Source organism: Haliotis rubra, unplaced genomic scaffold (assembly GCF_003918875.1).
Source record: "Haliotis rubra isolate DU_JTF1 unplaced genomic scaffold, ASM391887v1 Scf552, whole genome shotgun sequence".
Classification (NCBI taxonomy): domain Eukaryota; kingdom Metazoa; phylum Mollusca; class Gastropoda; order Lepetellida; family Haliotidae; genus Haliotis; species Haliotis rubra.
Window position 1 is genome coordinate 541,400 of NW_025767249.1, and position 144,179 is coordinate 685,578.

The 144,179-nt window shown below is 41.3% G+C and overlaps 2 protein-coding genes across 6 annotated transcripts; one reads left to right on the forward strand and one right to left on the reverse strand.

Moving 5' to 3' along the window:
- The first annotated feature begins 13,970 nt into the window (after nucleotides 1-13,970).
- On the forward strand, nucleotides 13,971-117,612 carry LOC124253795 (thyrotropin-releasing hormone receptor-like). Of its 5 annotated transcripts, none has more exons than XM_046687645.1 (4): nucleotides 13,971-15,047; nucleotides 49,663-49,885; nucleotides 82,324-82,421; nucleotides 87,243-87,360. In XM_046687645.1, the coding sequence occupies exons 1-4, from the start codon at nucleotides 14,187-14,189 to the stop codon at nucleotides 87,261-87,263; spliced, it is 1,203 nt and encodes a 400-aa protein (XP_046543601.1). In that variant the 5' UTR covers nucleotides 13,971-14,186; the 3' UTR covers nucleotides 87,264-87,360. The 5 variants fall into 5 exon arrangements, with proteins under 5 accessions (XP_046543601.1, XP_046543600.1, XP_046543603.1 ...); XM_046687644.1 differs by having other exon boundaries at nucleotides 82,324-82,491; nucleotides 87,243-87,328; XM_046687647.1 differs by lacking the exons at nucleotides 82,324-82,421; nucleotides 87,243-87,360 and adding an exon at nucleotides 116,894-117,612.
- A 25,597-nt stretch (nucleotides 117,613-143,209) lies between these two features.
- On the reverse strand, nucleotides 143,210-143,980 carry LOC124253793 (putative deoxyribonuclease TATDN2). Its single transcript, XM_046687640.1, has one exon. It carries the CDS (start codon nucleotides 143,978-143,980, stop codon nucleotides 143,210-143,212), a length of 771 nt encoding a protein of 256 aa, XP_046543596.1.
- Nucleotides 143,981-144,179: the final 199 nt, after the last annotated feature.

The following is a 144,179-nucleotide window of genomic DNA, read 5'->3' on the forward strand; positions in this document are numbered from 1 at the left end:
TTTCTGTTCAGAACTTTTTCGTCATGACCGTGAGCGTCAGTTGCTGGCAATGATGTATGTAGCTCTCGCTGGAATAGAGACATTCATCAGTGTGTGTAAGGAACCATAAGTAACTCTCGAGGTGGCCTTTGAGGTCATTACAAAGTGCCAACCACGGTCGGGTACTGGGGTTTGGATTAATCGGACATCACGAAATAAAACACACATACAATTGTCTAGACACAAGTGATAGAGTTTCAGCGAAACGTTTCAAATCGTTATTTACTCTAGAGGTACTGGAACGATGAGGCGTTATGACTGAGCGAAAGCATTTGCACAACCTAATGAGATACCGTGGCTGTGTTAATGGGAATGGTTTTAGCAGCTTTAAGCAATATAACCTACCTATTACGGCTGTATCAGTGCATGATTACTCTGATCAATGTTTACTCCCATGATTACCCTGATTACAATAACCGATGTTTACACCGCATGCACACCTTAAATAATATTTACACCCCTGGATCATCTTGACCAATATTTACAATCCATGATCACCTTGACAATTATTTACACCCCATGATCACCTTGACCAATATTTACACCCCATGATGACCTTGACCAATATTTACACCCAGCGATCTCTTTGACCAATATTTAGACCCCATGCTCACTTTGACCAATATTTACACTCCATGATCACCCTGACCAATATTTACACCCCTGGATCACCTTGACCAATATTTACACCCCATGATCACCTTGACCAATATTTACACCCAGTGATCACTTTGACCAATATTTACACCCCATGATCACCTTGACCAATATTTACACCCCATGATCACCCAATATTTACACCCAGTGATCACTTTGACCAATAGTTACACCCCATACATTTACACCCCATGATCATCACCTTTACACCCCAATATTTACCAATATTTACCCCATGATCACTTTGACCAATATTTACACCCCATGATCACTTTGACCTTTGACATGATCATTTACACACCCCATGATCCAATATTTACACTCCCCTGACCAATATTTACATTTACTTTGACCAATAGTTCCATGATCACTCCATGACCAATATTTACACCTCCATGATCACTTTGGCCCTGACACTTTGACAATATTTACACCCTCCATGATCACCAATGATGACCTTGACCAACATTTACACTCCATTGATCATCACTTTGACCAATATTTACACCCCATGATCACCTTGACCAATATTTACATCCCATCATCCATGATCACCTTTGACCAATATTTACACCTCCATGATCACTTGACCAATATTTACACTCCATGATCACTTTGACCAATATTTACACCCCATGATCACCTTGACCAATATTTACACCCCATGATCACCTTGACCAATATTTACACCCCATGATCACACTTTGACCAACATTTACACCCCATGATCACCCTGACCAATATTTACACCCCATGATCACATTGACCGATATTTACACTCCCCATCATCACCTTTGACCAATATTTACACCCCATGATCATGACCAACATTTACACTCCATGATCACCTTGACCAATATTTACACCCCATGATCACATTGACCAATATTTACACCCCATCATCACTTGACCAATATTTACACCCCATGATCACCTTGACCAATATTTACACCCCATGATCACCTTGACCAATATTTACACCCCATGATCACCTTGACCAATATTTACACCCCATGATCACATTGACCAATATTTACACCCCATGATCACCTTGACGATGTTTACACCCATTGATCACCCAGGCCAATGTTTACACCCCATGATCACCTTGACCGATGTTTACACCAAATGATCACCCAGGCCAATGTTAACATCACATGATCACCTTGACCGATGTTTACATCTCATGATACACGGGTACAATGTTTGAAGCCCATTTCTGGTGTCTCCTGCCATAATATTGCTACAATATTGCTAAAAGCGGCATTAAACTAAACTAACTCTCCCACTTAGACTTAGAACTACCTTGCCAATTGTATATATCAAAGGCTTCACTGACGACATTTGTTAATTTCGTGCAACCAGTGAGTGAGTGAGTGAGTCGCACTCAGCAATTTTCCAGCAATATGGCGGCGGTCTGAAAATAATCGAGTCTGGACCAGACAATCCAGTGATCAACAGCATGAGCATCGATCTGTGCAATTGGGAACCGATGACATGTGTCAACCAAGTCAGCGAGCGTGACCACCCGATCCCGTTAGTCGCCTCTTACGACAAGCATGGGGTACTGAAGACCAATATGCTTACCCGGACCTTCACAGGTATCGTGCAACCAGGTTGTGGTCAAATGCTCTACTGCCATGATACTTTTACTTTACACAAAGCGGCAGTTCCACAATCACAAAAACCTTGTACATTGCACGTATTTCCGCAATATTATAAGCATTTAATACCACCAGGTGTACAATGAACGTTATCAATAACAAAGAAATGTTTCATTATACGGTCTTTCAGAATATCAGTGTAGGCATGCAAATGTAACGTTTACATAAGGAATCCCATTTCATTAAATACAAGTTAATAAACATTTCATCTGATATATTTGTTAATGAAAAAAATCACTGTTTATACACAACAATGTAGGTCAAATATAGGTCAAAATCACAATCAATATTTTTTGTGTAAATGACAAGTGAATAAGGATTATTTGGTGGTGGGGGTGAATTATATGCAAGGAAAGGGGATTAATCAAAACGGTGACAAGTTAACGTATTTTATTACCAAAAACACGATTTAAAGTTTGCAATTAGTGTTTCGAGATCAACATGGATAGTGAGTATGTTTTTACCATTTTCAGCAAATATTGTAGGTGAGGTGAGGTGAGGTGAAATTGGGTTTAACGTCGTGCTTGAGAATATTTCGCTCATATGACGACGTGCATGCGTGTGTATGTGTATGTGCGGCTGCTTGTACTAGCCCAGACTTAAGCTGGTTTTATAGTGCTACCCCACTGAGATACCATGCCGCAGTGAAGCATGGATACCCCACTCAGACACAGTATACTGACTCTGAGCCGACCAGTCCTTGTTGTACCCATTAATGCCGAGCGCCAGGCAGGGACCAACAAGTACTATATTTTAACGTCTTTTGGTATGACGCGGTCGGGGATCGAACCCGCGACCTTCCGCTCTCCGGGCGGACGCTCTAACCACTACACCACGGAGGCGGTCCGCAAATATTGTAGCAATATAACGACAGGGGACACCAAAATAGAGTATAGCATCAGAACGTCGAAACACTTGTCGAGTGAGTGTGTGGGTGAGTCTAGGTTAGCAATATTCCGGCATTATCATGGCGGGGTCACCAGAAATGGGCTTCACGCGTTGTACCCAATCGAGCACTTGTCGAACCTGATCATCAAGCAATAGATCGCGAGCAACCATCCCAGTTTGGTCACTATACCAGACTCCATTGCTTACCATTCCTCAGCTACCTACATCGTACCCTTACGTCACAGTTACAGTTATAGGGCGGTGGGGTAGCCTACTGATTGAAGCGTTCGCTCACCTCGCCGTAGATCCCGGTTCGATGCTCGACATGGGTACAAGTGTGAAGCCCATTTTGGGTGCCCTCCGCAATGATATTGCTGGAATATTGCTAAAAGCGGCGTAAAACCATACTCACTCACCCCTTATAGTTACTGGCGATTGTCGCAGTGACTAAATGAAGCCGGAATATATAACAAACGATTTCAAAACTTTGGTTAAAATAAATACTGTAAATGATGTTGCGTTACAAACAGTCTCATCGGAGAAAATTATTCTCCGCTTCTTCATCCTCTCTTCGAGCACATTGTCATTAACGAATACAAATCCATAAAATATTATGCTTTATACACATAAATCAAGCATAATTTAGCAAAGTATATTATTTGTTTTGGATACACAACATGAAATGGGACCCGACTTATGTTACGCTGATATTATTCATCTGAGCCAAATGTCGATGAAACCTTGTCATGTATAAAGAGCTGTTATATACACTCGCACGATAAAATATACAGCTCTGTGTTCAAAGTACCTGTTGTGTACTTTAACACTAAACCGATATTCTAATTTTGAATTACCTGTGCTGTGTTCAGTTGCAGAGATTCTCAAATAGTGATAGGAAACATTTCGGCTGAAAACACTCCCTTGTACGATTCACAAGCACATGTCTTCATGACTGATCGCTATCCAATAGTGAGATGCCAAGTGTTTCCCAACACGGCTACTGTCTTGTTAGTGTCATAAACACCTGCAAGGGCAAGTCAATAGTTCACATAAAACCACGGGAACGTGTCGATCGAGTTAGAGAAGGGGCATATACGTGACAGGTGAATATGGATGTGCTTGGCTGTGATTCTTTAATCACAAGTGTGTGAGTGAGTTTAGTTTTACGTCGCACTCAGCAATATCCCAGCTATGGCGGCGGTCTGTACATAATCGAGTCTGGACCAGACAATCCAGTGATCAACAGCATGGACATTGATGTACGCAACTGGGATACGATGACATGTGTCAACCTAGTAAGATAGCCTGACCACCCGATCCCGCTAGTCGCCTCTTACGGCAATCATTGGGTTACAACAATCTGATTCAAATGATCCTAATAGTTAAAGCGTTTGCTCGTCACGCCGAAGACCCGGGTTCGATTCCCCACATGTGTGAAGCCCATTTCAGGTGTCCCCCTCCGTGATATTGCTGGAATATTGCTAAAAGCGGCGTAAAACCAAACTCACTCACTCACTCACTCTTCGTGTGGAAATAGATCTGGTGCCTGGTAATATTGACAATATCCTTGTGAATCCAATGATAACATAGAGATTGTAGGTGTCGCATATACTTCTTAACGGATTACATTGTTGTTGACATGAGTTGATTTGTTTCAGATTTCTTTTATTCAGCTAATGTCATGTCTATCTTCAGCTGAACCAACTGCCTTGGAGAACATAAACGTTGAGTAAGACAAGATTAGATCCTGTTTCAAGATAATTGTGGCAGATGAAATTGTGGAAGATGTATTTTGATGATGAACTAATCGACGGTGACGAAAATAGTGTTTAGTCTATTTCCCAGCCTTCCTTCTTTATTGAAAGTCTTCAGTAAACCTTGGGTGATGCATGTGTGGCTTAGCAGAGGACTTCAGAATACATTCTTCAATTTCCATTACCTGGCAACGTCTATATCTGATAGCGATTCATAGACGCATGCTCCCGATACAGCCAGAATCAGACAATCCACTCTGCTTTCAGAGTCGCTCAGTTTGCAGCACAAGCCGTGGGCCTTGAGGCAGATGATCCAACTGTTGCTGAGCCTATGTCTCACACCAAGATGAAATGGGCTTAAGATATGGAACATGCAATACACAAGAGTCTGTTTGTCCAACACCAAGATATTGGTGTCTGGCATTAATGAATTACAGTGTGTGCAGAAGAAGAAACTATTGTTGAGTAAGATTTTCTGCTGGAAGTAGCTTGTGATTGATCTCATGCACGTTCCTTGGCTTCAGAAAAAAACTACGATTTTTGTATTTGATTATATTGATCTTGCGATCTGTCTCGAACATCGGCCATAAATTTGAAGAGGACATGAGCTCACCGTTGCAGTTTGCACATTTCATGTTATTTGTGCAGTCGGTGCTGTCGTGTTTTTCATTTCAACGTGAGCAGACTCGAGAGTTGTAACACCACCTGGCTCCATGTTCGGATTGCCATGTCAAGCAACGGAATGCGTTAGGCACCTAAATATCTACTGCCAGCTTCTTTTATGGATGTAGGGATTTAAGATGGAGCCATTGCAATAGGTAAGTATTTGTTTGAAAATATTTTCTGATGAACCGTTTAACAGAGGTAATACATTGAAATTTAAACTGTGCCACAGTTTCTCCTCCACGCAGTCAAGTCTGGAATCTTTAGCACGATCCCAGACCATGTTTGCGCAAACATTCCATGATTTGTGCTCCGCGACAGTGTGGGGCATTAGGACACAGAGTTCTGGCTTCATGTCACCAGCAGAGACGATTTATGGTTTACATTACCACAAAGCCCATAAAACAACGAAATTGTTTATTTCAAATGGTTGTCATCAATCCCTCAACAGCCATATCCGCTGATATCTGTCCTACTTGTGTTTTGATATGTCATCTCATGTATTTACAAAGAGGACCTATGATGGTGAAGTCGACATGGTCAAACAGGAAGATTTTAAGGACACACACAGTAGCCCATCATCCCCGTTCGAATGTCAACGGGGGCAATTTTGCAGCGCCCACTCCAAGAGTGCTATACTCAAGCAATATTTGACCAACAGCCAAAAATAGGTTACAAGGCATGGGGAATTAGAACCTGGATGTTACAAATATCAGATTGGTCCATGATCCAACCCCTTCTGGTACAGGATAAAGCTGTCAAATAGAACTTGTTGATATTTACAGGTGTTTATAGAATAACTGTAATTCGAAAAACGAAAGCTTCCCTGATGAGGGCAAGGCGTAACAAGCTGGTATCGATTCTCCAGATGGGTACATGTAAAGTCCATCTCTGTTGTCCCCACCGCCATGTGCATTGAATATTGCACATACCAGGTAATACCCAACCCCTGACCTAATGGAACACAAGAGATCTCTCTGAACACAGTCATATTGCAAAAAGTCGACCGTAGGATTCCGACTAAAACATAAGTATAATTATGATATAAGTATAATGTTTTGATCGGTGGGGTAGCCTAGTGGTTAAAGCGTTCGCTCGTCACGACGAAGACCCGGGTTCGATTCTCCACATGGGTACACTGTATGAAGCCCATTTCTGGTGTCCCAGGTCGTGATATCGTAGGAACATTGCTAAAAGCGGCGTAAAACCATACTCAGTCACTCACTATCGATTAGTTACTATACTAGGTGTTCGCGACAAGGAGTGTATCCTATCACAAACACATGCAGATACATGGCAATTGTTCCCGTGAAGAAAACACAGGTACATATAATGCAAGTCAATGTAGGGATTTCCACTGGACATCATGTTTGTCAAAATTAGAAATAATTCAGCATCTCATGCTTACCTGATAGTTGACATTGATTGGGTGGACAGTCGTTTAGGGGCGATTTCACGTCACTTGTGGGTTCGGATCCAGGTTAACTGAGGTTACATGTCTTGGTTGTGAGTCTCTCTGGGTTTGTAGTCCATCTCTCATGAATTTGACAATTAAATAGTTTAAAGTAAATAGTGGGCGTCAACACACCAATTTTACACAAGGCAGATAAAAGACTTATCAATGCTTTCTTAGCTTTCAATGATAATTCAGTAACAGATGTTTTCCAGTTCATAGCAGATGTAAACTTAATACCAAGATAAGTGTAATGATCAGAGACAATTACAGGTTGGTCATTAAAGGACCACCTTTGAAGATATCCGGCCACCTTTTCTAAATATAACAATATTAGTTTTATCTAGATTAACGGATAAACCCCATGTTTTAGTATACCGTTCCAAAATTTTTAACTGGGTTTGTAGTCCAACTCTCTCTCTCTCTCTCTCTCTCTCTCTCTCTCTCTCTCTCTCTCTCTCTCTCTCTCTCTCTCTCTCTCTCTCTCTCTCTCTCTCTCTCTCTCTCTCTCTCTCTCTCTCTCTCTCTCTCTCTCTCTCTCTCTCTCTCACACACACACACGCACATGAAACCTGCATCACTTTCTCATAAATCTGACACACTGAGATATATCTGGAATAAGGTACAAAGCGGCGATAAAACTCACTCACTCACTCACTTGTATTGGTATTCCAGAATCGTATTAACAAAAATACTAAAAATTATTAATGAGCACAATACGATAATACGACAGCAGTGTTAACACAGCTGTAGACAGACTTCGCACAATATAAACGTTATATTCCCTGTAATCAGATAACTGACAGATGTCTACATGACGCATCGCTAGACATGAACAAATGGTCCCTCAGATATTATCTTAAATAAATCCTAGCTCATATGAGCGTGAGTAGTTATCTTGACAACCATGATCACAGTGAGCAATATCCCTCACCAACAGCTGTTTAACTTACTTCAAGCCTCCACAACCATGCAATAGGTTGTGCGGGTAAGCATCTGTCGGCAGTACTTCACAGGTGTGCAGGTGTGTTGTGTCTCATGTTTAATGTATCGACTCGTGGTGTGTCATCTCATGTACACCAGCCACAAACGAAATTGTATAGAATGGCTGAAACGTAAAACCAATGATACACCCTTCAAAATTCATTAAAAATGCATTTATCACTCTTTAAATAAGAATGCTCTTAACATTTGATCAGCCTACTATTGAAACGACCTATTTGGTTAACAAAAAAACAAAATTGCGAACTGCGAGTGGAGTGAGTTTAGTTTTAGAATGGCTGAAACGTTATTTTTAAAAAAACAGTGATAGACCCTTCAGAATTCATTAAAATGCATATAATATTCTTTATATAAGAATGCTCTTAACATTCGATCAGCCTTCCATTGAAACAACGTATTTTGTTAATAAAAAGAAAAAAACTGCGAACATGTAACCACAGAAACAGATGGTTCAACATACACAAAGTACATAGAATATGTAGAGTTTGTAAATATCACGTTATACATGAGGTATTTCATGTATTTTATCATGTACATCTCTTGGTGAGGGTTGAAAGCAATATCCTCCCTCGTTATTTTTGTAGTAACCCTGAAATTGAAAATAACAAAATTGAAATTGAAAATGCATTTCTCTCATGAAATCTGACTATCCCCTTCGGGATATCCCTCCCATCTAAATCCCTTTTATCCATATTTTAATTGTCCATTTATATCCTGTGACACTACGCTATAATGTAAATACCATTTGTCACACTTTATTGTATGAAAATATTTGTATGTTCTCTTTATCATTTTGTATGATTTATGAGAATTAAATCCTGTTCTTAAATTGACGTCGGCAAGCCATTGTGTCGTGTATTTTATACTACCTAGGACACAGGGATTGCTGTTGTCGGGACTATCAGCAGCAGTAAGTAAATATTTGCTGATTCACTTCAGTCACGAATGTGGTGAGATAAAATGGCAGCTGTCAGTGTCCCTGGTCGGATATGGCGAGATAACGGTACCACTAGTATTTAGAGGTATACCGATACGATAAAACCGCGATATGATACGTTTCCCGATGATACAGGTGCTATACGATTTCTTTCCCGATACAGTGTTTTTTCATAAGTTCATATTCTCTCCCATATTTCAGGTAAGGTAAATTGGGGTGGCCTAGTGGTTAAAGCGTTCGCTTGTCACGTCAAAGGCCCGGGGTCTTCGTGTGTGGAAATAGATCTGGTGCCTGGCAATCTTGACAATATCCCTATGAATCCAATGACAAATCTCAACATAGACATAGGTGTCGCATATACTTCTTAAAGGGTAACATTGTTGTGGACATGAGTGGATTTTGTTCAGATTTCTTTAGTTCAGCTAATGTCATGTCTATCTTCAGCTGAACCAACTGCCTTGGAGAACATAAACGTTGAGTAAGACAAGATGAGATCCTGTTTCAAGATAATGTTGGCCGATGAAAGGGCAGGATGGATTCTTCCGATCTATGGTTTCAGTTGTGCTTCCACATAAATATCCTCGTAAATAGGATCAATTATGCAGTCATGTGATGAATTGGAATTTGTAAAAATTCAATAGCGTAATGCAAGGATAGTTTTGAACCCGCAACTCAGCAGGTAATGCTTGTTCCTTGTGAAGATCCGGTATACACCTGGAATATTCACTCACCTCACTCACTCACTGCAGGTGAATCGCAGCCCTGAATCATTTGGCTCTAAATCTCTGATAGCATAGATGGGATATTGCAGTGAAGAAACTAACAAACCCTGGGCATTTTGTAGGTTCTGATCGATGTTTATAGCCGTCCAAGAAATGCTAGAAAATCGGCATGAACTCGTTCTTGAAGAGTTGTTGTTTACTTCACATGTGGTCACATCCCCGGCCGCGTCATACCAAAAGGCGTTAAAATGTGGTACTTGTTTGTCCCTGCCTGGCGCTCGGCATTAATGGGTACAACAAGGACTGGTCGGCTCGGAGTCAGTATAATGTGTCTGAGTGGGGTATTCATGCTTCACTGCGGCATGGTATCTCAGTGAGCTAGCACTATAAAACCAGCTTCAGTCTGGGCTAGTACAAGCAGCCGCACATACACATACACACGCATGCACGTCGTCATATGAGCGAAATATTCTCGAGCACGACGTTAAACCCAATTTCACCTCACCTCACCACATGTGTTCACATCAATACAACCTGTAGTTTAATGTATGGTGTACATTGCAATACAGGATTTGTAAATAGATGTATTGTTTTGCGAGCCTCGCATCGCAATACAGTACTGTATTGCTGTTTCAAATACGGTAGTGTATTGGACGAGACCATTGAAGATCCGGGTTAGAATTGGTCTTCAGCAACCCATGCTTGTCGTAAGAGGCGACTAACGGGATCGGGTGGTCAGGTTCGCTGACTTAGTTGACATGTGTCAACGTACCCCGTATATCATATTGCATAGATCGGTGCTCATGATGCTCATCACTGGATTGTCTGGTCCAGAATCGACTTTTTACAGGACGCCATATAGCTGGAATATTGCTGAGTGCGGCGTAAAACAACAAACAATCCTTTAGGCGTTACATGGAAAACATAACGAGATCACACTACTCATCCCTAGAACGTAATGTGCTATAGTTTCATTTACGTATTACACAAGTAATCCACTTATAACAAATATAGGGGAGAGGGAGTAGCCTAGTGGTTAAAGCGTTCGCCCGTCACGCCGAAGACCCGGGTTCGATCCTTCACATGGGTACAATGTGTAAAGCCCATGTCTGGTTCCCCCGCCGTGATATTGCTGGAATATTGATCAGCGTTGCGTAAAACCATATTCACTCACTCACTCACTCACTATAACAAATATACCTGTCGGATTATACCATATCTGTATGACTGCTTCCGCAGTCATGTCTGATTCACACTCACGAGATTTCAAACACTCTTTTATTAATATCTTTTCGACAGTTGTTGTAAGCTGGAGATGTCAGCTACACAACTTCAGATACATCATTATTCACGGTTGACTTCTTTTAGTGCATTTAGAAGTTGGTGAGGTGAGATGAAATTGGGTTTAACGTCGTACTTGAGAATATTTCGCTCATATGACGACATGCATGCGTGTGTATGTGTATGTGTATGTGCGGCTGCTTGTACTAGCCCAGACTTAAGCTGGTTTTATAGTGCTAGCCCACTGAGATACCACACTCAGACACATTATACTGACTCCGAGCCGACCAGTCCTTGTTGTACCCATTAGTGCCGAGCGCCAGGCAGGGACCAACAAGTACCATATTTTAACGTCTTTTGGTATGACGCGGCCGGGGATCGAACCCGCGACTTTCCGCTCTCCGGGCGGACGCTCTAACCACTACACCACGGAGGCGGTCAGTTGGTGTGATGAACAACGGGGGGAGTTCTTCTGTGTAGCTACTAACACCATCAAACAACTTGCTTCACCGAAACGTCGCTCACATTAATGATAAAGAAGTTGTATATCCATAGAACTCTCCCCGTTATTTATTCACGGTTTCAGGTGAATATATATTTTGGTAGAGGTCAGGATCACAGAGGTGACATCGAACACTCTTTAGTCAACAACCAATCAGGATAAAACCAATAAACAATCAAGATTAAGCATTAACGTCCTTCTCTATACATGTTAAATATCTGAGTCATTAAACCAGCTTAAGGCACGTTAACGGTTTCATGGCCAATGATAAACACTACCATATACATATCACACTTCTCTGTTAATAAAATGATATTCAAACAGTGAATATACAAGGTGACGGGAATGACCAGTGTATCCTGGCGCACACTGATACATGTGTAGTCAATCGGAGTGAGTGAGTTAGTTTTACGCCGCTTTTAGCAATATTGCAGCAATATCACGATGGGGGACACCAGAAATACACACATTGTACCCATGTGGGGAATCGAGCCCGGGTCTTCGGCGGAACGAGCGAACGCTTTAACCACTAGGCTACCCCACCGCCCCGTATTCAATATCGGAATATGACAACATGGGTATGCCTCACATCTGTATACGGGTGCAAAACGAACGCAGTTAATAACACTATACGTCTTTTAACTAAAAACATTTATCTATGAGAAAATATAGGATTTAAAAACAGGTATTACACACCCTAGTGACATAAGGATGCAAATTATCCCGGAAGGTTCTTCCTCAATCTCTTGAATCGTAAGAAATATATTTTAAAAAATTAACTGCCATCTAATCAAAAGACATAACATCGTTGTTATTGTTGTTGTTGTTGGTTGTTGTTGTTGTTGTTGTTGTTGTTGTTGTTGCTCGGCAATTACCAATTAACGACATCTTGGTTTATATTTCCCATATTAAAAACACTCGTGATGAATTCTCTATATGTCGTGAGTTTAATAACAGTTTTATCTGTGGCAACGTTGTGGTGTTTTGAAACAGATGTTGAGAAATCTACACAATGGCCACACCCAGGGACAACGGCGACAATGAAAAGGATGCACCCATTATGTGTCGACACTTTTATCCCAATGGATGGATAGTTACTAACAACGGCCATTAAAATCGTTTCATTGATTTAAAATATCAGTATCAGGCATGAGTAAAGCCAGGTGTTGTACATTTTTATAATTTTAATGCAGTTTGTGTGTATAAAATAGGCTCATATGTCAACGCGTGGATTGTCTCACCTCCTCGGGGGAATTATCGGTCATTTGATCACACTAGCCCCTTAACACATGGCACAGAGAGCTGACTGCCTCTCTACAGCTTGCCAGACTGTTATCAATATCCTGGATTTGCTTTGATAATGATACTCGGTTTGCCAATACTGTGCATATGTTAATCGATCTCCCGTGAAAGTTAAACATGAATCATCTGAAACCGCTTCTGGAGACTTTCCGTCATAATTACTTTGGTTAAACGCTGATTTTAACTTCATTTCGTGTACAATGTATCAGCTTATAAGCCAAATAACTGAGCAAACGTGGGATGAGAACCCACGATTTCTGAGGCCTCAGTCGCAAAAGAGACACAGGCATAGACACGCGCGCACGCACGCACGCACGCACCCACGACAACACGCACGCACGCACAGAGAGGGAGACAGACAACAAAAAAACACCCCACCCACCCCCATAAACGCACACGACCACACACGCACGCACACATACAAGCACATAGATAGAGTTCAGTGGTATCCAATGACAATATAATAATGATGATGAATAAACAAATATACCTCATTGGCTTATACAAACAACATAAATACAATGCGTCATTCCCAGACATTATTCTTCGTAATTTCCAACAGCATCCACAGAGATTATAACAGTAGCACACGCTATATACCCACTAACCCTGCCATTAATCGGATGTTGTACAACGATTATAGACACCCCGGTAATTACAAGGAACTCGGCGTAACTGTCTTGTATTCTCAGTCTTATGGACACGACTAGAAACCTATACCTAAGTCGAGAATTTCCTAAAGCGATAAATCTTTCCATCGGTCGATGACGCTCGAAACTGCATTAGACAGGTAATTTGGAAAAAAACGCAGAAGAAACATTCATAATTGATGATCACAAAGATATATTAATACAGACATCAATACAATTAGCTTCCACTTTGAAAAGAAATATACCGACAAAATAAGTATTAACCATTATATCAAGTTCCGGAATTAGTGCCAGAACCACCTCTTGGAAAAGCAGCTGTTTTTATAATATAGTAATCTGAAAACCCGTCATCTACGTTTTATTATCTTGAAATTAATACCTTTGATACCTCGCATTTCAGACGTCCAGCACATAACTTCCTCCAATGTTTTGTGATTCGTCCAGCGCGATCGGCCTCTCAAGGAAGGCTGTCTACCTCCAGCTCTCAGCGCGACGTAGCCAGCTATGCAGCCACTAGCAGCTCCGATGAGTGGGAGCGAGAGATAGAGCGAGCGTTCCGTCGATCAGGCCTTCATTCAACTCCAGCCACTTCGATAGTCACAGCGAAGTTCATCGCTGTTCTCTACAGAGGATGAATAGCAGTAACGTAAGCGAGCTACCCAGCATTCGGTGATGGAATTGGAAGAAGGGGTCCCCAGGTCCACCTACCAGGCGACCTTTAATCACAGTTTACTCAATAATCAGACCCCAACAGACTATTCGGTCCACTACTCGGATATGGACCAAAATGAGTCTCTGGATGCCAACTCAACCAAGGCCCTTGCTCTTCCCATGTACTATTCCGCTGATTTTAGGATTATAGCAGCGACATTAAGTGCCATCGTGTTCACCGTTGGCTTCGTTGGCAACACATTGGTGGTGATTGTGATTGCACGTACCAGGAGCATGCATACCACGACCAATTGCTACCTTCTGAGTCTCGCTGTGGCTGATTGCATTGTCTTGCTTTCAGCAACTCTACCTTCCATCCCGGAACCGTTCTTTCAAGTTAACGAATGGCCCTTTGGAAGGGCCTTGTGTTCCATTTTGATATTTTTCCAGTTTGTTGGTGTAAACGCATCATCGCTGTCTATCACTGCTTTTACAATCGAGCGTTACATTGCGATATGCCATCCGATGAGGGCCCAAACTATTTGTACGGTGTCACGGGCTAAAAGGATCATAGGGGTGCTGTGGTTGATGACCCTCACGTATTGTTGTCCTTGGTTAGGGCTTACAGATGTCCAGTCTATCCAACAGTTGAACGGACTTACTATTGAAAAGTGTGACTTCCGCTTACATCGCGCGTCTTACCTTGTGTATTTCTTGACAGACCTCATCATTTTTTATGTCATTCCCTTCATCATTGCCGCTGTTCTCTATTGCCTGATTGGAAGGATATTATTCATGAGTACTTTACCTAAAAACCTGGAAAGAAACGCTCGCAGTGGATCCGACTGGAGCTCTAAACGTCATACTAATTCCAGAATACAGGTAAGTCGTGAAGTACGATATTCTCTCACCAATGGTACAACTGCTTTCTGGTATCATCTAGGTTAACACGGCATATGTCGGAAGGTTGTTGTTCTCCCCAGGTATATTGCTCTTGATCTGATGATAACAGCACATGAAAGCGCCCTAACGCTAACGGGTTGTTGATTAGCTCGAGTTTTAAGGGCAGTGTAAAATATCAACCGCAGATCTCCCATGAAAAGAACATTAAACGTCGTAAATCGTTCATTCATTTATGATCTATAAGGTTCCATAAAATTCCATTCCATAACATATTAGTATGCACTGACCATATGGAAATCGTGCTCGCGAATGAGTCAAGAGATTACTTCTATGTTGCAACTTCCAACTGTTAAGAAATATTAAGATTCGTTATGTTAAATGATTCTTCTAGTTTTGTAGTAAATGAAATCACTCCCTGTAAATTTACACATTTAATGATTTTATTAAAGAATACCTGACCCAAAGATCTTCTTTTTCATAAGCACAATTTTATTCATAATAAACGCCAACGGTAATAAGATGTAAGTAAATTGATTATTTAAAGTCTGATGTAAGCGAATAATATGCATCACTTCGGGATCCAGCAGCGAAATGTAAATAATCTATGCGTTACAATGAACAAAACAATGGAACAAGATCAAAGAAAAACATTTTTTGAATCCAAATGTATTTCCGTGGATGGTAATTTAATGATCATCAACAACAAAAATCTGTTTTATACTTCATATATATACAATGACGTACAATCATATTCAATCGCCCACATACTTTTTTCGTTCAAATTCATTTAAATCCATGTTTAATGACAGTCGGGAAGTGGAATGGTTCAATGTGCATATATTCTATTGCGTTCTATTGACAAACATTATGTGAAAGCTGTCGCATACGCTCAGTTCCAAAAGCCCCATAAATGAATTCCTTTACATGTAGACGTGAGTAAGGTTCGATGATTACAAGTATACGCAAATTCAAACACGGAATAGCGTTATTGTTACTTTCAGTTCAAAAACGGAGGTGAACAGCTGTGAAAAAATCGATGGTGCAAGTTGCATGTGTGATTGGTTTTTGTGTATTAATTCTAAACGTATGTTCAGCCCTTGTGTGATGGATTAAATATCCGGAGAGCAGAACGTCAGCTGTTCGATTCCCGCGTCAAACCAAAGGAAACCGCGTCATTACAAAATGGTACTTTATGTTACCCTGTTTGGTGTTGGGCGTCAATGGGATAAAACCAGGATTGTTGAGCTCAGGGTATCTGAGTTCGATATTTGGTTACTGCAGCAAAATATTGCACTATTCAACCGTATTTATAGATTAGTATAAGCAGCTACACACGCACACAAGAACACAAGCACACACGCACACAAGAACACAAGCACACACGCGCAAGCGGACGAACGCAAGCCTCGATTTATAACTTCTTCCACCTCCCCACCTCAACGCGGCGAGCCTACATATATCATGTAGTATGAGACAAACACCAGGTGATATAGCAAAGTCGCAAACGGAGATATGTATCGGGTCTGTGAACAGAACCCAAGGGTCCACATCATCACAAAAGATCTCAGTAAGTTATTGCCATTATGGTTGGGCCCGAGTTACAGCCACAGGGCTGGTGATGGCAGCGTTACCATGTCAGCTTGCTGACAAGTCTAACCTCTTAAGTCGTGTTGACAACGTTACATTCACCACACAGACTCCCAAAGGGTTGAAAACGTTCGTATCAAATTTGAGCGAAGTAAGTCTCCTATTGCGCAGCTTTACTATACGTCCCGTGGTTCTTCAAAAATGTAACTAATGAGACCAAGGTCGATGTTTCGCAAACCGAACTTGTTCCACATGAAATGACAAGTGAAAACCAGTTTCCATAATCACAAGAAATGCCTGCTGGAAGCATAATTGTTGCTCTTATTTCGTGTGACTTTTCAACCATGCATGTGGTTGCACATATACTATAGTTCAATTAGTTTTCTCAAAAAGTCGAAAGGACGATATTGGTGTAACTAGCGTTGCTGGTATTAAAACCAACATCCATCGATTTATCCAAAATTTACAGATCTGACAAGCTGGTGATGAATATATAGAACGTCATACTAGTGCATTTGGATGTTTTGTTATTGAACGAGAAGATGTCATAGGAGCAGAGAAACCACAAGTTTGAAAACGAGTTGTTTCTCTGCTCCCATGACATCTTCGAGTTCAATACAAAACATCCAAATGCACTAGTATGTCGTTCTATATTTATTATATACCCTCTTATCTTGCATTAATGGAGCTTTGGAGAAAGTAAAACCGGCAGAGGTTCAATACAGTGGTGGTGGTGGTGGTTGTGGAATTGGGTTTAACGTCTTGCTTGAAAATATTTCGCTCATATGACGACGTGCATGCGTGTGTATGTGTTTGTGCGGCTGCTTGTACTAGCCCAGACTGAAGCTGGTTTTATATTGCTAGCCCACTGAGATACCATGCCGCAGTGAAGCATGAATACCCCACTCAGACACATTATACTGACTCTCGAGCTGACCAGTCCTTGTTGTACCCATTAATGCCGAGCGCCAGGCAGGGACCAACAAGTACCATATTTTAACGTCTTTTGGTATGACGCAGTCGGGGATCGAACCCGCTCTAGCCACTACACCACGGAGGCGGTTTTCAATATAGAATCTGATATTAGTAATAATAGGATAGTAAGACAGGAGTGCAATACGGATGACGTGGTCAAATTCTGTACTGCACCCCTGTATTACTATCCTAAGTTTACATGGATATATAATAAACCATCTGGATTACAAACTAACGATAATAGCCGAGCTAATCCAGGTTTGGAATCCGTGAGACCATTAGTATATGAGTTAAAGTAATCACGAAAATGAAGTTCAACTCCGGCGTTACTAATCTGAGTGGGGTTTAATATGAGATGAAACATATGCAGGGGACGACAGAGGTGTTAAGAGCTTGTAGAACTATCTCTCAATCGGCTGTGGCCTTAATTCTTGGCCTTAATTAACGACACATGTGTTCGAAGAGCAAGATCACGCACACTTGTATTGTGTGCATGGATCAATCACAAATATATTGCAAACGTCAGGTTCCAACAAAGCCAGCAAAGGCGTGGTGACCAAAGGGTTCGCTAAGCTGGTACTGGTTCCTGTAAGATCCTTGCCAACCATTCTAGTCATTTGTAAACCCATTGTTGGTTGCGGGGTTTGGAAAAGACGGAAGTATTCGCAGTGCTGATCTCCCCAAACATTAATCATTAGAGTAATGTCTGTGATTATATGGACGGAAACTAGCTTTAGGTTCCGATTGGGTATTACTCAACCTCATCATGATCTTGACCGTCTGTTGAGCTCCTTTCTGGCACTCAGCTTCGACCGGGAGACGTGTTGAGACTGTCCATATCTAGCGCAAAGATCGTTATGGGGAACGTCATGTCACAGAAAATGTTGTTTTTATTTTCCCTTGCACAAATACAGATAGCTATCTTAATAGCTCCTGACATGTAATTCGAATCGATACATGAGTTGCACGTCATGGTTCGCTGGTCTGACGCATCACAAATATAGCTTTTTAATCATTTTGTTGAAATATTGATTCTCAGACTGTTTGAATGAACGACTTTTGAAACACAAAGGTATATACATCATCAGCCATCTCATTATTAAGCTAGGTATAATCGATTTTGTGGGTCATCAATTATCGTGTTGAGAAGTTTTGTTTTCTATTAACTGATGCTAGTGTCTGTTATATATTTGCCAAAAACCTGCTATTTAATACTAAATCGTAGAAACATCTTTTATATGGATAATATGTAATATTTATGGTATGTTACTGTTGTGGTATTATTTTATGACAACTCTCTCATAACTCATGAGAATGGTTCTGTGTGAGTATTTTATGCATATGCATACTGTTGTTTCTTCCATGTCTGTACAGAACTAAGACATTAATAAACAATTGTCTTGTCTTGTAATAATAACCCAATCCGCCATGGGAAAGGAAGTGTACTCTGTAATGAAAGCGACAAAACCTTTCCATGAGAACAGTCCATTCTACGATTCCGACTTTTCCATAAGCACGTGTTAATGAATGACATCATAGTTTAGAATTGTTATGGTAATTATAACAACTGAATGACTCATTAAGAGTAGTTTTTTTAAGTTATGTATATATATGTTAAGGCATGACAGCATTTGTTGATTTAAACATAATTTTTATTCGCAAATTGTAAAGGGATTGGGGAGAACTTATCCAACTTAAAATACCCGCTCCCTAATACTTACATACCTGCATTTTCAATTCTATACATATTAGGAAGGAATAGGGAGAAAGTATAGGAAAGTTAAAGCGATACGAGATGTAGGGACACAACTTATTGATCACGCAAAACGTTTTGATTTTTATTGATATTTTAAAGTTTGCACATTTGAAAACGTATTCATCTTTTGTATAGTCATCATATCTGGACTTCCAGCTTTTGTTCAGCTCATACAGTCGGAAATCCCGTTAACTAAGTTGAAATTCAATGTCGAAAATGTAGCTGTACGTATGTTTTGTAATCCACGACCTGACGCTATTGATTATCGAAATTTGCGTAGGAGGTAGAAAGCCGCGTCGCATTGTGTTAAATTGATTAAACATTTTTTCCCATGAAATAAGTTTCGGTACAAGACACGAAAATCATGTATCATCACTATTTGGTAGCGTTTTAAACAATAGAACACGCTTATGCTATAGTCAAAGCTGTACAATGGATTCATTTGGAAAGATTTCTTGTAACTATGAGTCTTTTTTTTCGTTTTTCGTTTTTGTCGCTTTGATTAATTTCACCTTATTTTACAAATGTGTAACTATAGCAACGCTGCAGGTATGTTATGTGTGATTTGATACATGCAGTAACATGTTATAGGCTTTGGGTTTCAGTTGAGTAGCAGAACATATAATGATGTAACTTTAGTGATTGTAATTAAAACAAGTGCTTCTTTGTCCATGCGGGGCGATGGGGTAGCCTAGTGGTTATAGCGTTCGCTCGTCACGCCGAGAACCCGGGTTCGATTCCCCACATGGGTACAATGTGTGAAACCCATTTCAGGTGTCATCTGCCCTGATATTGCTGGAATATTGCTAAAAGCGGTGTAAAACTAAATTCACTCACCCTTTGTCCATGAGTTGTCCTAGAGATTTCAGCTTCAACTCACTACGCGGTATGGTCCAGGTTCGCTCTCACATTACAACAATAACTTACACCATAACTCAAAGCTTCCTCACCTGACCGCCGACATGTTCTACTTTGTATATTTAGGGTTTGCATATACCTGGTCTATCACAGGAGTACAGGTAACGGTGCAAAGCTAAGCACAGTATTATCCCTCAAGAAGCAGCTGTTTCCACGTGAGGACAAGTATCCTGTCTTGGCCAAAGCAATTATGTCCGTTCCGTTGTAAGCGGACGTAAAATGAAGCATATGTTTGCGATGCTCAACTATGGATTCGCTCATGAGAATGGAATTTACTTTAAAATCATTGCGGAAAATACAGGAAGTAAGATTAAATTTACAAATGTTCGCATGATAGTGTGTAGTGGCAGTGGGATTTGTCGTAAACACAATGTTATTTGCATTACGTTGTTTCTGTTGAGATTCAATAGAGTGAGTGAGTGAGTTTGGTTTTACGCTGCTTTCAGCAAACATATTCCAGCAATATCACGTCGGGGCACATCAGAAATGGGCGTCACACATTGGACCCAAGTGGGGAATCGAACCTGGGTCTTCAGTGTGACGAGCAACCACTAGGCGCCAGATTCAGTAGAGTGGTGTTGCTATGTTTTGTGTTCAAGAGTAATCTGGAAGCATCTAGAACATCATCGATAAATATGGCATAGTAAGGAACATTCTGGAAGAGTGAGTTTAGTTTTTAACAATATTCCATCAATATCACGACGGGAGACAAGAAAGTGACCCATGTGGGGAATCGAACCCGGGTCTTCAGTGTGACGAGCAACCACTAGGCGCCAGATTCAGTAGAGTGGTGTTGCTATGTTTTGTGTTCAAGAGTAATCTGGAAGCATCTAGAACATCATCGATAAATATGGCATAGTAAGGAACATTCTGGAAGAGTGAGTTTGGTTTTTAACAATATTCCATCAATATCACGACGGGGGACTCCAGAAATGGGCTTTACACATTGTACCCATATTGGAATCGAACATGGTTCTTCGGCGAGACGGGCGAACGCTTTACCCACTAGGCTACCCAACCGCCTCAACATTCTGGAGGAGGTTTAGGACTAGAAAAGGGTGCAATCGCATGCTTCTATGATCTCATATTACATCAAGATCCTGCGTGAAGATCGTCAGAATCCACTCGGCATATTATGGAAGCTTGACCCCTGCTGTCAGGTGAAGTCACTTCAAGTACATGTAACAGATTTTAATGGTGTTTATAAGCTGATTTTACTATACTTCATCGTGTATGCCAGATGAAGACCGTGTTGTGTTCACTTTTTAACATCCTCAAAGTAGATAGGATTAATTCACACAGGGCTGGGTGAGCGGTATTATCATTACCACTGACGTGACCGCTGCTATTAAATTTCATATTTCATACCACCACTGTAATATGTACTGCCGCTGTGTTATGTACCACCACTGTAACTGTACTGCCATTGGATATCGTACTGCCACTGTGTTATGTACTGCCGCTGTGTTATGTACCACCACTGTAACTGTACTGCCATTGGATATCATACTGCCACTGTAACTGTACTGCCATTGGATATCGTACTGCCACTGTGTTATGTACCACCACTGTAACTGTACTGCCATTGGATATCGTACTGCCACTGTGTTATGTACCACCACTGTAACTGTACTGCCATTGGATATCGTACTGCCACTGTGTTATGTACTGCCATTGGATATCGTACTGCCACTGTGTTATGTACTGCCATTGGATATCGTACTGCCACTGTGTTATGTACCACCACTGTAACTGTACTGCCATTGGATATCGTACTGCCACTGTGTTATGTACTGCCACTGTGTTATGTACCACCACTGTAACTGTACTGCCATTGGATATCGTACTGCCACTGTGTTATGTACTGCCATTGGATATCGTACTGCCACTGTGTTATGTACTGCCGCTGTAATTACTTTGCACTGCTGTGTATTGATTTGCAAACGTTAATATTACAGTAATGTTAATTGTAGAACATTTCTTTGTTGTTTGATGGTATCATATTGAATTCTCTATGGGTTTTAACTGTTATTGTAGATGTTTATTGGTTAGCTGATTATTTCAGTTTTGAAATCCATACGTTACAATAGGGCATATGTGACACATAGGTTCAGATTTATATCTCCGTGGCCTTCTCGTCTTCTTCCCATGGGAGAGAGTACTCCATCTAACATGCAGGGAACTTGGCTGAAACCCCTTTAAATCAAAATATGTGTGGTATCATTATGGGACTATTTGGTGTCACACAACTCGATGAAAGTCTCAAGTATGTTCAAATTGTTCCAGATAATATTCATTACCCGATGACTGACTGAGTTTGGTTTTACTCCGCTTCGAGCAATATTCCAAACATTGTACCCATGTGGGGATTCGAACCCGGATCTTCGGCGTGACGAGCCAAGGCTTAAACCACTAGGCTAGTATCGTGTGTTACTCATAATAACAACTTTGACATCAATAATTTCTCATCTTTTTTTGTGATATTGGTACCGCAGTGTTGACTTGCCTTCGAATGTGTTTGTGACAAGTACTGACATTTTCTGGTGCCATTACTAACTGATTTATAAATACATACTTATGATATAGTCGGAATCTAAACACAGTTCACTCTGTTTTTTAGACATTTTCGCGACAATGTGTAAAACGTTAACAAATGTCACGTGACGTGCACGGAGGAAACGTGAAAATTTGATAGCATCGGTATTTAATTAAGTTAGAAGACATATACGTCAGAAGTCTCCATACCAAAGGGATCCAATTTAACTCCCTTCAACTTCCTAAGTATTTTTATTAAATTTTCCATTTGTAATGTCTGCTGGGATTGGCTAAATCGTAATTAATAAGATTTAACAAATGTTTTTACCCTTTTATTCAACTTTCGCAAAGCCAACGTTCCCTTATCTCGTCCAGTATTCAGAACCCAGTCTTTGATGTCTATATTTCACAACGTTTGAGGTGCAAAAGAGCATGTTTTTTTAACGAAGATTTCAAAGTGCTTCACACGTCTCTTGCTCAAACAGACATTAAGACTATATCGTCAGTGAGCCTCTCAGCGTTTTATGGCTGGGGATAATTCCCAATTTGACGCATGTGACAAAGTGATCAAGTCGATTTTATTGCCTCTTTGGAGTTCATCTCGTCGCCTTAGGTTTCAGGTGAACTAATGCTTTGAATGCATGTATGAGTGAGTGAGTATGGTTTTACGCCACTTTTAGCAATGCCCCAGCAACATCACGGCGGGGGTTCTGAGTGAGTGAGTTACTATATAGCGTCACATCGGCAATACTGCAGCCATATCGTGACGAGAACATTTATTCAATTCATATCAATATTAAAATCAATAATTTTAGAACGGAAAAACCTGTCATCGAAGGATAGTAAAAATACTAGACTATCACAGCTATTATTATTATTATAGGATATTTATATAGCGCACATATCCACGCACAAGTGCCTGCTCAAGGCGCTGGTATTTTTCCCTCAATCATTGGATGTCAATATCAACTGCACATCGTATTAGCAATCTCAACTTCCTGGGGAGTATACAACTCTTGCTGCCACTAGGCGCACCGAGTTATTGTGGCTTTCTCATCCTAACGAGGTACCCATTCACAGCTGGGTGGACTGGGACACATAGTCACAGTACTTTGTCCAAGTTCACTGCACGTTGCTGTACCCGCAACTAGGTGTTTGCACGTATTCATATATATTTATAAACTAGTACGCTATCATAAAAACTAAATCACTAGAGACAACAATACGTATACAATATAAAAAACGGACTATAGATCACCAACAACTAAAGGTTGATCACCATACTAGGGACCATGGGGACTTACAGTACTTTTGCTACCTGCATGGAGCCTAGCTGGATTTACACCATCCCTTCAGCCGCTGGCGATTGTAGTCAAATTTAGCCATAATTGAAAATCACAAACATTTTACGCTTAAAATCCTGGTAAGTTTTAAATTTACTTTGAAAGTTTCGGGACTTACGTAGGCAGAGGTTCTGATATAGTCGGATTTATACAGTGGACAATAATATTAAAAGTTTAAAATATATCTTAGTTTCACGACAGTATCTTTAGATACCGGATAGGTATGAAACCATGGTTGTCGTGGGAGGTGACAAACAGGAGGTATACATGACATCGTATCCTGATTGCGTAAGTTGACGCTCGTAATGTCAGTCACTGGATGGTATGGTCCGACCGCTATCCTGTAGCTGGAATACGTGTGTGTGCGGCGTTAAGCAACAAACTTCTCGTTGTCACCATAATATTTTCCAATATGATCTCAATACATCAGGGGCGGTGGGGTAGCCTAGAGGTTAAACGTTCGCTCGTCACGCCGAAGACCCGGGTTCGATTCTCCACGTGATATTGGTGGAATATTGCTAAAAGCGGCGTAAAACCATACTCACTCACTCATAGCTCTGATGATGAAAATACTTCTCCATGTCCACTGCTCGGTTGACAATATTGAAATCCATTCCTCAATACAGTACCGTTTTGTGATTTCAATAAATTTGACACTGCGACAGTAGATTCAATTCAGGAGCAATATTCACCAAAATTCCTGTCCGCTAAAAGTACATTCTGATGTTTCAGACAGAGCTCTGTCTTATAGCAGAGAAAGTAGACACTTGAATCAATACGTCTCTGTGATGCATCTCATATGCCTGCCATTTGAATGAAAAAAACCATCAAGAAATTGTAATTTAGTAGAAAGCGTTGCATATTGCTTCCTATCAAGAACTTTTCGTGATCTGGTTACCGTTTTCCCTTGATTGTCGCTAAAGACTCGATATTTTTAAAGGCCGAAGAACTGAAATACGCCTGTACACAAGCAATTACTTTTTAATTTGTTTGAATGATCGGTGCTACTGGTCGAGCTGGACATGCTGGACCTGGTGTCATCACTTTTTCAGAATGAGTGAGTGAGTTATTTTTACATATATACGCCGCAGTCAGCAATATTCCAGCTATATGGCGGCGGTCTGTAAATAATCACAGCATTTGAGGTTCAGCATATATCTTTTATGTATTTATGTTGATATGTTAGGTTTTGCCTGTCCACACATATTAGCATTGAATTTGTTTAAACTGCTGCCATAACAATGCAACTTATTCACACATTTGACATGTTCTATCGCACAGTTGCGTGTGGTGTAACACTTGCAATAGATAAGGACCAGACTCTGGACCAGACAATCCAGTTATCAACAGCATGAGCATCGATCTACACAATTGGGAACAGATGACATGTGTCAACCAAGTCAGCGAGTCTGACCACCCGATCCCGTTAGTCTCCTCTTACGACAAGCATGGGTTACTGAAGATCAATATTCTAACCCGGATCTTCACGGGTCACTTTTTCAGAGTGATCGAGTCAATTGTTTAACCACTAGTCCGCCTTTTACTTCCCATGATACTGTATAGCAGGTAAATGGGACTGGGTCTATCTCTGACGTTCTATAGTATGTCGTATCCATAGCTGTGATGTTTAGAATTGATGAGTTTGTTTTTATACGGTAAGTTCATTAGAGTAAAGAAACACATAAATATGTACAATAAACACCCACGACACGGATATGCCTCTTACACGTTTCACCTATATCTTCGTGGAGAAGTGATTATATTTACACACCATATACCATATTATTTATATCATATATATGTAATAGTTTTGTCTGAAACAAATTACTTATTGTCTTATTTATTGAAAGATACATAACATTCAAATTAAATACTGGTTTAGTTATTGCTGGGAACTGCTGAGCGCAAGTTGTACGCAACGATTTGGGTAAATGCAGCAACAACAGGCGCTGGACAAAGGTCTTCAGAAGGGGCGGTGGGGTAGCCTAGTGGTTAAAGCGTTGGCTCGTAACGCCGAAGACCCGGGTTCGAATCCCCGCATGGGTACAATGTGTGAAGCCCATTTCTGGTGTCCCCCGCCGTGATGTTGCTGGAATATTGCTAAAAGCGGCGTAAAACCAAACTCAGTCAGTCAGTCAGTCTTTAGAAATCTACTCCCATGTTCCAACGTGCTCTTGATTTAAATCCTTTGGCCTGCCACTTATGAACCTCAATCGTGTAGACATTGCTACAGAAGACTAACTGTTTAACTCATGTCATAGCCCTTTCGCAACGAGTTGTCCGCTTGTAGACTTGAGTGGACAATGGTCAGTGTAATGGCCCCCTCAATCAATGGACGTTAGTACTTCATTCTCACACTAACGGGTTGGTGCAACTTCGTTACTACAACTGACGTTGTTTCGTTACTACAACTGACGACAAAGGTAACGTCGGGTATATAAAGAACAGTCTTACCTGATAGGTAACTATTTTAATTTAATTTTAATTTTTTATTTTAATTATAAATTTAACAATATAAATATCATCTTTTTTCTTGGATAAGGATTCGATTATGCCTTGGGAGTATGCATGTCCCGAATTTGGCAATGTCAGTGACTGAGCGTCTTGTAAATTGTGACGGAGGGAACAACTTGTAAATGTTTCATCGTATTCTTGCCTGTTTTAATGAGTATATTTTACGCATATAATACAGCGGAAATTTAAAGTTCTTAAAAACGATACTGGATAAATTCCCACCAACCAACCCCAAACCCCCCACCCCTAGGTTCAATCGCCTGACTGTCTGGCTGCGTAATGGGAGGACACCAATGTGGGCAGTAATCGATGGCTTATGTACCTGTTATGCTGCTGAAAGTGTCTCGGGTGTAGTCAAGTTTTCTTCTGGTTTTTTTTATCTGACGCCGCCCAAGCAATATTCCAGCCACATCATGGCTTGGGGAAAACTAAATTATAACTTTGCGCCGGTGTTCCAGGTTAAAAAGGCTCCACTGTTCGGCATTAAGACATAGATAACAACATTAAAATATCGGGGGATTAATTGGTCCATACCGTGGAAGTTTACACAATTAGGATTAAGCAATCTATGTATTTGAACCCCTCTTATAGAGGAACGACGGAATGACTATTAAATGCTCTGGCAATATAGCAGATTTGGTAACAAGTTATGTGGGCATATTGCGTGAAAGTTTGAAATCAAACTCGGATTGGTAGCGTGACAAGCGAACACTTTAACCGATTCGCCACGTCTCCCAAGCGGTCCATAAAAAAATAAGCAAAATGTCACACAGAGCGGTTGATACTTGTTGCCTCTCAGTGGAGTTTTTGTTCTTGTTTCTCGGTAAAGTGTCTTCTTGTATCTCGATAGAGGGTCTCTCGGTAGAGTTTCTTCTTGTCTCTCGGTAGAGTGCCTTCTTGTCTCCCTCGGTAGAGTTTCTTCTTGTCTCTCTCGGTAGAGTTTCATCTTGTCTCCCGGTAGAGTTTCTCCCGGGACGTGATTAACTTGTCAAGTTGAGTAGTTATTCCAGTTGTATGGCCGTCTGTAAATAATCGAGTCTGGACCAGACACTCCAGTGATTAACAGCATGAACATCGATCTACGCAACTGGGAACCGATGACATGTGTCAACCAAGTCAGCGAGCCTGACCACCCAATCCCGTTAGTCTCCTCTTACGACAAGTATCGGTTGCTGAAGACCAAATCTAACCCGAATCTTAGCGGGTCTGTAATCCCAAATGTAACGTGTTATATTTGACCACTTTCTACATGGCGCTGTGTATTCCTAACGATCCTCAGTTTACTTTATTTCTTGACATGTTCTTAACGATTTAAGACAGTCGACCTTAACTACGGGTCCTGATGTAGAGTAATTGATATTTGTTTATTAAAGATGAATGTATTTGCACTCAGAAGAGGTTACATCTTAATTTTCATTGAATTACATCAATGAAAACTATTGATTGCACTGGCTTCAACTATTGACATTGTCACATTGCAATCGATGTATTTGTCCCCGAACCATTGTCATGTACCCACTTAACCTCTGTCTGATATCGAACCATAAGCGCACAGGTTACTGGTACTCGCCATGGTCTTGCTGTACGGAGTTACGTCCCCTAAGCGTATCATAGACAAGTACGCGTGGGGTTCGAATCCAGTTTCGTCGCAGTCTGAGATTTGTCTACAGAATGTGTTAAACGTAGATAGGAGAGCGAGAAATCGTTTATTACAGTCTCACTCATATTGTAAAATACATAAGACATTGGACAATACAATGTTGAGGCCACCTTAGGGTTGTGAGAGACGGACACATTATACACCCGTATCGCCGTACTCATCATAAGTACGTGGCTTGATATGACAGAAATACTGTTCAAAGCAGCGTGAAAACAATATCACTCACTCACGACTTACGGTCAAGCACAATATATCATAAATTATGGGGGTGTTGGTTGGTTGGTTGGTTCAAATTCAAGCGTCTACCTGTGCCGTTCGTAGATCAAAACTGGCTTTTTAGGTCGGATATAATTCCACAAACCAACTAGCGCCAACATAAAAAAAACAAAAAAAAACAAAAACGTAAAAAACAACAACAACGTAACCTGAAAAAAAACAAAAACACGTAACCTGAAAACAAAACAAAAAAACAAAACAAAAAAACACGTAACCTGAAAACAAAAAAAACAAAAACCACGTAACCTGAAAACAAAACAAAAACACGTAGCCTGAAAACAAAACAAAAACCACGTAACTGAAAACAAAACAAAACCACGTAACCTGAAAACAAAACAACGTAACCTGAAAAACAAAACAAAAAACCACGTAACCTGAAAAACAAAACAAAAACAAAAAACACGTAACCTGAAAAACAAAACAAAAAAAAACACGTAACCTGAAAAACAAAACAAAAAAAACACGTAACCTGAAAAACAAAACAAAAAACCACGTAACCTGAAAAACAAAACAAAAAACAAGCTATAATCACACAAACAAATACTAACTAAGCCACCACGTAGTTCAGCTACGTATACTCATACCACGCAAATTTCCAAGTTCAAAATTCATACAAATTTAATGTATAGAACATTCATGCACCTCATACAACCTAATGCCCCCTTCAGGTTGCCATTTCTTTCGGTCGAAACGCCCGACTTCGATCAAACACTAAATAGACGGGCGGGCCCGTGTGTGGAATACGCATTATTTCAGAAAGCGCGTGATAAATCTCATCATCATCACTGCTTGTTAACTTATCTACACAATTGTCAGCTTATACCCCACGTGCACTCAGATAGCTCAGGGTGAGGTGAGGTGAAATTGGGTTTAACGTCGTGCTTGAGAATATTTCGCTCATATGACGACGTGCATGCGTGTGTATGTGTATGTGCGGCTGCTGTACTAGCCCAGACTTAAGCTGGTTTTATAGTGCTAGCCCACTGAGATACCATGCCGCAGTGAAGCATGAATACCCCACTCAGACACATTATACTGACTCCGAGGCGATCAGTCCTTGTTGTACAATTAATGCCGAGCGCCAGGCAGGGACCAACAAGTACCATATTTTAACGTCTTTTGGTATGACGCGGTCAGGGATCGAACCCGCGACCTTCCGCTCCCCGGGCGGACGCTCTAACCACTACACCACGGAGCCGGTCAGTTAGCTCAGGGATCAGTGATCACCCTACAGAACGTATTCTCCACATCGACTGTCTCCGGAAAAGCAGAGTATCCGTATTCCTTAACAAAACTGCTGCTGAACCGGCCGATAAGTCAATACCGCCACTCTCATTATGTGACCATAAATCAATATCGAATCTAATATAGATCTGCTTCGAAAGAAATTGGCAATGCAGAAGCCATTAACAGAATTTTAGTCTGGGTATCTCTTTGATGGGTCAAATATTTGGAGTTGTAGCCCTACGTCTGTTCTTTTGATCATTGGTGTTTTCAATATCTACTTCAATTGTCCCAAGGAAGGTTCACCGCTGAAGGGCGTCCATGTAGCTATTTATGTGACATTAATGACCTCGTCACAACAATACTGGATAATGTTATTTGCCTTTACCCAAAGAATGAGAATATAATTCTTCACAGGACATACTGGATGTTATGAAACAGCGCGGGCGTAGCCCAGTGGTTAAAGCGTTCGCCCGTCACGCCGAAGACCCGCGTTCGATTCCGAAGACCCCAGTACAAAGTATCGATCCCATTTCTGGTGTCCCCATTGCTGAAATGTTGCTGAAACGACGTAAAACCATAATCACTCACTATTTCACTCACGCTGAAATATTCCGTGGTTTTTTAGTTGTAAGTATTGAAGCAATTACTGACACCTCTTGAAATGAAATTCCGATTATGTCGTGAGCATGTCTTTATGAATTACTATTACATGTAAATAGTGACGATACAAAGAACATTGTTGAATTTTTAATGTATACCGTATTTCCTCTAATAAGCGCCAGGCCTCTAATAAGCGCCGGATCTGGAACTCCGTTGAAAAAATAAGTGCCAGGGAACACATTCTTAAAAAAATCAATGATCGCGATAGATCTAAAAATAGAATCCATTTTACGATTCCGACTTTTGCACGAGAATACATACAGCCACAGTTCCTAATCTACGTCAATAATATGAAAAAATGAGATACGTGTCCAATATGCTTCCATGTTTTGCAATCAGTCAACCCAACTGCAGTGCAACAACATATAACAATATTGCAATATGCAACGTTCGTGCGTCAATATATACCGTTTTGTTGCATGAGGGGGGTCTAATTACACATAATTATAAAGCATTATTGACATGAAAGCAAAACAAACATTTGCAAGCTATGTCATGTTTGTGGAGGCTTGATGTAATATTTGCTCAGAATGCACATTTCGTTTTAATATTCTGCAATCTGTTTTCAGTATTATCCGCAGGCCAGCCGGTCCCATGTTGTTTTTCATTATGTTTGTCGAAGGGCGTTGTTTTATTCAGGTATACTCACACACAAACACTTGGTGTTATTTAAGCGCATTGATTGTAGTTTTGGTACCCAGTGCTTGAGACATGATGTCTCTACATTATTTGATTGTCCATGAACCATGAACAGGTGAGCATACTGTTTGTTTTCGTTTTCGAAGTAACAGGTGGCATTTGTCGAATCACATCGACAAGTTTTATGAGTGAGTTGTTTTACAACACTTTGAACAACATCCCTGTTATATCAGCTTACTGAAAGGGAAACCTGCGTGACTTGATAATTTAATGTAGTTTGTCTCTTTTTGTTTATTGCGTTTCCGTAGACACTATACAACAAAACCTCGGTAAACTCTCCGAGTAAATAGTTCGGATTGTTCAGTTACCGGACAAACGAATTCCGGATGGAGAGTAACGTTGCTTTTACATATCTCACATAAATCAAATATCTTATATAAATGTTTTATTTCCTCTTATAAATACACCCGTGAAGATCCGGGTTAGATTTGATCTTCAGCAACCCATGTTTGTCCAAAGAACCGACTAACGGGATCGGATGGTCAGGCTCGCTGACTTGGTTGACACATGTCATCGTATCCCAATTGCGTAGTTCGATGCTCATGCTGTTGATCACTGGATTGTCTGATCCAGGCTCGATTATTTACAGACCGGCGTAAAACTATACTCACTCACTCACTGATTATATTAATACACGTAGATATTCGTGCCTGTTAAGACCGCCGGATGGCAAGATGGCCGGACTGATGGCGTCCAGACTAGTGAGTCGGTGTATACGTAGAAACATATCGGGTAGTTCAGAAGTTTTAAATGTTCATTTCTAATGAATTCAAAGGAAAGAGTTATCGTTCCCTGTCCGCTTTTACGTAAAACATACGGACGTGCGTAAACGTAAAAGTGGATGTCTTCCTTCTTCCTAAAAATAAAAAAGTTGTTTAACAATCTATCATTAAAATATTGACACATTTCACTATTTGTTACGAGGGAGGAGTGCAGAGAGAGGGACAGCCAGGTGTTCGAGAACGGAAGGAGACGGAACAGCACAGGTTAATGAATCAATAACTTTGTCTGTGAACGTGCTTCTCGAACACCTGTCAAAAATTCTGCAAAAAACTCACAGAGTGGGTATGATGTTTTGATTATGATCAGCGTTTCATTGAGTATGTTATGTTTATTAGTTTTTTAGTTAGATTGCAATTCATCGATCCGCTTTTGAGCCAAACGCGCTGTATGCATAAATGAATTTATCATAAAAGGGCAGGTGTTATCCATTAAGTAAGCCTGTCCGATACACCTGTGTATCCGATAAATATACAATGGACGTTTCCCATCGGAAACTGCATTTAACCTCCATACATCAATGCAGATCCTTCTTTCCCAATATGTTTAGATACAGGGGAACAAGTACATTGCACTATGTCATTGGGTGAATTGCGCTCTTTAAAACAGAAGCATGAAAGTTGAATCAGTGGTAGATAGTTGATGGTTTAGGGTTATGTGGCAGATCATCTATTTCAAGATGGCCGCCAAGTAATATTGCTGAAATTATTTCCTACATCAGTATGCAAGCATCTTTTATTGTGATACCACGTGTGGCCATGTCTCTAAAAAGATAGTTGCAAGCCATATAGAAAAATACAATAAATCGGGCGGATACATTATATCAGGAACTAAACAAGAATATTGAAAAATATACCGTGCTATGATTGCCTGAAAACGTATTAACCTCTGGTTCGTACATACATCATATTATATAGAAGTAATTTTTGTTTGTGGTGTCTTATATTGCAATCATGAAATGGTTCATTTGGCCCAAACACCGCGATACCAATGTGACATATGTTCAGTTTCAGTTTAGTTTGAATCAGATAATGTAATTTTGGCATCATCTGCAGTGTAATAAAAACAATTAATTCTCGCCTATTGTAGATGTTACTGTTTAATAACGATATGTTTGTATCACACAGTATTTAATATACGCGTGTCTGTGTACTGTGGAGAGTGGTTGGACTATCAGATAATTATATCGAAAACTCTCAATGTCCCCGTGTTTATTCAATGACATTGCATGTCGAGATGATTGATCACTGAGAGGAGCTTATGCACACTCGATGAATCCAGTAACTCTGGTTGCTAGGGTGACGTCACATTGCATTGTTTTTTATATTGTACAAAGGGTATTGTGACGTTACTGAAAGGCCCAACAAATTCGTCGCTATATTTGAGTTTCACAAACGGCCATAGCGCCAAAAGCTGTCGCAAGTCTTATGAAAATCTGGGAGGTATCACTACAATAGGAATTAAAACACACGCCCTGACGGGGTAGGTCTTTCTGAGGTATTGAAAACACGTGTCAACTTTTAATGTGTTGAAATATGTTTCTGTTAAACTCATACGTATGGAAGCCTACATGCGCCATTCGTATTTTCTTGAAATTTGACTGACTGACTGACTGAGTTTAGTTTTAGATTTCACTAGTTGCTATCGGGGACACCAGAAATTATCAATTTGAAGATACCACGTTGAGATTTCAAGTTGCTATCTTGAAATTTCAAGGTGTTTAGTTAAAATGTCAAGTTGCTTATTTCAATTACATATAAAGTTGAAATATCAAGACAATGATCTAGAAATGTCAAGGTAATGATTTGAAATTTCAAGATCATTATCTTGAAATTTCAAAATAATATGTTCAGATTTTAAGTTACGATCTTGAAATTTTCAAGGTAATGAGTTGATGTTTCAAAAAAGAAAGAAAAACCTAATGGCCCTAAAAGGCTTCCATACATACTATAACTGACACTTAATTGTGATCATTTGTATTATGCATATCACCTAATTCCATACCTTTGAAGTGATAATCAGCTTCAACTTCAATAATACTGAACTATTGAGATGATGGAGTATTATTCTGGTATAGTGGTTTCAAAATAACTCTGAATTTTGGTTCGAACCTACTAAACCAATGTCGAATGTTGGTGGTGTACGTTAAAATGACAGTGAGATGGTCCACTGAGACCGTGAAACACCATAGAAGATGGAATGTCGAATGGTCCATACTTACTGCTAAAACAAACATTGCACTCTCAACGAAATATGAATGGAACATCAAATGTCACAATTTTGGACCGCCGTATAGCTGGAATATTGCTGAGTGCTGCGTAAAAATAAACTCGCTGAACAATTTGCATGTGATGAGCAAGTCGTGTACAATTCATTACTTCGATATTCCCTAGAAATGTCTACGCAACATCTAACTATCTTGGAAGCAAAGTCCCCATTACATGTGTCCATCCACTGGTGAGTAAGTGATACATTTTATTGTTACCTGCAGCAGTATTCCAACTATTCTTGTGACCTGTACATAATCGAGTCTGTGTCCTTTCGCTCGGGGTAAAATGGCAATCAATCACGCCTACAGTCTATCACCCTATCTCCTTATTAAATAGAAAGTATCGTCTCGACGAACTGTGCATAGGCCGAAAGCCCACACTCAGGGCTCTGAAACCCAAACCTCTTCACTACAACAAAACACTTCAAGAAGATTGAAGAACCATGACCTTGCGGGCATGATATCAAACAGTATTTCCATTATGCCCTCCTTACGTTCTCATATAAGATGCTTGGTTCACGTTATACGTGAGTGAGTGAGTTTGGTTTTCGCCGCTTTTAGCAATATTTCAGCAACATCACGGCGGGGGACACCAGAAATGGGCTTCACACATTGTACCCATGTGGGGAATCGAACCCGGGTCTTCGGCGTGACGAGCCTACGCCTTACCCACTAGGCTACCCCACCGCCCCCGCTATACGTCAAACGTACATACTGGTTCCAGTGGCTGTGCGTCTGCTTATACAAAGCGTAAGTCAGTTCTTGACGACATGTTGTTTGATCACGGCCATAGCTTTTAATGCTTAAGCAAACAAAATATTTTTGGTTGTCATATGTAGGACATTTTAACGTAGGACGCATCAGTGGTCTGTGTTTAATCACGGTCACAACTTTCAAGCAAACCTTTGTTTGTTTGTGATGGGGAGAACATTCCCATCATCAGTGCCCAAAATGAGGTCCCTGCATTTCCCTACTTATACCATATGTCCATGGGTTTATGAAGGTGGACACTTGACTGGTGTTTGTATGTTTATGTCGGGTGCCATTGTTCGACCAAATAGGCTCACCTCCTCGAGAACACTAGGTATCATTACTCCCGAACGGTGATTTATAACACAATCAGTTACGATGTAGTCGCAAACACGCCGATATTCCTTATAGTTATTGAAACATAAGCTTTATTGTGGTTTTTATTTATACGGTTCCAATTGTCCGATCCTGGGCCTACGTTTTCGATGCTCTCTTAGCGCTAAGATTGTCGTAAGTGCCATACATTAACATTAACTTACGACTATCTTAGCTCTAAGAGAGCTTCGAAAATCTACGCCCTGATTTGTAAACTATTTCACCTTGAGGGTTTTACGTAAATAAGTACAATACTTGTATGTTAATGGAAGGTTTTGTGATAGAGATCGTCTACATACGTACATATAGTTTAAGGTCAGATTGTCGACAGAGCGATGTGTCACACTTGTAAGATCCCAAGACATCATTACGGCTAAATTACGCCCTGGAACTGTACAATTGGAAATTGAAAAACTTTTGATGTAAGCCTATATTTCATATTTCCGGGCCTCTGGATATGCGGGATTCCTCTGTTCGTAGATGTTTTTCTCCCTGAGTGAGTGAGTTAGTATGGTTTTACGCCGCTTTTAGCAATATTCCAGCAACATCACGGCGGGGGACACCAGAAATGGGCTTCACACATTGTACCCATGTGGGGAATCGAACCTTGGTCTTCGGCGTGACGAGCAAACGCTGTAACCACTAGGCTACCCAACCGCCCCTTTTCTCCCTGAACCTCTACACCATTGCGCATAACGCAGCTTTAAACAAAGATTCTGAACAGTATTGTATTGGAAGAGATGCCGGATTTATAGGATCAGGACTGACGAGGTTTACAGGCCATCGTGATAGAACTATAAGATTGCACCCGTGAAATCCGGGTTAGAACTGATCTTCAGTAACCCATGCTTGTCGTAAGGGGCGACTAACGGGTTCGGGTGGTCAGGCTCGCTGACTTGGTTGACACATGTCATCGTATCCCAATTGCGTTGACAAATGCTCATGCTGTTGGTCACTGGATTGTCTGGTCCAGATTCGATTATTTATTCCATATAGCTGGAATATCGCTGAGTGCGGTGTAAAACTAAACTCACTCAGTATAATATTGCAAAATAGCGAAGCAGAAAACAACCAACAAATATTAACAAAACAAACCAAAAAGGATAACAAACATCGGTAACAAATGATGATAACAAGCAAAGCATAGCAAATAATGGTAACAAGCAAAGGATAACAAATTATGGTAACAAGCATGGATAGCAATCAGTGGAAACACACAATAACAAAAAAAAGTTAAAAACAAGGGTAACTTGAAAAATAAAACTTAATCTAAGTGCGTAGTAAAAGTGCTGGGTGCAACTGTATTGCTCAAGTGAGCCTTCTGGAAGCAGTGACTCTCGTCTCTATTGAAGGTCGACTTAACCCTTTGATGTGTATGGCTTCTGTTAGTCTCCTGGTGATATTCCTTCTTCGACTGGAATCAAGCATGATGAAGATAATCCACCGGGTCTGATGGCTGGAATGTTGCAGAAGGTGATACCACAAGCAATATTGAAGTCTTCTTTGTAAGATGATCTACGGCGATCTCTGATGCGGAAGGTGAAGGTTCTTGATGTTTCTTCACAGATGTATTTGATCCTGTAGATTGCGCCTCGTGGGAGGTTGCTGTAATAGGTTTACATGTCTGCCTTCGGTGTATTTCTGACTGATTTGTTCTAAGAATGGAAACCAAATCGTGAACTGTACAGCTTACTGTCTCAGCCTTCAGTTCTCGATGACAATGATAACACAAAAGTGATGTGTTGTCGACTGTAGGTGGGCATCCGTTGTCTGACGTGAGGACATGACAAGGGTTGTCGTCTTTGGCTGATTTAGGTTTTTTAAATTTCACTATAGTTGAAATACCACCCCAGTCCGCTTTGAATCGCATGAGAGTAGGGCTTTGAACAATTTGGGGTCTTTTTCTCGCAATAATCCACAAATTATCAGGGTATGATCCTCGGTCTGCCGTCCTTTCATGATGTTACAAAACGTATTTCACGTCTTAGACTGAGATAAACACTTAAAAATGCATGCACTTTCCATGAAATTATAAGTGATAAAAAATGTTTCTACCTATCAGCGTCAAAGTGTCTCTATAATTGTACGTTATTTCACGCTCACGCCAAGCGTGTTTAGCATCTCTGATCTTGTTATGGCAAGTGTTTCTGGGCTCAGGGCACAGATTCCAATTACGGATAAATGGAATGGATGGCCACGTTCTGCAGTCTGAGTTTATAGGGTCTTGCCCTACACTGAAGCACATGCGGTGACCCTCAGGCGTCTTAATTTAGAAACTTGCCTCTGTTCAGCAGTGAATGGATACCCGATAGGATGACATGGTAATGTTGTTAATAACCTCATAGCCCCTAACAAAGTGAAAAATGTGGCTGTTAGCACGCTTAGTTGATTGTTTGTTGTTTTACGCCGCACTCAGCAATATTCCAGCTATATGACGGCGGTCTGTAAATAATCGAGTCTGGACGAGACAATTCAGTGATCAACATCATGAGCATCGACCTACGCATCGACCTAAGCAATTGGGAACCGATGACATGTGTGAACCAAGTCAGCGAGCCTGACCACCCGAGTTAGTCGCCTCTTACTACACGCATGGGTTACTGAAAAACAAATCTAGCCCGGATCTTCACAGGTAGCACGCGTAGTAGTAGTAGTAGTAGTAGTAGTAGTAGTAGTAGTAGTAGTAGTAGTAGTAGTAGTAGTAGTAGTAGTAGTAGTAGTAGTAGTAGTTTTTGTTTGTTGTTTAACGCCGCACTCAGCAATATTCCAGCTATATGGTGGCGATCTGTAAATAATCGAGTCCTGACCAGACAATCCAGTGACCAACAGTATGAGCGTCAAATGAGATAGAATGATATTTGTAGAAGTGAAAAGAAGTAGTACAGCAGCAGTAGTGTACAGATGACTTTTGTCTGCGTTGTAATGACCACACTCAAGTGATTTTGAATCATTCATGAGAACGAATATCAAATGTATCCCATCACTTATAGAAATATGTACGTAACGTTTTCTGCCAGCAAGTGTAAATTTAAACCATAATATGAACGAAAACTCTGCACGTCAATTCAGTTTAGAACTTTATGCCGGTAGAGCAAAATTCAAGAGCGCATGCAAATCGGAATCTACGATTTAAAGACTCTTCACATATGAATCATTTTAGTGTAAAAAGCAGCAGTTACGTTGTGAAATGCGTTAGAATATATTACTAGACGGGCGTCTAGTAGCCGTATCGTTCACCACACCATGTTTCAAAAGTGTCAGTATAGAACAAGCAGTTGCTTGAAAGTACCCAGGGGATCTATTGTTAGGACCTTGACACGAGGCGCTAGTGATTGTGTCTTAAGTAAAGCAAACGCTAGCCCAGCAAATGTTTAGTCCAATTGCCTGGAAAAAAATGTGTATATTGTAAATGACCTTACAAGCACGGATAGTGTTGTCTGCAACTGCAGCGAAAAGAAAACGTTTTAAAATGCACATTAGGGATTTAAATCCTGACTAAAGTTCGATTTTGGTTCGCCGCAATTTCAACAGAAAGGTTAAGTTTTGATTTGGCGTCAGTGCCTATGAATCTCAAATACCGTTGTTGTTTTTATTGTATTCAAAGGGCATGTTATCCATTCGGGGATCAATTCAAACACGAATTACCTCATTTGAAGCTGATAAAACGTAAACAATTTAAGACGAGTTATTCATGGATTCCATTGCGAATTGTTTCTGAGCGGCACGATGTCTGGGTTACCATCGGAGTGGACATCAGTCATCACGCAACAAGCCCCTCCATTGAATCAAAGACATCGGAATCAACATAATATTTTGCACAAATGTAGGAGAAAAGTTGCAGGAACTTTTCAATGGGTGTGATCTTTTCGTCCATTATGGAATATGACGCCGCGAGAGTTGTCTGAGAGCATCTGATGTCTGTGGCATTGCAGCCCGAATGGTTGGTTGGGTGTCATTTGGACTTGAATGTAGGCATTGTAAGTGCTGGAACTCAAACCATTCCATGTAAACTACGGGACATTGTGATCATATGTATATTGCTTGAATACAGGACATCCTATTATGTATGTACAGTTTATATATTCTGTGTATCAACTTCTCAGAAATGCGTCTTGCCTCTTCATCATTTCCCCGACACAGAGCCAAGAAGGAGCTCTCAAACGTCACTGAAGAAAAGAAGTTGTTATCAATGAAAACAGCTTTTCGTGTCCACATTTTCTTCAAAAGTCCAAATGCCCTTTCAGATAATGATATTGTTTATTATTGGGGTTTTCTAAATTGCAAAAAATGTGTGTGAACCTTGGAACCTGGAAGACTTACTTTCATCACCCATTACCGTCCGCATGATCACCGTCACCGTCCGCATGATCACCCATTACTGTACGCATTATCACCCGTTACCGTCCGCATTATCACCCGTTACCGTCCGCATTATCACCCATTACCGTACGCATTATCACCCGTTACCGTCCCCATAATCACAGTCACCGTCCGCATGATCACCAATTACCGTACGCATGATCATCCGTCAAGGTCCACATGATCAGCGTCACCGTCCGCATGACACCCGTTACCGCCCGCATGACCACCCGTTACCGTCCACATGATCACCCATTACCGTCCGCATGATCACCCGTCACCGTCCACATGATCAGCGTCACCGTCCGCATGATCAGCGTCACCGTCCGCATGATCACCCATTACCGTCCGCATGAGCACCGTCACCGCCCGCATGATCATCCATTACCGTCCGCATGATCACCCACCTGTGACTCGTGATTCCTCTAGAAATATGGATATGTCATATAATAAACCTTTCATGTTTTTTGCGGTAATAGTACGTGTTATTTTCATGACACATTGAGAACCCCATTCTTGTTAGTGTATTAACCTTGTTGAACTGATCCTATATAGGAACTCATTTGATAATTAATAATATCTATTGTAAAAGTTTTCATTTTTTATAACTACATCAAAACGGTATTAAGGAGAAATGGTTGTCTCTTCAGACCAACAGGCCACCAAGAGATAATCAATAATTAACAACACAACCTAGACAACAATAAAGCACTCAGACCATAGACACATCCCCGGTCTCGCGTGTACCTTTAACCCGGACTATACAATGTCCTGGAGCACCTTGCAGATACTGGTACAGCGTTCGCAGGCTGATCATATGAGCATCTTGGTCGCAGCCCAATTTCCTGAGTGTCTGGACGTTATCGCACGACACAGGGGACACATTATACATAGAAACAGTAAATGACCCTCGCTTGATCCTGGCTTTGATGAAATGACACAAATGTGAATAGAGTCGAAATAATGTCTGGAACCCAGCGGCAGGTACGGACCGGACAGTAGCCATTACTACATCGCTCATTAAAGTGAGTGAGTGAGTTTGATTTTACGCCGCACCCGGCAATATTCCAGCTAAATGGCGGCCATCTGTAAATAATCGAGTCTGGACCAGGCAAACAGCATGAGCATCAATCTAATTGGGATGCGGTGATATGTGTCAATCAAGTCAGCGAGGCTGAACATCCGATCCCGTTAGTCGCCTCTTACGACAAACATGGGTTACTGAAGATCAATTCTAACCCGCATCTTCATAAACATGTAGACTCTGGTATTATTCAACACGACTTTCAGTTTTCGATTTGTCTCATGTAATTATATATAATCAGCTTTACCTTCGTGCACATTATCTTTTGTCGTTTTCCGAGATACATCACATTACCCTTTGAGAACACGGATTTCTATCGTTATGAATAAATAAATAATAAGCCGTGTTGTTTTGGCAATTCCAAGATCCTTCTCCAGGAATGTCTCGCGTTCGCATATCCTTGGTAATATCTCTGATGTGAAACCTGCAAAACATGGTAATTAGGGAGATAAAATTGTAACATATTATGTCCATCTGTTGCGGCAATGGTAAATGCCTGTATATCAAACACGATATCAGTTGAATGGTATGATTTATACCCTATGATCACAACCCTGAGCTAACACAGGGGTTGTGTTTTGGTGATTGGCAGGTTGTATATTTCACTGTGTGACGTGGAAGAGCTGATTGATAGTATTGTGTTAATTCTAACTCACATGATTTTCTGGAGATCGAGGGACAATGTAAGGCTGATGTTAGGCCTATTAATATGATTTTGTTTTGAAATTATTAAACATTCGCCATTAAGCTGTATCAGACTTGAAGCTTGTTAATATACTGCATGTGTAACCAATAGAAAAGGATCTGAAGAGACAAACAAGATATATTTTTGAAGGTAACCGCCAACAATAATAGCCATGATCATGTACCTTTAGCCAAAACTGACGAGTGCACTGAATTCACGCCAAGGAGTTCCTCCATGTAATGTTGTAGTTCCTTGACATTTAATCTGCCTTTATATGATATCGCCTTTCTCGAGCGTGTCATGACAGTTTGACGGGTCTCGGCAGAGAGATAAACGAATTATTTCAGTGATATATTTCAGATATATGAACAAATTACCCAAATATGTGTAAATTGTATCTACATGACAACATCACATCTGAAACATCACGATATAAACTACCTTGGCCTCTTATGATATTTTGGTCGGGGTGGTAGCCTAGTGGTTAAAGCGTTCGCTCGTCACGCCGAAGACACCGGTTCGATTCCAAACATGGGTACAATGTTGTGAAGCCCATTTCTGGTGTTCCCGGGGGCCCCGTCGTGATATTGCTGGAGTATTTTCAAAGCGGTGTAAAACCACGCTCACTCCTAGCTCTGATCATGAAAATACTACTCCATGTTCACTGCTTCGACGACAATATTAAAATCCATTCCACAATACAGTCCCGTTTTGTGATTTCAATGCATTTCATTTGGCACAGTGGCAGCAGATTCAGTTCAGCGGCAATATTCACCAAAATTCCTGTCCGCTAAGAGTACATTCTGATGTTTCAGACAGAGCTCTGTCTTATAGCAGAGAAACTTGACACTTGAATCAGTACGTCTCTGTGAAGCATCTCACATGCCTGCCATCTGAATGAAAAAAAACATTAAGAAATTATAATTCAGGGGTGAAGGGGGCGGTAGGGTAACCTAGCTTTTAAAGCATTTGCTCGTCACGCCGAAGACCCGGGTTCGATTCTCCACATGGGTACAATATGGGAAGTCCATTTCTGGTGTCTCCTGCCACGATATTTGCTGCGGCGTAAAACCAAACTCACTCAATCACTCAATCACTCTGATGATATTCTCCCAAAGAATGCAGCTTAACAACCCTACGTTACAGTGTTATCGATGTGATACCATCCAGTTCATGAATTCAAAGGCATAACCATTTCGTTTATACATGTCGCATATGACAAAAGCTACGAAACAATATTCTTAGCGAAAAGAGAGCTCCACACACGGAAAACGTCTTTTGAATGAAGATTGATTTGTAACTCTCCTGATGTATCTCATAAATAATACTGTTTTAATTTACAGACGAGGACGTCTTTACGTCAAACTTACGAACGTAGCTTCACCCACTATCGTCATCAAGTGTCCTCGAGCACATCTTAAGTCAGTGTCAGCATCTGTATTCATCTTACTGCCACATCCTTCATCTCTTCTGCGGCCAGCCTTCTGGCATAACCATGTTTCTTCGGGAAGTACTGTCACAATCGAGGCTTTGTTTCAGTCTCATGGGAAACCTGACATATGCCATTAAACCTGTTTGCCTCACTCTCTGTGTTAATGTGACCGCCTCCGTGGTGTAGTGGTTAGAGCGTCCGACCGCGTCATATCAAAAGACGTTAAAATGTGGTACTGGTTGGTCCCTGACTGGCGCTCGGCATTAATGTGTACAACAAGGACTGGTCGGCTCGGAGTCAGTATAATGTGTCTGAGTGGGGTATTCATGCTTCACTGCGGCATGGTATCTCAGTGAGCTAGCACTATAAAACCAGCTTAAGTCTGGGCTAGTACAAGCAGCCGCACATACACATACACACGCATGCACGTCGTCATATGAGCGAAATATTCTCAAGCACGACGATAAACCCAATTTCACCTCACCTCACCTCTGTGTTAATGTAAACATCCACCGTGCGTCTCACCAGAGACCATTCAATTGAATATCTGTTATTTAGATATATATTATATGGTCACTGGTCTCACTGAAGAAGGAACTAAACAGACAAAACAATCAACAGAAAATGATAGGATCAGCTGGCAGTTACCAACTGTGAACTGTTTCTACTCAACAACTGATGAGTCATCAAATGACAACTGTATTTTCTCAACAACTGTGTAGTGTCAATAACCAATCACTTTACCCATCAACTGTCTAGTGTCTTTAACGAACAAACAACTGATAAGTGTCTTTAACCATCAGCTGTCTGGTGCATTTAACTAAAAACTGACAAGTGTTTTCAAACAACAACTGATAAGTGTCTTTAACGAACAATTTTAACCAACAACTGTCTAGTGTCTTAAACGAACAAACAACTGACAAGTGTCTTTAACCAACAACTATCTGGTGTATCTAACTAACAACTGACAAGTGTCTTCAAACAACAACTGTCTAGTGTCTTTAACGAACAAACAACTGACAAGTGTCTTTAACCAACAACTATCTGGTGTATCTAACTAACAACTGACAAGTGTCTTCAAACAACAACTGATAAGTGTCTTTAACGAACAATTTTAACCAACAACTGTCTAGTGTCTTAAACGAACAAACAACTGACAAGTGTCTTTAACCAACAACTATCTGGTGTATCTAACTAACAACTGACAAGTGTCTTCAAACAACAACTGATAAGTGTCTTTAACGAACAATTTTAACCAACAACTGTCTAGTGTCTTTAACGAACAAACAACTGACAAGTGTCTTTAACCAACAACTATCTGGTGTATCTAACTAACAACTGACAAGTGTCTTCAAACAACAACTGTCTAGTGTCTTTAACGAACAAACAACTGACAAGTGTCTTTAACCAACAACTATCTGGTGTATCTAACTAACAACTGACAAGTGTCTTCAAACAACAACTGACAAGTGTCTTTAACCAACAACTGTCTGGTGTATCTAACTAACAACTGACAAGTGTCTTCAAACAACAACTGTCTAGTGTCTTAAACGAACAAACAACTGACAAGTGTCTTTAACCAACAACTGTCTGGTGTATCTAACTAACAACTGACAAGTGTCTTCAAACAACAACTGTCTAGTGTCTTTAACGAACAAACAACTGACAAGTGTCTTTAACCAACAACTATCTGGTGTATCTAACTAACAACTGATAAGTGTCTTCAAACAACAACTGTCTAGTGTCTTAAACGAACAAACAACTGACAAGTGTCTTTAACCAACAACTGTCTGGTGTATCTAACTAACAACTGACAAGTGTCTTCAAACAACAACTGTCTAGTGTCTTTAACGAACAAACAACTGACAAGTGTCTTTAACCAACAACTATCTGGTGTATCTAACTAACAACTGACAAGTGTCTTCAAACAACAACTGTCTAGTGTCTTTAACGAACAAACAACTGACAAGTGTCTTTAACCAACAACTATCTGGTGTATCTAACTAACAACTGACAAGTGTCTTCAAACAACAACTGTCTAGTGTCTTTAACGAACAAACAACTGATAAGTGTCTTTAACCAACAACTATCTGGTGTATCTAACTAACAACTGACAAGTGTTTTCAAACAACAACTGATAAGTGTCTTTAACGAACAATTTCAACCAATTTCAAATCATTTGGACCACATTGAGATACGCCGGTTAGATAGCTCCGTTGCATTGTCAATTTTTTTAATCTGATGCAGACAATGGAAACCTGAGACACACGTCTTACTTACTGAATATAAAAGCCAAAATCATTTCCAAAACTATACCCTTCACGTCAAAAACACTTGCAAAGGCAAGCCGATTGTTCACTGAAAGAAACACTAGGCGATGCATCAAACAGTAATTTACTTTTAAGATTCTCGATGCCGGCCCAGAACTACTAGAGAATGCCTTTGAAATGACCAGGTCAATAGCCGAATTCCGATTTTATGAAGTTTGTCGTCTTGCTTTGTAAAATATATTGTCCCTATCTAAAGACTCTCCGGGGACGGAAATGCGATTTGCTAAAATATAATTACGATGATATAGACGCCTCGACTTCATCAAAGGATTCGCTGTTTACCAATTCAGACCCCCTCTCGTGGAGATGAAGACAAAACTCATCCCAGAACATTCAAATGACCATGGCTTATCACAGACCAAACCACAACAATTTGTCTCAAGAGGACATCACACAGAAAAGAACATTAATACCGTGTTCTGATGTAAGCTTCCGAAAAGAAAGTCTTTATAAGCAGTACTAGTTTCAAATGAATCTTTTTGGTTGTATATGTCTGTAGAGGAGAAATTCGTGTATTCATTTCACTTTCATCACATACAATAATGATAAAAAGGGCTATAGAACATACATCACCCAGAGGAAGAAATTAAACACGACAATTATCTTACTCTCGTTTCCGTGCAATTGTGTCACATACAAACATCCTCGTGTCGAACTTTGATATGTCGAAGGACCTGTGAAGATCCGGGTTAGAATAGGTCTTCAGTAACCCATGCTTGTCGTAAGAGGCGACTAACGGGATCGGGTTGTCAGGCTCGCTGACTTGGTTGACACATGCCATTGTATCCCAATTGCGCAGATCGATGCTCATACTGTTGATCACTGGATCGTCTGGTCCAGACTCGCGTATTTACAGACCGCCGCAAAAAGCTGGAATATTACCGGGTGTGGCGTAAAACTCACTTACTTATGTGTCGAAGTGAAAGCTTAGTCCCTGTGTAAACAGGTATTCAGTCATCATTTGTTGTGTCCGACCTCGGGGGCGGTGGGGTAGTCTAGTGGTTAAAGCGTTGGCTCGTCACGCCGAAGACCCGGGTTCGAATCCCCACATGAGTACAATGTGTGAAGCCCATTTCTGGTGTTCCCCGCCGTGATGTTGCTGGAATATTGCTAAAGAGCGGCGTAAACCCAAGCTCAGTCAGTCAGTGTGTCCGACCTCGTATTCATGTAGGTCCCTTCAACTTTGACACAAGGACCTTGAATATTCATATCAAATAGCAACATCCTCTCAAATGCCAGTGTGTGACTGAACCTAAAAGAATATTGAATCATTAGTTGTTTTTTCCAAACCAGATGAGTTAGTTTGCAATCCCTCCTGGTACTACTACAGCAGGCTTGTTGCTTTTCATCAAACAGCAATGACCTTGAGCATTTTCATAATTCACAGATACCCCTTTCCAGTGTATAATAAGTCTGTCTCACAGCCCGCACTATTCTCCCTTCTTCCTAGCCCTTTCTGCAGTACTAAAAACCCTACAACCTTCCTCAGTTTCCGAATCTCACATCTCACTTGGGCTCCTTTCCAAGTTGAAAGAAAAGTGTTTGTTTATGTCAAAGCTATATATATTCAGAGAGTAATCTTAAATCTAGTGCATGATACGTCCATGTCCGATAACGGTATGATATGCGTGAAAAATCAAGGTGAGCAAGGGTATACTTACTGATAATTAATCCAGGTTCTATAGTGTTTAGAACGTACAGAGCACTTGCACATTGAGTGCCACGAATGGACAGACACAATTGCAAGTGCAACACACTACCTGTGTATTGAGTACACATGGCCACGTATGAGGATCTGCCATTGTTCTGGGAAGAGGACGCACTTAGAGCGCAAGTATTTAATCGTGGCTAAACCTGGACTTGGTGCAGTCCAAGGTATCGCCCGTAAAATGCAGGGTGTCCTTCGAGCACCTAGGCGAGGTGAAATGGGTGTAACGCTTATTTAAGGTTATCCTCCCTCTCTCTCTCGTAGACATTTAATAACGTAATGCAAAGATACTTTTGCACCCGTGATCTGGGTTGGAATTGATGCTTGAATGCTTGTTCCTGGTGACGATCCTGTATACACCTGGAATATTTCTGAGTGCAATTTACCAAACAAACAAAACAAACAGTAAAGAGAGGTATTTGTGACTTTGTCATGGACGGTTCAACAGCCTATCTTACCTACCTATCTATCTGGTACAAAACCATCGCAACCACTCCAAATGTGGTTGTCACGATCACAATGCTGCAGTGACCGACATTCTAAAACAATCGCCGGAGACTTAAGGTTTTTGGTAATACTAGGAAGGAGTACTGACTTTGTAATTTCCTAATCCTACATGACAAAACGTACACATTTCACAGATCATGGCGTGCAGTTTTTGATTACGATTTATGTCGGGAACAATCAATTGTCTTCATTTTACAAATTTTGAAGTGCAATTAAATTGTTCGATGAAGATTTCAAAAAGGCGTCACACCACTCTCCCCCAAAAGCTGTTTGATTGGGGAATGTGCTGCACCACGGAATGCCTTGGTAATTCAAAAAAATTCAAAATATTGTATTGGATACACCTGGAAGACTTTTTTTAAATCTGATGAAGATAATATACGATACAATTCCCGATTTTGACATTTACCATGTGTTCCAGTGTTTATTTTGAATTTGCCTTGTGTTTATGACAGGTGACATAGGTGGGGCTGGATAGGCTCCTTATTGTCCCCAACACATGGCAACATCAGTATTTAATAAGTCATGAACATGTTAAAGTCGATCACAAGGGCCTGACTCATAATGGACGAACCTCAGATCGGTAACTTTCACATCCAAGGGACGCAACTCTGTATTCAGCCACAGACGACAGCCACTTAGCAAACTTTTATGATGGGCAAGGTGTAAATGGGCCCAGTTGCCCGAACACCTAGTAAACTTTTGATAATCAATCAATCAGACGACAGGGCCAATAACGTCAACCATTTGTTGTTGTCTTCCACAGACAACTCCGTCTGTAAGATCCTATTAATGTAACCTACACATGTTTTTGACGCCAGTTGACAAGATATTGACCATATCGTCCTCTTCATGTCCTTTAACCAAAAGCTTCTCTCAGACTCTTGTCGAGTCAGATTCACGTCCAGCAAGCTTTAGCCTTACATTGTCATCCGTGCGGCGTCCGCTGTGCACATTCACACAAAACACCGTGTAACTCAAACGACATAACCTGTTAAGTGATTCGACAGGAAGATAATGGTAACCTCGTATATATGCGAAGTGCAGTCACCGTGGTACCTGCTTTTTACACTTGGAGAATATCCACAATTGAATTTGACATCAGTACATTTCATTGCGGCGTCCGTGGATCGAAGCGTGCGTCTGGTGAATGTGAATTATTATTTTTTATATTGAGCAAATTTCCTTTGCACAGTCGTTCGATTCTTTTCGGTCATTTTGCTTTTAATACGACAATGACCTGAGAACCATCAATATAATTTCACGGATGTAAAGTATCGAACCCGGAGGAGCATTAACCATTAGCCCCTTACCAGAATGTAAATTCTATCAAACTACAGTTTACGCCCAGGTTTCGTCACGCTTATTAATGTATTTATTAATAAATAAACCTTTTCCATTGTGATAAGATATCACTGCTAAAACAGAGTCTTTTGTACAATTTCTGTATCATGAATATTAAAGAAGGCTAGGTTATTTTGAGAAAAAAAAATTATTTGATAATTATTTACCAGATTCCTAAAGAAGCATTAACCATTCACCTATGCCCGAAATCAGAACATAAATTCTATCAATTACGATTTATACCAGGCCGCAATCACGGTTATTATTTTAGTTATTAATAAATAAAACCGTTTTCAATGTGATACCAAATCACTACAAAAACAGTTTCGATCGTACGAACATTAAAGAACGCTAGTTTATTTGAGAAAAAAGGTTATTTAATGATTATTCACCAGATTCCCGAAGAAGCATTAACCATTCAGCTAAGCCCAAATCACAACGTAAATTTTCAGATTACATGTACAATTCATACCAGGGCGCAAAACATGGCTTATTATTTTAGTTATTAATAAATAAAACCATTTCCAATGTGATATTGAGTGAGAATGGTTTTACGCCGCTTTTGCAATATTCCAGCAATATCACGGCAGGGGACACCAAAAATGGCTTCACACATTGTACCCATGTGGGGAATCGAACACGGGTCTTCGGCGTGACGAGCGGACGCTTTAACCATTAGGCTACCCCACCGCCGATTCCAATGTGATAAGAAATCACTACTAAAACCGTTTCGATTGTCGGGAACATTAAAGAACGCTGGGGGTATTGTGAGGAAAGGTTATTGAATAGTTATTCACCAGATTCCATACTTTCCCTTTCAGGTGGTGCGGATGCTGATAGTTGTTGTGTTCGTCTTCGCAACGTTGTGGATGCCGTACCGAGTGATGGTTGTCTATAACTCCTTCGCCAGGAAGAAATACTTGGACCTGTGGTTTCTCTTGTTCTGTAGAACCATGGTGTACATCAATAGTGCCATTAATCCAATCCTCTACAATGCCATGTCGGTCAAGTTCCGTCGTGCCTTCAAGAACCACTTGTGCTGTGGTAAGTTGCTCGGATTTCGTTCTCTTGATCTTTACCTCATAGAGACCGTGCATTGACTGTAATACAATTGTATAGAATAGTCGCCCTCGCAGCTTACCGTTCTTTGGTCAAGGACATACATGTGCTCTAGCCTGCACTTGGTGCTCTTTGTTTCTACCTTCATCTTTTGTTCTATATTTGACTTTGAAGATATTTTAAGACAAAATGTATCTTCAGTGTAGAAGGAACTCGTTAATCTGGTTTTAATCGCCGTAATCTTCAGATTCCTGATTTATATATTTTGAAACATTTATTCCGAAAAAGCTTTCTTCACTTAGCCCCCTTGCCCCGATTTCTCGAAACAAACCTAAGTCTGCGTTTTAACTTAAGTTAGAGTTTTTACTCAAATTTGAGAAACACATTTCCCAGAATGAAATAAAATCGATATTAAACTCAAACATTGTAGACAATTTGAGTTTGGTGAATAGAATAATTAAGTTGTTTGGGCTTTTTTATTTTAAAAATGCAGCTGAGTTAAAAATTCAACTGTTTCAATTTGTCAAACTCAGTTTGAAATTTGAGTAAAAACGAGAAATCGGGGTCAGATGCAACAGTAACAACAGAGTGTTTGGTTTAACGCCGCTGTCAACAGTACTCCAGTTACATCAAGGCGTGTCACCCGAGTCCCAACCAATAAACTGCCCGTCGAAAAACAACATAAACCTTGGCATTACACCATAATCCTTGGGATTACATCATAATCCTTGGAATTACACCATAATCCTTGGGCTTATGACGCTGGAGTACCAGAGTACTGAACTGTCACGTGGTCTCACGCCGATGTCGTTGTTGAAGACGACGGCGTATCGCTAATACCAGCGACTGGTTTGAATTTGGACATATTTTGAATGTCTACGTGTGTATTTACTTTACAAAAGATAAAATTTATCGAATTTATAAGTTTATTTGAAACGAAAATGTATGAAACTAAACTATGACATCCCCCTGTGATATGTACAGACACACAACAGCGTTCTTTGTTGTCGTATCTCGGTACTTCTTTCGAACCATAAAAATAGCTATTTATTTGCTATGTTAGTTTTTCTTTGTGGTTTAACGCCAAGTTAAAAAATATAACAAATAAAGCGTATCAAGTGTATAGTCACAGATACAATATCCATACTGTAGGCATCGCGTGTGTTTAAGACCACTGATTGTGCTTTCTTTCGGTGGGAGATGGGTTCGGAAAAACGTATATATATACTCCATTCTGTTTCTTTGTATTTTGAAGTATGTACATTTACATCAGATTATGAAACTGCATCACAAATCAGCCCATTGTAAAATGGACCCATGAACATCCGGGTTAGAACTGGTCTTCATCAACCATGCTTGTCGTAAGAGGCGACTAAAGAGATCGCTGACTTGTTTGACACTTGTCATCGTATTCCCATTCCGTAGATCGATGCTCATGATGTTGGTCACTGGATTGTCTGGTCCAGACTTGATTATTTACAGACCGCAGCCATATAGCTGGAATAATGCTGAGTGCGGCGTTAAACGACAAACCAACCAACCACTGTAAAATGATCGTTATCTTTGCATCAATATATCATGTCATCTTGTGGTGACATTCATGGGGCTTAATGGTTTTGTTCATCACCACCACGTGCACCTATTTGTGTACCTCACAGTTACGTTGTTTATGCATGCACCCTATGATGCACGCACCTGCACATCTTCCCACCAGCACCTGCACACTAGGCACCCTTTCAGATCACGATACTGCAATCAACATCCCGTGTGTTTAATCCTAAATCTGTATATAATCATCAGCCTCATCAAGGATACCTTGAGGACACGTGTACATGACTTCATGTCTTCATGACTTGACCTGCTGGGGGCATTTAAATGGGATGTATAGAACAACGGAACCTCGTTAAACCGGCCTGTACATAGCCGAAGAGGAACACTTTTATGGACAGACAACTTTTTCATTGCAACACTAGTATATGCGACGTTTCGGTGTAGATCCTAACATAGTTATCAAGTAAATGATACACAACATTATGACAAGGAGAAACATAATTTATACAAATATTTTTATACAATTAAAGAGGTTGATGTACAGTAAGTTGTAGTGGTGGTCCGATTAACTGAAATAATCGAAGATTGGTCGTAGTGACTAAACGACCAAGCAATCGATCACAATTTCTCATAATCGAACACAAACAATTCTGGAACTCTTGTTTTCATTAACAATATTTTTCACATGGTTTGTTTTGTCTGTTACATTTCGTAAGCACTACAAGCTCGTTTCATGATTGAATTTATCTTAAAGACTCTAAGAAATTTATGTTCCTAACATACTAGTCATCCTTTAAAGATGTGAAATTTTGCCCAAAAAAACAAAAGAACTACATGTACTTGTTTTTTACCTTATTTTTATGTGCATTAACATATTTTATAAATGATGCTAACCAATTATTTTCGATGATTGATCGGTAGTAATGAACCAATCATCAATTATGAGATTTTAATCAATTCCCAACACTAGGAAGTTGACATAATGGTGTTAGGATCTGCACCGAAACGTAGCATATATTGCAATACAGTGGTCTATCCATAAAAAGTGTTCCTCGTCATCATGCCAGCGTTTATATGCCACATAAAGAAGACACTGCACAGAGGCCAGTGGTCTGGTCATATTAATAAGTGCAATACCATTTGGATCTCTGTTCCCAGCCGTAATCGCCCGGGTTATCCCGATTTTCGTGGACAGGATTAACTGGCCTGGATTAATTAATCTGGATTAACGGGCTAAGCATTCGGTAAATTCCTTTGGGGTCACATAAATTTGTTTATAAGCGGTTCGTTACCATAAACGTTTAGAGTTTATTTTGGTAGTATCCAATTAGACAAGTAAACGAGTACACATTTATCAACTTTTATTTACATCTTTAGATTTCCAGTTGCAATATTTTCACACTGAAATGTGATACCAATATAAGGGGCGTTAGTCCGTTCTGTAGGTAGATCTGTCTCAAGAAAAGAAATCACTCACAGGTCTGTGCATACCGTTAGCAAGAGAAACTTTCAGTTTTGATTATGTTGTCTTACACAAAGGCTAAACAATGCACGGTATTAATTAAAACTCTCAGAATCAACGCTTACGTCGACAATAAGGTACTGAAGACTGAGCACACAGAACGTCCGTGTCCTCAAAGCGATCTCTCATGTCTTAACCCCCCATCTGTAACATAGACCTCCATCTTCATCATAAACCCATGGTTGTTATAGCTGTCAGATTGCCTTGTGATACACCAAATGTCGGGGTTAGTCTTGTACTAGACTAACAACTAGTCTCTGAAATGAAAATATTTTACAGAAAAAATGCTCATAATAAAAAAAATAAAATATAATGAAAAGGAGCCCTGAGACTTTCTTCCTGAAGCTGTGGAAATCTAGACTTGCCGCATTTTCTAGACTTGCGTGGGCTTTCTTGGATGTATTTACTTCAGGGTCTGTACGGCAGACTAGTCTTGTACTTGAGAAGCGCTGTCGCTAAAATAGCATCGTTTGTGTGTGAATGTGAGGAATAACGTGAGTTTAATTCTGTCTGTGCACTTCGGCCCAATAGTTGAACAAGCGTTACTATGGAGGCCCGTACCTGTTAACTCATGTCAACATTTAGATGAAACACTTTGATTATTCAGTCTACCTTTTAACCAAAACCATTTGTGACCCTTCTAACTTCATTCATTATAATGATCCGATGTATACTCATACAATAATATTATCCGTGTACATATAGCTTGAAATGAGTCTATGAATGTATCTAGTCATTAAGAGTTCGAATCCCAACATGGGTACAATATGTGTGTGTCTTTTTCCCTGTACCCCCACCTGATATAGCTTTAAAGAAATTCTTGAAATAGAATCTGATCAAGCAAATATACAAAATTATAAATTGTAAATTTAAAACGATATAATATATAACGTCAACGCCAGAGAACAATGTTCGATTGTCCGACCAAACACGCTGCGTAAAACGCAAAAGATCGACAGAAACTATACGAATGTCCTGCCCTTACCGTGTCCATGATTCCTCAACGAGAACAACAAGATACAGAGGTGAATCCCTTCCACTCAAACCCGGCGTACATCGATGTTCATCATTCCTAACCCAGGTCGTGTTTAACATCAGAGGTGAGGTGAAATTGGGTTTAACGTCGTGCTTGAGAATATTTCGCTCATATGACGACGTGCATTCGTGTGTATGTGTATGTGCGGCTGCTTGTACAAGTACCATATTTTAACGTCTTTTGGTATGACGCGGTCGGGGATCGAACCCACGACCTTCCGATCTCCGGGCGGACGCTCTAACCACTACACCACGGAGGCGGTCTTTAACATCAGAATTCAGAGAAAAAACATCGGAATACAAAGAAAACAGAATTACTTTTCAATAGTTATGTTAAAGGTTTATACAAACTAGATAATATTAAAGTTAAAACTACATAAACCTATGAATACAGCAAACACTTAATGTTTGTACAGAAGCAGAGATATATTTTTGTAACAACCTCTAAGGAACATAATATTTAATTAATAATATTATCAGAGGTGTTTTGTATGTTAAAAAACATTTTAACATTGTCTGACCTTGTTTTTCTTCAACAGTGCTTAAAACACGTAGGAGAACTCGCCAGTACGTCTAGTTATAAAGTGCTTAATTTAGACCCTTTAGTGCCATCTATATAAGATCAGGCGATATTAAGTCAACATTGAATACACTTAAGGGATTGCCCTTAAGTCGACCTAACGGTTGTGAAAACATAACCTAAGTTCGGCAGTCGGCCTGGCTCAATTAGAACCGTCTCCATCGTAGATCCTGTACACTGATTTCATGACAATGATTCATGACCCTGGCAAACTGTAACGGGACGATGAACACCCTCTAGCACCCAGTGACCTATATATCGGCAACAGTGCAGGCCAATCAACACAATGGATGTTTGATCATAGCGACATAATTCAATTTGATTCAATTTGCTTTTGATGAACAAGATTCACTGATTGACCGGCCTTAACCGTTAGTGGGATCATCGGCCTCCTATCCTTCATCCCGGTTAGACCTCTATGACAGATTCTCTCCGCATCCATCTAATATGTAATATGTTTAGGGCCATAGTATATTGCAGAATGGTATTGATTCTCATGATAACAAGAACAGAAACTAAAGGTGGGGTTGAAGACACGTTTGCAATGATGGATTGTGGAAGCTGTGTCTCTAAATCTGTCTCTTGTGGCGTTAAAAGTTCATCTTAAAGAACCGTTATCGAGGAGCTGATCTCCGAAGTGAGTGAGTGAACGTGTTCGCTTTTAGGAATATTTCAGCAATATCACGGCGGGGGTCACCAGAAAAGGGCTTCGGCGTGACGAGCGGCGCTTTAACCACTTAGCTACCCCACTGTCCCGGAAACATGACTTGACGCTACTTCCGGGAGCGACAGAACCGCGCGGCATCACCAACACAAAACCATATTATGGCTGAAATATAATTTATGTATAATTTTGCATTATTGCTGAGTCAGTTTGTTTTATTAACGGCACATTCAGAATGGCGAGTGAATTCCTTGATGAGCCTTAACTGCAGATAAAAACATGACATGAAGTCGATGCTTGATTGCCGTTTTAGAAGATACTATTTGATGAACAGTCTGAACAGTTACTGTTAACAGCAAGAGTTAACAGCTACTGTTAACAGCAAGAGCTAACAGCTACTGTTAACAGCAAGAGTTAACAGCTACTGTTAACAGCAAGAGCTAACAGCTACTGTTAACAGCAAGAGCTAACAGCTACTGTTAACAGTAAGAGCTAACAGCTACTGTTAACAGCTAAGAGTTAACAGCTACTGTTAACAGCAAGAGTAAAGCTAACAGCTACTGTTAACAGCAAGAGCTAACAGCTACTGTTAACAGTAAGAGCTAACAGCTACTGTACAGTAAGAGCTAATAGCTACTGTTAACAGTAAGAGCTAACAGCTACTGTACAGTAAGAGCTAACAGCTACTGTTAACAGTAATGTACAGTAAGAGCTAACAGCTACTGTTAACAGTAATGTACAGTAAGAGCTAACAGCTACTGTTAACAGTAAGAGCTAACAGCTACTGTTCAGTTTTACCTGACGATGGGGACAGAACAAGCCCTGAAACCTTGTGCTCAAGAATAAAAAGAAGATGTAACCCAGAAATATCTCTATGTTCATGACATGAACGGCTTATGAGGGCTCATAAGGGCTTAATCACTGTCTGTTTGCATTGAGATTGGCCCATAGGTGATACAGGTCGTTACTTGATCGATGAGTACCAGTATGGTGTTTGAAGACCCAAATGGACAATTTCAGCGAATCTGGGACTCAAACCCGGATCCGGATCCTGAAATGGTGCGCAGGGACCGAACTGAATTTCTTCAAACACTCCGAAATTCCACGAGCCCTACATGAGCGAAAATAGTGTGTGAACCGCTGACTCAACATATGGCATAAACTATCCTGTTTCTTTCTTCACCTTCCTCTACAGTATTAAACACAGCGTATAGCTCCTTTGTGGGAATAACCCTCAACTCCTGACTCTGATCATGAATTCAATATATTATGTATGCTTCGTGAATACAATACATATGCATGCACCGTGAATACAATATACATCATGCATGTATATTGAACACAATATACATGCATGCTTTGACCACAATATATATGCATGCTTCAGCATACGTGCATGCTTCATGAAAGAATACAATCTATATGCATGAATACAATATACATGAATGCTATATGAATTCAACATGCATGCATGAATACAATATACATTTATGCTATATGAATTCAAAATACATGCATGTTTTATTTATACACTTTTTATGCATGCTTCATGAATACAATTTACATGCACACCACCTTGCTTGCTTAACTATTGACCACATATATACTTACACACATTTATATCAACTGTTCATAGACTGTTACTGTGTTGTATGTAATCCTTTGAACAAGATCAACATGATCCTATCAATACTGTGTAGGCTTGTGTTAACCTCTGACATTCAACACTGAATCAGGACGTTGATCCTTATGAAGTAACACTTGTGAATTTAAGTGCTACTCGGGTGGTGGGGTAGCCTAGTGGTTAAAGCGTTCGCTCGTCACGCCGAAGATCCGGGTTCGATTCCCCACATGGGTACAATGTGTGAAGCCCATTTCTGGTGTTCACCTTCCGTGCTGGAATATTGCTAAAAGTGGCGTAAAACCATACTCACTCACTCACTTAAGTGCTACTCTCGATGATGTTATGAAAGGATAATTCAAAAATGAATACATACAATAAGCCAACTCTTTGGCTTTGGTTCCCTTGGGAAATACGTCTTGAGATTAGACTGTGATGAAAAGGTGCTGAGTCAGCTGTTAAGGTTTTGAACTTACCAACTTGTTCTCAGCTCTACAGGTAATTACACTGTGCTGAAACGTTTCAGCTGAACTATAGCAACTCATCGGGATCTGTTTAGGCAGATAATCGACTGGTTATCAGTTGACATTAACGTTCTATATTTGCACGAACCCAACGCTAAGTGCACTAAGCGTTTGCCCCACTGACTGACGATCTGAGCAATAACATTTAATAAGGACCTTCAACTATTTATTGCAGCAATATAGACGACGTTCGTACAACTCAGAAATGGTAGCAGTCCAATTATTTCCAGCGACCCATTCATTGATGGTAATGAACCTGGTGGTAACTCAACTTACGCCAATAAGGTGGTGTTAGGAGGGACACTTTCAGTGGATCATTAAAACTATCTATTGACCAATTCGGTAAGAGCCAGAGGGAGTTTACACATGTATCTATTCAGCGAATCACGACCTGTCGAGGCAGTCGTTGGGCAGTGTCTTTTATCACGACTATGCAGGTTAATGGCGGAAGAGTGTCCAAAGTGATGCTGATGATTTTACGATTTTGAAACTGCAAGACACTCGAGTATGGGTTTGGTGGCTTAGACCCATTATCATAGTCGGGGCGAATTTTGGAATTTAGGTTCAGGGACGCAAAGGTTAACAGTGATATGTTGTGCTGGGACAGGTTCGGTGCTGACGAGTCATAATCGGGGCGAATTTTGGAATTAAGAACCCACAAACATGGCCACGTTCAGGGACGCAAAGGTTAACAGTGATATGTTGTGCTGGGACAGGTTCGGTGCTGACGAGTCATAATCGGGGCGAATTTTGGAATTAAGAACCCACAAACATGGCCACGTTCAGGGACGCAAAGGTTAACAGTGTTATGTTGTGCTGGGACGGGTTCGGTGCTGACAAGTCATTATCGGGGCGAATTTTGGAATTAAGAACCCACAAACATGACCACGTTCAGGGACGCAAAGGTTAACAGTGATATGTTGTGCTGGGACAGGTTCGGTGCTGACATGTCATAATCGGGGCGAATTTTGGAATTAAGAACCCACAAACATGGCCGCGTTCAGGGACGCAAAGGTTAACAGTGATATGTTGTGCTGGGACAGGTTCGGTGCTGACGAGTCATAATCGGGGCGAATTTTGGAATTAAGAACCCATAAACATGGCCACGTTCAGGGACGCAAAGGTTAACAGTGATATGTTGTGCTGGGACAGGTTCGGTGCTGACGAGTCATAATCGGGGTGAATTTTGGAATTAAGAACCCACAAACATGGCCACGTTCAGGGACGCCAAGGGTAACAGTGATATGTTGTGCTGGGACAGGTTCGGTGCTGACGAGTCATAATCGGGGCGAATTTTGGAATTAAGAACCCACAAACATGACCACGTTCAGGGACGCAAAGGTTAACAGTGATATGTTGTGCTGGGACAGGTTCGGTGCTGACGAGTCATAATCGGGGCGAATTTTGGAATTAAGAACCCACAAACATGGCCACGTTCAGGGACGCAAAGGTTAACAGTGATATGTTGTGCTGGGACAGGTTCGGTGCTGACGAGTCATAATCGGGGCGAATTTTGGAATTAAGAACCCACAAACATGGCCACGTTCAGGGACGCAAAGGTTAACAGTGATATGTTGTGCTGGGACAGGTTCGGTGCTGACGAGTCATAATCGGGGCGAATTTTGGAATTAAGAACCCACAAACATGGCCACGTTCAGGGACGCAAAGGTTAACAGTGTTGCGCTGGGGTAGACAAACAAAATGTCTTCATCGGCGCGAGTTATAGATAAATCCAGCTATTAGCAGATATTAACACGATTAAATTAACTGGGGTGCAACTTACTAGACTTGTCTTACTCAATAAATGCTAGGAATCTGTTACATCTGAAAATAGAGTACAGAGTGCAAATGTTTATTTTTGAAAGGCTGCGACACAGTTCTACACAACTCCTGGCACGCGAGAACACTGCAAGGAGCACCTACTGTGATTTAATTAATGTATTATATCAACTGTCAGAAATCTTCAATAAATGTGTATTCTATAAGTTTGCGCAGTTACTCTATTTATGTTTAAAGATAACATAACATTATTCCTGTGTGGTAACATTCTTCGTTGTGTATAATATCACAAAATGGTTTCAATCGGACTGTGGCATTAGTGTTCCCCAACTGCCATCGGTACGACAATACATGATACATCAAGACGTTTGATCAGTTCTCCTGAAGTTGTAATGAATCTTTGCCTCTCGCGAACATATCTGCTTTGTCAGGTCCCTCGGTGACTAGATGCGGTACTTCACAAGAAAAAACGCATATCGTCTGTTTATGACTTAAGCGATTTATTCTACAACACACCAGTGGGACGTTTTCATAATCAGGGACCGCTTCTGAGAGTAATCTTAGCGCTAATATGAGCGACAAAACATTTCCTTATTCAATAGGTATTGTAGGATTACGACTATATCATGTGCGTGTGTTTAGAATTACCATCAATTATTGATGAGACGATGTGTTCCCGGAAATCCGCCTCACAAATACATGCAAAGACAAGGCAAATGATTCACCTGACGAAACCTATGACATCATATCAATAACTGATACGTCAAACTAGACATATCCTCTACACGTTTCCCACAAGATTCTTTGTAAGTTTTACAAAGGAAGTGACTGGTGAAATGACGTCCAAACAACCTTTGAGCAAGCTTCGCATGTCGCGCTTTAACATCTTCGTAGAAAGAGGGGCGGTGGGGTAGCCTAGTGGTTAAAGCGTTGGCTCGTCACGCCGAAAGCCCGGGTTCGATTCCCCACATGGGTACAATGTGTGAAGCCCATTTCTGGTGTCCCCCGCCGTGATATTGCTGGAATATTGCTAAAAGCGGCGTAAAACTAAACTCAGTCAGTCAGTCAGTCGTAGAAAGAGCATGCTCCTATGCATCTCTAAAAATAGAGATAAACATAGAAATAAATCTTTTATGAAATATAGACACCAAAGGGTGGAGCTGCTGGCATACAGCTGGATATATAGGGAACGTTATCCCTTGGACTGACTGACTGACTGAGTTTGGTTTTACGCCGCTTTAGCAATATTCCAGCAATATCACGGTGGGGACACCAGAAATGGGCTTCACACATTGTACCCATGTGGGGATTCGAACCCGGGTCTTCGGCGTGACGAGCCAACGCTTTAACCACTAGGCTACCCCACCGCCCCCGTTATCCCTTGGAAACAAACACGGACAATGCAACAGCATCCATGATTATTTAAGCTGTGATCCTGCTATGATCAAGATGTTTACATCATTTAAAGCTTTATTTAAATAACTGTCGAAGGACGTTATTGTCAACAATAGGGAAGTCATGAATATGTAGAAGGAATGCAGTGTTATAATGAGACTCAAACAGTGGAGTTCACATCACACAGAAGTTTCACGATAAGGTGTTTGTAGAAAATATACGGATCCGTGGTTGCTGAAATTTTACTGTTGCCGGACATGTTGAACATTCATGATTTTTGTTTGTACTTAAAATTTAAGCATCAGATTCCCCTTTAAAAATACAGCAACATCTCTCATATTTTGTGCAGTCTGTTCCTGGTTTGGTGAAACGTTTCAAATCAATATCAATCACTATACTCCCTTATCGATAATGTTTGGTCTTTGTTTATAGACCCGTCCATCAGCAAATTGTGCTGACGTTTGGTTTCTTTCAGCGGTACATAGTACAATCTTTTTCATACTGTGGACGGTCCTAGTGTTTTTGTTAGGAGGCCAACACATCTTCGAAATTAATGTCGACATTGATTTTCGTCATTTCTTGTAGTAATGCTACCAGACAGTCTTGTCGTCTTCGCATTACGGAGGCTTTGAAAACAACGGTCCAGTTTAAAAAACTATCTTAGCGTTAAGACATTCTCTCCTCTCTCATCATAAACGAATGACAGATCTGAGGAACGGGATCCTTATAATAGTATTGTCAGGACCCATCGACGTCTGTGTGTGTTCGTCAAATTAGTCTACAGAAACCATGTTACTAGTGTTCTATCAAGTTGTATAAATGCATCTAAAATAACAATAATTGAATAGACCTACTTTTTCATCTTTTCTTATTATATAAAAACATACGCCAACGTCTTTTGCCTTGGTCCAGATGTTTTAACTAGGGTCATGTTTCACAGTGAGATCTTCAAGAAGTGAGTGAGTGAAATTATTTTTCCGCCGCCTTTAGCAATATTCCAGCAATATCACAGCAGGGGATACCAGAAATGGGCATCACACATTGTACCCATGTGGGGAATCGAACCCGCGGCCGGGTCTTCAGCGTGACGAGCGAACACCTTAACCACTAGGCTAGCCCACTGCCCTTTAAAGAAGTGAGTGAGTATGGGACCCAGTCTCGAATATCTGCATAATGACGTTCTACTGAAACTCAGTATTGGCAGAATTGTTCTCGAAAACTGTATACACACGTGACAAAACTTTTTTACATCCTTAAGAAATCATAAAAGCAAAGTCGACAGAGTCTGCTCTATGATCAGTATGTGTTTAATGAATCACAACTGAAATAGTGATAATACCAGGTGTTCGCGGAAACGTGAGCGTATCCTGCCTAACGGGTAGCATCCTTTATAAACACATGACGAGGCTAGTCAAGTTTTCACCTGAAAAATATCGGGAACGTAAGTTACAAGTCAAAATAAGGAATTTCATCGGTCAACTTTTTGTCACTGTCAAATTCTGAAATTTCATACACTCGTCTAGCATAAAACTTTTTGAGAACTTTACTGTAAAACATGCCCTGCCTTATATGTAAATTGCAAATAGCGAATTACAAAAAAATGAGGGCCGCAGTAAAATTGGCAATCGACGCCGACCCTGCATATAATCAGAGTGCATGTTCCCAAATAAACTGCTTCCTTTAGTGAATTGCGCACATTGGTGAGCACCAGTAAAAATGCCCAAAATGTTGTTATCAAGTTTGATTAAGAGCCCCCTTCACGGCTCAGTGCCAAACACTTGTCCATTGCGTGCAAAATCAGTTCATCGTATTGACTGACACATACGCCCTCCTTATGCACATTACAGTGTCAAGTCTCTTTCAGGCTCCTTGTAGTTACTGCAACGACAGTTAAAAGAGGCATACATCGATTATTCATATCAGTAAAAGACTAATCGGTGTTGTTGTGCCTTTTAACTAAATTAGCGCTCTAATTACATGATGTACCAGACGCGTTTTCGACGTGCTGGGATGATGCGGTTTTCAATTGGAGCTTTTGAGAGGATTATTCGATCATGTAAAAAACAGATTCCGGAGGTTTTTGGTGATTAGCGAACCATATTTTGATACCCAAATGTTGACCAACTTCACCCGACATTACTTTTTATTCTGTTCTGCTGTGGCGAATCTATCAAAAATCAGTTATTGTAATATGAAGGTCAGGAAAGCCTCAATCGGACTGAGATTTGCACACGTGTTGTGTACGGCGCAACGCTATTATACTACTCAATTTTGTCGTGGGATATGTCGAACGTACACGCAAGGACCGAACCTAACTAATCTCTGAGAATACAAACACAAAACGAATTCAAAATCGTTTTGAAACTTCATTAAAATAATCATGTATTCATATAACATTGCATTACGCTATAGACCCGTGAAGATCCGGGTTAGAATTGGTCTTCAGTAACCCATGCTTGTCGTAAGAGGCGACTAACAGGATCGGATGGTCAGGCTCGCTGACTTGGTTGACACATGTCATCGTATCCAGTTTGCGTAGATCAAGGTTGTTGAACACTGGGTTATCTGGTCCATAGCTGGAATATTGCCCCCTCACTCATGACGCTATACACTACGTTTTAGTAAATTTATATCATCCCTTATAACCGGTGAGTAGTATATATAATTTCGGAACCTTAAGAGCATGAATTGTTTGGGTAAAGATCAGCATCAGGATTAACATATATGCATGCACACACGCACGCACATTTATGCATGCATACATTGACACATATCGACGTATTACATCGTTCGTACATCAGTGTCAGCTTGTAAAGATAATGTTGATTGAATCACGGCGCACTATGATCCTCTTCGTCCAGGGCTTCCTTACTTCGACTGTAATGACGGATTAGAGGCCTTATTCAAGGAGGAACTTAGTCCCTCATATGCTAGGGTTCGTCTGGGTATAACACTTAAATCTCAGTTTGGTACAGGCAATCACAGTCGTATCTACCATCAAAAAGGAAATCAAACATATATTCATGCCTCGCACGTTTCCTTGATATGACACCGTTTACAAGAGATTGTCCGGGAATTGATTCATTTAAGGTCGTAAAGATCCGCGATCAGTGAGACTATTTCGTGTCCACTCTGTCTGGTGCTTGCGTGCGGTGTCTGTTGAAAGACCGTTGTGTGTTGCGGGCGAACGGAACTGCGATCAGTCTGTGGGCGATGGGGTAGCCTAACGGTTAAAGCATCCGAGCGTCACGCTGAAGACACGATTCCCCTCGTGGGTACAATGTTTGAAGCCCTTTATTGGTGTCCCCCGCCGTGATATTGCTGGAATAGTGCCTAAAGCGGCATAAAACCATACTCACTCACGCATTGCATCTGTTGAAATTTCAGTTTGTTGGTGAAATACAGACCCGCAGTTAGTAGTTTAGTTTAAACATATTTTATTCACAATGAGAAAAAATTCGGGGGACAAGATTCTTTTGTCCAACAAAATCGTGCTCTGCTGATCCGATTCCCACTTGGCTGCAGAAACTGTGCGTCAATCATATCACACCAGTACTCACCAAAATCGTCAATCAATCATTGTCAACTGGCATATTCCCCAAATCTCTCAAAGAAGCACTAGTCACACCTCTACTAAAGAAAGCGAGTCTGGATGCTGATGTTTTACGGAACTACCGCCCAGTCTCTAACCTTCCGTTTTTCTCTGATCTGGTTGAACGAGTAGTCTCAGCTAGACTTCAGGACCACATGAAAGCCAGGTGAACTTAGGTGAAGTCATGCAATCAGCATACAATGGTGGTCACAGCACTGAGTCAGCTCTGGTGCGTGTACAGAACGACCTTCTTACTGAAGTTGATACTGAGGGTGCTCCTGTGCTGGTCCTGCTGGACCTATCAGCATCTTTTGATACCACTGACCATGGAATTCCCCTTGCCCTTCTTGAACACGTCATTGGAATCAAAGGTAACGCTCTTGCATGGTTCAAGGCGTACTTAACTGACCGGTGCCAAATAGCTGTCATCAATGGCTCAACATCAAGTAAGCATCACCTTAAATATGGAGTTCCTCAGGGATCAGTCCTAGGGACCAGGTTGTTCACAATTTATACTCTTCCTCTTGGAGAAATAGCCAGAAGACTTGACCTATCCTTTCACTTATATGCGGATGATACACAGTTGTATCTCGGCTTTAGGCCACTGGTGTCAACATCAGTTACGAATGCCTTTGATTGTGTGTCAACATGCATACAGGATATCAAGTTATGGATGTCGACCCATTTTCTGAAACTCAGTGATGACAAAACGGAACTCATGATCATCAGTTCCAGACAAATGCTCTCCAAGATGTCAACACCACACCTTCACATTGGAGAATTTGTTATCAGGCCATGTGTTCAAGCAAGAAACTTAGGTTTGATCTTTCAGGCAACACTTGGGACTGAACATCATACGAATGCAGTATGCAAGGTTGTTTACTGCCACCTGCGAAATATCAGTCAAATCAAGCGGTATGTAGGCATTGCGGCAACCAAGACACTTATCCATGCTTTTGTGACATCTCGGCTGGATTACTGTAATTCACTGCTGTATGGGTCGAACCAGCTATGCCTGAGCAAACTTCAGAAGGTACAGAACTCAGCGGCAAGATTGATAAGTGGAACACGCAAACACGAGCATATTACGCCAATCTTATACGACCTACACTGGCTTCCAATTCACAATCGGATTGTTAACAAATTACTGATGTTCGTGTTTAAAGCTCTTCACAGTCCAGCCCCTCTGTATCTGGAACAGCTTTTAACCAGATACCAACCTCAGAGAACGCTGCGGTCAGCTTCACTTCAACAACTGAATGTCCCCCAAAACAACACTCTACGGTGGCAGGAGTTTTGCCAAAGCAGGCCCTGCACTCTGGAATGAACTCCCGCCAGATATCCAGCAAATCAATGACTGTGACATATTTCAAAGTGAACTGAAGACCCTCCTGTTCAAACGAGCCTGTGATCTGCGGCTTTGAGCAAATTTTGGATTTAGGCGCACTACAAATATGAACTTTATTATCATTATTTAAACCCCTCTCCAAAGATATTTACAATAACTAATTACATCACAAGCAATTATTTGAAACAGAGAAAGGAAAAAGATTGACAGTCCAGGGGAAATGTTATAATGCAATAGGTGTATAGAAAGAACACTACTGGAATCGTTTAGATTTGCATATATACTGATGTACATTTTTTAATATAATTTCATTTTTATGATTTGTCAGATCTGCAGTTTGTGCGTGTGAAAGATCACTGATTGTTGATGACACCGTTTATCGTGACACACAGACCAGCGATCAGTGAGTCTGTTGAAGACACCGTTTATTGTGACACACAAACCAGCGATCAGTGAGTCTGTTGATGACACCGTTTATCGTGACACACAAACCAGCGATCAGTGAGTCTGTTGATGACACCGTTTATCGTGACACACAGACCAGCGATCAGTGAGTCTGTTGAAGACCACCGTTTATCGTGACACACAGACCAGCGATCAGTGAGTCTGTTGATGACACCGTTTATCGTGACACACAGACCAGCGATCAGTGAGTCTGTTGATGACACCGTTTATCGTGACACACAAACCAGCGATCAGTGAGTCTGTTGATGACACCGTTTATCGTGACACACAGACCAGCGATCAGTGAGTCTGTTGATGACACCGTTTATCGTGACACACAGACCAGCGATCAGTGAGTCTGTTGATGACACCGTTTATCGTGACACACAGACCAGCGATCAGTGAGTCTGTTGATGACACCGTTTATCGTGACACACAGACCAGCGATCAGTGAGTCTGTTGATGACACCGTTTATCGTGACACACAAACCAGCGATCAGTGAGTCTGTTGATGACACCGTTTATCGTGACACACAAACCAGCGATCAGTGAGTCTGTTGATGACACCGTTTATCGTGACACACAAACCAGCGATCAGTGAGTCTGTTGATGACACCGTTTATCGTGACACACAGACCAGCGATCAGTGAGTCTGTTGATGACACCGTTTATTGATGACACTGTTTATCGTGACACACAGACCAGCGATCAGTGAATCTGTTGATGACACCGTTTATCGTGACACACAGACCAGCGATCAGTGAGTCTGTTGATGACACCGTTTATCGTGACACACAAACCAGCGATCAGTGAGTCTGTTGATGACACCGTTTATCGTGACACACAGACCATCGATCAGTGAGTCTGTTGAAGACCACCGTTTATCGTGACACACAGACCAGCGATCAGTGAGTCTGTTGATGACACCGTTTATCGTGACACACAGACCAGCGATCAGTGAGTCTGTTGATGACACCGTTTATCGTGACACACAGACCAGCGATCAGTGAGTCTGTTGATGACACTGTTTATCGTGACACACAGACCAGCGATCAGTGAGTCTGTTGATGACACCGTTTATCGTGACACACAAACCAGCGATCAGTGAGTCTGTTGATGACACCGTTTATCGTGACACACAGACCAGCGATCAGTGAGTCTGTTGATGACACCGTTTATCGTGACACACAGACCAGCGATCAGTGAGTCTGTTGAAGACCACCGTTTATCGTGACACACAGACCATCGATCAGTGAGTCTGTTGAAGACCACCGTTTATCGTGACACACAAACCAGCGATCAGTGAGTCTGTTGATGACACCGTTTATCGTGACACACAGACCAGCGATCAGTGAGTCTGTTGATGACACCGTTTATCGTGACACACAAACCAGCGATCAGTGAGTCTGTTGATGACACCGTTTATCGTGACACACAAACCAGCGATCAGTGAGTCTGTTGATGACACCGTTTATCGTGACACACAAACCAGCGATCAGTGAGTCTGTTGATGACACCGTTTATCGTGACACACAGACCAGCGATCAGTGAGTCTGTTGATGACACCGTTTATCGTGACACACAAACCAGCGATCAGTGAGTCTGTTGATGACACTGTTTATCGTGACACACAGACCAGCGATCAGTGAGTCTGTTGATGACACCGTTTATCGTGACACACAGACCAGCGATCAGTGAGTCTGTTGATGACACCGTTTATCGTGACACACAGACCAGCGATCAGTGAGTCTGTTGATGACACCGTTTATCGTGACACACAGACCAGCGATCAGTGAGTCTGTTGAAGACCACCGTTTATCGTGACACACAGACCAGCGATCAGTACGTGTACTGAAAGACAACAGTTTGTGCGAGGCATGTAGACTTAGTGAGACTGTTGGAAGACCACTGTTTGTTGGTGACAAACAAACAGACCCACGATCAGTACGTCTGATGGAAGACCACCGGCACTTCAGAGGTAAATATATATACAGTTGAAGACAACAATGGTCAGACAAAGAGACAACAACGGGCAGGTAGATAGACAATGACACTGCCTTGGAATTATTGATATGATGACATCCACGGCCAAGAGGATGACCAATTAAGGTTATAAATGCCATACCCAGTAATTAATGAAATGAGTATTCCATGGGTTGGCTGACAAGCCAATATACAATTCAGTAATGATTTAAAATGGAGAGTAGCATCAAATACATTACTGCAGTCAATTTATATATGTCTTGGCTACATAATATATGGCCTATGGAACTAAATGTGTATTTGACAATGACTTTCCTTAATCAGTTGCTATGACATAAGCATATGCTTTGTCATCGTATCTCATGGTGACAATCACTGGATTGTCTGTTTACAAACGACATCGTACAGCTGTTATATACTGGAACAAATGCATGTTCATGATACAGTCAGAATTGTACGATCGAATCGAGGGTTTCTTATGGATGGAAAGGGTTTTGTCGCTTCTGTTTCCAAGACTGCTGTTTGCTGGTGACAGGCAGACCAGTAATCAGAAGGACATATTCAAGATTCCCGTCCACAGGGCATAACTCGCGTTTATTGCATGTATTAACTGGAACCATAGTTTGGTAAAACAATAGCCCCTGTCGTTCAAAAACACATACAGTCTCCATTAAAACAGATGTTATCGACATTCTGGAACCAATATACCGTCTTTTTACAGACGTTGCCGCGAGATCCGCTGTCTTCGAGCAGACACAAAGCCGTAACTCTAAAATAACGTAACCTAATCTACGTTTAATCTTACCCATAGATTATCGCCGTCTTCCAGATTACTTCTACGCTTATTACATTCCTGTCCGAAGGTCAAGCCGTAAGAATTGTGCTTGTAACCATTTAGTGCTTCGTAAATATGGCACTGTCTATGATGCCCAAGGAGGGATAGATTTACAATGTATTTACGACTTAATTGCCGGGAGAATAAAACAACGCGTATCGAGTTTGGAGAAGAGGACCAATTTTGTCATATGTCTATCCGTCGTGGGTCGGGTTTCATGTCTCATGCGCCGTAGAGATTGGATTATGGACTGCAAAGTTCAGCGTTGTTCATCTAATCTGTCTGAATGGGATGTGAAGATGATGAATTTCCGTAATGGTTTTCCATCACGTCGCCATGACGACAGGTAGTGACGTCATTGTGTTGGACATAAAGCCACCGACGCTTTCTCTCTTCTCGTAAATCCACGTCCGTTCGACGTCCGACAAGTGCCATTCCTTAAGGGTCATTTTACTTGAGAGGTCTTTACTTAATTTGTTTTTCCGTTCCATTGCCCTTGTGGCTTCTGGGACAGAATAGGTCCCAATTAGAGCCAATGCATACAGTGTGAATCCCGGGGTCACAATGCTTGAACGTGTTAACGCACTTGTACTGTACATTACAGTGTGTCATATGATGGACGGGAGCAGTAACACAAACCGAATAATCAATCAATCAATTTGTTTATTGTGTCAAGGCCAGTTGACCCATAATGCACTACATTAAATGTACACGAATATATACACATGCGTATCAAAGGAGTTCTCCTCGAATACGAAACACATTGTAAAGATATTTTGCTAACATGAATTTATGATCATTGGAATTCATTAAAGATATTAACCCATTGATATTTCTATTGTGCTTGAAAATAAGAGGTACATCATCACGAAGAGTTTGATACATTGGACATTTATATAAAATATGCATTTCATCTTCCGTTACATTACATAAAGCGCATTTAGAATCAGAGCATTCATAATCACAAAAACCTGTTCTAATACATTGTATTCCTAGCCTGTTGTAACAGCTTCTGAAGATAAGCAGTGCTTTATGATATTGAATATTATTAAGATCAAAGATGTACAATTCTGTAGTAAGTGATGTCTTAATAATAGAATAAAACGAGGTTTTGTTTGTAATTTGTGCATGCCAGTCTTGCTTAGCACAATCAATTAATCTTTTCTTTAACAGCTATAAAAACAAATCAATATTACCTACTCCCTGCTGTATCCAAACATGACCAAAACCACAAGTGAATAATAGTTGCATAACATTTGATGCCCAATTTGCTTATATTCTATGACACGTTTGTTTCAACATAAGATAAGATTGGTACGGGTATCTGTATGATGGCATGGCATCAATCTCAACCAATATCTGATACAATTCGTGTTGGTGTTGACATACAAGGGATATCTCCCACATTCTCCATACATTACAACATTCGGGAGGGATTTGCTGACATTCAAGACAATTTTACAAAATGATCGATGAACGATTTCTGGTTGATTCATTTCCCTATGTCCCCATATTTCGATACATCAAAATTGGTACAATCTTCTTATCGAACAAACCGAATATTATTGAATGTTGCGTTTACTAACTCACTCACTCCTAGTGAGAAATCTAGCCAGGTGGTTAGTTTTGACTTATCACGCCGAAGACACGGGTTCAGTTCTTCACATTTGTAGACTGGTGAAGGTCATTTGTGGTGTCCCGCATGATATTGCTGGAATAGTGCTAAAACGGCGTAAAACGATACTTACTCACTTTCACCTTGGATTTAACTAAATTCTTACAAACGGTAGTCGTATCAGAACGTAACTAGGCTCAAAACAGTCGCAGTGACATTGCAAACATGAGGTCAAAAAAGTTCTACCTGTCAAAAATACATGACCAGGTAATAACCGAAAAATATTATTTACCTGCCTGTGCGTGTGTTTGTGATATGCCCAAAATGGGATAGAATACGTCCGTTTTTTCGCAACCACCTGGTATCGTCATCATTCTCTCAGTAGAGAAGTTTTATGGATGTGGAAAGGTTTTGTCGTTTTTGTTTACAGGTTTTGCGAACACCTAGGGTTATTATAGTATGGTCGGAATTGTACTATCGATTCTGCAGAGACATCTTGTGGATGTTTAAAAGGTTTTTGTTATATTTATTGAGAGACGTTTTGTACAGAGGCAGATGAATGAGACAGTGAGCCCACTCAGCATCTGAATTTAATTCTTAATGTCGTGACTATGTTGGAAAACCACTCTCAGCGGCCGACTCGCGTTCTATTCATTCCGTGGAAGACTTTCAAGTTGTACGGTCAAATTCCCTCTCTCACACTTACCAAATGAATTGACGAAGGGTAACGTAAGACCTCAGAACCGTCGCCGAGGTTAACTGGCATCCTTAATGTAGTGCCTCTCTAACCAATTGTCAAATTCCACGTCAATTTCTAACGACCTAACATGATTCTGTTGCGATGTTGCCGACTGCATGATGAGCCCACTCACTCATTCGCTGACTCACTCACTCACACACTCATTCACTCACTCACTCACTCACTCAATCAAGCACTCAATCAAGCACTCAGTCACTCACTCACTCACACTAGCTTCTGAGAAGACTATATGCTGTGGGTACTTAATGACCCTGTAGGTCAAACTCTGTGACCAGGTTAATAGCGCTGTCTTCATGATATCCACCACTGGATTGTCTGGTCTAGAGCCGATAATATACAATAACTCCGGTATACTGTGTAGAGTGCCTCAACTAACACTCACTAACACACAGTAGCCGCGACACGCTCCCTTGTCTGGTCCGTCACTAGCATGACACATCACAGACAACGTTAATCAGTTTCTTTGAGTGGCATTTTAGAAGTTGGGAAGTACAATGTAACATTGTTACATCGAGCATATATATACTTGCCCCCTTCCTCATGTTCCATTATGCTTGACAACGGTACAAGAATCTGTATGGAAACGTCGCACTCACCAATAAAAAGAAGTTGTTATCCATAAAGTTTGTTCTATAACGTTAATCCGATAATCCAGCGGGAGCCCCGAGAAAGTGGACACCAGCCAGACAATCAGGGGACGAATACGAGGAGGGGGAGGGAGGTGGGGTGCGAACGGTGTAGGGGGAGCTGTGTAAACCGAATTCTGTTGTAAGCTTTTCTATCGTTCTTCATGAGCACAACCATGCAGGCCTCTTTCTCTTAAATCAAATGAAAACAAACAAAAGCATTTTACAATCGTACAAATTTCCCTTTCTTTGACATAGACTCGGGAACATATGTACAACATGGCGTCGTATCTATTGTATGTCTTACTCAAACGACGTGTGATTGTTTTCATGGGTTTTGATTCAGATCACAAATAGCTAATAAATCTTTTATGCGACTTCACTGGTAGAAGATTTGTTTCGAAAATATATAACTTTGGTAAAGCGGAGTTCTGGAATCAGGATCATTACCATGCCGGATGATAGTTATTAAATAGATGTAAAATGGTCACTGCCAGGACTTGTAATCAAACCGTCTCTTAACTACAATAAATGAAGGGATAAAATAAGTAAACGGCGTACTGAACACGAGGCAATAATTCCGACTTGAGAGGTTCCCCTGGATCTGTGGTTAAAGTTGTAAAATATATAGCCATTCAAGACCCAACACGAAGGAGATGATTTTATATGCAAACTATGTTGCAACGGCTCCGTGTCGGGGTGGCCGAGTCCTGTTCCTATTTATGGCACAGCGTTTGTAGGCGCTATAATGCGCTGTTCAGAGTTGCGGGCCTTGGCTCCAGGGTCCTTGACCTTTCATCATGGCATCCGCGCTCAAACGCGTCACAATGATGTATTTCGTCCATAGTTCGTCGACACGTTGAAACTGAGTGAATATTGTTAACGAATTTAGTTGAACTACTTATTACGATAAGGACCCGTGAAGATCTTGGTTAGTATTGACCTTCAAACCCATCCCTGCCGTAAGACGGGACTAACGGGATCGGGTGGTCAGGCTCGCTGACTAGGTTGACACATGTCATCGGTTCCCAAATGCGTAGATCGATGCTCATGCTGTTGATCACTGGCCTGTCTGGTCGAGACTCGAGTATTTACAGACCACCGCCATATAGCTGGAATATTGCTGAGTACGGCGTTAAACAACCAACCAAACAACCATTGTAACGGTTGGTAGATTGTCAGTAAACAGGCCACACACTGGAATCAACACTCATTCAAACCTAGCTCATTTCTATCTTTAAACCCCACCACACAGCACTCAACTCAACCCATCCGTGAAAAACAACTGTTTGATAACAGACCATGTTTTTTTGTTTGTTTTGTTTGTTTGTTTAACACCGCATGACGGCGGTCTGTAAATCCCGATAATCCACTTTATGACATTCAAGAGCGTCGATCTACTCAAATGGGGTACGATGACATTAGATGACATTTCAGCGAGATTGACCACCCGATCCCGTTAGTTGCCACTTAAAATAACCAGGGGTTGCCGAAGGTCATTTCCAGTCCGGATCTTTACCGGTGATAACAGACGACGAACTTCTGGAGTCATTATCCTATACAAATTCCACTGAATAACGGAAATATTATGGCAGCCTTAAACTAGTGTTTTTATTACACGCACAAGCAATAAACGCACGTGATTCCTCTCATCGGGGAAAACATGCAGACAGTCACGGACATTTCCCATAATAACTTTTAACCCGCTGTTTTAAAAGCCTAAAATCGTTGTCATAAAAACCAAATCAAACGCTAATGCTTTTTCTCACCTGTCATGACATTTACAAAGACCAGACTAATTCACAATTTCAGAGTCGTTTTTATTCAAATCTTAGTTTCTGTAAAACCTGATTTCCGATATTGAACTTTTTTTCCTGTGTCGTGGTGAGGTATCCAAGCTTTAGTTCCATATTATACAAAACCACGTGTGGTTATTAGTGTCAGATCTCAGAGAAGCTTGCTACATTAAAGGACACGGTGCTATTAGAACAGCGTTAAACCTGTTAAATCCTGTGTTATAGAGGTGTTGGATGACCTTGGCATATGTGATATGGTTAGATATAAAATATGGATCAGGATGAAGCCTGGAACGATTCGGACTGCAATTGGTCTTCAACAAACCATGCTTGTCGTTAAAGACGACAAACGAGATCGGATGCCAGGTTCAATTACTCGGTTGACGCATATCATTGTATCCCATATTTGGTGATCGGAGCTCATGACGTTAATCGTTGGACTGTCTGGTCCAAACTCTATTATCTATAGGGGATAGCCTAGTGGTAAAAGTATTCGCCTGTCACGCCGAAGACGCGGGTTCGATTCCCACATGGGTACAATGTGTGAAGCCCATTTCTGGTGTACCACGCCATGATATTGCGGGAATATTGCTAAAAGCGGCATAACATCATCTCACCCGTTACTCGATTATTAATAGATCACCCTCATACAGCTGGAATTTTGGCACTGGACAACAAAACAAATGAACACAATACTAAAAGAATCGTACCAATGTTTGGAATCGAACCCGTATTTTCAATGTAAGAAATGCTTTAACCACAAGGCTACTACACGAAGGCCGTGCACCCTTAAAGTAGAACTTTTCTTTTAATTGAATGATCATACACTTGTTGAGTCATCCGGGCCATTTGGTTATTGGATATTTTCTTATACTGCTTCAACAACCGGATGGTTCTTGCCTGACAGATGATCTATAGCAATAGGAAAGATTCGGCTCTTCTTTACCTTCTCCTGAATGGTATAACATTGGCTATACATTTGTATTGAGTTTTATTTCTAATACTGCCAGTGTAGTAATCAACATATTGCACTTTCACGTATCGTCATGAAATACAATTGTTTTCATGGCCTTGGGTCCTGTACTAAACTAGTGTCCAAAAGAAACGATACAACGTGTTTCAAAGATCACTAAATGAAAACAAAACAACATAGACATTTCAAATTGATATCTTTCATTAGATACATGATTTTACGGCATGTGTACAAAAAGTCATGGCAACCAAAGATTTACAATCATTAACACAGGGCTTTAAACGAAGTGTGGTGCCCATCATTGAAATTTCATTTTAGCACAGTGGAGGAGGATAGTGAGGGTAGTCTCTGAAAACCGGGTACCACTTTAGTACCGGGTACGTCCAGCAGCAGCTGCGACACATGCCATGACACGCCTCCGAGCTGATGACGTCAAACGTCGGATGACGTTAGGGGCGATTCGCTGCCACTCATCCTGGAGACAATGTTCCAATTGTTGGAGGTTGGCTGGGGGCGCAGGGCGTTTTCTGATTTTCCGATTGAGGTGATCCCATATGTGCTCAATGGGATTCAAATCCGGTGAACACGCTGGCCATGGCAAAACCTGTATGTTGGCGTTGGCAAGGAAGTTCTGGGTCAATCTTGCCGTATGAGGCCTAGCGTTATCGTGCTGGAACACGATTCCTCCTGGATGCTGTTGGGCGAATGGCTGCACGACTGGTCGTAAAACCTCATCCTGGTAACGCTGTGCATTCAGGTTCCCCCGAATAATGACGAGCCTCGTTTTCACATCACCGCAGATACTTCCCCACATCATTACACCTCCGCCTCCAAATGCATGGACTTGCTGGATGCAGTTCGGCGCCAAACGTTCACGAACTCTTCGGTATATTCGCTGCCGACCATCGTTCTTGTAAAGGCAAAACCGGCTTTCGTCCGAAAACAAGACACGTGCCCAGTTTCGACGTTGCCACCGCCGAACACGCCTGGCCCATATCAATCAGTTGACTCTGTTTTGACGTGTCAGGTAGACTCCGCGGTAGGGGCGACGTGCACGGATACCATGTGCCTGCAGTCTCCTGTAGACGGTTTGTCGAATGTTCCGGTGTCCCAGTCCCGTCGCCGCCGTTAACGTCGCAGGAACGAAGCGGTTACGTAGGTGAAGTAACCGGATGTGGTTGTCTTGAATAGGCGTGGTCACCCGGGGTCTCCCGCTTCTCGGCCTGTCTGTTGTTCGGCCTGTTTGACGCAACCGTCGCATTAACCTGGTAACGATTATGCGCGCGCATTCAAACGTTCTTGCTACAGCGGCGTGTGATGCTCCCTGTCGGACCATTCCAACGGCTCTTTCTCTCTCGATCGCCGTCAAACGTGCCATTTCTTTTGTGTTCTTTTTACTGCTGTGGGCACAACGTGTCGGACCAGCGGTTTTATACAGTTCATCTGCACGTGCATTTCGTGCTACACGACTTAACGTCATTTTAAGTATTCATGCGATTGTTTCTTAAGCGAATAAATGTTACCGTTTTTTTCGATCGAATACGTTTGGTTAGGAACGTGGGATACACAGAAATATATTTTTCTCCAAAAAGTATCATTAATTGAAAAATATTGAAAAAAATATTTGGTATCGTTTCTTTTGGACATGAGTTTATTATACAGTGTTCAGTGTTCGTATTCCAAGAAATACATATACACCACTGTTTATCAGTCCCGCACAACACACGTTTTACAATGGCAGCATCGTGTGGAAGGACATCATGTTAACGTTAACGATACATTGACTTCATTTCACAGTCACGACAACTCGCAGCTCTTTGCAGCGTTATTAGTCTTAAGTTAACAAAAAAAAAGGCTTTTTCATTACAGCAGTGCACGAAAGGTTGGCAGCAGTTGTTCTATTACATAGCTTGGTTACACGTGAAACAATCAACATTTCTTCTCCTGGGGGCTCTGTTTCAAATTATTCTGAATTAATTCTACCATCTTCTAAATAATTCTGAAGATCAAATTTTAAAAAAAGGTCTCTTGATGGAGAGATGTTGTGTTATAGATTCAGTACATGCATAAACTGAATTTGTTTTTATCAAATGCATTCCATTTACATATCATTAAGTGATACCAGACACATTTTGGCAGTTCCATCGCCTAAAGCTTTAAATGTTTTATGAAATAATAAACCCAACATGTTTTATTCAGTATTGGAAGGAGTCAGACACAGGAGAATATTATTTTACACCGCATCTAGCAATACCCAAGCAATATCACCATTAGGAGGCCTGAAAGTGTACCCTTCGGCGCGACAAGCGAACGCTGTAACCACTAAGCTATACCACAGCCCTCAAACCAAAAGAGAATCCATTTATAGGTCTTCAAATGTTTATGATCATTGACACAAGGAGTATTGTTTCCCATATTACCTGGCTACGAAAGTAAACACTGACATCAATAGTCTTCATAATGCGTAAGTAATCATGGGAGATCATTGTCTTCACGTAGCCAGGTAATTAACCTGACGCCAGTCTTCAGTGGCAACGTACGTTGCTATGACATCCATAATCTTAGCTTAATTCTGTCACTGACACAATATGAATGTGAATCCGAAGACAGAGAGTCGTCCATTGCAAGGATTCTTCTTCAAGTCGAATCTCTATTGTAGACAAGCACGACGTAAAACCCAATTTCACCTCATCTCACCTCTATTGTAGACACAAACCCTCTTGTCTGCGCACTTTCCACAAGCATGTGATTCAACAACGCAAACAACTTGTACTGTTTGTTCCAAAACCCTTTATATCAAATTCAGGTTTTGTTAGGATTTGAACGAAGTTTTATTGTGCATGTTTCACCCTCAACAACAGTTCTGCCAGAAAAAAAGACAACAAGGGTTTCTGAGGATCTTTGTGTTTGAATAGCTATAGAATATGGCCAGCACTGGCTGGGCAACGTGACAGTTTATTAAATCGTTAGGTAATTTTAATGATTTCTAAATAATTCAAGCGCCTTCAAAATGACTACTTTTACCCAAGGAGAGTCTGAAGAAATGTCGAATGTTACCGTTAGCCCAGTTCAATTCAAGCCCCATGCTCCTCTTTCAAATAGAATCATTGTTACGTAGCACGATGCAACTGCCTACTATCGCCGCACGCCGTTTAACCATCAAGAAGATGGCAGAACCAGGGTCTTACCAGGAAACCGTTTCATTAACAATAGACATACTTGCTATGTTTGCAAGGAGAACGCTCGTATGACAATGGATCGTGAAATTAAAACGGTGTGGTATTACCACGAATATAACAATTTTCTGGCAATATCACGGCGGGAGACAAAAAATGGGCTTCACACATTGTACCCTTGTGGGAATTTGAACCCGTGTCTTTGACGTGACGAGAGAAAGCCTCAACCAGAAGGCTACCCCATCGCCCCTGATATTTAACAGAAAAGGAAAAAACATATGTTCGAAGGAATGGAGAAGTATTACATGCTTAAATGCATAAAATATTAAAAAATGTAAAAATGCATTAAATTTAAAAAAGTGATCCGTAAAGAATCGTATCGTTACATCAGACACGCCACGACTTTAACGATGTGACGATTGACTGGCAAGGTATACAATAACACGTCTTTGTCTGGCTACACAAGTATCACTGACAGCCAGAGTCATCACCCGGCGATAGATGTTACCATTGACACCCATAATCTTTACCTGGGGACAGATGTTACCATTGACATCCACAGTCTTCACCTGGCAACAGATGTTACCATTGACATCCACAGTCTTCACCTGGCGACAGATGTTACCATTGACATCCATAGTCTTCACCCGGCGACAGATGTTACCATTGACATCCATAGTCTTCACCCGGCGACAGATGTTACCATTGACATCCATAGTCTTTCACCTGGCATAGTCTTCACCCGGCGACAGATGTTACCATTGACATCCATAGTCTTCACTGGGGCGACAGATGTTACCATTGACATCCATAGTCTTCACCCGGCGACAGATGTTACCATTGACATCCATAGTCTTTACCCGGCGACAGATGTTACCATTGACATCCATAGTCTTCACCTGGCCACAGATGTTACCATTAACACTGATAGTTATCATATTCACCTGGCGACAGATGTTACCATTGACATCCATAGTATTCACCTGACAACAGATGTTACCATTGACATCCACAGTCTTCACCTGGCGGCAGATGTTACCATTGACATCCATAGTCTTCACCCGGCGACAGATGTTGCCATTGACATCCAAAGTCTTCACCCGGCGACAGATGTTACCATAGACATCCATAGTCTTTACCCGGCGATTGACCTAACCCATGCGTCAAAATATTTAATATATATAAGGTGTTACGACTGGTTATAGTAACAATATCTTGTAATTTGTATGTAAGGATGCTGGTCCCGGGATTATCATATAATCATTGTTTGAAATGGCTGTTCGGTTTCTATTTTCTGACTATATCCTCTGTATCACCAGGGCTTGCATTTCACTGAACTTACACGTAGACTGAGCCTTGGATCCATGCCAATGGTTGTAGCAGTATCACATTACCCGCCTTGATATCTGACTGCCAACTGGCCGGAGTCCAGCCCTCCAAAGTAGGAATGGTTTCTCGGGTGCGACATAGGTAAACGTAATACCAGGTGTCTAAAGAGTGGTTGATTGGACTACAGCTGTAGCGCGTGTGGTCCCGATGGGGCAGAACATGTTTGGCACTTCTCGCGGACACCAGGTGTCATTATTGATTGCCTCCCCTGCCCAAAGTAGATTGTATTGTCGGATTAATGGGGCTGATTAATGGTTTAACGGCCTGTGGTGTCAATACACCCGGCGGAGTATGTGAGAGAATGAGTGAGTAATATGGGTTTCCACATATGGGTTTCACACATTGTACTCGAGGGAATCGAACCCGCGTGTCTCTCTCTCTCTCTCTCTCTCTCTCTCTCTCTCTCTCTCTCTCTCTCTCTCTCTCTCTCTCTCTCTCTCTCTCTCTGGAATATTGCTAAAAGCGGCGCAAAACTAACCCTCGAGGGAATCGAACCCGTGTCTCTCTCTCTCTCTCTCTCTCTCTCTCTCTCTCTCTCTCTCTCTCTCTCTCTCTCTCTCTCTCTCTCTCTCTCTCTCTCTCTCTCTCTCTCTGGAATATTGCTAAAAGCGGCGTAAAACTAAACCCACTCACTCACTTCCAATTTTTTGTCACTATGGTTAGGCTATTGTTTTGCCAGTATCAACACATTTCTGTTATGCATGCACAAATTGAGTAATCATCATTTGGAACTGCATATTTACGGTTACAATATCACCACATATATTTAATCATTCATGCACAATCACCCATGCCAAGAACCCAGCTTGAAACCACCACAACGACTTTTATATCTACATTGATTCGTTTAAGTTTTATACTTTTGAACGGCAATACCTCCACTAAAACAAATAGTTTTCTGCATGCCTTTTCAAATTTCATTCATTTACCTATTTCTTCTCAATAATCATCATGTGAATAACGGGGCGGTGGGGTAGCCTTGTGGTTAAAGCTTTCGATCGTCACGCCGAAGACCCGGGTTCGATCCCCACATGGGTACAATGTGTGAAGCCCATTTTTGGTGTCCACCGTCGTGATATTGCTGGAATATTGCTAAAAGCGGCGTAAAACTAAACCCACTCACTCACTTCCAATTTTTTGTCAATATGGTTAGGCTATTGTTTTGCCAGTATCAACACATTTCTGTTATGCATGCACAAATTGAGTAATCATCATTTGGAACTGCATATTTACGGTTACAATATCACCACATATATTTAATCATTCATGCACAATCACCCATGCCAAGAACCCAGCTTGAAACCACCACAACGACTTTTATATCTACATTGATTCGTTTAAGTTTTATACTTTTGAACGGCAATACCTCCACTAAAACAAATAGTTTTCTGCATGCCTTTTCAAATTTCATTCATTTACCTATTTCTTCTCAATAATCATCATGTGAATAACGGGGCGGTGGGGTAGCCTTGTGGTTAAAGCTTTCGATCGTCACGCCGAAGACCCGGGTTCGATCCCCACATGGGTACAATGTGTGAAGCCCATTTTTGGTGTCCCCCGTCGTGACATTGCTGGAATATTGCTAAAAGCGGCGTAAAACTAAACTCACTCACTCATATGAATAACTGATTTGCCTTTGCGTGTGTTTGTGATGTCCCAACTAGGGGCTAAGACACCATTTTGCGAATTATTATTACAATCTAATTATCACAGTTTGAAAGTGCTTCAGAAACACATAGTCGAAATCCTACTGATATGGCGCCTTCAGTCTTAATTCTTTGAGTGACGGACATGTTGTCAGTGCAAGCAAGCAACCACTTCACGTTAACTGTCCTCCCCATAACTGCAAGGCTCGCATTTCGATAAACCTTCACCATCCAGTGAAGTCAAATTCACTTCCAATTAGCCATATGGCTACGCTACCGACAAACAAACCAACCTCAATGTTTGGTTGGCCATATCATCCATACGGCGACCAGGCCCATTGATTAAGATTCAATTTGCGAGAAATGCAGCACCGAAAAACTTGATTGACACGAAAAGGAAGCCTTCAAAATCGTTTTGATGGAAAGAATGTCCATACAAATGGAAAAGACAAAAATCACTTCCACATCTGTAAGAAATGTCTGCAACAAGCAAAACTTGCGATGGCTTGTCCTCGGTTTTGATTGGTCGGTAAATGAAATAGTTTTATGAAAGAACAGAGCAGATAAATTGCGAATACAAGTTTTGTCGAAATACGAGCCCTTGCAATGGAGATTGAGTGAGTGTAGTTTTACGCCGCACTCAGCAATATTCCAGCTATATGGCGGCGGTCTGTAAATACCCGAGTCTGGACCAGACAAGCCAGTGATCACCAACATGAGCATTGATCTACGCATTTGGGATACGATTACATGTGTCAACCAAGTCAGCGAGCCTGACCACCCGATCCCGTTAGTCGCCTCTTACGACAAGCATGGGTTACTGAAGATCAGTATTCTAACCCGGATCTTCACGGGTCTGAAATGGAGAGGATGGTGAGCGACATGAAAATGGTATAGGGGCACAGGTGTCCCAGGAGTCGGAAGGCGCCGCTATTCGCCTTACAGACTTACATCCCTTGGGTTCCCCCAGAAACGTGTGATTTGGGGCTCCAAAAACAGCCCGATTGTTTCATGGTTTTGAGGTCAGACCCATTCCCTGGTTCATGGGTTTCACCAAAGTTTGTAAACATCTAAGACCTGCATCAGTTTCCCCCCCACCCCCCTCATCAATATGACACGCCATGATATCACTGGAACTCTGTTCAAATCGGCGTTGACACCAACTCTCTCACATAAACAACATTATGTTTGCATATAGTAGTCATATTTGCTCACTCAAATTCAACTTGGATTTCTTCTTGCCACAACTGGGGCGGTGGGGTAGCCTAATGGTTAAAGCGTTGGCCCGTCACGCCGAAAACCCGGGTTCGAATCCCCACATGGGCACAATGTGTGAAGCCCATTTCTGGTGTCCTCCGCCGTGATGTTGCTGGAATATTGCTAAAAGCGGCGTAAAACCAAACTCAGTCAGTCAGTCAGTCTTGCCACAACTATTTATCAACAGATGATGCTGGAGATTTAACGGGCGCTTCCGGAGGGCTCGATTTCTCGCATATCAGTTCACAGTTTATCATACTCCCAATCTAATCTAGCCATTAAGAGATTGTCATTATTTCTGTTTTTTCGTAGGTGACAAGAAGTCTCAGGTCCCAACCTACATGTACAGCGAAATGGCGACCGAGTCAATGGCGCGTCGGCAAACAGTAATAGGTCGTCCCTCCCACGACGTAAGGACAAATGGGAAGGGGTGTGGGGAACAAAGATACACTTAGCCCCGCCTCCCCCCAAGTCGGACAGGTGACACACGGCCATTATCCTAGCAGGGTAGCCCATCCCATCATGCCCAAATTTGGTAGTCAGATGTATCGCTTGTGTATTTTGAGTCGTAGTGATGTTTTGTGGCGTAGATGCATGGTGAAATAAGTGTAAGCACATTTATTTATGTATTTATTTATAGTTGCCTGATGTGTCCATTTACCATTTTACCCATTTATCTCATAAACACTAATATGGGCAGATATCCAGAGTCATAGCGCACAGCGGTGGTTGTGGCGTCGCTATTGGTTCAACGTACCTCCGGTATGCTGGAAATACGTGATGGCTGGTTCGAATTACAAATTTGCTTTTTAGAATTCTTTTAAGCGATAAAACTGAAATATGGGAGTGGTTGAGGCTTTACGCCGCTCTCACAATTCCATCAATATTACGGTTTGGACATTAGAAATCGGTTTCACGCATGAGAGGAATCGAACCCAGACTTTAGGTGTGACGTGAGACGTGATGTGTAAAACACTAGGTTACACCACCACGCCTTAATTACTAAGACGGTGTTAAATGCTCTACTGCATACAAGAAATAACTTTTTGAGTTTTTTTCTATATTAAAGAATTTGCTTTAATATGTAATTTGGAATTCAGAGTGGAAAAGAGGATTTGATTTTTCCCCCATTTGCATAATTGGAGTTATCCAGCCTCATGTAAGAATGTCGAGTTTTGATTGGTTCACGTGACTGATAAAATACCATGTACACCCGAGCAGGGAGTACAAAACTCGGTGACCAAGCGAAGTGAGAAAAGCGTGCATCGCCAAGCCTTTATAGTCTGTTTGCGGTGAAAACGTACGGAGGAATTTCACTTTAAACAAAAATTTTAATCAAATAAAGAGAAATTAAGATTGCAAATCCTCATAATTTTACCTTGCCATTTCAAAATTTAAATCTCAGATTTTTATTCAACTTAGGATAAAAGTTGTTTAGCAAACGATCATAGTTTCAAATCGGTATTATTGGTTTGTGTTACAAGGGGGTATGCACATTAAATGAAACACCGAGAACAAGGAGGGTTGGTCTAAGTTAAGGCTCACCACGTACCGCACGTGCATTTGTTTCACTGTTCCAACTACTGCGCTTACCCCCTTGTAATACAAACCGATATAAGCGATTTGAAACAATGATCGTTTGTTAAACAAGTTTTTTCGTAAGTTGAATAAAAATCTCAGATTTAATTTTTAAATTGGCAAGGTAGAGAATTATGAGGATTCGCAATCTTAATTTCACTGTATTCGATTTACAGTTTTGTTTAAAGTGAAATTCACCGGTACGTTTTCACTGCAAACAAACTATAGTAACGTGCGCTGCATTGAGGTCAATCGATCAGCTGTTGTCAACATGCATGGCATCTCACATAAATAAAAACAAGTCGAAACGATGCGTATTGTTTTCTTTTGATTTAGTAAAAACATTCGGCTAGATAAATGCGTTATCACATCGTGTCGAGGGAAATACGGGGTTTTATCAGTCCGTCGTAAGGTTGCATTCCCCTCGCCTCCGCCTCTGGGAATACAACCTTACGAGGGACTGATAAAACCCCGTCCGGCTCGGGGCCTAAGTCACTTAGTGACAGCTTAACGTTAACGAGTGACGCTCGAACACCTTAGCTAAGTAACTATCCCATTTATACTTGGAATAGTGAGTGAGTGAATTAGGAGATAAACGTACTGTGTTTGGAAATTAGATGAATATTAGACCGAATTGAGAGTCTCTAAATTTCATTTGAAGCCGAACGCGTAGCGTGAGGTTTCAAATGATTAATTTAGAGACTATCAATTCTGCCTAACATTCATCTAATTTCCAAACACAGTACGTTTATCTCCATTCTACCATAACCGATTTAACATCGAACTTCCTCGTCCTGCGGAAGACACTGCGTTATCTACCATGGCTGCGTGAAATGCTCGATTTTGAATGGGCAATCAATAAAATTAGACGCTATCAATTTTGGATTGAAAATTCGTCTGATTTCATGACCGCTTCACTGCGCACGTATACAACACTGCCGCATCAGCTTGACCACCAACATGGCTAATATGAAAACAACAGACGTGATGGAAATGCTGATAAAACATTTATTAAAACTCGAAAAATACAATTATTATATTATTTTTCCTCCACAATTATTAGGGAACCTCACTATCATATAACCTTCTATAATAAAAATATTCAAACTCAATTACAATACACAGCCCCAAACATAAACAAACAATATCTAACATGTAAATCAGAAAGCCTTGTAAATTTCATCCCTATCTATACAAAATGTGCAGCAAATCCTTACTAAACATTCTACTACCTGGTAGTAGAATCATAAGAATGGGAAATTTGCAAGATAACGGTCAGGCGAAACACCAAATTTATGCCGCTCACACTCCATCATGTCCCGTTGCATCGTTCAAAAAATACAAGTAAAAAATTGAATCACCAGAATTCTGCTCTCTGCCAGCTTCCCCACAAGGCAACGAAAGAGTGACAGTGCTGCTTTGTGTACATGCGACTAACTTGGGATTCCTTGGACATTGTTCTCATCATTTGGGACTGGATTGTGGCCAAGCTTTTCAAAATGTACGAACATAGCAGTGACAGCCTTGCGGGGAAGGTGGCAGAGAGCGGAATTCTCATGGTTCAATTTTTGACATTTTGAACGATGCAACAGGACATGATGGAGTATGAGTGGCAAATTTTGTGTTTCGCCTGACCGTTATCTTGCGAATTTCCCATTCTAAACGGAAACAAATATACCATTTACCAGGTAGGTAAATGTTTACAAACGTTTTGCCGCACAAATAGGGATAGGTAGGGATGTATATTTACAAGGTTTTCTGATTTATGTGTTAGATATTGTTTGTTTATGTTTGGGGCTATATATTGTAATTGAGTTTAAATATTTTTATAATAGAAGGTAATAATTATGATAGTGAGGTTCCCTAATAATTGTGGAGGAGAAATCGTATACTTGTATTTTTCGAGTTTTAATAAATGTTTCATCAGCATTTCCATCACGTCTGTTGTGTTGATATTAGCCATGTTGGTGGCCAAGCTGAAGTAGTGCGGCGGTGTTGTATACGTGCGCAGTGAAGCGTCGTGAAATCAGACGTATTTTCAATCCAAATTGATACCGTCTGATTTTATGGATTGACCAATCAAATTCGAGCATTTCACGTAGCCATGGTAGAATTTAGTATTACGTCACTCTTAGCAATATTCCAGCGAGGGACACCAGAAATGGGCCTCACACGTTTGTACCCATGCTGGGAATCGAACCGGGGTGCGGGACTTTCACCAAAATTAGTAAACCTCTCATAACTTCAGGATTAAACTATCCTCTCACATCAATCCGCGGTGTAACTAGAATACTTTTAACAGCGGTGTTAAACTCGCTCACTCATTCAGATATACAGTGTATACATTATCAGTTTACGCTCGTCAGACGTACGTGTCCACATCCCCTCGCTTTATCCCGTTATTAGAACATTCCTCCAGTTTATGAATGTTGAAACTGTAGACAAGTGTAAGCATGATTTGTTTTGTGTTGTTCGCCATAGGGAGATGTGAGTGCTTGTTCGTTTGAGTTTGTTTGTTTGTTTGTTTGTTTGTTTGTTGAACGTCGCACCAAGCAATTTTGCAACAATATGAAGGTGATCAATCAATAATCGAATCTGGGCCAGACAATCCAGTGATCAACAACATGAACATCATCTACGCAGTTGGGATATTGACATGTTTCAACCAAGTCAACGAGCTTGACCACCCGATCCCGACCCTTGCTCATAGTCGCCAAGACCAATTCTAGCCCGTTTTTTTTAACGGGCTTTGATGTGGTTGAAGATGTTTTGTTACCAACAGGGATATTTTTTGTGAAAATGCTCCGTCTTCACTTCAACAACTAGCCAATATTCATGATCCCTAATATTATTTAATTAGAAAACATTAACTTGCTCGGATTTCTTGTTGCACTGGATTTAGACGCATGCGGTGTTCATCACTATTCAAAACGTTCGAGGCGACAATCCCTTAAGATAAGAAATAAATTAGAGATTGATTCATCTCCGAAATTGTTTTTATTGTCAGCGTTTCTGATTGATAAGGGGACATTTCTTGACAAGGTAATTTCAACACCTGTCAATGCAAACTGCAAAATATGGGTAAAAAATATCAAAGTTGAAATTTATTGACTTTGTACGTTCTTTTTTTTTTGTAAACATGTCATCAGGGATGTGCAAAACCTGCCCAGGGGCCATGGTGCGAGGCGTGTTAACTAAACAATTACACCTTTTTCGTCATTTTCTCGACGTGCATATTTCTATTTCTGAACCCCTCGCATACCAACACACCGTTATCCACGTGAAGATCCGGGTTGAATTGGTCTCAAGCCAAACATGCTTCTAAGAAGGGACAGGATCGGGTAATCAGATCCGCTGACTTGGTTGATGCATTTTGCCATATCACACTTGTTCACCCCGATGCTCATAAATTCAATCACTGGATTGTCGGGTCCAGATTTGTGTATTTACAAACCGCCGTTATGTAGTTGCATTATTGAGACGTAGAACAACTGAGAAAAACCAGTTTATCCCAAAATCTTTTCGGAGTGTCTACAATATACGCATCACAGTTAACATGGTTCTTCAATCCGGAACCTTGACAATATGGACGGCTTTGTTAGCACGGTCCGGATTACCAGGGTCTCACTGTATGGTCTCCTTTACTGTTTCAGGTTGGCTCGACGTCTCTGTGAAATTGAAAGCAAATGAAGCATTCATGTTTGAAATTTTTGACCTTCGACCTTTACACACCAAACCGCCAAATAGACATGTTCAAACATAACAATGGAACCTTCGTCGGCAACTTCCTCAACAACAACAACAGCGGAGACTACGTAACGTGAACACTGTAGGAACGGTTGTTTGAGAAGCATCCCTAATAATCTCATCTTAATATGGATGACATCATTAAAAAGGATTCAGGTCTAAAACGGTTTCTTAAATCTGGGAACCTACATCAATTATGTTGCGGAGAGTACAAGAATTGGTCGAAGAAACCTTGGATTCGAACTCAAGATATGTCTAAATGGATACTGACACAAAGTTGCCCAAGGCCTCCTTTCACAAAGCACTAAGGTGATCGTAAGTCACTAAGGTAATTTTAATGCAATGTTAAAGAATGGGAGTTAAGATTAACCTTAGTAAAGGTTGCTTCGTGAAAGGAGTCGCTAAGCTCTAGGCTATTGGAGACTAGAAACTCTAGCCTGTAGATTGGCCAAATATAGGCTTGTGCTAAAGAAATCGGTATACAACTGGAAGCGGTTAACTATATTTTATGATACAGCGATGTGATTATTGAACAGTGAGAAGATTGGTGTCCGCAACTTGATATCTCCCTCGCCCCGATCTAAAGACAAGTGAAGAACATGAGAATAATGAACATCAACTGTTCTGAGCATTCGAGAGTTGTTTGTTCAACGATACCATTGAACTGCAGTGGATATGTTGGACAGTATTGATTCTGCCCCAATAAAGTGTATCGATGACGGTGATGAAGACAATAAAACATTCCAGAACGAGGCTGGTGAGAAAATGTATCACGGTTTATTGCATAATAATGTAATTATGTGATATTTACGCGTCATGTTTAACGACTCTGTTATCGGCACACGTTGATCATTGCTCAATGCTCTTTTTCCCATTGATTCATTGTGGCACGTTGCTTTCATTTCAAAGCCATATTTTCAAACATCTAACATTTTAATCTGAAAATACCTCAGTTACTGTCCACAGAATGTATTCCGTTTACATGGTGCCGTTATAACTACATTTCTTGGTCAGATCATCAAAGCGATCTTAGCGTTACGCCTGTCGTAAGTCAGTGTTAAAGTGTGGGAGTTGTGGGCATTCTAGCGTTGAAATCGCTTTGTGGAACAGGGTCCGGTTTCACAAAGCTCTCGTAAGCCTAAGACTTACTGTAACGTAGGAGGTACGAATGCTACGAGAAAAGTTACGAGATCTTAGGCTTACGAGAGCTTTGTGAAAAGGGGCCCAGGACCCTTACTCCCGTTCCATAGAGCGATTTGAGCGTTACGACTGCGTAAGTAACGTAAGTGAGATGCGAGCATTCTAGCGTTACGATCGTTTTCTGGTACAGGGCCCTAACTCCAGTTCCATAAAGCGAACTTAGCGTTACGACTGACGTAAGTTAGTGTTAAAGTATGGGAGTTGCGGCCGTCTTAATGCTACGATCACTTCGTGAACGTGTCCGTGGGTGCCCGATCATACACATCGGGCGTATGTACACACACTGTACGAATGTCATGTTGTCAGAAGGAAGACACACATCAGTTGAAGAGTATATTTACCAAAAATTCACGTTGTTTGCCAAACATATTTAAGAAATGTTCCTATGTAAGCTTTGCTGTGTCATCTAGCAAGAAGTCCAGACTGAATGTGTTGTACATTTATAACGTTTTTCGCTGTTATTTTAGGAAGTGCCATGAGTAACGTATGTTTAAAGTAATAATAATACATTGGTGATATATATGTCAAGGATTTCTTTTGTTCCGTATCATTATCTGCTTTGAGATTTCATGTTCACTGACACAAGAATTCATGTTTTAGCATCACAGTTACAAACTTAACAGTAAAGGTATCGACCGTATATCATTATAGATTGTGTTAGTTAACTTAAATATTAAAAGCTGAAGTGGCGATTTAAATTTCCTTGCCTCATTTATAACAATAACATTTTAATGACAATAAAACTCACTTAAGGAATGCAGCCATATGGTCCCACCTTAGGCAAATGAGTTTGTTCAAACTTGCCCTCTGTTCACCCAGCAGAAAGTGGGTACCCGGTGGGATAAGTCATGTGACTATTAACCTTCTCTCGCCTCACAGGCAGCTTGGGTTATCCTGGCTTTGAGCGTGCCCCACCGTGGTGCGGAAGTCAGCGCATTACAAATGCCTTTATCATTACTATTAAAATATGCTTGTTTTCCAAGGGACCAAGTCGGTGTGTTATTTCAACTTGTATCCTTATAAGCTATTGTATTTTTAACATTTATTTCATCATTTCGTCTGAACATGAAAGGTTATTATTCAGGACAATAAGAATCAGTCTTGTGAGGACTTCGTTTCAGTCATCACCCAAATGAATATGACAACAGCATCCAAAGATCTCATATCAGTTTAAATGAGAATAATAACTGCTATAAGTATGTTTGATACTTTTATGAGGCTGTGTACAAGTGTAATGTGTTGTAAATCATAGACGTCACGGCTGTCCATCTAATAAAACGTGTTTTGCTGGGCGCTCATCATCTGTTAGTTGAACATCAACTAGTGATTTGTCGTGTGAAATACTAAACCATATTTGGTTGCACATAAATAAAGCATATATTACTGTTGTTTGATATTTTGTTTAAATAAATAATGACATATATCTCAAGCTGTGAGATGAGTATCGTAAAACGTTCTCAGCGAGTGAGTGAGTGAGTATGCTGTAACGCCACTTTTAGCAATATCCCACCAATATCACGGCGGGGGACACCAGAAATGGGTTTCACACATTGTACCCATGTGGGAAATCGAACCAGGTTTTTAAGCGTGACGAGCGAACGCTTTAACGATCAGGCTACCCCACCGCCCCGTAAAAATATCTGAATATGATACTAATACAACTGAGTGGGTGAGTGAGTGAGTATATTTTTATACCGCTTCTAGCACCATTCAGTCACGATATGGCTGAAATGTTGCCAAAGTGACTTTAAATTTTAACTCACTCACTCTAGCATCATTCAAGCTATATCGCTGTGTGGGGATCCAGAGATGGTACCAAACTGGAGAATCGAACCTGGACTTTGGCGTGATGATACACTTCCAAAGCAGCATAGTTGTTCATTGAAAGAAGTGTGTTTTATAAAATGGACGGATGGCGGATCCCAGCCCCACGATATTGTTTACATTGTGCTAAAAGCGGCGTAAACCTATACTCACTCACACATTATACACACAGGCTCATAGTATGTTGAATCAATGCACAAAAGATTCAATTTCAATTGTTCAATTTGCTGTATGCATGTGCGTACGGCGAAAGAAGTGAGTTTGGAATCTACACATATCCATTGTGAGTGAGTGAGTGATTTTGTTTTTTACGCCGCTTTTGGCAATATTCCAGCAATATCACGACTGGGGACACCTGAAATGGGCTTCACACATTGTACCTATGTGGGGAATCTAACCTGGTTCTTCGGCGAACGTTTTAACTACTAGATTACCCCCACTGCCCTGATGACAAAATGATGTGAATGACAATTCATGTGTTTGTTCAGGCGAAACTAGACTTGCCTTTGTACGTGTTTGTGATGAATGATACCGCTTGGTCAGGATACGTTCCCGTTTTCGCGAACACCTTCATTTAGACTGATTCACACTAAAATACGTATGCTACAGTCGTAATCGTACACTTTCTTAAGGTAAAAGGGTTAAGTTGGTTTTATTTACCTTATATTATTCATTTATTCATACAATATTTCAACAGACATTAAAACCGGCTTCTAATTTCATCTGAGATCCAACAATTGTCACAAACGTATTATTTTTTAAAAAAACAACGTAAACACAGAGTCTTTGTGTCATGGAAATGGGTTTCGGACCTATCCGTTCACAGTGGTGCCTTGTCTAATTGCCCAGGAAATGATTCAAGTCTTAAAAAGGCACCTGATAAGGTATCTACAGAGAACGTAGTGATTCGTTCATCCAATCAGTCGACAGTGGTCGCCAACAGCGTCTGTATCATGGACAATATGGGCTATGAATGTTAAACAGGGCTCCTGCCAGCTTCTTGTAATCAGCAAAGTTCTATTCCTGGCAATTCAACGGTGAAAACGTGGCAGGAAATAAATGTTCAATCTTGGCCAAATTGGCACAAGACTTCATAATGGACCAGAAGATTCAGAGAATGAGCGTGGTTTAACGCCATTTTGAAGAGGGGTTTAGTTTCATCGGCATGTAGAGCGTTTACCATGACACTTGGGTAAAGCCAGCACTGATTCGTCATGACAAACAACGAATCAGAAAAAGGGCTAATCGATAAATTTGAAACATCAAGTCATAGAACTGAGGTACCCCGAATTCAGGCACCTCTGGGGAGGTAATTGCTGCACATTGGACAACAAGGTATCTCTCCTCCTGATTGAAATATTAGCAGTGTATCTTTTGGGTAAAAACTGATTAAGTTGTATTAATGACTCAACTACAATAGCGGACACCCAGTGGTAAAGCGGAAGATTGAGGTTCGATTCCAAACATCAAGCCCGACCTTGGTGACAAAACAGTGCAAGGACAAAACCAACATGTCTATTCATGCGTGTATCTGACCGATGGACATCGTGAACGAGTGTGATATTCTAATTATTCCTGAATAATGAGTGAATCCTCAAGCACTGCAATGAGTACTTACCAGGCCTGGTGTCAAGAAACCAGGTACTTGGTGCTTTGGAAATATTTTCGAGAAAAAGAACTTTGGAAATACAATTTCAAAAAAAGAACGTACAATTTTACAAGTCACGAACATTCTGGACTTGTTGCCACAACACTAGTATTGTGAGTGAGTGAGTTTAGTTTTACGCCGCTTTTAGCATTATTCCAACAATATCAAGGCGGAGGACACGAGAAATGGGCCTTCACACATTGTACCTATGTGGGGAATTAAACCCGGGTCTTCGTTGTGACGAGCGAACGCTTTACCCACTAGGCTATCCCCACGTACTTTAAATCCAATGACAAAGAATTCAGTAAAAATACACAGGAAACGTGTTCATCCCTTCCCAAGCGTTGGCTTAGTGTACTGTTATCATGTCATTCGCCATGTGTTGTCTGATCATCTCTGTGTAATGAATAGAGCGTCTGCACGGAGAACGAGTAGTCTGTGGTTCGATCCCCGGCGTTATGTTGACGTTAAATGACGTTAACGTGTTGCTTCACCTCACGAAGGTCATAAAAGATGGAACGGTCTAGTACGGTCTGAGGAAGTGAACTGTGTCTGAGTTGGGTATCCATGTTGATCCATGCCATGATAGATAAGCGGGCACCTTTAAACTGACAATAGAGTACCGTTGAACAAAACGATCTAAGCGCCACGATGAGCGTAAGGAGCATACCTTAGCATAGACTTAGGACAGCCTTAGCGCTAATGTTGCTTCGTAAGGAGAACCAATCACACGCCGTCGAACATGGAACACTTCGTCAGTGAACATTTTCAGTTTTGATAAAAACGACTAAATCCAGGGTATGAAACTTCCAAAATTTCAGCCAGACCACAGGGCTGGTTAGATGTAAAACTTGCCAGCACTGACCAAAACTTACCTGCCCACAAAATATCTTCATATACCGGTACATGTCTAAATTTTAACCCGACCGTCGGGCAGGGGATTTTGAGAATCTGGCAGTCCGTATTTAAAACAACCCGTCCCGGGCCCGGGCAGACAGGTATTTCGAACGCTGCTAAATCCATTTAAATTGAAGACTAGTCTAAGTCTGGAAGATCTAGACCCGAGGAAAATCTAGACTAGCTTCATTTAGAACTGTTGCATTGCAGAAAGGTCTGGGCGGAAGGTAACGTAGTTTGGTTCATAGGCTGTGAGACGGACAATTACGCTATATATAAGTTCAGCAATCTTGTTCGTGACTCTAAACGCCTTTTTATCTCTTGTGATTGCTGAAGAAGAAAGGAAGCAGTGTCGATATGACCATCAGTGGACTGATCTAACGTGGGTCAGGGTAATCCAGTCAAACCAATTTACTGAGGTCAGAACTTTGTATGGTGTGGACATCCCACCATCGTCGCTAGATCCCCGGGGGAAATTCTCAATGGGAAGCTACGTTCGTCGGAGTTTCTGAAATGCGGACGGTGTTCTCATGTCGGAAGTCGCTTGAAATAGACCGGATATAAACGTTGATTGTCACGAATACCAAGAAACGCCCAACATCAGGATTTAATTTGCCAGTCGGCGTGGTTCCAATACAACTGAGCGCGATGAAAAATATTGATTTAAGAGTTATTGTCTTTACTTTGTTTGCACATATTTCTTTATCAAATGTGCTCATTGTGGTCGAGTTAAATATCATGATTAAACACCTTAAAGTTAAGTGAGTGAGTGAGCAATATTCCAGCTATATGGCGGCGGTCAGTAAATAATCGAGTCTGGTCCAGACAATCCAGTGATCAACAGCATGAGCATCGATCTACGCAAATGGAATACGATGACATGTGTCAAACAAGTCAACTAGCCTGATCGCCGTTAGTCGCCTCTTACGACAAGCATGGGTTACTGAAGATCAATTCTAACCCGGATCTTCACGGGTCCCTTAAAGTTAAACCTTACATGGATAAACACACGGATCGTTGTATTTCACTATATAATACACGTCAGGATAAACCTTTACCATAGGAAAATACAATGGAATACAAAGAATTCAACTGCATTGCATATCAGGTAATTGTTAAGTTCTTTGGTTTTTGTAGAGGATTAGAGTGAGTGAGTTGGTGAGTGGGAGATTTTGTTTCTAGTATTTCACCTATCCATGCTGTTCTGTAGAACTGATCAGACCATGGTGCTGTGTAGAACTGAACAGACCATGGTGCTGTGTAGGACTGATCAGACCATGGTGCTGTGTAGAATTCATCAGACCATGGTGCTGTGTAGAACTGATCAGACCATGGTGCTGTGTAGAACTGATCAGACCATGGTGTTGTGTAGAATTATCAGACCATGGTGCTGTGTAGAACTGATCAGACCATGGTGCTGTGTAGAATTCATCAGTACATGGTGCTGTGTAGAACTGATCAGACCATGGTGCTGTGTAGAACTGATCAGACCATGGTACTGCGTAGAATTCATCAGTACATGGTGCTGTGTAGAATTATCAGACCATGGTGCTGTGTAGAACTGATCAGACCATACTGCTGTGTAGAATTCATCAGTACATGGTGTTGTGTAGAACTGATCAGACCATGGTGCTGTGTAGAACTGATCAGACCATGACGCTGTGTAGAATTCATCAGTACATGGTGCTGTGTAGAGCTGTTCAGTCCACGCTGCTGTGTAGAACTGATCAGACCATGGTGCTGTGTAGAACTGATCAGACCATGGTGCTGTGTAAAACTGATCAGGCCATGGTGCTGTGTAGAACTGATCAGACTATGGTGCTGTGTAGAATTCATCAGTACATGGTGTTGTGTAGAACTGATCAGACCATGGTGTTGTGTAGAACTGATCAGACCATGGTGCTGTGTAGAATTCATCAGTACATGGTGCTGTGTAGAACTGATCAGACCATGGTGCTGTGTAGAATTCATCAGTACATGGTGCTGTGTAGAGCTGTTCAATCCACGCTGCTGTGTAGAACTGATCAGACCATGGTGCTGTGTAGAACTGATCAGACCATGGTGCTGTGTAGAACTGATCAGACCATGGTGCTGTGTAGAACTGATCAGACCACGCTCCTGTGATGAACTGATCAGACCATGGTGCTATGTAGAATTCATCAGTACATAGAGCTGTGTAGAACTGATCAGACCATGCTGCTGTGTAGAACTGATCAGACCATGCTGCTGTGTAGAACTGATCAGACCACGCTGTTCTGTAGAACTGATCAGACCATGCTGTTCTGTAGAACTGATCAGACCATGCTGTTCTGTAGAACTGATCAGACCATGCTGCTGTGTAGAACTGATCAGACCACGCTGTTCTGTAGAACTGATCAGACCATGCTGCTGTGTAGAACTGATCAGACCACGCTGTTCTGTAGAACTGATCAGACCACGCTGTTCTGTAGAACTGATCAGACCATGGTGCTGTGTAGAACTGATCAGACCACGCTGTTCTGTAGAACTGATCAGACCATGCTGCTGTGTAGAACTGATCAGACCACGCTGCTCTGTAGAACTGATCAGACCACGCTGTTCTGTAGAACTGATCAGACCATGCTGTTCTGTAGAACTGATCAGACCACGCTGTTCTGTAGAACTGATCAGACCACGCTGTTCTGTAGAACTGATCAGACCATGCTGCTGTGTAGAACTGATCAGACCACGCTGTTCTGTAGAGCTGATCAGACCATGCTGTTCTGTCGAATTCATCAGTACATAGAGCTGTGTAGAACTGATCAGACCACGCTGCTGTGTAGAACTGATCAGACCATGCTGTTCTGTAGAACTGATCAGACCATGCTGCTGTGTAGAGCTGATCAGACCATGCTCCTGTGTAGAGCTGATCAGACCATGCTGCTGTGTAGAACTGATCAGACCATGGTGCTGTGTAGAACTGATCAGACCATACTGCTGTGTAGAACTGATCAGACCATGCTGTTCTGTAGAATTGATCAGACCATGCTGCTGTGTAGAACTGATCAGACCATGGTGCTGTGTAGAACTGATCAGACCATGGTGCTGTGTAGAACTGATCAGACCATACTGCTGTGTAGAACTGATCAGACCATGCTGTTCTGTCGAATTCATCAGTACATAGAGCTGTGTAGAACTGATCAGACCACGCTGCTGTGTAGAACTGATCAGACCATGCTGTTCTGTAGAACTGATCAGACCATGCTGTTCTGTAGAACTGATCAGACCATGCTGTTCTGTAGAGCTGATCAGACCATGCTGCTGTGTAGAACTGATCAGTCCACGCTGCTGTGTAGAACTGATCAGACCATGCTGTTATGTAGAACTGATCAGACCACGCTGCTGTGTAGAACTGATCAGACCACGCTGCTGTGTAGAACTGATCAGACCATGCTGCTGTGTAGAACTGATCACACCACGCTGCTGTGTAGAACTGATCAGACCATGCTGTTCTGTAGAACTGATCAGACCATGGTGCTGTGTAGAACTGATCAGACCATGCTGCTGTGTAGAACTGATCAGACCACGCTGCTGTGTAGAACTGATCAGACCATGCTGCTGTGTAGAACTGATCAGACCACGCTGCTGTGTAGAACTGATCAGACCATGCTGTTCTGTAGAACTGATCAGACCACGCTGCTGTGTAGAGCTGATCAGACCATGCTGCTGTGTAGAACTGATCAGTCCACGCTGCTGTCTAGAACTGATCAGACCATGCTGTTCTGTAGAACTGATCAGACCATGGTGCTGTGTAGAACTGATCAGACCATGCTGCTGTGTAGAACTGATCAGACCACGCTGCTGTGTAGAACTGATCAGACCATGCTGCTGTGTAGAGCTGATCAGTCCACGCTGCTGTGTAGAACTGATCAGACCATGGTGCTGTGTAGAAGTGATCAGTCCACGCTGCTGTGTAGAACTGATCAGACCATGCTGCTCTGTAGAACTGATCAGTCCACGCTGCTGTGTAGAACTGATCAGACCATGCTGTTATGTAGAACTGATCAGACCACGCTGCTGTGTAGAACTGATCAGACCACGCTGCTGTGTAGAACTGATCAGACCATGCTGCTGTGTAGAACTGATCACACCACGCTGCTGTGTAGAACTGATCAGACCATGCTGTTCTGTAGAACTGATCAGACCATGGTGCTGTGTAGAACTGATCAGACCATGCTGCTGTGTAGAACTGATCAGACCACGCTGCTGTGTAGAACTGATCAGACCATGCTGCTGTGTAGAACTGATCAGACCACGCTGCTGTGTAGAACTGATCAGACCATGCTGTTCTGTAGAACTGATCAGACCACGCTGCTGTGTAGAGCTGATCAGACCATGCTGTTGTGTGTAGAACTGATCAGTCCACGCTGCTGTTCAGAACTGATCAGACCATGCTGTTCTGTAGAACTGATCAGACCATGGTGCTGTGTAGAACTGATCAGACCATGCTGCTGTGCAGAACTGATCAGACCACGCTGCTGTGTAGAACCTGATCAGACCATGCTGCTGTGCAGAGCTGATCAGTCCACGCTGCTGTGCAGAACTGATCAGACCATGGTGCTGTGTAGAAGTGATCAGTCCACGCTGCTGTGTAGAACTGATCAGACCATGCTGCTCTGTAGAACTGATCAGTCCACGCTGCTGTGTAGAACTGATCAGACCATGCTGTTCTGTAGAATTGATCAGACCATGCTGCTGTGTAGAAGTGATCAGACCATGCTGCTGTGTAGAACTGATCAGACCATGCTGCTGTGTAGAACTGATCAGACCATGCTGCTGTGTAGAACTGATCAGACCATGGTGCTGTGTAGAACTGATCAGACCATGCTGTTCTGTAGAACTGATCAGACCATGCTGCTGTGTAGAACTGATCAGACCACGTTGTTCTGTAGAACTGATCAGACCACGCTGTTCCGTAGAACTGATCAGACCATGCTGCTGTGTAGAACTGATCAGACCATGCTGTTCTGTAGAGCTGATCAGACCATGCTGTTCTGTCGAATTCATCAGTACATAGAGCTGTGTAGAACTGATCAGACCACGCTGCTGTGTAGAACTGATCAGACCATGCTGTTCTGTAGAACTGATCAGACCATGCTGCTGTGTAGAGCTGATCAGACCATGGTGCTGTGTAGAACTGATCAGACCATACTGCTGTGTAGAACTGATCAGACCATGCTGTTCTGTAGAACTGATCAGACCATGCTGCTGTGTAGAACTGATCAGACCATGGTGCTCTGTAGAACTGATCAGACCATGGTGCTGTGTAGAACTGATCAGACCATACTGCTGTGTAGAGCTGATCAGACCATGGTGCTGTGTAGAACTGATCAGACCATACTGCTGTGTAGAACTGATCAGACCATGCTGTTCTGTAGAACTGATCAGACCATGCTGCTGTGTAGAACTGATCAGACCATGGTGCTCTGTAGAACTGATCAGACCATGGTGCTGTGTAGAACTGATCAGACCATGCTGCTGTGTACAGCTGATCAGACCATGGTGCTGTGTAGAACTGATCAGACCATACTGCTGTGTAGAACTGATCAGACCATGGTGCTCTGTAGAACTGATCAGACCATGGTGCTCTGTAGAACTGATCAGACCATGGTGCTGTGTAGAACTGATCAGACCATACTGCTGTGTAGAACTGATCAGACCATGCTGTTCTGTAGAATTGATCAGACCATGCTGCTGTGTAGAACTGATCAGACCATGGTGCTGTGTAGAACTGATCAGACCATGGTGCTGTGTAGAACTGATCAGACCATACTGCTGTGTAAAACTGATCAGACCATGCTGTTCTGTCGAATTCATCAGTACATAGAGCTGTGTAGAACTGATCAGACCACGCTGCTGTGTAGAACTGATCAGACCATGCTGTTCTGTAGAACTGATCAGACCATGCTGTTCTGTAGAACTGATCAGACCATGCTGTTCTGTAGAACTGATCAGACCATGCTGTTCTGTAGAGCTGATCAGACCATGCTGCTGTGTAGAGCTGATCAGACCATGGTGCTGTGTAGAACTGATCAGACCACGCTGTTCTGTAGAATTGATCAGACCATGCTGCTGTGTAGAACTGATCAGACCATGCTGTTCTGTAGAACTGATCAGACCATGGTGCTGTGTAGAACTGATCAGACCATACTGCTCTGTAGAACTGATCAGACCACGCTGTTCTGTAGAACTGATCAGACCATGGTGCTGTGTAGAACTGATCAGACCATGCTGCTGTGTAGAACTGATCAGACCATGGTGCTGTGTAGAACTGATCAGACCATGCTGTTCTGTAGAACTGATCAGACCATGCTGTTCTGTAGAACTGATCAGACCATGGTGCTGTGTAGAACTGATCAGACCATGGTGCTGTGTAGAACTGATCAGACCATGCTGTTCTGTCGAATTCATCAGTACATAGAGCTGTGTAGAACTGATCAGACCACGCTGCTGTGTAGAACTGATCAGACCTTGCTGTTCTGTAGAACTGATCAGACCATGCTGTTCTGTAGAGCTGATCAGACCATGCTGCTGTGTAGAGCTGATCAGACCATGCTGCTGTGTAGAGCTGATCAGACCATGCTGCTGTGTAGAACTGATCAGACCATGCTGTTCTGTAGAACTGATCAGACCATGGTGCTGTGTAGAACTGATCAGACCATACTGCTGTGTAGAACTGATCAGACCATGGTGCTGTGTAGAACTGATCAGACCATGCTGTTCTGTAGAACTGATCAGACCACGCTGTTCTGTAGAACTGATCAGACCATGGTGCTGTGTAGAACTGATCAGACCATGCTGCTGTGTAGAACTGATCAGACCATGGTGCTGTGTAGAACTGATCAGACCACGCTGCTGTGTAGAACTGATCAGACCATGCTGTTCTGTAGAACTGATCAGACCATGCTGTTCTGTAGAACTGATCAGACCATGGTGCTGTGTAGAACTGATCAGACCATGGTGCTGTGTAGAACTGATCAGACCATGCTGTTCTGTAGAGCTGATCAGACCATGCTGTTCTGTAGAACTGATCAGACCATGGTGCTGTGTAGAACTGATCAGACCATGCTGTTCTGTAGAGCTGATCAGACCATGGTGCTGTGTAGAACTGATCAGACCACGCTGCTGTGTAGAAGTGATCAGTCCATGCTACTGTGTAGAACTGATCAGACCATGCTGTTCTGTAGAGCTGATCAGACCATGCTGTTCTGTAGAGCTGATCAGACCATGCTGCTGTGTAGAACTGATCAGACCACGCTGTTCTGTAGAACTGATCAGACCACGCTGTTCTGTAGAGCTGATCAGACCACGCTGCTGTGTAGAGCTGATCAGACCATGGTGCTGTGTAGAACTGATCAGACCACGCTGCTGTGTAGAACTGATCAGTCCATGCTACTGTGTAGAACTGATCAGACCATGCTGTTCTGTAGAGCTGATCAGACCATGCTGTTTTGTAGAGCTGATCAGACCATGCTGCTGTGTAGAACTGATCAGACCATGCTGCTGTGTAGAACTGATCAGACCATGCTGTTTTGTAGAACTGATCAGACCACGCTGCTGTGTAGAACTGATCAGACCATGCTGTTATGTAGAACTGATCAGACCATGCTGCTGTGTAGAACTGATCAGACCACGCTGCTGTGTAGAGCTGATCAGACCATGCTGCTGTGTAGAACTGATCAGACCATGCTGTTCTGTAGAACTGATCAGACCACGCTGCTGTGTAGAACTGATCAGACCATGCTGTTATGTAGAACTGATCAGACCACGCTGCTGTGTAGAACTGGATGCAGACCACGCTGTGTAGAACTGATCAGACCACGCTGCTGTGTAGAACTGATCAGACCATGCTGTTCCCAGAACCGATCAGACCACGCTGCTGTGTAGAACTGATCAGACCATGCTGTTCTGTAGAACTGATCAGACCACGCTGCTGTGTAGAACTGATCAGACCATGGTGCTGTGTAGAACTGATCAGACCATGCTGTTCTGTAGAACTGATTAGACCACGCTGCTGTGTAGAACTGATCAGACCATGCTGTTATGTAGAACTGATCAGACCACGCTGCTGTGTAGAACTGATCAGACCACGCTGCTGTGTAGAATTGATCAGACCATGCTGTTCTGTAGAACTGATCAGACCACGCTGCCCTGTAGAACTGATCAGACCACGCTGCTCTGTAGAACTGTTCTGCTATCAACAGTGAACGTCCAGTATAATCACTTCATACGCTTTGCATCTCGTCTCTCGAAAACTGACTAACATGAATGGCCTTGCCATAGAATATCATGTTTTAGGCATGCATGACGAACCCGGGGCATTGCTGTCAAGATTTCGAGTAATATTTAGAATGTTTTGTCAGTTACCTTCTTCCGGCGAACAGAAACTTGCCACAAAAACCGTTGTAGCGGCCTGAAGGCGATACACCATCATGCTAGGGCTGAACGTGTTTTATTCTGTTGGTATTCCCTTGGTTTCTTTCTATAGGATTTCCATGTCTTCCTTACAGTTTGAGGGGCATTTGCAATGGGTAAAACTAATTGCGTTATCTTGCTGCGTAATATTAACTAAGACAAAATGTTTGTGGTAAAGGCCGAGAGTAACTGCATATATGACACATATTTCGAAGAACAATCTTTTAACGGGTCAAAACGTTACCGGCAAAGAAAAATCGGTGTCAGTTGTCTGTTGAAACATAAGGTATAAAAGGATATAAATGTGGTGAACATTACATGACTTGAGACACCTGGTGTGTGAGTGAGGGTAAGCGTGTCCTTCTCTTCTGGAAGGAACCGCCTCTCACACTATTTCTATTAAACATTGAAAATGTTTGCGATAAACAATTTGAGCGTGCAACTTCAGTCTGTTAACACAGGGTAGTCCAGTGGTTAAGGTGTTTCCGCACCGAAGACCGCGTTCGCTTCCATGAAAAGGGTGCAATGCGTGAAGCCATTTTCCAAGTGCACCCCGCCACGGTGTTTCCGGAATATGTTTAAGTAATTGATACAAACTACCTGTATCTAATCTGGATGAGCCTAAAGTGTCATTACAACTTTATAGAAGTACATGTGTGAGTGAGTGAGTTTTAGTTTTACGCTGCACTCAGCAATATTCCAGCTATATGGCGGCGGTCTGTCAATAATCGAGTCTGGACCAGACAATCCAGTGATCAACAGCATGAGCATCAATCTGCGCAAATGGGAACCGATGACATTTGTCAACCAAGCCAGCGAACCTGACCACCGATCCCGTTAGTCGCCTCTTACAAGCATTGGTTACTGAAGGTTCATTCTAACCCGCACCTTCACGGGTTACAGAAGTACATCATGAGCATATATCGAATCAAACGAGATACAATAACATGCATCACCCACGTTCCACCCGATCCCGTTAGTCATCTCTTACAAGCACGGGTTGCTGAAGACAAATTCTAACCCGGATCTTCACGTCTGATATAGTGTTGTGTTGTGAAGACACAACAATTTGAATGATTCAGCTGGAATTGAAAATCGATGTGATTCTGAAAAGTTTAACCAACATCAGATATTAATGTAATACGTAATAAATATCCCTATTATTATTATTATTATTAATGTTGAAAATAGCGACACACTGTTTTCAATATTCAAATGAAATCTCTACCAAATTAGTTCATTGTGTGATTTCGATTGTATCATAGGCATATGGTTATGAATCCCTATCAAATAGTGATGACACCAGGTGTTCTCGTAAACGTGAGCGTATCTTTCTTCACCTGTGGTGGCCATGAACAAAGTTGGTTGGGTTTATTGGCTGAGAATTTTTATTTTTTATCTTTTTATTCCATTTCAAGTTGCATGTATTGCCAGTTACATCTTTCAAGTTAATATACAAAGTTGTATACACGTATGAGGGTGTACATATATACAGGAGCAAGATGAAAGTGTTATAACTGTAATGAGCACAATAGTTTGAGTAGGTCAAATTGTATGTGTGCGAAATTAATATGTCAGAGTAGGGTATCTAAGTGATGCCATTTCCTAGTAAAATAACTAAATCTACCATTTTCCATTGCAATAAACCTTTCAATATAGCTTGTGTCCTTAAGCAACATAAGGAATCCTGCAACATATATATCTTGCTGTTTAAGGCTTAAAGTATAGATGAATCTTTTAGCAAGTAGTAAAATGTGATTTACTACTTGGTGTTTTAGGACAGTCCAAACATACCAATGCATTTAGATAGTGTCAAATTGGTTTGGAGGTATATTGGCTGAGAATTGGTTGCCATTCTGCCACACTGCAGTATATAATCAGTTCAAACCCTGAAACTGAATTGTCCGAGCTGACCCCTGCCCAGATCCTAGATTGAATTGACAGAGGTCAGGGTTCGTGTCATGAACATGCCAATTTCTCTGCACTGGGGATCCGTTGCAAATGTAGTTCAATTAGAGAGAAATGATGCGTTTTGACAGAGTCTAGTACCATAACTACTGACTGGCTGTCAAACACGTCACAGGGCTTCCTATGAAAACAGAGCATGGCGTTCATACAGTGCACATGTCTGTTTCCCCTCATCATTAGACCGCCGTACATTGATGGAACTGTCACAGTAGCCGATATCAGACAACCGTTATTTGAATAAACAAAGGCTAATTATCCTTTAGCCATGACTTGTATCGGTCTACAATCACTTAATAGCCCGAGATGATGTATTTACAACCTGCTGTTGTCAGTTGTTAGGCCCGATTGTATAAGTAACTAGACTGAAGTAGAAAAGAAAGTACACACGTGCTTTTGGAAATATTTTTTTAAAAAACAACGTACATTGTCACGAACATTGTGGGCTCGTTGCCACAACACCGATGTTGTGAATGGGATGTCATATAAACCATGTTTTGTCGAATCACACATGTCTGATGCAACACCTCGCTATTTTGTATGTAAGTTTATTTTAATTCGTTATTGTTATTTATAGCCAAGACGTAACCAGAGTCATTTGATCTTGGTTATATAAACTTTGGTCCAAAGGCGAAGAATTCGCTCTTAGTGTAGCTAAGGTTAGACAGGTGCTCCGGTCCCCAACACAACCTGTTACCTCTATGTGGCAAACTTGCAGATAGTTATTACTGTATATCTAATTATATACGGCAAACTTGTATATACCGGAACCTGTCGCCTTTACTTCCTATCGACATCACTTCGTACCGATAACCCTACTCCGAACCCTTGCATGAAGGAGGTGAGGTGAGGTGAAATTGGGTTTAACGTCGTGCTTGAGAATATTTCGCTCATATGACGACGTGCATGCGTGTGTATGTGTATGTGCGGCTGCTTGTACTAGCCCAGACTTAAGCTGGTTTTATAGTGCTAGTCCACTGAGATACCATGCCGCAGTGAAGCATGAATACCCCACTCAGACACATTATACTGACTCCGAGCCGATTCAGTCCTTGTTGTACCCATTAATGCCGAGCGCCAGGCAGGGACCAACAAGAAACATATTTTAACGTCTTTTGGTATGACGCGGTCGGGGATCGAACCCGCGACCTTCCACTCTCCGGGCGGACGCTCTAACCACTACACCACGGAGGCGGTCCTTGCATGAAGGAACATTACAGTAATTACATTCATCGTAACACGTTCACCTTGTAAACGTGAAACATGCACGTTGTAAGAATTCTCCCCCCTACTTATATATATCAATGTTGATAGTGTAATAATGAACGCTTTGAGAGTGCATCATCACTTGCACTTCCTTATGACCATAGTTGTTTGTACAGTAATCGCTCTGAGATGATTGGTGTAATTTGCATGTGTACGATTTTCTTTTTCCAACAAAAAGAGCGGCTAAAAACAAACACTAACAACTGTGTGATGAAGATGAGTGTCACAATTAATGGTCTACAGAGATTTATTGGCCTTCTTGAAAACCGCCAAAATCAAGAATGACACCTCATCCACGTGTATAGGGCTACTGCGTTGTGCACGTGCACCCCATGCATAGGCGGACCAGAGAAAGAGAAATGGTGGTGCGTTCATAAGATGTCTGTCTTTGAAAAGTTTCTTAACGCTTATATTTCCTATCCAAAATGAAAGTTCATGTTTCCCTACGTATTTCTAAGAGTACAACTTAATATGCATCGTTAAACCATTGTGGATATATTTAAAAAATGAAGAAAAATCATTATTGTTTGAAATATGACATATATAATTTCATTTCAACGACAAAAATACATGTCTTATAAATTAAAAGTATGTTTGAGATTATATGCCGGTGTTGCAATAAAGTCAAATGAACATATTTTCAAATGTCTTGCAAATGTTCATGCAATGTTATTCTACGTGTCCGCCTCAGATCTACCATATTTCAGCACTGGAACAATGGCATGTGCCCACTGAGTGTGAGAGTTGCCCCTGCGTCCCGCATAGTTGAATATGTGTTGAGTTTATTATTGTTTAAAGAAGTTCCAGTGTGACTCTGCACTAGGGCCCGTAAGTAGGTCACGGCACTTCGCGAGACCTTACGTTGATTAGTACTTCCGGTGACAAACAACGTTTCACGGCAATGGCGATAGCACCGTTATATACTCATACCTTTTCGAATGATCTCATTCTTGTCAGTTGACAGTAAGAGACCGACAATCCTTGCAGGAATAACAAATTCCCGATCTAATCAAGCCCAAATTAGCCAACTATTACGACTGTCAACAGCTGTGAGCATAAGTTATATTTGGCGGTCGCGCAATTTGGAATCAGAACTCGTTCTTGAATTATGCCTGTCACGGAAAATCGGGTACCGGACGTAGCGCCTCGTGAGACTTGCGGGCCCGATACATCCATTCTTCAGACGCTGTGTGGCTATGTAATCTAGATTGTGCTGTCTTTTGGGGAAGCAACTCAACAAAGTGAAATCCAGTGCCATGGACAAGCAGAATCTGGTAATATTGACCCAGTGGTCTCTGACAAGTTAAAGTGACAAGTGGATATAATGAAAACGAGGACTTTGTCGACAAAAATGTTCACACGAAATGTTTGGCAAAATATGCTTCAAATTGTTAGAAATATATTAATTGTCTGTCACACATATTGAAATATCGAATTAGTCAGAAGACTTTAAGCCTGGCAAAGAGAGCCTTGAAGACAGCTTATATCCAGAAAGCCACGTCATTTCCGTCTCAAAAATGGGCCAAAAAACAATCCAAGTCCTATCATGCCTTCATAGCATTGTCTATAGGGCAAATATGAAGGTTGGAAATTTTGTTGTGTTCCAAGACGATTGTATTGAGGTATTTATGATCATATATATCTGGTTCTGCGGACATACAGTGGAGCTGTGATTTATATCCTGTCTCCATACAAAATCCAGGTAACGCCTACTACCAGACAACCCGTCCCCGATAATCAAAAGGTCGGTCCTAAAAATGGACATCGAAATGTCAAAATTATAAACCATAAAATTATTCTCATTACTCACGGACTTTCTAAATGTCAGTCAAACAATTGCATCGTGATAACTTGAAGCGTAGGCTGCTAAACAAGGTAGTCAATGTCAACACAATAAGACAACCAGACCATGCTCACGCAAACATATCCAGATGATGTTAACACAATAACATATCCAGACTATGCTAACATAATTTAAACAACCAGGTGTTCCTAACACAACAAGCCGATACTAATACAATGGCAAACACGCCTATAATAATAACAATATAATATCCAGACTGTAACAGAGAGAAACGACCAGATGTTACTAACATAATAACATATTCAGAAGGTGCTAACACAATTATACAACAGGGGTTACTAACACAATATCATATCACGCAGATACTAACACAATAACATATTCAGACGATACTAACAAGATGCCATATCCAAGCTATGCTAGCAGAGCTAAAGGGACAGATGTTACAAACACAATAACATATTCAGACGACACTAACACGATGCCATATCCACACTATGCTAGCAGAGCTAAAGGGACAGATGTTACAAACACAATAACATATTCAGACGACACTAACACGATGCCATATCCACACTATGCTAGCAGAGCTAAAGGGACAGATGTTACAAGCACAATGACATATTCAGACGATACTAACACGATGCCATATACAAACCATGCTAGCAGAGCTAAAGGACAGATGTTACAAGCACAATGACATATTCAGACGATACTAACACGATGCCATATACAAACTATGCTAGCAGAGCTAAAGGACAGATGTTACAAGCACAATGACATATTCAGACGATACTAACACGATGCCATATCCAAACTATGCTAGCAGAGCTAAAGGACAGGTGTTACAAGCACAATAACATATTCACACGATACTAACACAAAGACGCAGTAACATATTGAGAAGGTGCTGACACAATTTGACAATCAGACTATGCCAACACAATAACATATCCAGACTCTGCCAACACAATAACGTATCCAGACCATGCTAACACAATTATATATCAAGATACCTTTCCAAGACGATGCTAACAGAATTAAACAACCAGCCGATAATAACACAATTCCCATATCCAGACGATGAAAACACAATAACACATCCATATACATGTCGTACCAACAGACTAAGACGAGTGCGTGGGTAGGGTTTTAACTCCAGCTTCAACAGCACCCAGTAAAATCACAGCCTTAAGTTAAATTTGAAAGGAAAACCGGAAGTGATGCTTATGTCTGACATTCGACTCTTTGGCGAAACCCACGAGGACGGATGCTGACACAATCGGGGCGAACTGGGATTCCATCCTACGGTAATAGGTTCCTGCGCCCAAGGGATGCAACTCTGCACACCAAACTACAGTGCTTCACATGGTAAGACCATGCTGGCCACCGCCTTAAGAGAGATAAGATAACATAGATATGATAAGATACTGCTTTATTGCCCGAAAGGGAATTTTGTGTACATCGGAGTTAAGAATGTAGGAAACCAATAAAACACTCTTCAAAGTGGTGTCTCGAATAAATCACCTGCCTGATGCTTATTCTGCTTGTTTTGTACCAACGCCGGGCTGGGCATTCATTGACAAGGTGGACAGCCTCATTAAATATATTTAATAATCTACATTTTCTACTTACAATTTGATACAAAATCACATATTAAAGTTTCGAGTGGGAAGTAGTTGAACATTGTTGTTGTTGTTCTTCTTCTTATTCTTATTCTTCTTCTTCTTCTTCTTCGGGAGAGGGGCGGTGGGGTAGCCTAGTGGTTAAATCGTTGGCTTATCTTGCCGAAGACCCGGGTTCGAATCCCCACATGTGTACAATATGTGAAGCCCATTTCTGGTGTCCCCCGCCGCGATGTTGCTGGAATATTGCTAAAAGCGGCGTGAAACCAAACTCAGTCAGTAGGTCAGTCTTCTTAGGGACGAGGGGCGGTGGGGTAGCCTAGTGGTTAAAGCGTTCGCTCGTCACGCCGAAGACCCGGGTTCGAGTTCCCACATGAGTACAACGTGTGAAGCCCATTTCTGGTGTCCCCCGCCGTGATATTGCTGGAATATTGCTAAAAGCGGCGTAAAACCTAACTCACTCACTCACACTTACTGACGATAAGGATGACGATGATGTAATTAATTAATGTAATGTAAAAGTAATTAATGTTACAGGAGCTATGATTTTGTTTAGGTTAGATCCGTTCTCGGTGATGTCTTTAATTTCCTTAACGCGACACAAGAAGAAAGGGTTTGCAGTGACCTAGTTCACGGTGATGAACGATGCATCAACAAAACGTTGGCAGAAAGTGAAGCCACACACTCAGCCTTCCGGCTCCATATCGGGTCAATTTATGTACTTTACTTCATGTAACCAACTTTCGAGGGAAATTTCATCTTCAGAAAAAAGCTAATCAGGAGCCCAAACAACTCGATACTTACTTCTAGAAAATACACGGACCGCCTCCGTGGTGTAGTGGTTAGAGCGTCCGCCCGGAAAGCGGAAGGTCGCGGGTTCGTTCCACGACTGCGTCATACCAAAAGACGTGAAAATATGGTACTTGTTGGTCCCTATCTGGCGCTCGGCATTAATGGGACTGGTCGGCTCAGAGTCAGTATAATGTGTCTGAGTGGGGTATTTATGCTTCACTGCGGTATGGTATCTCAGTGGCTAGCACTATAAAACCAGCTTAAGTCTGGGCTAGTACAAGCAGCCGCACATACACATACACACGCATGCACGTCGTCATATGAGCGAAATATTCTCAAGCACGACGTTAAAGCCAATTTCACCTCACCTCACCTAGAAAATACATGCGTATCTATGGCTTTCCAACATTACATTCGAGAAGCAGTATAAGAATCTAAGACAACACATGACTCCGAATATATGACACGTTTTATGGATAACAGCCTCTATATATTATTTATCACGACAGTTCAGATATAATTCTTGTTTCTTCATCATGCACCTGATTGAGGAGCAAGAATTAGCTCTGAAACGACGCGATAAAGAATAAAAAGAAGCTGTTATCGATAAAACGTGTCCTATATTCATGTTCGTACAACATCTAAATGCCTTTCAAGAACAACATATGGTTCCATCGAGAACAAAACCAAGGTTCATTAATCGTTCAAATGTTTGTGTGTGTTTTAATCTGTTAAGGTCTGCTTTTAGTGGGTTCAAATACTAGATTCGTCTTGAGGATATTATATTTTGTATATCAGGGTCGTTCGTATATCAATTTGGTTCTTCAGCATCACTCACATCAGCTAGATACGCCATAATATACTAACGAAAAAAAAAGTAACTGTGCATAACATAAAATTGCATAAAATAACAGTTATTTGAAAAGTTATAATAACAGCCCTAAATAAACATACAGCAAAGCGCTTTGCATGAAATTTGATGTCTCGTATCGTGCGTTGCAAGTTCACTTTGTGCCCAATAAACTTACTCACATTTGGCATGCTTTTTGAAGGTGTGTGAAGTTCACACACATGAGATTGAAAATTGAAGGACGGTTGATTATTCTCTAGCCTTTGAATGTTGTGGAAAACATGTTAGGTTCAAAACTGCGCGTATGTCATGCCACGGCTTACAGTAAATCAGTGCCGTGAGTATGCTGGAGACTGGAATAGCCCAAAATGAAGTGGCCAGACATTTTGGTGTCCATCGAAACACGATTTTATATCTCTGGAGACGTTTTCAACATAATAGGAACGCGAGAGATTTGCCTCAGACTGGCCTTCCAAGCGTGACGTCACGTCAGCAAGACAACCACATACGGCTGACTCATCTAAGGAATCGATTCCAGACTGTCAGTTTGACTGCTCGGACCATTTCTGGCTTACGTCAAATCAGTCCCAGGACTGTACGGAACCGAGTGAGGGAGCACAACATCCAGCCCCGACGGGCTGCAATACCCCCTATAACGCCACCGACAGGCACGTCTTGCCTAGTGCAGACAGCATCTACGGTACAGGAGACAATATTGGGAGTGTGTTTTGCTCAAAACACATTGGGCCTCATGTGCAGCCGTTCATTCAAGGACAGAAACGTAACTTCACGCTTCAGCACTTTAATGCCCTTCCACGCGTTGCTCGTGTTGTGACAGACAGCTGCGAACATTCCGATACATTGGGCCTCCCTAGCCAGTTGTTCAAGGACGGACCTGTCCCCTATCGAGCAGGGCCCCCGTTCCTGAAAGCGATCGTAGCGCTACGACTGCTGTCAAGTCTATGTTAAAGTATGGGAGTAGTCTCTCGTACAGACCCTGAAGCAAATATATCCAAGAAAGTCCAAGCAAGTCTAGAAAATGTGGCAAGTCTAGATTTCCTCAGCTTCAGGAAAACGGGGCCCAGGACGTTTATGTAAACCCAGAATCAGGCACTGACGTTAGCTGAATTGGGACAAGCGTCAGTTCAGACACGGAACAGTATTCCCCAAATTTTCTTCAATCGCTTAGTGTCGTCTATGCATCGTTGTTGCCAAACCTGCATCAACACCAATGGTGGACACACACGATACTGAATATGTGAACTGATTTTTGTCACCACATCTCTTGAAGGGCGTGTCACGATGCCTTGTGTCAAATCGTACAGATTTCGATATTACCCTGTCAACAATTAAACAATGATTAAGGAAAACACCACACATCATGTTATTATCTTTTTGCACTAAGAAAAATGGCATACCATAAAATAATCCACAGTTACTTAAGTCCAGTAGTATAGAACTGAAATGTTTAATAGCGTTTAAAACTTTCACACAAATATTTTATGAGGAAAGTAGAAAATGCGAGGACAGTCGTTGATATCAAATAACTTTTAGTAATTAGAAAAGAATCGAAATAACACATCATATAATGTCCATATTGTCTGTTAATGACAATTGTGAAACTGAAATTTATGGATTTCAATTTCTGTAACATGAGTAACACAACGTCTCGGGGTGTATTCTTACGCCTTCATCACCATAAAATCTACCTTTATATGTTTCACTTCTAATTGCCATTCAAAGATTGTATAGTCCATCATTATTAGTAAAAGAAGTACAAAAACAGTCTGTGTTAATCTTGCGTCAACATTATAGTTTTAGATTCTTGTGACATAGGCATTGCTGGGGGTATTACGTGTAAAAACTACATAATTACTGAAATACACAAATCCGGAATATCGGAGCAGATATATCTCATCGGTTATTCTAGGTTGGAAGTCAGTCCGGTGTGAAGTTATCAATCGTTTCTCTTTGAAGTGTGCCATAAAAACATCATGTTTTTATGGCACATTTCACTTATGCAACCTCACAATTTCTCCCCAAGCGTGAGACGCTCCCATAAACTGGGCACATGTCTACAAATTATTACAGCAGAAGGAGAAAAGTGCGCATTTAGGGATGCTCCACTGGAGCTTACCGGGACAATACATATATGTGTGCTTTAACAGGGACTATAACCAACGCCGTGTGTTTTTTAGATACTCACAAAAGATAACAGGTCACAGGCCAACGAAAACCCAGTAGGATTGTGGGAGATACAAGGGAGATAACTGTGCTGGCCTGACTCTGAGGGTGTGGTTTGAAGCCGGATGGGACTCTAGCCAACAAAAGTACTAGAATCTATACTTTACTGAGAAAGTGTACTCCCAAATATAGCACGTGTAAATGTTGTAAAGTAAACTTGATACAATTCAACTTTTATATTATGTATTTTTAGTTGTACTGAGTGGAAAACGTCAAAGCTAAAACTGACAAAAAGCATATTGGTACAGCTTGCTGAAATTAATGCACAACGAGTTTCAGTACTTTCGTTTCCTTAAACACATTTATGCAACGCTTATTAAATACAGACAGCAGTCGATACATTACACCAAAGCAATGATGTCACAACAATGATGCTCTGGATAAAAGAGTTGAAAGGTTGATAATTGTGACCAAACTCAAATATCCTTATTAACTGATGCAACAAGCAAATAGAACAATATTGAACCAAATCATCAGCGACACTTTTAACAATGGTAGCCGGGTGAAGTGAATGAGTGAGTTTAGTTTTGCGCCGCATGCAGCAGTATTCCAGCTATATGGTAGCGGTCTGTAAATATTCGAGTCTGGACCAGATAATCCGGTGATCAACAGCATGAGCATCAGTCTACGCAATTGGGATACGATGACATCGTCATCATCAAAATATTTGTTACATATGAAGGCCACAGGCCCATATACATATTGATATATATACATATTCGTGAACGAAAAGAGGAAACCATTTTTTTTAAATTCATAGTATTTACCTGTCTACCTGCTAAGATCATCTTACACCCCCCAGTGAAAAACATCAGTAACATATATATGTATAGCTGCACTGCAGAATTTTAATTCAGCCAAGTCATATGTGGCCACCCCATCCCCTTAGTCGCCTCATACGACAAGCATGGGTTACTGAAGATCTAACCCGGGTCTTTACGGGTAGCCGGGTCAAGAGTCAAACCAAAATAACGAAAGATCATGTAACCATAACAACAACTGAAAGAATAACTCACTATTACACACTATTTAAGTATATTTTATATAATTTCAAACTACTTAAAACTACGATGCACGTAATTCACAATTGTTTCCCATTTTCCCAAGAAATTGTTTGGCATTTCCTGTTTTATATACTATCACTATGATTAATACGTGGTAGCTGGGATCCAAATTGTTACATACTTATATCTACTGAGATGGCTTCAGACTGGACCCCGATGTTTGTTTGGACCCAGTTACTGAGTCGATCTCCTGCAGCAAGGGCAGAATAAACTACAAAAGGTAACGCCAATTTCTAGTTGCTATGAAAGCAGATCAGGATCGTACTTCATGTTTTATTAACGGCGGATCTGTCATTACTCAGAATACAGACACATACTGACAAACAAGGTTAAGTTGAGCACCGACCTGACAATTGACTCGTATTAGCATGTATGAGTGCCGCCACTGGCGCTTTCCATTGTTAGCGAAGGGGTCCCAGTTTGTCCGCGATCAAGTGTAGTGCGACTTGCTACACCGACATGAGAGTCTTATGAGCAAGGTGTGTGCAGCTACCCGCGGAATCAATTTCATCGTCATGTAACGCACGTGCACTAGCCTACATCTGCTCTACTTTTCACAAACCAAATGGTTTGTTCATTGCTGTACGCCACCCACTTCTCGTGAACGCATTCTCTGCGCCGGTCCAACTTATCCTTGTTTGCCAGTAACTGCATTGTTCTGGGGGTGTTATTCAGTTAGCGGAAATTGCCGATGGAATCCGAATGTCTGGTGAATGCGCCGTTTAAAAAAACGGAAAAGATATAGGAAGCGTCAGTAAAATCTGCAGTATTATACGCCGCTGACATGTTCATTCGTAATGATTGTTTGTTGGATCGACTCAACGACAGAGTTCAGTTGTTGCCCGAAATACATTCGTATGACGGGCTGACAATCAGCAACATGATATGACACACCCTTAAACCTCCACATCCATACCCTAACAGCCCCTCGTCCACACCCCAACAACCCCTCGTCCACAACCATACAGCCCTCGTCCACACACCCACAGCCCCTCGTCCACACCCCAACAAGCCCTCGTTCACACCCGTAACAACTCCTCGTCCACACCCCGACGTCCGCACCCCAACAAGCCCTCGTTCACACCCCAACAAGTCCTCGTCCACACCCCCACGTCCGCACCCCAACAACCCCTCGTCCACACCCCAACAACTCCTCGTCCACACCCCGACGTCCGCACCCCAACAACCCCTCGTCCACACACCCACGTCCACACCCCAACAACCCCCACGTCCGCAACCTAACAATTCCTGATCCACACCCTAACAACCCCTTGTCCAGACCCAAACAACCCCTCATCCACACCCCCACAACCTCTTGTCCGAACCCCACAAAACCTTGTCCACACCCTAACACCTCGTTCACACCCTAACAACACTTCGTCCACACCCTAACAACTCCTCGTCCACACCCCTACAACACCTTGTCCACACCCCTACAACACTTTGTCCACACCCTAACAACACCTCGTCCACACCCCTACAACACCTTGTCCACACCCTAACAACACCTCGTCCACACCCCTACAACACCTTGCCCACACCCCTACAACACCTCGTCCACACTCTAACAACACCTCGTCCACACCCCTACCTCGTCCACAAACCTTGGCCATACCCTCAACCCAATAACTCCATCTCACAAACTGCCTGTTTGTGTGTCAATGTCCAACCATGAAAGTCACGCCTGTCATGGCGCTAGAGACAGCTATGTGAAACAGGGATCAGGGGAGTTCAGCAAATTCCCGTGGAAGTATGTTCCAATCCTTATATCTCGCTTCTCATGCACTTTCCAGAACAATGAACCGCGTGCGTTCAATCAGCATGTCCTGCTGGCCTCGGACGTGGGTGAGTCCGTCATTGATTACACTGTTACACTTTGTTGTTAACATTTTACTTCAAGAAGTGATTTTTTCTATACAATGAGTGGGGATTAGTGTGTTCAAATGTTAGGACGCAAAAAGTACATTGATTGTAATTGACTTCACCTCGGTAAACCCAATATCGGACAGCAACCATTCATCTGTAACCACAATCCATCCCCCACCCACACAGAAAATCGAATGGTTGCTTCCTGAAACATTTCCGAAAAGCAAGGTAATCAAAATATCCTCAAACCGGACATGTTTGATTTGTACACATACGGCTTATTTTTAAATGGATCGATAGCTATTGTTTTAACCTCTTGTACCTGGAACATATCCAAGGAATCTGTGGGACGGTGGGGTAGCCTAGTGGTTAAAGCGTGTACTAGTCACGCCAAGCGTGCACTCGTCACTTGTCAAGAACCGGGTTCGATTCCCCATCGGAGTAAAATTCGCAAAGCCCGTTACTGTAATATTATTATTTTTAAAAATATGGATATATACTGGCCACATAAAGAAACTGTGAACACATAAAGATAGGCAGACAACGTATTTATGCATAAATAAAGGTGTGAACATAGCAAGTATTGGAGACAATCAAACGCTCATGCAGGTGCCAGGCGACGTGACGTTATTGATGGTGGCCTATGGACTTGCAATGTGTTACTGCACGTGCAGCCTGTGCAGCTGCACACAACATGTGAAACTCAGAAATTGATGTCACTGTCGAAAGCTTGATCTTTGGTCATTCAAACGTTCACAAAGTCACATGAAAAGTCACATGCACATCATGCCAAGATTAACATGTGCTCAACGTCATGAAGCCATTGGAATGGTTCGAGCAGGCATGAGCCAACAACAGGTGGCAGCACATTTCCAATGCCATCGTAACACGATATTTGCATTGGTCAGGCGTTAGGGAAACAGTAATGACGTCGCCGACCACCCACGTTCTGGGCGTCCCCGAGTAACGACGCCAAGACAGGACAGATGGATTCGGGTGACTCATATCAGACACAGGTTCCAGACGGCAGTGACCACGTCCCAAACCATTCCCCAGGCCTTCATTTGGAAAATTTGGTAGCCTCTATGCGTCGTCGATGCACTGCTGTGCTTCACGCGCAAGATGGTCATACCCGTTATTGACTTTGTGACTTCGACGTGTGACCCCCGACTCAATTTTGAACTTCTGACGTCATCGTTGCGGATATTGTTCATGTTCTTTTCACATGTTGTTGAGGCCCGATACTTCAGCTTATAAAGTGTCTACATCATGTCGTCTTTTCTGTGTTGTATTCCAATTCTGAAGGATTATTAATATTGATTATTTAGTTAATATTGACCAAATTTTGTCCATAAATACAACAGTGTCGCGAACTGGTCACGAGCAAAAGTATAGCTTCTGACTATCGCAATTGTTCATTTAAGGGCATGCACGTGAGCTCCATCTCCAATTTCTCTAATTTCCATTTATCCATCCCTCTTCGTAAACGTCTAAGACCTGAATCACGTCGGGCTTCCCTTAGCTTGATATATATCTGACAAGCCGTGATACCGCTCAAAGTGGTGTAAAACCTCACCCACCCACCAACCAACCCACTCACTCACTCACTCACTCACTCACTCACTCACTCACTCACTCATGGGTACAATGTGTGAAGCCCATTCTGGTGTTCCCTACCATGATATTGCTCGAATATTGCTAAAAGCGGCGTAAAACTAAATTCACTAAATCACTTACTCACGTACGCACTCACTCATCCACCAACTCACTCACTCACTCTTGCTCGTAAAACATTGTCTGTGGAGACCGCAGCAACCACTATATGCTGGTGGGAAGAAGCGACAAAATGAATCTCTCGCTCAGGCCGTCCTGACCTGGGCCATAACCTGGATGGTTGCTCATGATATCAAACACTGGTTTATCCAGAGTCGAACATTTAAAAAACAAAAGCTTGAATATTGCAGAGTGACGTCTCATTTAACGCACACTCACACGAACATGCACTGAAACATTGCAGGATTGACCCCCTAAATTAATATTGTCGATATTTTTACTTTAATTCTTGTATGTTCTTTTCAGGAAAATCCATGTACCACGTGACACCGTCGGGCACGCGCTGACATCATGCAGTATCTGCTCCTGATAGGCGCCATCCTCATACTCGTAATCATCCTCTTCATCGTCATTTTTCTTATCATCCGGGAACTTCTTCATAGGAGCCACCAACAGCGTGCCCAGCGCCATGTTGGATTTCGCATGATTAGGAACCAGGCAGAATTCGACGAATTTCGACGCGGGATCTACGTTCCGAGGCCCCCTGTTGTCCGCTCGGCTCCGGATTCGGGGATCGACGAGACATATACATCCCCTAGTAGCGGCGAAGTGTACCAGTGGTCGGCTTCTTCCGGTGGCTCAGACTCCGTCCAATCGCCGTACGGAGAGGCTGCCTTGGACATGTCACGTCGTCTTAAAACTGTCTCATTCGCCGACAGCATCACCTTTTCCCGTGTTGATTACGATCAGACGTGTAACAGCCTGCCAGGCTTAGATGACAGTCAAAGGTCACGTGATACCACAGAGCCTAAACTGACGTCGTACACTAGCGCAGCGCACAGTTTCCGGGAGCGTGTCCCGAAAGCAAAACCAGTCAAACCTGTGCGTCGTACCCTTCCACACAAAAGTCCGGTCATGGAAGAGAGTCCCATGCCCGATGGGTCGGAAGAGACAATTCCCAAGTCTGATGGTCCAGTGACCTCTTTATAAGTAAAAATGTGGAATAAAAGATTTATATTGATCTCTTCTGGATTCCTGGTATTGATTGGGGTTTTCATACATTTTATTATTTTGGTTACATTTACATAATTTTATTATATTATAGTTGTGATCATAAATTCAACAAAGGTACATTCCCCACGTGGGTACAATGTGTGAAACCTATTTCTGGTGTCCCCCGCCGTGATATTGCTGGATTATTGCCAAAAGTGACGTAATACCATACTCACTCACAACAAATGACAGTATTACGAAGTAAATAGGTTATGACATCAAGACCAAAATATATTAAAATAATTAATTATTAAAAGGGCTGAATATTTAGTTAGAAGATAATATATAAGTTCCTGTTGCAAAAACAGGAAAGTTGATATGCGTTTAGTACATATATATTTAAACAGTATATAAGTGAAAAGTATTATTTTTACGTTAACTGGATTATTATTTCTGTGACAAAATCGGAGAAGAATATGTTTTCTTGAGTCCCGTATCTATTTTATCATTGAGCCAACTTTGGCGCTGTTGCCAAATGAGTGTTACCTTGCTACAATCTGAGAAGAGGTGTGAATCAGTTTCAGAGGTTAAACATTAGCTACATCATGATCAACACACCCCATCTTAAAAAGTCTACTGTTTGTGGGTAATATACTACCAATCAAAAGTGACTCACTAGTGTAAATGTAGCCCCTTATTCGAGTCAACTGTTCTAAACTAGATTTTGCAAAATATTCCATATTGTTTAAAGGTATTGTTTACACATGAACTGATGTATTGTCAAAGCAATTCGTAATGTTGGAAAGATTATTGTCATGAGTTCAGTAAATGATGAAAATCAGTGAAATTTGGCAAATTCTTAAAACTGTACAGCAAAACGCAGCTGTTCACATGCACGATATTTGCAGATGATGCTTTTAAGCAATTTGATGCATGATCCTCGTGCAATGCATCTGCATAACGTGTGCAGTTGGTTCCCCCAAGTTTTCCCCATTTTCGATGTAACCATATATATGTACATAACATATAGTGAGTGCTTTCAGCGAGTCTAAACTTTTGATGTTGGAGATTAATTGTTCAGTTACTGATTTTACATATTTAGCTACTCGAGCATGAGTGAATGTGACATAACGCCACGATCGGTGATAATGCGTTAGGCGGCAGTCGGTAAATTGTTCATGATGTCTGGTTTCAGTATTGCTGTTGATCACTGGATTTTCTGGTCCAGACTCGATTATGTACAGACCACCGCCATATAGTTGCAATATTGCTGAGTGAGGCGTGAAACAACAATCAACCAACCATTCACTTCATTTACTCCACAGTGCATGTGAAATCTCTTACCCCTCGTTAACAAAGTAGTGAACACATGCCTCTCTCTCTACATGATTTTTTTGGTTATCATCATTCCACAGGCTTGTTGCTGTCGTGTGTGAGTTTAGTTTTACGCCGCTTTTAAATATATATTCAGGCATATCACTGCGAGGGACACACGAAATGGCCTTCACACTCTGTACCCATGTTGGGAATAGAACCCGAGTCACCGGCATGACGAGCGAACGCTTTAACCACTAGGCTACCCCACTGCACCCGTATGTTCGTTGTAAGAGACGAATAAAGGGAGCTGGCAGTCTGCGGGCTCACATTTGCATGTTATCGAATACCAGATGCGTCTCAGATACCCATGATGTTAATCACTGGATTGACTAGTCTAGACTCAGTTATTTACGGACCACCGCCACCGCTGGGATATTGCCGAGCGCTGCGTTAAAAAACAAACAATTATTATGTGCCTCGTAAGTTGGAATGTCTGTACACTATTGGTGCTCTCAGGTCAAGCAAAGATACTCCAGCATATTGGCTATGAAATGTCAGACAGCTTGGAACATAACTTTGTCATAATTTTGGTCGCACAGCAAATGCTTTTCAAAGGTATAGGTGCTTCACATATTTTGTGGGGTAGCCTTGTGGTTAAAGCGTTCGCTCGTCACGCCAAAGACCCGGGTTCGATTCCCCACATGGGTAGAATGTGTGAAGCCCATTTCTGTGGTCCTCCGCTGTGATATTGCTGGAATATTGCTAAAGGCGGCGTAAAACCAAACGTACTGACTCACATATATATTGTTTTTACCATGTTACTTAATCATTTGGACACTATTTAATAGATTCGCAAAAGATCGCTGCGAGATATATTACATCTCAGAGCAAACACTGGCATGTTCGTGTTTCAACAGCGTCAGCAGCTGAAGAGGCTCGAGTGGTGTCGATTTGTCTCCCATGAAAGGTCAACACCCTTAGTAATACAAAAGGACACTTTTAATATCGTTTTTCGTTATTATCCGCTGTTAACCTACTGTGTACTGAGGTCAAGATATAAAGTATGGATTATGAACATATACTTGTAAAATTAAATCAAACAAATGCCGCGTGTTTGACAAAGCGAGAGTCGGGCATACCTGAGGCTGCGCGTGCCATTATGCCAGATGCAATGGGTCTGAAGGTCATTGCACTCAATGACGTGTTGCAAGAGCGGGTGTCGGAGAATTGTGTTCAGGCATCATCCGTGTGTGATACCGTGTTAACTGGGACAAGAGGTCATCAACACACACACACACACACACACACACACACACACACACACACACACACACACACACATACACACAAACAAAACAAAAATACATATGAATGTTAGTTGAAGATTGGACACGCACATTCATAATGAATGCCCTCAAAAGTTGGAATATTGAACTAGGGTTCATGCTCCGATAGTTTGATGGTCATGCAATGGATAGTCATGTTAATGTTTAAATAGATTATGATCGTTGATTGTCGTACGCAGAAACGCATATTATTTTTAGAAAAGGAATGCTGTGGTGTACACATTGTATTTGAGGGTGTAATTTTGAAAGCACGTGAATCACATAGAAATAACATCTCTTGTCTCATTGAAAACAAACCCATGGAGATCCGGGTTTGAATTGGTTTTGTAGTAAGAGGAGACTAACGGTGGTCAGACTCGCTGACTTGGTTGACACATGTCATTGTATTCCAGTTGTATAGTTCAATGGTCATGCTGTTAATCACTTGATTGTCTGGTCGAGACACGATTATTTCAAGTCCTCCGTCATAAAGTTGGAATATTGCTGGTGTGTAATACGAACAAACAAATCAATTAAAGCGATCCTCCAGTTTCTATGCCCTGTGGCCCTGTCGTCTAAGGTGGGACAATGCGGGATACAGAGTTGCGTCTCTTGGGTTTGAATCCCAGTTTGCCCCGACCATGTTTCTAGGTTTGTCAGCACCTTACCCATGCTCCTGAGTTCCGCCAAGATGGTAAACGTCCAAGACCTACATAACTTGTGGGCTGTGGGGTAGTCTAGTGGTTACAGCGTCCGCTCGTCACGCTAAAGACCCGGGTTCGATTCCCCACATGGGTATAATGTGTGAAGTCCACTTCAGGTGTCCCCCGACGTGGTATTGCTGGAAATATTGCAAAAGGTAGCGTAAAATCCAATTCAGTCAGTCAGCCAGATGTCGCTCTTGGTCGACACGCCGAAGACTGGGTTCGATTCCCACAGCGTAAAATGTGTGAAGATCATTTCTCGTGTCCTCTGGATTGATATTGTTGAACAATCCAGTGAAATCGACAGGTAGTCAAAATAGATTATTCTCTTGAGCTGACGTTGTAACGTGATTTATCATCCAAACTTTAGGAGATGGATACGATATATAGGATGCGTCTCTACTGCACAACGGTGTATTTCAAGAGTTGCATATCTGTCTTTTACGTAATAACCAAATCCAGGGCCCACTCCGGGACAACTCGATAAGAAGATGTGAACGTGGGGGCCAGTGTGAAACAACTTATTAGTTGTCAAAACAAAGAGTTAATCTGCCAATGTGAGCAGAAGTCGACTGCTGATGCTGTGAGAGTATGGTTACCATTAATGGTAACCAGTACTATTGTCACAAGTAATAATAGTAAATAGTCATATCCAGTCACATTGCCTGCTCAGGGCGCTACGTACATTACTATCCCCGGGTCATAGGATACCATCATACGTTCAGATACTTTTTCAACTCCCCTGGGTACCATACTGCCATGCTGTGAACTAAACACTCACATTGCCGGCACATCCTCACGGGTACCCATCTTACAGCTGGGTGAACTGAGACAATGTGGATTTAAGTATCTTGTCCAAGGATACTATGCAATGTGCCCACATAGGGACCCAAACCTAGGTGCCTCCATTTCGCATGCATGTGACAGAGCATATGTTACAATGCTCTAAAAAAGGAAAATGAAACATTTTACACATAAATTCAAATAAAATAATATATGCTACACAAATATACAGAGCGAGATATGTATCCATATGGGTATGTTATCTTGTCCTTAAATGTGTACAGTATGCCCCATTAGTCTCAATCAGCTGGGATCACAGCACAGATCGCAGTGTCAACATAATTTCCATTTCAAGGTTATGCTTTATTTTATTATTCATCACAGCAAATTATTGGTAAAACAAATCACCAGATAATAATCAGTGTCGGTTTCCGTCGATCGAGATTACGCTGAGCGTGAAGGAATTGTGCGTTCTATTCTTGTTTTCATGACATCAGCATGTCTTGTTGTTTGTTTAGTTTTTCTTGTTTTGGGGTGTTGTTTGTTGGTTTGGGTTGTTGGCTTTGTTGTTTTTGTTTTTATCTTGTTGTTTTTGTTTTGTTTCTTAGTTTGGGGTTTTTTTTGCCCTGTTTTGTATTAAACATATTTTATTCACTGAGAAAAGGATAAGGAACAAGTTCTCCAACTTATAATACCCTCTCCCTGGTATGTACATAGGTAATTTAGATTTCCACAAATAAAGATGACAGATAGTGGAAAGAAAGTAGGATAAGTAAAAAGAGATAGAGCTTATACAGAATAATATCAATATGCTATACAAATCGTTTTGTCTCACTAATGAACGATTGCACTAACTTGAATACTTTTACATTTTCACATGATAAGTCTGCACTTCCTTCTAACAAAAGTTTAAGGTCGACTGAAATACCTGCTGATGAACAAATGCGCTTAACTGATAACATGATGTTAACTCTTTGTTGTTTGTACAATGGACCTTTAAACAAATAATGATACGAGTTCTCAATAAAATCACCACATATCCAATAGGATCTGTTTTCATTCCAGCTCTGTACAAATCAAAGTTTAAACTAACAGAATAACGCAACTTGGTATGAATAATATTTAATTTTGTTTTATCACCTGTTTTGGCGGGGGGCGGAGGGGCAGCGTTTACACCATGGTCTGGAGACAAAACATGGAACAGATCGCGTAAACACACCATGCTTCGCGGCAAACCGAGCAGCATGACTTTTCACGGGCGGTCAGACCACGTACTCTTGACCACGTGGGAACATCTCGAATCTGTCAGTTGTGTTCAGGTTTTGCTTGGGTTAAGATATGGCTTGAGTTTGTGTGTTTCTTGAGTTGGGTGACAGCTCGTCAAAATATGATTTAGATAGACCGATATAAAGCATGTATTAGTGCATCGAAGTTCCACATAGCTAGCTGCTACGTATAGAGCTAGATACTGTTCATAATAGACTTTAAGCTGCAATAGAGCTAGATAGTGTAGATAATAGAATTAAAGGTATCATATATTTAGTTACTTAACCTATGAGCCGAAAGGGATTCCCGTTTAGTTCACCATTTGAATTGTTTGAATTGTTTCACCAGTTTAACCAAGAGAGTCACGTTTAGTTCCCCAAATAGCATATTTCGACACTTCATATTTTAAGTTAGATTACTTTTCAATTCCACTGCGCAACACACCATGACTTCTCCGGGACATTTCAACTCAAACACAATTGTACAATAGTTGACCATATTCGTGTGTCCTTGAAACTAATCAATATCCCACTCGTTACACTTTTCGCAACCCACCCGGTGTCTTCCTCGTGTCAACGTGGAGGTAAACATACTGTTTCCGATAGGTAACGTGAAGATAAAACGACTGCGGATTCAGTTCCAAGTTTAGATAAAAGTGGTTGATATCTACATGCAAAATCCACATTGAAAACATTCTCCTATCACTTATGTAGACGTGAGCCCAGCGAATTCGCCCTCTGTTCTAACTATCAACATCAGTGTCACCTAGGCTTTGTTTGGTTCAGCATTTGTTTGCACATCATGGCGTATAGTTATGACCATGAGCTGATGTCACACAGGTTTGGGTCGTGAGACTTGTGGCTCTACCCAAATAACGATAGTAGAATGTGAACATAATTAAGACAGTACTTCATTACAGATAGAGAACTGAGTTTCTTTTTTAAGATGTAAAATTTAATACTAAATTAATCTGGGTAGAAAAGCGACGGTATCGTGACCTAAATTAACAATCCTCGTTCGGGGCTTACTGACGTGCTGTTCTATTAACGTCTCTGGCCCCAACGCATTCGTCACCACTCGCCCCTTTCCGTAACATCCAAGAACGGCTTGTCCCGGAATAACACGAGTTGGTCACGAACAGGAAAATAAATTATAAACAGTTTGGATACGGTTTACGTACAGGTTAAATATCTTCTCTATATTATCTTTATTACATCTGTAATTATCGTAAACCACATGGGGCAATATGAACGTCTTATTTCTACTACCAACGTAACTTAAGAACAGTAAATCCAGATGAAGCCGTCTTGACAGGCATGATAAGCTGGGCCCCGTCTTGCATATCGCAAGTTGGCGCGCGCAAAGGGAGCCGGGAACCAGCTTACATTCCACGGATGTATTGTGGGACTGTGGACATTGGCCGAGTTAGCTTCCGGTACAGTTTGACTTTTTAACTGCGAGTCGAGCTGAGACCATTTTTTCCGTCTAACAAGTTAAATGTAATGTTTCCACCAGTGATGTTAGCCGAATGAAGCAACTGCATGCAACGAAACAGAGTGCAACTGATTTTCCCGCCGCTGTGAAAATGTATTTTCATTACCAGGTTAGCTTGATCATCATCTGCATCATAAAAAGTCTTACATCAAATGATTTTACTACATCATTTTTTGTTTTCGCCGCCCGCTCCCTCACTGGCAGAGGTTAGAAATTTCTCAAATGACACAGATTGAAGAAGACTCGAAGCCGGGCATTCAGCGTAATACACAGCATTTCCATATCAATATAGACGATAGGCATACGGCTCATTTTCACAATAATATAATTTTTATCATTTTTGCATTGAGTGATTTGGGTTCTTTTTCGGTTGTTTCTTTTGTTTTCGTAAGTAAATACTGATCTCAAGACATTGAAAAGGGACCGTATCAATATGTTTGGTTATGTAATATTCCCGTAGGAGAGATGATATTTCTAAAATTAAGACTTGTATACCACCCTGTTAGTAAAAAGCCTCGTTGCTATTTTTATTTTAAAAAAACCTTCTTGGCGTGAAGAACGGGAAAAGCATGGATTCTGCTTCGTCTTCTTGAGAAATATTCCTCCACAGAGATATATCTTAAGGATTGTCCCAGGCAGGTGGACACGTATGAGAAAAACAGTTCTCGCAAGCCTGACAGTCCCAGAATCAATAACTAAAACAAGTATAAATGCATCAGCTGTGCGGTGCACAGCCCTTTTTATTGTCACCATTCCCAACATGATACAATACTAAAATATCTACAAACTAAGTCTGTTTCCACTCGCATAAAGAATACTTTTTGCTACAAACCGTCGGCATTATACCTGTTGCCACACAATGTATGTGTGTATTACCCGTACATATGAAAAAGGTCGAAGGTAGCTGAAGCCCGATACGTAAAACCAGAGATAAAAACATGTTTGTAAAAAGCTCTGGAACCGTGTTCCCTCAACGTATGCAACACTACCTCTACTGGAGGGTTTACAGTAGCAGACGTGGAAAATGGACACATTGCCACAACATACATAAACATTTGAGCACTCGCATATACGAATTTCAATTGAAGCATATCAGTTCTGGTATTGTAACAGATCTACAGTCAATGCAATCAACATATGAATATTTTATCGGCTGTGAAGCCCATTAAACTACATACATGTATATTACATCGGCTCTGAAGCCCATTAAAATACACATATGAATATGAATGCAGCCCATTAAAACCCTAACAACATATACATCTGAATATTATAACGGCTATGCAGCCCAGTAAAACTCATTGAAAATACACATATGAATAATATATCGGCTCTACAGCCCATGAAAATACACATATGAATATTATATCGGCTCTACAGCCCATGAAAATACACATATGTATATTATATCGGCTCTACAGCCCATGAAAATACACATATGTATATTATATCGGCTCTACAGCCCATGAAAATACACATATGAATATTATATCGGCTCTACAGCCCATGAAAATACACATATGAATATTATATCGGCTCTACAGCCCATGAAAATACACATATGAATATTATATCGGCTCTACAGCCCATGAAAATACACATATGAATATTATATCGGCTCTACAGCCCATGAAAATAAACATATGAATATTATATCGGCTCTACAGCCAATGAAAATACACATATGAATATTATAACGGCTCTGCAGCAAACTAAAACCCTAACATGAACATAATACACATACAAATGTTACATCGGGTCTGCTGCCCATTAAAAACCCTAACAATAGTTTTCCGATAAAGATGGATCACTTTTTCATATACTAGTAACTAAGAAATGTGGTTGGGAATGAGACTTACATGATAACATTGCAGTATTATATCGGATCTGCAACCAATGAAAATGTACACATGAATATTTTATCGGCTCTGAAGCCTATTAAAACCCTAACCCTAACCAAATATAAATATTATATCGGGAGTGCTGCCCATTAAAACCCTAACTATAGTTTTGAGATAATAGATTCCGAATTTTGTCTATCCTATTCCCTTGTTGGCAATCTATAGCCGGTTTTTATATTGTATTGTCATTTATAGGTAAAATATTTTAGATTCAATTACTATAGTACTGTCGGAAATGCTCGAAAAATGCTTTTTGGCTGTTATTGAAAATTAAGAGATATGAGAGTTACTGAAATAATAAATATCACTGTAACAAACGTCTACCTAATGTAGACCGAGGGAATAAATTTTGAGACATGTCTTGAAATGTGTTTTTACAGATGAAAATATCAAAAACTTAGAAAAAATAAGGGGTAGTGGAACGTTTTTTAAACAAACATTAACTGCCTGTATTATGTCATCAGCATGCACGGTATCGACAGGTGAAATTGACACCCGAGCATAATGTCTTCATAATGTTGAATATGTCTTCAGTCCGTTTGGCGCAAAAGTAGACCGATGAATTGCAATCTAACTCGAAAACTAATAACCATAAACTGCTCAATGAAACGATGCTCATAATCATATCATCAGACCAACTCTGTGTGGTTTTTGCAGAATTTAAGCCCTAAAGATAAAAAAAATATTTAACAAACTATCATTCAAATATTGACACAGTTCACTATTTGTTACGAGGGAGGAGTGCAGAGAAAGGGACAGCCAGGTGTTCGAGAACCACGTGCACAAGTGCCGACAAAGTTAATGATTCATTTACCTGTGCTGTGCCGTCTCCATCCTTTCTCGCACACCCGGCTGTCCCTTTCTCTGCACTCCTCCCTCGTAACAAATAGTGAACTGTGTCGATATTTTAATGATAGTTTGTTAAACAACTCTTTTATTTTAAGGACATAAATTCTGGAAAAAACCCAAAGAGTTGGTCTGATGATTTGATTATGATCATCGTTTCATTGAGTATTATAGGTTTATTAGTTCTCGAGCTAGATTGCAATTCATCGGTAAAACGGACTGTACGTATAGTGTACGTATTGGTTGAGTAAAGGATCGTGTGTGTGTGTGTGTGTGTGTGTGTGCGTGCGTGTTGAAAGAAACATACGAATTATTGTGCATTAGAAAGAATCCCATCACTTGTGTTATTTTATCCATTGATTGTAGCCACGTGCAACGTTTTATTAAATGTTTTGTATGTCAACAGTATATTTCATCGCAAATATATATGTCATATGTAATTTTTTCAATTCAACCCAGCTGTGAACATTGGCCAAAGACTTAACCAAGTCACTGGTGTAACTTCTTTAAAACATATATATTGTCAGCGAGCAGATCTGGCTATGTCGAAGTAGAATCAGATGAGCAATGATAACTTTTTTTTATTTTGCTGTCTGTTTGCTGAAAAGCCACTGTATGAAAATAATCAATTAATCAAAGTAAATTTATGATGGTCTGATGTGTATAAAACCAACTGCTTGAACGATGTAGATGTAGTATTACGTTCTGTAAGTTTTCAACGGCCACATTATTGCATGTAGATGTAGTATTACGTTCTGTAAATTTTCAACGGCCACATTATAGCATGTAGATGTAGTATTACGTTCTGTAAATTTTCAACGGACACATTATTGCATGTAGATGTAGTATTACGTTCTGTAAATTTTCAACGGCCACATTATTGCATGTAGATGTAGTATTACGTTCTGTAAGTTTTCAATGGCCACATTATTGCATGTAGATGTAGTATTACGTTCTGTAAGTTTTCAACGGCCACATTATTGCATGTAGATGTAGTATTACGTTCTGTAAATTTTCAACGGCCACATTATTGCATGTAGATGTAGTATTACGTTCTGTAAATTTTCAACGGCCACATTATTGCATGTAGATGTAGTATTACGTTCTGTAAATTTTCAACGGCCACATTATAGCATGTAGATGTAGTATTACGTTCTGTAAATTTTCAACGGCCACATTATTGCATGTAGATGTAGTATTACGTTCTGTAAATTTTCAACGGTCACATTATTGCATGTAGATGTAGTATTACGTTCTGTAAATTTTCAACGGACACATTATTGCATGTAGATGTAGTATTACGTTCTGTAAATTTTCAACGGACACATTATTGCATGTAGATGTAGTATTACGTTCTGTAAATTTTCAACGGACACATTATTGCATGTAGAAGATCATAGATCATGACATCTTCATTGATGTACATAGGTATATTTTCAAAGTATTTAACACGTAATTCGTTATATGCTGGACATTTATAGAGGAAATGAAATTCATCCTCTACATAATTTAATTTACATACCTTACAATAGCGATATTGACGTGGAATTCCATCTCGTCTTAGTATACCTCATTACTAGAAGAGTTTACTTTTCTAAAAGATATAACAGCATTTACGTGATGTGCAGTCAACCCTAAATTTGTTTTCATAAGGGTGTAGGCGAAATGAGGTGTAGGCGATATGAGGTCAGACTGCCTTACACAGCGGTAGCCCCGAGGTTAAAGTGTTCACTCGTCACGCCGAAGACTGGGTTCGATTCCCACAGGGTAAAATGTGTGAAGATTATTTCTCGTGTCCTCTGGATTGATATTGTTGAACAATCCAGTGAAATCGACAGGTAGTCAAAATAGATTATTCTCTTGAGCTGACGTTGTAACGGGATTTATCATCCAAACTTTAGGAGATGGATAGGATATATAGGATGCGACTCTACTGCACAACGGTGTATTCCCAGAGTTGCATCTCTGTCTTTTGCGTAATAACCAAATCCAGGGCCCATTCGGGGACAACTCGATAAGAAGATGTGAACGTGGGGGCCAGTGTGAAACAACTTATTAGTTGTCAAAACAAGGAGTTAATCTGCCAATGTGAGCAGAAGTCGACTGCTGATGCCGTGAGAGTCTGGTTACCATTGATGGTAACCAGTACTATTGTCACAAGTAATAATAGTAAATAGTCATATCCAGGCACATTGCCTGCTCAGGGCACTACGTACATTACTATCCCCGGGTCATAGGATACCATCATACGTTCAGATACTTTTTCAACTCCCTGGGTGCCTACTGCCATGCTGTCTGTTAGGCTCAATGAACTAAACACTCACATTGCCGGCACATCATCACGGGTACCCATCTTACAGCTGGGTGAAGTGAGACAATGTGGATTTAAGTATCTTGTCCAAGGATACCACGCAATGTGCCCACCTAGGGACCCGAGGCTAGGTGCCTCCACTTCACATGCATATGACAGGTGAGGTGAAATTGGGTTTTACTTCGTGCTTGAGAATATTTCGCTCATATGACGACGTGCATGCGTGTGTATGTGTATGTGCGGCTGCTTGTAATAGCCCAGACTTAAGCTGATTTTATAGTGCTAGCCCACTGAGATACCATGCCGCAGTGAAGCATGAATACCCCACTCAGACACATTATACTGACTCTGAGCCGACCAGTCCTTGTTGTACCTATTAATGCGTAGCGCCAGGCAGGGACCAACAAGTACCATATTTTAACGTCTTTTGGTATGACGCGGTCGGGGATCGAACCCGCGATCTTCCGCTCTCCGGGCGGACGCTCTAACCACTACACCACGGAGGCGGTCTGCATATGACAGTGCATATGTGACAGTATAATTCTCTCAAAAGGAAAATGAAACATTTTACACATAAATTTACATAAAATAATATATGCTTCACAAATATACCAAGCGAGATATGTATCCATATGAGTATATTATCTTGTCCTTAAATATGTACAATATGCCCCATTGGCCTCCATCAGCTGGGATCAGAGCACAGATCGCGGTGTTAACATAATTTCCATTTCAAGGCTATGCTTTAATTTATCATTCATCACAGCAAATTATTGGTAAACCAAATCACCAGATAATAATCAGTTTCGGTTTCCGTCGATCGAGATTACGCTGAGCGTGAAGGAATTGTGCGTTCCATTCTTGTTTGCATGACATCAGCATGTCTTGTTGTTTGTTAAGTTTTTCTTGTTTTGGGTGTTGTTTGTTGGTTTGGGTTGTTGGCTTTGTTGTTTTTGGTTTTATCTTGTTGTTTTTGTTTTGTTTATTAGTTTGGGGTTTTTTTTGCCCTGTTTTGTTTTAAACATATTTTATTCACTGAGAAAAGGATTAGGAACAAGTTCTCCAACTTATAATACCCTCTGCTTGTATGTACATAGGTAATTTAGATTTCCACAAATAAAGATGACAGATAGTGGAAAGAAAGTAGGAGAAGTAAAAAGAGATAGAGCTTATACAGAATAATATCAATATGCTATACACATCGTTTAGTCTCACTAATGAACGATTGCACTAACTTGAATACTTTGCATTTTCACATGATGAACAAATGCGCTTAACTGATAACATGAAGTGAACTCTTTGTGTTTGTACAATGGACATTCAAACAAATAATGATACGAGTTCTCAATAAACTCACCACATATACAAATGGGATCAGTTTTCAATCCAACTCTGTACAAATCAAAGTTCAAACAACTAACAGAATAACGCAGCTTGGTATGAGTAATATTTAATTTTCTTGTACCACCTGTTTTGGCGGGGGGCGGAGGGGCAGCGTTTACACCATGGTCTGGAGACAAAACATGGAACAGATCGCGTAAACACACCATGCTTCGCGGCAAACCGTGCAGCATGACTTTTCACGGGCGGTCAGACCACGTGCTCTTGACCACGTGGGAACAGATCGAATCTGTCAGTTGTGTTCAGGTTTTGCTTGAGTTAAGATATGGCTTGAGTTTGTGTGTTTCTTGAGTTGGGTGACAGCTCATCAAAATAGGATTTAGATAGACCGATATAAAGTATGTATTAGTGCATCGACGTTCCATATAGCTAGCTGCTACGCATAGAGCTAGATACTGTACATAATAGACTTTAAGCTGCAATAGAGCTAGATAGTGTAGATAATAGAATTAAAGGTATCATATTTAGTTACTTACCCTATGAGCCGAAAGAGATTCCCGTTTAGTTCCCCGTTTGAATTGTTTGAACTATTACACCAGTTTAACAAAAGAGTCACGTTTAGCTCCCCATTTGCATCGTTTCATCAGTTTAACCAAGAGAGTCACGTTTAGTTCCCCAAATAGCATATTTCGACACTTCATATTTTAAGTTAGTTTAGTTTTCAATTCCACTGCGCAACACACCATGACTTCTCCGGGACATTTCAACTCAAACACAATTGTACAATAGTTGACCATATTCGTGTGTCCTTGAATCTAATCAATATCCGTTACACTTTTCGCAACCCACTCGGTGTCTTCCTCGTGTCAAAGTGGAGGTAAACATACTGTTTCCGATAGGTAACGTGAAGATATAACGACTGCGGATTCAGTAACAAGTTTAGATAAAAGTGGTTGATATCTACATGCAAAATCCACATTGAAAACATTCTCCTATCACTTATGTAGACGCGAGCCCAGCGAATTCGCCCTCTGTTCTAACTATCAACATCAGTGTCACCTAGGTTTTGTTTGGTTCAGTATCTGTTTGCACATCATGGCGTATGGTTATATGACCATGAGCTGATGTCACACAGGTTTGGGTCGTGAGACTTGTGGCTCTACACAATAACGATAGTAGAATATGAACATAATTAAGACAGTACTTCATTACAGATAGAGAACTGAGTTTCTTTTTTAAGATGTAAAATTTAATACTAAATTAATCGGGGTAGAAAAGCGACGGTATCGTGACCTAAATTAACAATCCTCGTTCGGGGCTTACTGACGTGCTGTTCTATTAACGTCTCTGGCCCCAACGCATTCGTCACCACTCGCCCCTTTCCGTAACATCCAAGAACGGCTTGTCCCGGAATAACACGAGTTGGTCACGAACAGGAAAATAAATTATAAACAGTTTGGATACGGTTTACGTACAGGTTAAATATCTTCTCTATATTATCTCTATTACATCTGTAATTATCGTAAACCACATGGGGCAATATGAACGTCTTATTTCTACTACCAACGTAACAGTAAATCCAGATGAAGCTGTCTTGACAGGCAACAGTCCATGATAAGCTGGGCCCCCGTCTTGCATATCGCAAGTTGGCGCGCGCAAAGGGAGCCGGGAACCAGCTTACATTCCACGGATGTATTGTGGGACTGTGGACATTGGCCGAATTAGCTGCCGGTGCAGTGTGACTTTTTAACTGCGAGTCGGTCTGAGACAATTTTTTCCGTCTAACAAGTTAAATGTAATGATTCCACCAGTGATGTTAGCCGAATGAAGCAACTGCATGCAACGAAACAGAGTGCAACTGATTTTCCCGCCGCTGTGAAAATGTATTTTCATTACCAGGTTAGCTTGATCATCATCTGCATCATAAAAAGTCTTACATCAAATGATTTTACTACATCAAGTTTTTGTTTTCGCCGCCCGCTCCCTCACTGGCAGAGGTTGGAAATTTCTCAAATGACACAGATTGAAGAAGAATCGAAGCCGGGCATTCAGCGTAATACACAGCATTACCATATCAATATAGACGGTAGGCATACGGCTCATTTTCACAATAATATAATTTTTTACATTTTTGCATTGAGTGTTTTGGGTTCTTTTTTGGTTGTTTCTTTCGTTTTCGTAAGTAAATACTGATCCCAAGACACTGAAAAGGGACCGTATCAATATGTTTGGTTATGTAATATTCCGGTAGGAGAGTTGATATTTCTAAAATTAAGATTTGTATACCACCCTGTTAGTAAAAAGCCTCGTTGCTATTTTTATAAAAAAAAAACTTCTTCGCGTGAAGAACGGGAAAAGCACGAATTCTGCTTAGTCTTCTTGAGAAATATTCCTCCACAGAGATATATCTTAAGGATTGTCCCAGGCAGGTGGGCACGTAGGAGAAAAACAGTTCTCGCAAGCCTGACAGTCCCATAATCAATAACTAAAACAAGTATAAATGCATCAGCTGTGCGGTGCACAGCCCTTTTTATTGTCACCATTCCCAACATGATACAATACTAAAATATCTACAAACTAACTCTGTTTCCACTCGCATAAAGAATACTTTTTGCTACAAACCGTCGGCATTATACCTGTTGCCACACAATATATGTGTGTATTACCCGTACATATGAAAACGGTCGAAGGTAGCTGAAGCCCGACACGTAAAACCAGCGATAAAAACATGTTTGTAAAAAGCTCTGGAACCGTGTTCCCTCAACGTTTTACAGCACTACCTCTACTGGAGGGTTTACAGTAGCAGACACGGAAAATGGACACATTGCCACAACATACATAAACATTTGAGCACTCGCATATACGAATTTCAATTGAAGCATACCAATTCTGGTATTGTAACGGATCTACAGACAGTGCAATCAACATATGAATATTTTATCGGCTCCGAAGCCCATTAAAATACACATATGAATATGAATGCAGCCCATTAAAACCCTAACAACATTCACATATGAATATTATAACGGCTATGCAGCCCAGTAAAACTCTAACCTAACTCATTGAAAATACACATACATGTATGAAAATATCGGCTCTACAGCCCATGAAAATGCTCATATGAATATTATATCGGCTCTACAGCCCATGAAAATACACATATGAATATTATATCGGCTCTACAGCCCATGAAAATACACATATAAATATTATATCGGCTCTACAGCCCATGAAAATACACATATGAATATTATATCGGCTCTACAGCCCATGAAAATACACATTTGGATATTATATCGGCTCTACAGCCCATGAAAATACACATATGGATATTATATCGGCTCTGCAGCAAACTAAAACCCTAACATGAACATAATACACATATGAATGTTACATCGGGTCTGCTGCCCATTAAAACCCTAACAATAGTTTTCCGATAAAGATGGATCACTTTTTCATATAACTCAGAAATGTGGTTGGCAATGAGACTTACATGATAACATTACAGTATTATATCGGATCTGCAACCAATGAAAATGTACACATGAATATTTTATCGACTCTGAAGCCAATGAAAATACACATATGAATAATATATCGGCTCTGCAGCCTAACCCTAACCAAATATAAATATTATATCGGGAGTGCTGCCCATTAAAACCCTAACTATAGTTTTGAGATAATAGATTCCAAATTGTGTATATCCTATTCCCTTGTTGGCAATCTATAGCCGGTTTTTATATTGTATTGTCATTTATAGGTAAAATATTTTAGATTGAATTACTAGTCTTAAATTAATTCCTGTGATAATCTACTGTCCTTTGTCGACAGGTGTTTTATAATGTAATTGTGTTTATTGTTAATTTATAACTTTTTAAGTCACAATATGGCTGAAATATTGCCGATGTGACTATAAATTTTAACTCACTCACAATCCTATCCCCTAAAATCTACCATTCATGTTGGTGCTGACATCGGAAGTGAAACTTCAAGCGACCCTCAACAACGTCAACCTCGTCAACCTCATCGTCTTTCTCATCTTCTGTGACTGCTCCATCGTCCTTATTCAACCGATAGCTGAGGACACTGGCATTTGTCCAACCGGAACATCCGGGATGTGTACATTTTGTCATTTTGTGCTGAGGGTAGGTGCCAAAACGGTTAATATCAGGCCATCTCCCAGTCAGTTTGTTGCTTCCTGCATGTACTCGCCGGTCTGTTGCTGAAGACCAACTCTAGCCCGTATCTTCGGCTTAATGTGTGACGACTACTTCGGCGTTGCATCCCCCGATCTACACTGACACACTGACGCCACCAAGCACACAGCCACCAAGGTGATAAGGACAGGACTCGCTGTCTCAGAACTACCTACTGGGGGGACTAATAATGGTGGGTTAGCCCTAAGTTATGCCATGGTGAGTGCCTATCTGTCCTATCCCCTAAATCTACCAGTAATGTGCAGGCATACATCCGGCCCTAACCACGACTATAACGTCCCTTACTAGCTCGGCTGTTTCTGCAACAGCCCACCCCGACAGGCTGGCCAGGTCCCTAGCACGTAAATCCCTGGTACAGTCGGCGACTACCTAACTGGGAGCCGACTGTGGAACCACCATGGGACAAGAACGAATCCCTTCGATCACCCCAAAAAACAGTGCACTGAATGACCTCAGTGCCAGTGTGTCAGTGAAGATGGGGGATCAACACAGTCGTCACACATTAAGCCGTGAAGATCTCCAGCAACAGACTGACGAGTACATACAGGAAGCAACAAACTGACTGGGAGATGTCCTATTATAAACTGTTCTTGACACCTACCCTCAGCTGAAGACAAAATGTACACACCCCAGATATTCCTCAACGATCATCGGTTGGATAAGGACGATGGAGCAGCTACAGAAGATGAGAAAGACGATGAGGTTGGCGAAGTTGACGTTGGAAGTGTCACATCCGATGTCAGCACCAAGGTTACACATAAGAGCCCATGAAACTTTACACATGAATATTATATCGGCTCTGTAACCCATTATAACCCTAAACCTAACCCTAACCAAATAAACATATACTCATGAATATTATATCGCCTCTGCAGCCAATTAAAATCCTCAACCTAACCCTAACCCAAATCTAAAAAAATACATATATTAATATTATATCGACGCATCACGCATGTAACCAAACAATATATGTGTGTATTGCACGTGCATATGAAAACGGTCGAAGGTAGCTGAAGCCCGACACGTAAAACCAGAGATAAAAACATGTTTGTAAAAAGCTCTGGGACCGTGTTCCCTCAACGTATTCCAGCACTACCTCTTCGTATAGGTTAATCACCCTTACAAGGTAGTTATTTAATAAAATTCTGCGAGGGCTTTATCCCAAGCAGAGTTTATTTAAATAACTACCGTAGTGAGGGTGATTAAACAGCTTACACCACGAGGGCATACTTATTTAATACGCGTGTAATGTATTAGGCATGATGAAGATTATCAAAATGAGTACAATTAAATTGTTTTTAAATATACTGAAAGCCATTAAAAACGCAATTGGTATTTGTTGTCCTGAAACTTACAAAAGTTCTATTGAAGATTTTTTCCTGCGATACAGAGGATGTAGGGATAAAAGGCTGTTATTCTGGACCATTTCGAGTTCGAGTCCCGGAGCATTCCTCTCACATGAACTTTGATACTTAAAACTGAACCTTTGACATTTCTCGTAAACACAACCACATTCATGAAACACGTTGTGCACATGAATTACCTGCACCCAGGCCCTGTAAAAGCACAAGGAATTGTGGAACTCAATCACTTTGAGAAAATGCCACACTTGACACAAGACGAAAGGAATCAGGTTATCGGTGTGGTCAGCCAAGGTGCATCAGATGTGATGATTGCCAGGCACTTTAATGTGCATCGATCCACTGTAAGTCGACTCAGACAACGTTTTCGGGCTACCGGAAGTGTTGCTGATTGTCCGCGACCTGGTGCACCACCTGTGATAACAGCTCGACAAAACCGCAATATCCGAGTTTCCCTTTTGCGAAATCGATTCCACACAGCTGATGATTAGGCAAGGAGGACAATTGGGACAAGTCAACGTCATTTCAGCGCCCAAAAGGTGCAAGGACGCCTTGCTGCCTTTAACATCCGGTGTCGTCACCCGTACCGTGGTCAAACCTTATTGCATCGCCACAGACTTGCCAGACAGCGATGGGCAGCAAATGGGTCCAATCTTGGCAACAGGACATGGCCACATTTCATTTTTTCAGATGAACCCAGGATTAACTTATCCTTTGCAGATGGACGTCAACAGATTTATTGACGTAAAGGAGAAAGACTTGCGCCAAACTTGCGTCCTTGAACATGATCGTTTTGGAGGGGGTGGTGTCATGATCAGACCACAGACCATCAGAGGCTGCAGACCATCCAACAGCTGTTCCTGAGAAATGTGTGTCTTTCAATGCCCCATAGACTGCGAGCATGTCTTGCAGCGCACGGTGGACACACACGATATTGACTGCAAGTGACCCCTCCTTTGTGTGATGTCGTTGTTGCGTCACTGATGTTGTTGTTGACTGGACATTTTCAGATGAAATTATTCACAAATGCTCACTTAAAACATATCTGCCAGTTAGGTTTATATATGTTGAAATTAGTGTGAGTAAAGAAAGTATGAATGTCAAATTGCATTTTTAATGGCTTTCAGTATAGAAATAATTGCCCTAGGGCAGTTATTCAGTTATGCTAATAAAACCAAGAACAAAGGACATAACTTTCCCTAGTGGTTCAATGGAGGGTTTACAGTAGCAGACAAGGAAAATGGACAATTCGCCACAAGATAGACGTCCTTTCAAATGTTTAAACTTAAAATACTCACTATATGTTATGTATATAGGCATGGTTACATCGAAGATTGATTTCTCCACTAACTTGGGGGAACCAAATGCAAACCTTATGCAGAGAATCATGCATCAAATTGCTGAAAAGCATATGCAAATATTATGCATATGAGTAGCCGCTTCTTGGTGAAAAGTGGGGGCGGTGGGGTAGCCTAATGGTTAAAGCGTTGGCACGTCACGCCGAAGACCCGGGTTCGAATCCCCACATGGGCACAATGTGTGAAGCCCATTTCTGGTGTCCGCCGCCGTGATGTTGCTGGAATATTGCTAAAAGCGGCGTAAAACCCAAACTCAGTCAGTGGTGAAAAGTGTTGTTAAGAATTCGTCAGTTTTCATTGATTTTTAGACCGCCTCCGTGGTGTAGAGGTTAGAGCGTCCGCCCAGAGAGCGGAAGGTCGCGGGTTCGATCCCCGACCGCGTCATACCAAAACGACGTTAAAATATGGTACTTGTTGGTCCCTGTCTGGCACTCAGCATTAATGGGTACAACACGGACAGGTCGGCTCGGAGTCAGTATAATGTGTCTGAGTGGGGTATTCATGCTTTACTGCGGCATGGTATCTCAGTGGGCTAGCACGATAAACCAGCTTAAGTCTGGGCTAGTGCAAGAAGCCGCACATACACATGCATGCACGTCGTCATATGAGCGAAATATTCTCAAGCACGACGTAAAACCCAATTTCACCTCACCTCATTGATTTTTATCATTTATTGAACTCATGACAATCTCTTCAACCTTACGAATTTGCTTTACAATACATCAGTTCATGTGTAAACAGTACCCTCAAACAGTACGGAATATTTTGTAAAATGTAGTTTAGAACAGTTGCCTGGTGTAAGTAGCTATAGTTACACTAGTGTGTCTAAACTTTGGAATGGAAGTATGTATAAACAATTTAGCACTCACAATTAGGACTGTTTAGAAAGCGTGTCAGTACAAATCTTTTCTTAAACCCATGGATTCCAAATGTAACTAATTTATTCCACAGGCCTACAATCCGTTTTCTGTTTTAAAATGATCAATTCTAACATACCAGTTCTAGTATTGTAAAGGATTTACAGTCAATGAAATATAAATATGAATATTTTATTGGCTCTGAAACCCATGAAAATACACGTATGAATATTAAATCGGCTCTGCAGCCCATTAAAATACATTTATGAGTATGAATGCAGCCCATTAAAACCCTAACCTTTCAAGAATACACATATGAATATTATAACGGCTCTCCAGCCCATTTAAACCCTAACCCTAACTCATTAAAAATACAATATGAATATTATACAGGTTCTGCAGCCCAATGAAACCCTAACTCATTAAAAATACACAATGTGAATATTATATCAACTCCGCACCGCATAGAAATACACATGAAAATGATAACGGCTCTGCAGCCCATTAAAATCCTAATCCAATGAATATTATATCTACGAAAACACACATGTGAATATTATATTTCCTCTGCAGCCCTTGAAAACACACATGTGAATATTGTATCGGCTCAGCCGCCCTTGAAAACACACATATGACTAATATATGGACTCTGCAGACAATTAAACCCTAGCCCTAACCCAATTAAAAATACACATATGAATATTACATCGGCTCTGCAGCCCATTAAATTACATATATGAATATTATATCGACTCCGCAGTCGGTTAAAACCCTAACCCTAACCCAATATAAATACACATATGAATATTATAACTGACTGGGAGATGCCCTGATGGAGCAGCCGCAGAAGATGAGAAAGACGATGAGGTTGACGTTGTCGAAAGTCGTTGAAGGTGTCACATCCGCTGTTAGCACCAAGGTCAACGTGAGTCACGAGTACAGCAATCACGTCAAAGTACGGTCGACCTGGAACACGATGTGAGAATAGTTAATTGTTATTCAAATACATGTACTTTGCTTGTGATTCCTTGACGAGGCATCGAATTGACTTCAATATGTCTTGGCGTTGGTGAGCATGCGTGTTGTGTAAAGTGTGAACGTTTTGCTTTTCACCTTCAGAAACGAAATGCATTACATTAATATTATTCAGGCCACGATGTGTGAGTAGTGAGTGAGTATGGTTTTACACTGCCTTTATCAATATTCCAGCGACATCACGACAAATTGACTTCACATATTGTACCATGTGGGGAATCGAACATGAGCAGATCCGCACAAACTGTCTCCACACATCCGATTGGTGGAAAATACAATATACTGTAAGATTTTGTCTGTTTGCTAATGGGCGCGAAATATTAACTTTGCAATATTCCTTCTATTTTGGATAATGTACGGAACAGTACATTGGTAAGAGTAGTTTTAGAGGTTTGTAAAACTGCATTTAATACTGATTCATTTTTAGGAAATTATATTTATAAATAGTTAACCTCTAAAATTATTCTTACAAATTGAATGTCAAGGTCATCAATGTCCGACAAGTGAGTATGATTGCCGATGATTTTGGAGAAAATGCCTGCTTACTGTCGAGGAAATCATATATAGATGTTGCAGTAAGTTTTCAGACTCGTGGAATGCCAATGCCGATCGCATCTAGCCCTGCGTAGGTGCTGTCAACGTGGCTGGAATTAATAAACGAATTCAAAAGGTGAGTTTTCGCTGTCTAGGCCGATCCATGATTTTGGCTTGGAATTGCGGAGGTAGCTGTTTTCGGTGAGTCGTGGGTATAATTTTGAAATAATGATCCGATTGTGACCATTTATAGCTCATTTTGTAGATAAATCAAGTTGGGCATTACAAGCATTTTACGTGGTGAAATCTAACTTAGATTGAGGAGGAGGTGGTTTCGTCGTTACATCCCTTTCCTTTTATATATTAATAGGGTTGGGTCTATACACCTATATGTCTTCCTAAAGCTGTTTCTAAGCGAGACACGACTATGATAAAAGCTTGAAATTTTCAGTGATGAAAATTTCAAAGCATTGATGAAACATTCTATGTCAATCATCCTAAGGCCTCCATCCTCATCTCATGATGTTTGTTATTCCATAAGAATCTATAGATTATTTTATCGAGTTCATAAATGACTTTTAGGTGGGTTAGGAAGTGCAGGGAAGATATTACTAGAGTAGAAATTGCTACAGTTTTGACAACTAGCCAACTGGCGAGTAATATTACTACATGTTATTGTGTTTATTTTGAGTCCTGACATATCATAGAATTACATGGGTAAGGGTTCCTCCCGGTCCCCCATCCCAAATAATATTTATAAATATACTAAAATTATTAACAAAACTTAACACAACAATTACTAGAGAACTCACAAAATGACTAAAAGTCCAATATTTAAGTTAGGGTTATGTTTAGAGTTAGGTTTAGGGTTTGGGGAACGGAAGGAACTCTTCCATTAAATGCAGCATTGAAGCTTTTTGTCAGACGCGTCCAAATATAGTTGTGTGTCATCAGCATATTTTCCAAGTCAATGTTCTATATGAAAAAGTGTTATACCCTATATACTGACCTTATCATAGAGCCTAATATTTCAACTGCTAGGATAAATAAATAAGGGAAGACCTGATCTCCCTGTCTTCATCCTCGTTTCTGATGGAAAAAGGGAGAAATGTGCCCATTTGTATCACAGCAGCTGTATTACCAGAATTTGAATTCATTTGATAATGTTGAGCCCAAATCCAAACGCTTTCATTACCTGTATTATAAATGTTTTGGAGATTAATTAGTAATAATAGGCCAGGTGTATTTAACTTTCTGGTTTCAAAGACTATATCAGAGAAGTCTTATATTTTCACTCATACAGGTATTAAACCCGTTTGATTCAAATGTACACTTGTATCTAATGTTAATTAAATCCTGTTTGTTATACTGGTGCTTAGTATTTTGTTGAGGGAATTTTGTATTGAGTGAGTGAGTTGGGTTGGGTTTTACGCCAATTGTAGCAATATTCCAGCACTATCATGCTGGGGGCACCAGAAATGGCCGGCTTCACACATTGTACCCATGTGGGGAATCGAACCCGGGCCTTTGGTATGACGAACGAACGCGTTAACCACTGGTTTGAACCAAACACACCCCACCCCCTTCTCCCGAATTTAGAAACTCTACATATAGTATACGTACATAGTACAAAAATGAAAACAATAATATTCTCTTAACCTGAAGTATGATGGAACTATTGTTAATTTCGAATAATGTCAGCAAAGTATACAACGAATACCATTATTTGCAGCTGGTGCATTAACAGGACTAACTTGTGATCCCCTACACCCACCCATCTCTACATTGCTGTATACATAATCGTGAGCAAGCCTATGTTTATGTTTAAAAAGCTTGCCTACCTGATTCTCTGTTGTCTTCCCATGTAACGACTCCCTTCGATCACCCGGACAAGCAGTAGGGGGTCGGGGGGACGCCAACATCCAGATTGTACCAGCGTTCCGTCTGAAAAAAATGAGTCCTGGATAAGCATCATAAATCACACTTCTCAAATTCTTTGCAGTGAGAGTGTGGTTTAACGCCGCTTTTAGCAATATTCCACCAATACCATGGCAACGGACTTCCGAAATGGTTGTCCAACATCGTACCGATGTGGGGAATAGCACCCGGGCCCTCGACATGACTAGCAAACACAAACCACTAGGCTTACCTCACAATGACTGTGTTGAATATTCCATCACAAGGGATAAGTATTGTTGTGAAAGCCTAGTGCTAGGGAAAGGCGCTTACCTTGCTTCGTAAGCGTAGATGGATGGGGAAATCAAGTGTTCTGTCAGTTCTGCGATTTGCGTCTGTTCTCGTCCGTGTCTTGTCTCGATCTGTCCTGTCACCTGTCAGATTTGGCGGGTAAGTTGATCACGTGCCCCGATCACACCCGGAAACATGCGAGTATCACTGGATGGCCAATCCGATGAAACCCGATGTACGAGTGCGGAAGCACTGATCACTACATTCCTCCCTCTTTTCTGGACTTGCATCCCCACGTGGAATCCCATGAGTCGGTCTGGCTTAGGGAGCATCCAACAGGTGACCTCATCAGGACATGAGAAAATCCCTGCAGGGTTGGGCAACAGTGTTGTGCTATCAACCGAGACATTTCACGTAACTCGTGGATATTTTAGAGTACACATCTAAATAAGAAAATCCCCAACCAGGTTGTTTGGTGGCAACCGAGTCGGTTCGCATAACTTATTAGATGAATTAATTAGTCTATTAGTGCTAGAATCTAAACCGGATCGATGGACTCATTTTCAGTCCTGATCAAGTCAGATAAAAAATGGACTTTTTATGGGTGTTCTAGAATCTAGACCAGGTCGGTGGACTCAGTTCCAGATTAGGGAATCCCATGTCACAGGGTGTTCCTTTTATACCCTGTAGAGCTGCCTAGCATTGATGTAGGCGCGCTCTAGAATATTGGCCATAGTACTCTGTCGAGCCTCAGCCACCAGAGTTGCCACATCGCCGAGTAATCTTGGGCTGTTAATCCCTCGGTGACCTGGGCGAGGCCATAGGTAGGGGGGCATCTGTTTCTAGCACAAACCGTTTTGCATTCAGGAACCGCACGGCTGAGAGCTGGTGTTCGTCAAAGCTGGCAACCATTCCGATATACCCAAACCACGTCTCCGGGAAGTTCTTAGTCCAAAGGGCCATCTCTTTGCAGGATCCCGAAAAACAGTGCAGATGAAACTTCTGGTTCGGTTGAATTCCTGCTGCATGTGCGATCTTAATGCATTCCTCAAGTGGGGCCCTTTGATACCGGTCTTCGGCGGTTCCACGGAGATGAAGGATGATTGGTTTGTTGGTGTCAGCCACCTTGAAGAGTTTTTCCAAAACTTTGCCCTGCTGTTCCCAATTCCCTGCTGTGAAATCAAGGCCAACTTCTCCAAGGGCGATGACGTTCGGCGAGGACAGCAGACTCTGGAGTTTGTCTAGTTGATTAGAGCGATGGGAGCTCACATTTTCTGGATGTAGTCCAACGGCGATCTTCCAACATTGATGAAAGGTTGGATCTTGGGGCCAAGTTGGAGGATCACAAAAAACTTGAACTGCTCGGACTAAATCAAAGGAGGATTCATCTAGTGGTTGACCTGCTTGATCCAGGACCTCATCCAGGGGCGTGGCAGCGTCCAGGTGGAGCCTGCTGCGCATTCTGTCTGGATGGAAGTGGGTGTCAAAACCCCTGGGAAGTCCCTCCAGAGTTGGTGGCTTGTGCCGTTGTTGTACGGATTGTGAAGGTGGAGGTATCCGCATCTCCGATGGCTCTGATGATTGTGTGGCTTGCACAACCGGAGATGGACTGGCCAGTGGCAGGATGGTTCAAAGGTTTTGAAGTGGATCCTGACCATTTCCGATGTAATATTTAACAATGACGCCAATACCCTCCAGTGAATAGGCAAGCCGGACTCTCCAAGGACAGGTTGGTGGCGTCTAGGGGTAATGGCCAACCTTT

Excerpts from the sequence above, each read along its gene's own strand:
- LOC124253795 (XM_046687644.1), top strand. The coding sequence starts at position 14,187 with ATGGAATTGGAAGAAGGGGTCCCCAGGTCCACCTACCAGGCGACCTTT. Across the intron at positions 15,048-49,662 it reads ATACTAATTCCAGAATACAG|GTGGTGCGGATGCTGATAGT; the intron begins GTAAGTCGTGAA and ends TTTCCCTTTCAG. Across the intron at positions 49,886-82,323 it reads CAAGAACCACTTGTGCTGTG|GTGACAAGAAGTCTCAGGTC; the intron begins GTAAGTTGCTCG and ends GTTTTTTCGTAG.
- LOC124253793 (XM_046687640.1), bottom strand. The coding sequence starts at position 143,980 with ATGCGGATACCTCCACCTTCACAATCCGTACAACAACGGCACAAGCCA.